This window comes from Tasmannia lanceolata, unplaced genomic scaffold (genome assembly GCF_043159265.1).
Source record: "Tasmannia lanceolata isolate RefF3 unplaced genomic scaffold, GAP_Taslan_0.1 ptg000003l, whole genome shotgun sequence".
NCBI classification, from domain to species: domain Eukaryota; kingdom Viridiplantae; phylum Streptophyta; class Magnoliopsida; order Canellales; family Winteraceae; genus Tasmannia; species Tasmannia lanceolata.
In genome coordinates, this window is record NW_027518680.1 from 63,846,429 (window position 1) to 63,975,141 (window position 128,713).

The 128,713-nt window shown below is 38.9% G+C and overlaps 9 protein-coding genes and 1 pseudogene across 10 annotated transcripts; all 10 read left to right on the forward strand.

Annotated features, from left to right (window-relative positions):
• Positions 1-684: 684 nt before the first annotated feature.
• LOC143858503 (putative LRR receptor-like serine/threonine-protein kinase At4g37250) lies at positions 685-3,827 on the forward strand. The gene is made up of 2 exons (XM_077369144.1): positions 685-2,697; positions 2,785-3,827. Exons 1-2 carry the CDS (start codon positions 1,071-1,073, stop codon positions 3,465-3,467), a joined length of 2,310 nt encoding a protein of 769 aa, XP_077225259.1. The 5' UTR covers positions 685-1,070; the 3' UTR covers positions 3,468-3,827.
• Positions 3,828-9,047: 5,220 nt separating this feature from the next.
• On the forward strand, positions 9,048-15,574 carry EB1C (end binding protein 1C). Its single transcript, XM_077369167.1, has 7 exons — positions 9,048-9,408; positions 9,507-9,662; positions 9,841-9,947; positions 14,078-14,297; positions 14,373-14,486; positions 14,633-14,944; positions 15,156-15,574. The coding sequence occupies exons 1-6, from the start codon at positions 9,301-9,303 to the stop codon at positions 14,906-14,908; spliced, it is 981 nt and encodes a 326-aa protein (XP_077225282.1). The 5' UTR covers positions 9,048-9,300; the 3' UTR covers positions 14,909-14,944; positions 15,156-15,574.
• Positions 15,575-18,965: 3,391 nt separating this feature from the next.
• Positions 18,966-20,926, forward strand: LOC143858512 (uncharacterized). Its single transcript, XM_077369157.1, has one exon. The coding sequence runs from the start codon at positions 19,005-19,007 to the stop codon at positions 20,661-20,663; it is 1,659 nt and encodes a 552-aa protein (XP_077225272.1). The 5' UTR covers positions 18,966-19,004; the 3' UTR covers positions 20,664-20,926.
• A 1,403-nt stretch (positions 20,927-22,329) lies between these two features.
• Positions 22,330-29,793, forward strand: LOC143870073 (uncharacterized; annotated as a pseudogene).
• A 13,773-nt stretch (positions 29,794-43,566) lies between these two features.
• LOC143858529 (putative carbohydrate esterase At4g34215) lies at positions 43,567-49,481 on the forward strand. The gene is made up of 2 exons (XM_077369179.1): positions 43,567-44,221; positions 48,438-49,481. The coding sequence occupies exons 1-2, from the start codon at positions 43,673-43,675 to the stop codon at positions 48,642-48,644; spliced, it is 756 nt and encodes a 251-aa protein (XP_077225294.1). The 5' UTR covers positions 43,567-43,672; the 3' UTR covers positions 48,645-49,481.
• A 4,106-nt stretch (positions 49,482-53,587) lies between these two features.
• Positions 53,588-67,383, forward strand: LOC143864480 (putative carbohydrate esterase At4g34215). Its single transcript, XM_077375408.1, has 3 exons — positions 53,588-53,802; positions 58,403-59,036; positions 67,091-67,383. The coding sequence occupies exons 2-3, from the start codon at positions 58,431-58,433 to the stop codon at positions 67,292-67,294; spliced, it is 810 nt and encodes a 269-aa protein (XP_077231523.1). The 5' UTR covers positions 53,588-53,802; positions 58,403-58,430; the 3' UTR covers positions 67,295-67,383.
• A 2,644-nt stretch (positions 67,384-70,027) lies between these two features.
• LOC143858560 (ADP-ribosylation factor 2-B-like) lies at positions 70,028-120,382 on the forward strand. 2 transcript variants are annotated; one of them, XM_077369228.1, is made up of 6 exons: positions 70,028-70,032; positions 113,725-113,880; positions 116,944-117,014; positions 119,349-119,468; positions 119,728-119,846; positions 120,127-120,382. In XM_077369228.1, the coding sequence occupies exons 2-6, from the start codon at positions 113,733-113,735 to the stop codon at positions 120,215-120,217; spliced, it is 549 nt and encodes a 182-aa protein (XP_077225343.1). In that variant the 5' UTR covers positions 70,028-70,032; positions 113,725-113,732; the 3' UTR covers positions 120,218-120,382. The 2 variants fall into 2 exon arrangements, with proteins under 2 accessions (XP_077225343.1, XP_077225337.1); XM_077369222.1 differs by lacking the exon at positions 70,028-70,032 and adding an exon at positions 113,437-113,594.
• Positions 76,947-87,468, forward strand: EDA9 (D-3-phosphoglycerate dehydrogenase). The gene is made up of 5 exons (XM_077369191.1): positions 76,947-77,555; positions 85,029-85,405; positions 85,551-85,661; positions 85,746-85,841; positions 86,435-87,468. Exons 1-5 carry the CDS (start codon positions 77,033-77,035, stop codon positions 87,104-87,106), a joined length of 1,779 nt encoding a protein of 592 aa, XP_077225306.1. The 5' UTR covers positions 76,947-77,032; the 3' UTR covers positions 87,107-87,468.
• Positions 88,357-89,016, forward strand: LOC143858543 (uncharacterized). Its single transcript, XM_077369201.1, has 2 exons — positions 88,357-88,544; positions 88,633-89,016. Exons 1-2 carry the CDS (start codon positions 88,533-88,535, stop codon positions 88,891-88,893), a joined length of 273 nt encoding a protein of 90 aa, XP_077225316.1. The 5' UTR covers positions 88,357-88,532; the 3' UTR covers positions 88,894-89,016.
• SEP1 (stress enhanced protein 1) lies at positions 92,915-111,130 on the forward strand. Its single transcript, XM_077369213.1, has 4 exons — positions 92,915-93,073; positions 93,160-93,261; positions 104,345-104,523; positions 110,842-111,130. The coding sequence occupies exons 1-4, from the start codon at positions 93,028-93,030 to the stop codon at positions 110,944-110,946; spliced, it is 432 nt and encodes a 143-aa protein (XP_077225328.1). The 5' UTR covers positions 92,915-93,027; the 3' UTR covers positions 110,947-111,130.
• Positions 120,383-128,713: the final 8,331 nt, after the last annotated feature.

The window sequence follows — 128,713 nt, forward strand, 5'->3', positions numbered from 1 at the left end:
ATCCCAAAATAATATAATATTAAAATCAGGTAAAAGCAGTTGTAATTAAAAAATTTAGAGTCCAAGGTTAGCTCTTGGGGTCCACTAGGGTTTAGTAGACCTAAACCAAAAAACAACTAAGTCACCCATGTGAAAAATAAAAATAGGGTGATGATATTTTCACCCCCCTTCTAACGTGATTTGACATAAAGTTACCCACTTTTCACATAAATTAGGTTATAAGGGGGGTGTGCATGTAACGCAGGGGAGTGAAAATATCAGCTCCCAAATAGTAAAAATGCTAATGGCCAACAAGTATGCATGAGAAAAGAGAATGGAGATTGCTTGGTGTACTCTGTCGGCTCCCTTGTGTTATTTTCTTCACACCCTTTTTTCACTTTATCGGTGAGACAATCATGAATCATGTGGTAGGTCTTTCCTTCTGTTTTTACCATGACCAGAGAGCAGTCCAGGTTGATTGTAAAAACTGTAATAAATGAATAATAAAGTCTTTCGGTGCAGTCTACCACCCTCTTTTTTATATTGGCAGCCCTCTTTTATTACACTTCCCTCCACTCCCACTGAATTTTTTTTATAATGTGCTTTCGTTCTTTCTTTCGTCGCTTTCTTTTTACCCTCCATCTTCCCAAGTCAATTTGGTCTCAATACTGACGTGGGTGTCCTGTAGCAACAAAGGTTAGATTCCTCTACTTTTGAAGATTAGTGGGTTTTTTTATTCCTACCTTTAAGTCTTTAATCCGCAAGGTGAAGCGTCCATTAATCATTTCCTTTTGTTTCAAATTAATTACAGTCTGATGAGCATGTTTTTCCCTTCAGTTTTTTTCATTCCCACTAAATTTTTCTGTTTTTTTAACCCTCTCTCTCTCTCTCTTTCGTCACATGCATGCTGTTCTCAGAATCTCAGAGCACAAATCCCAGTTTTTAATTTTATATTCTTTCTTTCTCCTCTCCTTATCGATTTGGTGAACGAACCCCCTGCCAACAAAACCAGTATTACGAATATTAGGTGTTTTCTCTTCTTTCTCTGAAGAAGAAGAAGCAGAGGAAGAGATGTTTTGGGTAGAAGCAAAATGAGTTCCTTCCTCCATCTCTTGTGGAGAATCACTTCTGCTTTTCTAATTCTACTTCTGAGCTCTCCAATTCAACTTACTGGGTTGAGTTCAGATGGGATTCTCTTACTTTCTTTCAAGTACTCTGTTCTCAGCGACCCTCTCCAGGTCTTAGAAAGCTGGAATTACGACGACGAAACCCCATGTGCTTGGAATGGAGTCACCTGCGGGGGAATTGCAAACGACACGTCGTCGTCTAGGGTTATCAGCTTGATTCTTCCCAACAGCAGCCTTCTGGCTTCTATTCCCTCTGACTTTGGTTTCCTCCAAAACCTCTCTACTCTCGATCTTTCCAACAATTTCCTCAACGGAACCCTACCGGACTCCCTCTTCAACGCCACCCAACTCCGTTCACTTTCTCTCTCTAACAATGAGATCTCCGGCGAGCTCCCGGAGCTCGTCGGAAACCTTAAAAGCCTTGAATTTCTTACCCTAACCGATAACGCTCTCAGAGGAAGAATTCCTGAAAATCTGACCACTCTTCCTAACCTAACCACACTCTCTTTAAGCAACAATTACTTCTACGGTAGAATTCCCGGCGGATTCGTGCAGATAGTGGATCTAGATCTGTCTTCGAACCTTTTGAATGGATCCTTACCGTCGGATTTAGTCGTGGGACAGAATAATGCTTCTCTCAAGTACATGAATCTGTCGTTTAACAGTCTCTCCGGAGAGATCTCGTCGGAATTCGCAGCTAGATTTCCTTCGAATGTGACGTTGGATCTTTCATTTAACAATCTGACTGGGGAAATTCCGGCAACAGAGGCTTTGCTCAATCAAAAAGAGGGATCTTTTGCAGGAAATCCAGATCTGTGCGGGAAACCTCTCAAGAACCAGTGTTTGATTCCTTCAACTCTCTCTACTCCTCCAAATGTCTCCACATCTCCTCCAGCCATCGCAGCCATTCCTAAAACCCTAGATAGTCCCATTAACAGCACGACGAATACGACAACGAACAGAACCAGTCAAGGAGGGCTGAAACCGAGAGTGATAGCCGGAATAGTCGTCGGAGATTTGGCCGGAATGGGCATTCTCGCCATGGTTTTGATGTATGTATATCAGGCGAAGAAGAAAAAAGAGAAAACAGTAGAAAAGAAAACAGAGAGAGGAGGAAATGCGGAATGGTCGTCGGATTCCGGCGGGTTTGGATGGCCGTGCATGAGGAAGAAAACCGGCAACGATGAAGCCACGTCAGAGACTACAGGCTCTGAATCAGAAGAAGAAGAAGAAGAAGAAGAAGAAGATAAGGCGAGGAGTTATCAAAAAGGGGGTTCTCTTGTAACAGTAGACGGAGAATCAGAGCTAGAGCTTGAGACTCTGTTAAAAGCTTCTGCTTATATATTGGGTGCCACCGGTTCAAGCATTGTCTACAAAGCGGTTTTGGAAAATGGAACCACGTTCGCAGTTCGCCGGATCGGCGAAACCGGAGTCGACCGGTTCAGAGATTTCGAGAACCGGGTCCGGCTTATTGCTAAATTGCGCCACCCTAATCTACTCCGCCTCCGTGGATTCTACTGGGGTGATGACGAGAAGCTCGTTATTTACGATTATGCCCCCAACGGCAGCCTCGCCAACATATCTTCTTACAGTAAGAAAAAGAAAACATAAACACTGCTTTTAAGGTGGGTTGTTTTTTACTAAATCCGCCCCCTGACTTTGTCTTTTTCTTTCGCAGAAAAGCTGGGTTCGTCTCCATGTCATCCTCTGTCGTGGGAAGTGCGGGTGAGGATAGCGAGAGGAGTTGCGAGGGGGTTAGCATTCCTGCATGAGAAGAAACAAGTACATGGTAATCTGAAACCTGGGAATATCCTGTTGGGTCCGGATATGGATCCGAAAATCGGAGATTTTGGGCTGGAAAGGCTCGTTTCGGGGGGCAGCGGCCAGTCCGGTAGCTCGGCCCGGCATTTCGGCAGCAAAAGATCGACTCAATCCCGAGACAGCGACTTAATCGGAGCGAGCCCGAGCAGGATTGGGTGCGCATCTCCTTATCATGCGCCTGAGTCGCTTAAGACACTGAAGCCAAATCCCAAGTGGGATGTGTACTCGTTTGGAATCGTTCTGCTGGAGCTGCTGAGTGGAAGGATTTTCTCCGAGTTGGAGGTGACTCAGTGGAATGCTGGGTTCGTTGTGGAAGATAAGAATCGGGTGTTGAGGATGGCTGATGTGTCGATTAGAGCTGACGTGGAAGGGAAGGAGGATGCCTTGCTGGCTTGCTTTAAGTTGGGATTCAGTTGTGCTTCAATCAACCCTCAGAAGAGGCCTTTCATTAAGGATGCACTCCAAATCCTTTATAAAATCCCATCCTCTTCTTCTTCTTCTTCTTCTTCTTCAAATTATTATCATTATCATAATCCTTAATTAACACTAATAATAGTGATAGTTATTGTGAAAATTTCATGACCTGTCAACAAAACCCCTTCCTTAATTCTAATACATGTATCCTTTGTATGTGTATGAGTGTATGTTTTGTGTCTTGGGTTTGGAGTGATATGGGGAGAAGGGGTTCTATTGTTTAATTAACTTGTTTTTTTTAATTAATGATGATTAGGGAGGACAATTAATTGAGTAGGAGAGGAAGATGAGACTTCTAGGATTTTCCCTTGTTATTTTTTAGTATGGGTTGAGAATTGAGACATGTATTGTCTACTTGTATGTATGATTGACTCATCCCTCGTTTGTTATTACCATATTGATGATGGTGTAAGGATTTGTTGAGCAGTTTCCTCGAAATATGTTGTTTGTTATATTTTCTTAATTTGGTGGGTGACTGCCCGACTTGAGAGGATGGCTAGGGATTAAGATATCATGTCATGGTGCACCTATGGACTATGGGTAGCCTTGATATCCACTTGTGTTCATAATGCCCCTCGTGGTCAATGGTTTTCTCATCTCAAAGACCTACACCTTGACCTGATCTAACTAGGAAACATAAGCTATCTCTCTCTCTCTCTTTCCAATCCCTAGAAAACCAACCTAACCTGTCTCTCTTTCATGGTCTGTCCTCCAACTTGACATTTGTCAACTTCCTTCAATGCCTTAGCCATGCTCTCTTTGGAAAAGGTTATGTTTTACCCTCATTTGTCGTACTGTGAAACTATCATTTCTATCAAACTTATAGGTATTGAATTGGATTGAACTCGAATTTATTGTCATAATGATCAAAGAGATTGAGAATAAAAAATGTCCTCTACTTCTACAAAAGCAAATGCAGTGAGCCCACATCAGATGTAATAAAGTAGAAAATCAACTAAGAAAATAAGAACACAAGATTCAACCTGGTTTGACCTATCTCCCACTATATGAGAAAGATATAAAACAGAATTACAATAGGATTAACCCAAGATCCACAAATCATAGTCCGTCCATTTGTCTTCTCAACATGACGTACACCAAAAAAAAAAAAAAAAACTCTCAATTTCACACCATATCTCATTGGTTTTCTCATCTTAGAGGCCTACACCTAGCCTTAGTCTAACTAGGAAACCCAAAATCTTTCTTCTAGTCTGACTAGCTAGGATACTAAAAGGAGTCATAAGGTTGAGTCCCACATGCGTTGGAGATGTCAAACGGGCTTATTGCTTTGCTTCCTCGTCCTACGTCTATATATAAACACTAGAGACCCACTTTTAGTCAAATTAGCTAGGATGGGCCTATTCCATTTAAGCGTAAAACATGACAATAGAAATGCAACAGTTTAGAAGTTTTTTTTTTTTTTTTTTCAAAGAATGAGAGAGAGAGAGAGAGAGTAGGTGGAGGAGGAGGAGACTGTCGGTTGTTGGGTTAAGAAGATAACAAAAGCAGGGTGAAATGACCAGTGTAAGGGGTGGAAACATACATCATTTTCACAGTAGAAAAGTGTACCCATCTTTTATTATTTAGCTGTACATTTATTTGTACTTTCATTACAAGTGAAATTGTAGATTTGATGGAATTTTTATTAAAATCCATCTCAAACCTATCACCTTTAAATGGGAATTGCTAGCGTTCATCGCAAAAGGCTTTTTGCGGCTGGTCTGTCGCACATCAGACCAGCCACCTCGTGATTGAAGACAAAAGCTGTTGTCTCCATTCACGAGGTGGCTGGTCTGAAGTGCGATAAACCAGCCGCGAAAGGCCTTTTGCAATGGACCTTAGCAAATCCCCCTTTAAATATAAATGTTATCGGTTATGTGGATAAAGTGCTACCCAACCCATGTAAAATAAGGATTCCATAAAATACTTGGGAATTAAGCTTGCCCTTAAAGTAGGAGGGCCTCTCTCTCTCTCTCTCTCTATACGTAGAATAGATTAATATTGGATTCAGATGCATATAAGCTTTCAACTCTTGTGTCTATTTTTATATCCTAAAACAAATGTGATAAAAGCCCCTTTTTTTTGCATTTATCTTGTTTGCCTGAGGACAAATATCGTTGTAAAATATAACATGAAAATTATTTTATTTGTATATTTCTAACTATTCGTAGAACTTAAATATGTTAAAGTATAAAAGATAAATAACACCTTCCTCTAACAGCTTAAGCTTTAGGAGAAGTTGGTTAGTTAACATGGTATCAGAGCCAAAGGTCTAGAGTTCAAACCTCTCGGATAGCAAAAATCCACATGCGATGGTCGGCCCAAAGTAGGACCACATGTGCCACGTGTTTGCCAAGTGGGCCACACGTGCGGGGGAGTGTTAAAGTATAAAAGATAAATAACACCTTTCTCCAACAGCTTAAGCTATTGGAGAAGTTGGTTAGTTAACAAAATATGAACTATGGCTCAATTTTGGTGACCCGTCCATTTGCAAGCCACGATCGGATTGGATAGTCCAAGCACAATTTTTTAGTCATTTCATATCATCTTAATGATGTGGTCCCCTAATTGAAAGGCTTTCTCGATCACCGCTAATGTCATGTGGGTGGTTGGAGAGTTCGATCATCCCACAAATACAGCTTTTAGTCATTTTATCTCGATGATGGGGACCACCAATTGAAAGGCTTTCTCAATCAAGCTAATGCGGTGAGTGATTAGTTAGTAATATCTGATAATCACAATATGTTAGTCATATCATTTGATAATGGGAGGTGAAAAATCCACCCCTTTAATTTCCTCCGGTCGCCCCTACTACCGTTCAGGCTGGGGAATATGACTAGAAAAGGAATGTAATATCTATTCAAATGATTGATTCTAGCAATCCAAATGCATCCTAGTGGAGGCACCTCTCTCTCTCTCTCTCTCTCTCTCTCTCTCTCTCTCTCTCTCTCTCTCTCTCTCTCTCTCTCTCTCTCTCTCTCTGTGTTACAGTCACCACCTACGTCCACACAAACTTCAAAAAACGCCTCTCAGACCCAATAATATCCTCCACCAACTCAACCAAAATCCACCTTCTCCTCCCCTCACTCAGCTCTGTGGTTGAGTGGAGATTCTCTCATCTTCTGTCCTTTTTGAAATGCATGTGAGGGAAATTCATTGGTCCTGGTCCTGTCCTCAAGCTTCAGGGAGAGCGATGGTGAGGGCTTTCTCGTCAGTGTAGCAAATGGTGCGGGGGTAGGGACCCTTAGAATGCAACTTTACGAGAGAAGGATAGAGAGTGGCGATTGACAATTGAAGGGCTTCTCATTCACTGCCATCTTAATACTTTCTTATGCTAAGTCTGTGAAAAAATTTGGTCAACTTTATAAGATGGATGCATAAGGAAAAAGGTGCTAGCGATGGCCACTTCGTCAATAAACCAAACCATTTATTTGTTAGGCCTTACTATGGAAGTGTCATGTGGCAAAATCCAATCTCATTGGATGATTCTAGCCATCCAACTTATAGCCTAAAATGGCCAATGAGGGTAGATTTGTATCCATGGTCCATGGATAGCAAGGCATATGAAGTAAACAGTTGGGATCATTGAGCAAGTGAATCCACTTGAAATTTTGTCCACTCATATGAGCATCCACCGCATAAGGACTTTTTATAGGGTGCCCATGTGCACCCCATAAAGTACAACACTTAGTTTGCAAAGTGTGATTGGGCAAAAAAACAAAATAAAAAGGGTGGCCTAAAAACGCGAAATATTAGAGTTTAATAGTGTTGTTCAAAAACCGTAGTAAAAAAACTGTAGGTATTTACCTCGTAGACTATATTTCATGTAATGTCGCCGTATAATGGTAAGTAGTGTTTGGTTGTCAACCTCGTAGAGTAATGGTACGGGACGTCATTACCAATACATACAGAGAGGAGAGAAAGAAGGGTGAAAACACATAGGGTGTGATGGGGTTAGAAAAAAGTCGATGAGCGATGGTGACACGTGGCGCCTGATCCATATCACTCGCCCTAATATAGCCCCAACAGCTAAGGACGAAGCCGGGCTCACCAGTCCATGGACGAACGAAGGGCTCCCTCCCACCTCCAATTGAGCTAGCCATCCGATCTCCAACACGTGACCTCCAACCAGGATCGTGCTGGGCAGTCACCGCCTATATATTGGTCCCCTGACACCCGCTTCCTTACCGAGCCCTACAGCACGACTCCGTCCGCCTCCTCATAGGGAGTGGGTCACAACAATCAACAGTTAAAAAAGGGAAGAAACTTCTAATTGCCGATGGCCCTGGTACCCACAGCATCCGAGATCGTGCCTCACTCCCCAAACATTCAATCAGCTTTGCTCTACACAACAATAGACTAGACCGCAAAATATCATTATCCACCCCAATGAATAGTATCGTAACAAGTCGCCATTACACCGAATCTTGGAGTACGGCATGCTCGCCTATAAACGGAGACCCTCCTCTCCAAACCATATAATGCCTTCCTCTTGGCTAAGCTCTCATTATGTTGATCTCGTCATTGACTTGAGCGTCGAAGGGTTCCCGGAGCTAAAACTCCAGGTGGTCCCCAAAATTTTGCACAAGGAAGGGAGATAAAAATGGTAAAATTAAAATTTTAAACTTATTTTCTATCTTAGGGATGATTGGAAAGGGGGGCATATTTTTTTTAAAAAAGGGGGGTGAGTATAAAAAAATATTAAAAAATAAAGGTATTTTTTTTTCCAAAAAATTAAGGGGGGCAATTGTCCCCCTTTCCTTTCAAGTGGCATCGCCCTGGTGGTCCCTAACTTATTGTCTGTGGGTGCAGGTCCTGGGTCTGGTTTCCTTCTCACCACCAGTACCTCGACGGCAAGCAAGATTAGCATCATCTCCGCCGTTCAATTGCACAAACAATTTTGAGCATACTCAAGGGTGTGTTTTGCAGATTAGTGAGAATCTTCAGAAGCTAGTTCGGAGCCAAAGAACCTCATTTTCAACCTCACAAGAAGTAGAAAAGGGGGAAAATGGGTTTGGCGGGTTGGGGTTACCAAACAAGATTTTCACAATGTTTGCCTCTTAGCATTCTCCACACCGAAGGGTGTGTTTGGCAACTATTCTTTTACGGGATTTCCCCCTTTTAGGGGTGGAGAACGACGAAAGCCAAAAAAATTTCAAAAATCATGTTCGGTTGGGTGACCTTCTAAGGTCCGTTTCCAAAATTTATGCTACTTTGTCGACTGAAAAATAGGATTCCTCAAAGCGATAAATAACCATTTCTAAAATTTCTCATCACTCCGTTTCCGCCAGATTCTTTAGGTGAGAATGAGAAGTGTTGCCGAACATGCCCTAAAACATAGAAAAAACGCATTTATGAATGGTAGCAAAACCCAACCATACTTTTCAAGAAATTCCAGCAAAAAAAAATCCATGCTGGTGGTTTTTGGCTTGGATTTTGCTTGGGAAGTGTGTACATCATCAGACAATGAATGATTTACCAAGAAACATATTCCTCGTAGTCTCCAGGGATTTCAATATTATATTGGCAACCAAACAAAAGGTTTTGCTGACATGTTGCCCAAGAAAAACCCATAAGCCATCATGGCTTTTTTGTGCAACCAAACAAAGCAAGCACTGTTATATAAAGAGAAAAATTACGTTACAAAAGATCCCCAAAAGTTCAAACCCTCGTGACACAAGATTCGAACAAGTGTAGGGCCAGATCGCGTATCCTCTCTTACATAACCCAACTCGAAGCGTTTCTACAATTTGAATTGCAATAAAAAATCAAGAATCCCGCTCGATCCACCTTTCCAAACAACTTTCCTCATTATCCCGCTCTCTCACATTTCAAATCCCCATCTCTCTTTCCTCCTCCGAAGAGAAAAAAAAGAAATAAGAATTGTAGGAAGATCGAGATGGCTAGCAACATAGGGATGATGGATTCGGCCTATTTCGTAGGAAGAAATGAGATCCTTGCTTGGATCAACTCCACCCTTCACCTCAGTCTCTCCAAAGTAGAAGAGGTAAATCAAAAACCCTATCTCTAAAATGGTGGTTTCATGTACCATGAATCTAGTTAGTACAAATGAAAATCTTTTTCTTATGTTTTTGTAATTACAAGTCTGCGTCCGGTGCGATCCAATGTCAATTGATGGATGCTGTTCATCCTGGAATCGTTCCGATGCACAAGGTCAACTTTGATGCGAAGAACGAGTATGAGATGATCCAGAATTATAAGGTCCTTCAAGATGTCTTCAATAAGCTCAAAATCACCAAGGTTTCTTCTTCTTTCCCCTTTTCTATTTACCCTAATTTCCAGATCTAGTGGGTTTTATTTTCTCTTTGTTGATTTCAGTACTCGGGTTTTGATTCATTGTTTGTGGCTCTGGCTTATTTTCCTTTGTGTGTTTTTTTTTTTTTTTTTTTTTTAAATTCCTTTTTTATGTTGGTTTTAGCATATCGAGGTTAGCAAGCTTGTGAAAGGAAGGCCTCTGGATAATCTGGAGTTCATGCAGTGGATGAAGAGATACTGTGATTCCGTCAATGGCGGCCTTTTGAATAAGTAATTTCCAGCCAATCCTTGTTTGTAATTTTTTTTCTTTTTTTTGCTAACATTTTTTCCTTTTGGATTTCGTGGAATGGTGATTCTAGTCGCATCTAAGGTTCATTTCTACAAAATATGGTGAAAAATAGAAAGGTTTCTTCGAATTGCAATTCTCTCCATTGTTTATGCTCAAATTATAATATATTTCAAGTGAGAACATTTTATATTTTTACTAGCTAGTTTCTTGTTACACACACTATTTTATTCGAATTTGAGGGCTCTTAATGAAAATATTAAAGAAAAACACATGAAAAGATGTATTTTTCTTTCTTAATCATCATATTTTCTGTATTGTATTTGATTGTATACATAGAAAGTATTGCAACTGATTTTTTGGAAAATTACAAAAGGTAGGATTCACTTAAAACATGTGCATAACGTTTTTGTTGACAAAAACATTTAAAAGATCAAAATTATAGTAAAACTTTATAGGAAAACGACGAGAATTATAACAAAAAACTTTTGCTGAGTTGGAGTCCTTGTTTTTTTTTTTTTTTTTTTGCGCAAAATGACTTTTGCTTGGTTGGAGTCCTTCATTTGCAGCCTTTTCCTTCATCAAACTTTTCTGTTTTAAGAGTCTTCTATACTCCCCCTCAAAAACTTGGCTAGCGAGAAATCTATAAGCTCAAATTAGTTCAGAAACATGTCTCAGGGTAATGGTATGGTAAATATGTTTGCAAGCTATTGTTTGGAGGTAATGACGCCTGTGAAGAGAGATACAAGGGCCACTTTCTCTTGTACAAAATGATAATATATTTCAATGTCATTTGTTCGTGCATTAATGAATGGATATACTGTCACATAGAAGGCACTGATGTTAGCACATAAGAGTGTACCCAGTTGTAATTGCATAGTCCAGTAGTCTTGTAGAAGAAAATAATGCCAAATAAGTTCAGCTATGGTTGAGGCCTATGCTTTGGAACTTGAGTGGGTCACTGTAGGTTGTTTCTTGGTGCAACAAGGTGTTGGATCGTGTGGCCATCAGCCCTTGATCGGAAATGCATGATGATCTGATCATGGCCATTGGTGAAGATCATCACGTGACAATCCCTTTAAATCAAGAAAAGTCAGTCACTGGTGAGAACCTGGGAAGCCTTAAAATCCACACCCTCGTGAGAGAACACAGTGTTTCAATTGAGAGACCATACCCTAACTCTCTTTCAGTTTCCTTTTTGTACATCGGGATAGCTTATCAGCAAAGATCTTCACAAGGTAAGCTGTTGGAGCCAACAAATGTGCAAAACCTGGTAATATGTCGGCAAGTACTACAACATCCAACCCAATTGGCATTCAATAAGGCATGCACATCCACGATGTTGCGATAAAAAACTTGTATTCCTTGGTCAAGTGTGCCACTTACATAGCATATGATATGCATTCTAAGTTGATACTAACAAGTGATTTGCTCATGAGTGCATTGTTAGGCAGTATTAACCATAGTTTTAAAGCTCCCCTGTGTTCACGTCGACTCCCTTTTACCTTGGTTGCGTTTCGTGTTCTGCATCATCCGTATTTTGACCTACAGAGTCAATAAAAACTTCTTTGACTCTCCCAAATTATGATCACGTCAACAAAGTACCCAGCTGTGCCAACCGAATGCTTGACCACATCGTGCTGAGTCAACAAGGATTTTCTTCGGCCGTGTTCCGTGCCGCATCTGCGTTTTTAAACACTACTATTAACAACATAGGAAAGATCCATCCTAGTCATGGTGAGATTTTGCAATGCTCCAGTGGTTCTCCTATACTGTGTAGGAATATGACATAAAATGGTGTCATGGAGAGTCGTTGGTATAATTGCCATTGGAGTGCTGATAGGTTTTAAACTGGCCATATGATATTGATATAGTAGATCATGTGTCCTGCCGTGTATAATTTGTTGGTAACATGACCTTCGATAGGATAGAATGGAAGAAAATGATCCACGTAGAAGAACCCAACTAGAACTAGGATTAGAGCCGGGTGGGTAGATCCCTTTTACCTTTTTCATGAATTTTTTCGAAAGGATTCATTTAGCCGACCCCAACTAGTTTGGGACAAAGGCTTTGCTGAGCTGAGTTGAGTTGTGTACACGTGTCCTGCCGTGTCCCCAAAGATCTCAATGAATTTTATTCAAAGGTTCAATAGAAAGATAACTTGATGAAATAAAGGGACTCCGACACTTTTACTTGACTGACAGCTAGTGCAAACAATATTGGTGTTGTTTTTAGTGAAATAAACCCATTACTATGAAGAAGAATTCAAAACTCTTTCTTGTGGATGATCATGATTTTGGTGCTAAACATCCTCTGTTGCTGCTTGAAATTGATTTGGAAAATTTGCTTCCATTGGTGGTTCATGTATGGCACACAGTCCTTGTCTACTTCACGATACCAGTTTTTGTTTGTTCTCTAATCCTTAATTTCAATGTTTGTCATTAAAAACAGAATAGCATGAATAATTTATGTCAATTGAGCTACTGGAATTATTATCTTTATTTTTGTGCAAACAAAACATCCTCCAAGAGAATAATTTTAGATCCATTAAGAATTTTCCCCTCTCCAATATGAAATATTTTTGAATTTTTCCCAACGTTTCAAAAGGCGGATGCGAGTCAAAATGTGGCCAAAAAGAAAAATCTCTAGCACGAGAATTTGAACTCCTCTGAGAACATCAATTCTTGACTAGGGATGTTTTCTCTTTTTGATTATTTATGCGAATTTAATATATATGTGATCAGCTTAATGTAGTTGGAAAGCCTATTCCCGAACAAACTAAGTATTTTTCTTTATTAAATGAACATGGACCTAAATATGAGTGTTTCACCACCCACATGTTGAAACCAACCATACTCTCAAATGCTGAAGTCATTCTGCTTTTATAAAGCCATGAACAACACAACTAAGGACAAGAAACTAAGAAAGTGATTCAACTAATCACTGTATGACCTTCTACGACCATTGATAAGACAGTCGAACTAAAAATTTGATCTGATTGAGCCCTCAGTTTCTATTTTGGACAAGTTCATATTTTTGGATCACTTTCAATTTTGCCATCTTTCTATTTTTGGTATGTTGTTATCCTAGTCGTGGAGGCTGTCCACATATCTAGGGCCCATACCTCATCCTTGACATATCACCCTTATACCCTCCTAACCTATGCCTAGGCCTCACTTAAGCCACTTAGTCACTATGGTCTGTTTGGTTGCCGGAATTTTTTTGGCTCATGGGATTTTTGTGGAACAAAAAACTCCCTGGGAGATTGGTGGAAAAAATAAAACTCCCTGGAAGTATCCCGGTATAATAAAAATCCCATGTTTGGTTGACCGGACTATGGTGGGAAAAAAAAATGCTTTGTTTGGTTGCTTGAACTGTTGGGAAGAAAAAAATTCTTCTTTTGGTTATTTTGGTTCTTGGGAATTCGTGCGGAGTTATTTTGGTTCCTGGGATTTTTTTTCCCAGGGTAGGGTTTCGTGCGGGGTTATTTTGGGCCCACCATATAACCAGCAACCAAATATGGATTTTCTGCGGAAATTCCACAAAAGTCCCAAGAAGCAAAAAAATTCCAGCAACCAAACGGAGCTAAGTGTTTTATCTTTTTTCCCATTGGTGGCCTCATAGGGCCAACCACTTAAGAAAACCTAGCCATAGTATGAAAGACCTTGGAGAGCATTAAAGAGTAGGTTTTATGTCCTTCGCAGTTGATTAGTACCTTTACCTCGATCACCCTACCTTTGCAATATTTTCTTCTGAGCCCTAGTTTGCTTATTTTTCTTTACTTCACATTGTGGACAGATTGATATGCCCTTGTTTTACCTTATTTATAGATGAGATTTTCCTGATATGGCTATGTATTTGCAGATTTTTTATATGGTGCCTGTCCGTCAAGTACCGTGTTAGAGGTACCGCTGTTGATATTTGATCCAACAGCAGCCCACTTTTTAAGAGGCTGCTGTTGGATCAAATACCAAGGGTGGTACTTTCATCGTACCACCTACAAGGGACTTGACTGTTAGGCACCATATACTTTCTCGTATTTAAAAATCTTATTTTTTGCATAATTCCGGGGCATACACATTTTCCTATTGACTGTTTATAAATTTGAATTCAGTTACAATCCCTTGGAAAGAAGAGAGGCTTGCAAAGGAGGAAAGGAAACAACCAAGAGAGCTGCAACCACACAAGCTTCAGCCAAGTCCTCCACCACTGCCCCCAAAACCCATCCGTCTCATAGTACCAGAAAGAATGATGTAAATTCTACCAATCCGGTAAATCCATCACTTAAGAACTCTAGACCTTCTTCCAGTGAAGGACGTGCTTATGACGAGCAGGTAATTTAACTCAATACAGCATTAAGAGATTTTTCCGTTGAGACGATTGGAAATCTGACTTTGAACTATTTGCAGATTACTGAGCTGAAGCTGTCAGTGGATAGCCTTGAGAAGGAGAGGGACTTCTACTTTGCCAAGTTGAGAGATATTGAGATACTGTGTCAATGCCCTGAGATAGAGAACTTGCCTGTAAGTAGTGAACCTCTTTTGTATGTATTTGTTTGAATGGATTTTAATTGCATTTTTAAAGAAGTAAGACCTTTGTTTCCTTGTTTAGTTGAATGAATTAAAATTGTATTTTACTAACATTATTATCACCAACTCTTAATTTACAGGTTGTTGGTGCAATTCAGAGGATTTTGTATGCTACAGATGACAGTCCATCTGTGGTGTCAGAGGTCCAGGCCATGATTTCCCAACTCCATAAGCAAGATCATTTGAGTCCCATTCCTGAAATAGTTGAAGACAAACCAAAGCTTGAAAATCCAAAGAGAAAAAACATCTCGACTCTTGAGGTTGATAGAGCTGCCACTTCTACATTGTCCCCAAGGCAAAGGCTTTCAGATGTCTCAGATGTTCACCACAACGGCTCACCCTTAACAACCTGCTGATCCCTTTGTTGATGATGATGGGGATGTCACTATCAGGTGCAAAGATTACCCTGCCATTATTTGTTTTCCATCTTGTCATATACTACTTTTCTCTTGTGCATATAAGTAGGGGATTTGGGCCTCATACCTAATGTTCAAGACATTACATAGTCTATATAACTAGGCATAAGGCACTTCATTCTAGACATAATTTCTTTATTATGTCTCTGATAAGTGACTAGAAGTTGATCTCCTATTTTTGCTCCAGGTGCACTGCGTGTAGTGGGCTTTTGCTGAATCCTATGGTCTTTTAAACCGCGGGGACAGCTATTTGATGGAACCATTTTCTGAATGATTGAACCTGAACTTGAGGAGGCATTATATTTCTCAAAACTGATAATTCTAAATGTGACTCTACACCTCACTTGTAGTTTGTTGGTTTCCTATGTGCTGTGATTTTCATGACGTCATCTCGTTCATCAAAAGAATCAGCTAGCTACTTTAGGCTTGAATTTCATATTAAACTTGATTTTGTTTTTATTCTGTTTCTTCCCTGTGTCTCACATATCCAGGGCCTGCTTTTCATTTCTTTTATGTTGGAAACGAGTGGTTTGAGACCTTAATATTTTCTGGATTTTTATTGGGAGCATATGGTGTATCCTGTATGGCCATATGTTGAGTGTGTGAGATGTTCTCCTGTTCTTGCTTTTTATTCTTGAAATCAGTTACAGTCACATAAATGCCAATGACCTGATCACATGCAATTGGTTCATTTGCCGATGAGCAGCAACTGTCTCTTTTCATGCATTTTATTCTGCTCCAGATACTGTCCATGCCTACCCGAAGTATGTCTATTACCGGTTGATTTCAATCTTCAAACTTCTTTCTAAATTAAGGTATGCTTATAATAATTCTAACTTCCGTCGTTTATGATTGTTTGGCTACAGTTTCATTTCATAGATTTGTCTGCAATCGCATCAGAGCTTAAGGGTGTGGTCCTGTTCCAAATTTATTTTTGTAAGGGATCCAAATCATCATGTGCAAGGTCCCAGATGGTTATTCTTGTAAGGCCTAATATAACTAATCTTATCCTATCCAACTTCCATGTTATTGCAGCTGTTGAGACTTGGCAGGTTTAAAAAGTTGATAATATCTTTCTCTCTCAATTGTTAATCATATTAGAACAGTTATTGTGCTAGTTGACATCAATTTTGAGGTGTCGAAACCGCCTAGTATTCCGATTTTTTAGACCAGGCAAAATGGGGGGATGAATCTGGTTGTGAAACTCTGCTTTGCTCCCAGAATTCGTCGCAAATTACATTAAATTTCCGATGAAGTTGGAACTAAAAGAAATGGGTGGAATGGGTTGTGTTGAAGAACACTCCTTTTTTTTCTCTGGGATGTAAAAAGCGTAGAAGCACTGCTGAGAAAGGCGAAAGAACCTAACCTAGTTTAATCTTGCAAGTTTCTGATGAGGCAGGGATACTCATTCACTTATTAGAGTTTCTTAATGGCCATTTCAAGTTTTTGTCCACATGAAAAACCTATATTACTTCTGTATAATACAATGAGAGTTTAAGGGCATGACTAGTAGTAACCCTCCTTAATTTTCTTTACAAAAGTAATTCAAAGGTAATGGCATGAAGACAAAAGGGTTAAATCCATGAATCCAAATGACTAGAGAAGGGGTTGCAAAGCTCTGAATTTTTATTTCTCAATTTTAGAACTAAGTAGCTTAAAATCCAAAAACCATTGAAATAAAACCAATGTAAAATGTAAAGAGATTAAACCCCAAGCATGAGAAAAGGAAGAGGTAAAGGGTTTGAGATTAAAGAGTGTCCATGGAAGAGCAAAAGAGAAGTTAGGACTTATGGGATTATATTAAGGGAAATGATATGGGCACTGCAATGTTTAAACTAGGATGCGCATCTATTAAATCATTATTGTGCTGGTATCATTTCCCTAATACAGTTGTAATTCTTGGGTATTCAGTATTCTAATATATGTTTGCATGGGGAAATTTTGGTGACAGTCAATAGCTTTCTCCTACGATTTGATTATTTGTGTTTAAATATAGCTGGTGGCTTGGTTTGATGATTGCATTGGCTTTTGCGGCAAGTAAAGCTGATAGTATTATTTTTGCCACAAATTGCCTTCTTTTTCTCAAACATTTCTAGACTTGTCCAGTGTTAGTATTGTTTATAGACAAGAAGCTGGTCAGTATGTACATGAGATTAATTTCAAACTGAAAGGTATAATTGATATTACGTATAAGAACACAAGGAAAAAGGAACTTAAACAGAGTTCCATTTCAGCAGATGAGAGATGTTATCTTACCATTTTCTCTCAATATCACCCAAACAAAAGAAAGAAAGAAATTGTAATGTAGTGCCTGAAAGAAGCTAAGCAGGATGGGCAGTCCCATGTCCATAGATGAATTTTGTTGATCCCTCTGTGTACACTTGGGTTTCCGTGGCAGGTCTGTTCATCCCAAATTAGAAAGAAAAGAGAAAATGCAATCAGTAGGGATGGGCATATCAGCCTTCCTGTTGAAGTATTAAAGACTAAATTACGCCATCTCCAACAGCTTAAGCTTTTGGAGTAATTGATTGTTTCCATTGGAATCAGAGCAAAGGTCCTGGTTTCAAAACTCCTTGATATTAAAAAGGGAAATGCTATCAGCGCTCAAAACTCCTTGATATTAAACAGGGAAATGCTATCAGCGCTGCTGTATTTTAATGATTGCACTCCTCACTTTATTAAATGTTCGGTATGACCCTCACGATAGGATGATCCAAACCATCCATTAGATGGGCCACAACCTAAATAGGTTCTGCCCTAATTAATAAAGAATGAAGAGCGATCATCAAAATACGGTAGTGCTGATAACAATTCCCACTAAAAATCCACATGTAATGGCCAACCCAAAAAGATGGGCCATGTAGGCCGAACCTAAAAAGAGAGGCCACGCGTGCGGGCGAGTGTTAAAAGTATAAAAGATTAAATAACTCTATCTCCAACAGCTTAGCTTTTGGAATAATTGGTTATTTCACCCACCCTTCCATCCAATTGTCGAATGGAGCCTGGAGTTTATCTCTGAAACTAAGATCAAATGCCCACAAATCCTAGCTGGTCCTCCCTGCAAACCCCAAATGGAAAAAAAGTGTTAGACAATATAATATCTACTGGTGGAGGTCAATACCCGCCGCCAATCAACCACCGGCAAACACACAGAAATACCCAAGATCTTGCACTAACAAGATAGAGAAAATATATGCACCAACAAGCCACAACCACCAAAGAGAGCAAATCACAAGCAACCACAAGAATACAAGAATATACGTAGTTCACCACAATGAGCTACTTCAAGAACAAGGCAATACAAAAATCTACTATTTAGAACCAATAGTACAATATTATCTCCACGGGTAAAATCCACCGATAAAATTCTTTTCTCCAACCTTCTATGTAGCGACAACATAACCTCCAAGTCTATACACCGAATACATGGAAAAACCCTCCTTCGTGAAGTAGTTGGAGAGTTTTCTTTAGCTTAACAAAGATCCAAATTTATTTTCTTTAGTTTTTTTTTTATTTAGAATTTTCTTATTTGGTAAAACTACTCAATGTTTAAGTTTTATTAGAAAATTTTAATTGAATGAAGAGTTTTTAGGAATTATAAATATTTTCTTCCCCTTTTTGTTTTCTAATTGGAGTAGAAGTAGGAAACATTGTGCAACTAGGAAACATCCAAAGCTCTATAAACATGCATGATGTACAAGACTAGAAAGGCCGAGTTATTTTAAAAAGGAATTTGCTAGGGACAGTTGCAGAAAGCATTTTGCCGTTGTGCTGTCGCTTGAGAAAGCAGCCACCTAATATCATCCTATGGAAATGATTTCGGGGAAGAACCTATTTACATTGTGTTCAATCACATGGACGGTTTGGATCATCTTATGATGTGGTCCGTGCAGTACCTTTTGAAAAAGGAAAATGATTTCAGCACGAACATGTATCTCGTCTTTGCGCATGTATCAAAATATAGTTGTGCTAAAATCATTTCCCAAGCCCTTATAATATAGTCCCCTAATTTTTCTGTATTATCTGTAAACGTTAAATGGAGAGAAGAGGGGAAGAAGAGGAGACTGTCGATGATCACCGGAGAAAGGGCGGGTTGAGGCTAGCCTCGGTGGTAGTGGAGGTCCCGGAGAGCTACCGTCGACGTGACCGTAATAGAGACGTCCGTGCACCGGAAAGAGGTAGGGTTTCTTCTCCTCATTACTCTTCCTCCGGCCAAAGCGAGCCCTATTCCGATCTTGATCACGATCCGTACCGAAACCCTAGAAATCATTCTTGGGAATCAGATCGCCCTAAATCTGGTAATGAATTCTCTAACCCTAGAAGAAGTAGCCCTAAATCTGAAACCCTAACCCTGAACAGCCGTCGGTATGATTGCAATATTAGCCCTAATTCATTTCACCGTCGGGATCGAAGGGGTCCGTACCTTGATCGGAATGGAGGACGGTATTCAGATTCGGAAGATGAGGAGGATTTGAAAGGATTGAATTTCGGAGAGTATAGAAGGATCAAGCGCCTGAAATTGAGGAAGAGTATGAAGAATTGCATTTGGAATGCAATATCGAGTCCTCCGCACGATGAAAGGGAGATTTCAGATGTGGAAGCTGAGGAGGAACAGAAGGGTAGTTCTAGAGGTGGGAATCAGAATGGTCGTATTAAACATGTTGGGGATTCAGAATCAGAGGATTCCGGGAAGCGTTCGTCGGGTATGGAGTCTGATTCCAATTCGGGCTCGGACAGCCCGCCTTCGAAGAGAAGGAAAGGAAGGGGACGAAGTGGGAGAAAGAGTAAATCTTCACGTTCTAAGAAGAAGGGTAGAAGTAGGGATTTATCTACAGAGAGTGATTCTGATGAGGATGTAAGTGGGTCTGAGAGTTCTTATGTTTCAAGTGATGAAGATAGGAAAAAGAAGAAGAAATTAGGCAAAAGCCGGCGTAGTAAAGGGAGGAAGAAGAGCCACAGGACGAGCAGGAAAAAAACGACAAGGAGAAGTAGGGACAGTAGTTCTGATGCGACCGGGGGCTCGGAGAGTGAAAGAGATGATGATTTGAGCCACAAGAAGCAGAAACAGCCCAAATCATCTTCTGAGTCAAAGCTAAACAAGAAAGAGAAACAATCCGAATTGGGTATCGAGAGATTGACTGAGAATTCTTCTGATTCAGGTGTAGATGCAAAAATCAATGTTAAGGCTGACGATTTAAAGAAAGTTGAGATTGATAGTGAAGCTCTTATACTCAAAGAAATGATTGAATCCCAGAAGAAAGCTAATTTGGACAACGAGCCTTTTGTGGGTCCTGCGCCCCTGCCCAGGGCAGAGGGACATATCAGCTATGGAGGTGCCCTTAGACCAGGTGAGGGTGATGCCATTGCTCAGTATGTGCAGCAGGGGAAGCGTATTCCTCGTCGAGGAGAGGTGGGTCTTTCTGCAGAAGAGATTCAGAAATTTGAGAGCCTTGGATATGTGATGAGTGGTAGTAGGCATCAACGGATGAATGCCATTCGTATCAGAAAAGAAAACCAGGTTTACAGTGCTGAGGACAAGCGTGCATTGGCGATGTTTAACTACGAGGAGAAGGCAAAAAGGGAACACAAGGTTATGGCTGATCTTCAGCGGCTGGTACAACGCCATATCGGTCAGGATGTTGGTCCTACACATGATCCATTTGCACCAAAGGCTTCTGAGGCTGCTGATACATAATCTAAATGTAAGTCTGATGTTTACTATATGCTTTTGTTCTCTCCATGGATGGTTCTTTGTTTAGATAACTAGGACAATATGTGAAACTCTGCAAAAATATGAATTCAATATTAAGACTTTTGAGTTTGATGCACAAGATAATGCACACGCATTATTTTTACTCTGGGAATTTGTGTCTTATTATGTTCTATTCACTTTTAATGTATAACCAATAATTTATTTTCACTTCTAATGCAGAACCAAGAACTATTTTGTGCTGCTTAGTATACATTGCAACCATTCTGTGGTATGACTAGGTGCTAATTACGTAATCTCATAGTGAAACTTCTGCATAATTTCCTTTTAGAGTTTCAGCTTGTCATTAGAAACACTAACAGGATTTTTAGCTTGTGGTTTGAAAATGCTCTTGTCAATTGGATTGTCTTATCAAACAATAAAACTAGAACACAGTTTCTTGCCCTTTTGTTTCCTGGGAATGAGTGGCTGTCTGAAAAGAATATAAAAATTGGAGTTTAAAGAAATAAAAGTGAGAATGGGTGACGTGGGGGTGGTGGCATAGTCTCAAGACCATGGTATTGTCATGACCTCGTTCAATAGTACCACAACCAGTGTGCATGCTCATTGACATTATGATTGAAGGGAAACATATTGGATGGACCATTACATAAACATTGCATTGATTTAACGGTCCTAACAGTCCTAGTCAATGGACTTTTGCGACCCAATTTTCCTTTTAACCATCCATTTGCCGGCAACTAATCCGGCAGATCGTTTGGTTGACTGGAATCAAGAATCAGAATCGGCATTGTATTTTCCCTACAACTTATATGAAAATAATACATGACCGGCAAACACGATACATATGAGTCATGTACCATTTGGGTAATTTATAATGGGACACCAAGATCCCTTAATAGCTATACCCTCAAATGATTTTACCCCCAACTGACCACCTACTTGACCCAACCCCACCCCTAGTTGCACCTCCATTTGTCCCAAAACCAACCCCAGTTGTCACTTCAGCCGACCCAACTCCTCAGCCAACTCCCTTAGTGCAAAGCAAATCTTCTCAGAATCAGAGAAAAAGAGTGACTACCTAATTGGGAAGGATAGTAAGAAAGTTCTCCTTATGGAAAGATGACTTATTTGAAATGTGAGGGAGAGTCAAGAACAACCCCACTACGAACGTCTCTATTCCGGTCACGTCGATGGTAGCTTTCCGGTACCTCGACCGCCGAGGCTAGCTTCAACCCTCCCCTTCTCCGGCGATCGTCATTCTCCTCTTTTCCTCCTCTTCTCTCCATTTAACATTTATGGAGAAAACATAAAAAAGGCTCAGAGATAATGATTTTATAGCCGGGGGATGCACAACTTGGCACAACAATTGGGTCCGAAACTTGTTTATGTGGGAGGCATATCTTATTATTGTGCGAAATTATTTCGATTTGTGACCGAAACATAACCACAAAATGTAACGGAGGATAAACTAGGGATATGCTAGGTAATATCACCTGGCATCCTCATGGGTTCCATCGTCAATCAATATCATCTGTTCGTTGATCTGATGAACCTAAATGGTCCATTCTGGCTCATGCGTTTTCAGCCTTCGAATTGTATAGATGCACCTGAATCATAAAGTGACAAAAACTTCGCTCCCGAATTGATCATGAACAAGTTTGTCAGTCATGGTTTGTGAATTTGAAAAAAATCTGTCACATATTTAGTTGATTGTTCCACAAGAGCCAGATTTTTGGGTAGCCATTTAGGTTTATCATTGTATTTTCCATCTTGAAGATTCTTGATAATCGTTGAATCTCTTGATAATTGAGGAAGGGCTTCTTAAGTTTCTTCTCCTCATTACTCTTCCTCCGGCCAAAGCGAGGCTTATTTCGGTCATGATCACGATCCGTATCGAAACCCTAGAAATCATTCTTGGGAATCAGATCGCCCTAAATCTGGTAATGGATTCTCGAACCTTAGAAGAAGTAGCCCTAAATCTGAAACCCTGACCCGGCAAAGCCATCGATATGATCGCAATCGTAGCCCTAATTCGTTTCACGGTCGGGATCAAAGGGCTACATACCTCGATCGGAATGGAGGACGGTATTCGGATTCAGAAGATGAGAAGGATTTGAGAGGATTGAATTTCAGAGAGTATAGACGGATCAAGCGCTTGAAATTGAGGAAGAATATGAAGAATTGCATTTGGAATGCGATACCGAGTCCTCTGCGTGATGAAAGGGAGATTACAAATGTAGAAGCTGAGGAGGAACAAAAGGGTAGTTCTAGAGATGGGAATCAGAATGGTGGTATTAAATGTGTTGGGGATTTAGAATCAGAAGATTCCGAGAGGAGTTCGTCGGGTTTGGAGTCTGATTCCGATTCGGGCTCGGACAGCCTGCCTTCGAAGAGAAGGAAAGGAAGGGGAAGAAGTGGGGGAAAGAGTAAATCTTCGCGTTCTAAGAAGAAGGGTAGAAGTAGGGATTCATATACAAACAATGATTCTGATGAGGATGTAAGTGGGTCTGAGAGTTCTTATGTTTTAAGTGATGAAGATAGGAAGAAGAAAAAGAAATTAGGCAAAAGCCGGTGTAGCAAAGTGAGGAAGAAGAGCCACCGAACGAGTAGGGAAAAAACTAAAAGGAGAAGTAGGGACAGTAGTTCTGATGAAAGTGAGGGCTCAGAGCGTGAAAGAGATGATCATGTGAGAGGCAATAAGCGGAAATAGTCCAAATCGACTTCTGGGTCAAAGCCAAACAAGAAAAAGAAGAAATCCAAATTGGGTACCGAGAGTTTGACAGAGAATTCTTCTGATTCAGGTGTAGATACAAAAATCAATGTTAAGGCTGACGATTTAAAGAAAGTTGAGATTGATAGTGAAGCTCTTATACTCAAAGAAATGATTGAATCCTAGAAGAAAGCTAATTTGGACAACGAGCCTTTTGTGGGTTTTGCGCCCCTGCCTAGGGCAGAGGGACATATCAGCTATGGAGGTGCCCTTAGACCAGGCGAGGGTGATGCCATTGCTCAGTATGTGCAGCAGGGGAAGCATATTCCTCGTAGAGGAGAGGTGGGTCTTTCCGCAGAAGAGATTCAGAAATTTGAGAGCCTTGGATATGTGGTGAGTGGTAGTAGGCATCAACGGATGAATGCCATTCGTATCAGAAAAGAAAACCAGGTTTACAGTGCTGAGGACAAGCGTGCATTGGCGATGTCTAATTACGAGGAGAAGGCAAAAAGGGAACACAAGTTATGGCTGATCTTCAGCGGCTGGTACAACGCCATATCGGTCAGGATGTTGGTCCTACTCATGATCCATTCGCACCAAAGGCTTCTGAGGCTGCTGATACATAATCTAAATGTATGTCTGATGTTTACTATATGCCTTATGTTCTTTTGTTCTCTCCATGGATGGTTCTTTGTTTAGATAACTAGGACAATATGTGAAACTCTGCAAAATATGAATTCAATATTAAGACTTTTGAGTTTGATGCACAAGATAAGGCACATGCATTATTTTTACTCTGGGAATTTGTGTCTTATTATGTTCTATTCACTTTTAATGTAGAACCAAGAATTTATTTTCACTTCTAATGCAGAACCAAGAACTATTTTGTGCTGCTTAGTATACATTGCAACCATGCTGTGGTATGACTAGGTGCTAATTACGTCATCTCGTGGTGAAACTTCTGCATAATTTCCTTTTAGAGTTTCAGCTTGTCATTAGAAACACTAACAGGATTTTTAGCTTGTGGTTTGAAAATGCTCTTTTCAATTGGATTGTCTTATCAAACAATAAAACTAGAACACAGTTTCTTGCCCTTTTGTTTCCTGGGAATGAGTGGCTGTCTGAAAACAATATAAAAATTGGAGTTTGAAGAAATAAAAGGGAGAAGGGGTAGCGTGGGGGTGGTGGCATAGTCTCAAGACCATGGTATTGTCATGGCCTCGATCAATATTACCACAACCAGTGTGCATGCTCATTGACATTATGATTGAAGGGAAACATATTGGATGGACCATTACATAAACATTGCATTGATTTAACGGTCCTAACAGTCCTAGTCAATGGACTTTTGCCGGTGAAATGTGGATTTTTTCGACCCAATTTTCCTTTTAACCATCCATTTGCCGGCAACTAATCTGGCAGATCGTTTGGTTGACTGGAATCAAGAATCAGAATCGGCATTGTATTCTCTTTCCGCCAATTCCAGCATTTGGTTCTTACTAGAGATTTGAATGGAGGACCCTCGGCAGAATTGTGGGGATGCATTCCAGTGATTACCCAATGGTAGATTTGAAATTGTCATTCCGTTTAATAGGAGAATCAGAATTGGATTGGAATTGGATGCTGAATCTGATTCTTGATTCTGGCAATCCAAACACACCCTTAGGGTTGTCCAATTGGTTCAACATTGCACAAAGTTAGGGTTATCTGTTCTTACTGTCCGGATAGATGGATATATGCGCGCTGCCATGTGTTATATGTTCTTATCTGTTCTAGGAGAGATATTTCAGACTGCTGCCATCTTCAATATTTGTCAGTCGAAAACGACTGTAAAGATCAAAAATTGATTTTTCAGAAGCAAAAAGAACATAGGAGTCTCGAAAAAAACTCCGAAGGATGTCAATAGTCTCACCAAAACGTCTCGCGCTATCCCATCCATTAATAGCTCTTGGCCCGAAAAAAAAAACTGGTAAGATGGGGCGGGGAGCGAGTCTTGAGAAATTTTTAAAAGAAACCTTTTGGGCTCTCGAAGGAAAGAGGAATAAAAAAACCCCAGCTTAGCCTCTAAATTCAGCCTTCTCCTTAAAGATTTTGATAAACCCTTCAAAATCCTTTCTTCTTCCATGGTTTTCGATTCTTCTTCTTTCAGAAAGAGGATGGCAGTCTCGTTCGAGGTTAATGACTTATAGTTCTTTCGAAATCTAGAATATGAAGAAAAAATGGCGGCCGAAGAAGGTCCGACACCCAAGGAAATTACTATGAGTATTTTGAAGAGACAATGGAAACAGTTCAAGTGGGAAGCCCTGGTCAACAAGGAAAGCTTTCTCAAGGTTTCGGGTAAGTTTGATCCGAAGGAAGCCTTTGTCAGAATTTATAAGTTGGATTTCTTCAAGAAGGCTTTAGAAGAGGAGCGTCAAGCCCGTCGTCAGCGTTGGGAGGAGGTAAAGGCTGTAGAGGTTGAGTGTTTGGAGAGTTTGATGGGTATCTCAGAAGGTGTCTCCCAGGAGTCAAGGGATTCCCTAGACCGGGAAGTTAGTTTGGAAATTCGAAATCGGATAGGTGTGGTTGAGGATAGACAGGAATCAGATTCAAGGTTGGTGGACTTTCCGGAATCGGAAGAAGATAAAGTTGTTCCTCGTGAGGAAATGGATGAACTTTTGGCAATAGGGGATGTCTTCGGAATAGGCTTCCGATGACAAGCTGGAAGCCACAAAAAAAATTATTTTGTTCTATGGCTATCAGGGATTTGAAGGGGCATAGAGAAGTTGTAAATGATAATGAGGATAAGGGGCCGAGGGTAGTAACCCTGTATGAAAGGCTTTCTGGCCTCAAAAAAAAAAAAAAAAAAAAAGGAAGGGAAAGAAAAAGAAGAAGGAAAAAGAGGAAGAGTTAAAAAAAAAAACATCTATCTGGTTAGAATGAGAAGGAAAAAGGAAAGGCAAAATAGGAATAGTGGAAGAACAGAAAAGGAACAAATATAGAAATGAAAAAGATAGGAAAAAGAAGGTACTGAGAAAATTCAGGCGGGACTATGATTTTTGAAGTTTCAGATTTTGGGACTGTAAATCCTGAAGGACAGATCCTTTCTGCACTACGCCAAGAATCTACCGTCCAAATAGCTTTACGATTGACTTGTTGATTATCCAGAAATTACTTTCTATAGCCGTAGCTTGAGAGATTCGTTCTTTCGCTTAGGCCTCTTGTCTGGATGCTTTAGATATGCTATTTTTCCTGGGAGTGTCTTAGTTCTGAAGTGTTGGAGTTTAAGGAGGCAACTTTTAGCCGCTTTTGAGTTTTCAATCATCCTGAAAGTCCAAGAGGTGCTGATTTTGAGTTCCCAGGTTGCTGGTTGGAGTTAGATGTGGTGTTAACATGTACAGGTGATAGGTGCACATGCTTGTAAGAAAGATGAAAAAGGATGCAATCCACAAAATAGTGAATAGGAATGCTTGCACTCCATTGTAAATGTTTTTGTTTATTTTTGAATTGGTCCCGAGAATGCCCGTCCCAATTCACTTTAATATTTTGTATTGCAGGCTGGGACTACTGGTCCCGATTGCTATCTCAATATTAATGAAATATGTCAACTTTAAAAAAAAAAAAAATGGTTGAGAGAATGCCATGTTATTACTACTCTCAAAGAAAGGTCATCTATGAGCGTCATACCGCAAATCTAGACATACACAAGGGGACGGGTTGACAAGTGGGTGAGCACACTGTAATCAGCAGTTCAAAATAGAAATATTACACAAGAAGACAGTGTATCGACCAAAATGTCAGCAGTTTCACACCCTTTTGATGACCATGGTGTGGGGGTTGTGAAACCATTAGACTAACATCATTATCTCCATTTTGTTACTCCATGATAATCAACATTGAATTTTGTGAACCCATAGGTCCCTGACCCCACATATTGGGTTTAAGTTTTATTCCCTCACTTGCACTGTTCACTCATCAATGATCTGCTCCACTTCTGACTACATTAGCTCACAATTATTCATTGGAGTGAGTCAAGATAAAAGCAGCTAGCTCAAAGAAACATTTAATTTTTTATTGAACTATATTATTTGTTAATGAGATCCGGATGACATATATATTGAACAGTGAATACCTTCCATTGCTGATTAACTCGTATCTAGATGAATTTTATGGGAATCATGAACATGAATCATATCCAAAGTCCTCTTACTGGATGCTATAATATATTGTATAGGTACAAAGCCACATAATAGTGTGTATATTCTTTTATTCCGCCTTTTCACTGATAGAAAGTGCAAATGTTGAAAAAATGCCAATTGTTGCTTAGGCATGATCAAAGAGACATCCTTTGTCTTTGTGCTTAGAAAAGATCAACCTCATCCTAAGCTTGAGAATGAAGACACCCTGTGGCTAAGAAAAAATTCCCAATGGAGAAGGAGGTGGCCAATTTACCTCATATTTACATCTTACTGGTCAAAATAGCCCAGATTTCCAAAACTTGACCCATCGAAGTTAAATTTTTGTTTACCTTGCTCTGGTGGTTCCCGACTGCTATTAGGCACTTCCACCTATTCATTACTCATCAGATTCTTTTCCATCCATACCACAGATCCTGAGCCGATACAAATCTAAAGTCTAAAAGGATTTTGACCCATGCGATGGTTAAAGCTATCACTTTTCTAAAGATATAATGAGACCTTTTTACCAAGCCCTTAGAACACTCTAGCGTTCCTTTCTTTCCATAGTACCCATATAGAAAGGAGTACCATTTTCCAAAGAATTTTTCATCTTTTCCACCATGGGACATAGAACCAACTTTCCAACACATCCACCACCTTAGCTGGAAAACCCATTCTATGTCCAATCTACTAAATATTCTACTCCACACCTCCCTTGCCAGACTGCAATGGAGGAGCATATGCTCCACTGACTCCCCGACCTCTATACATTGAGCACAATAATCAGTGATTAGCATATGACAAGACCTCTTACGATCCGCTGTGAGGATTTTATCAAGGAATGATGACCATCCAAAGGCGTGAACCCTGGGTGGATGAAAGGGCTTGTCAAAGAAATAGAGCTGCAAGTATAGTAGGCTCAAAGGAAGTAGCAAAATCTTTTATAATGCAGCCGGCTATAAGGAAATAGGCTTCCTTGGTCGTGTAGGCTTCAGACTCGTACCACGTGATATAGGGGCTTTCAAGCATGGTTTTAAATTTCGACCGAAATCCGAAATCCGAAATTTCAGACCGAAATTTTGGATTTCGGTGGGGACCGAAACCGAAATTTCCCGAAATTTCATTTTTCGCCATTCCGAAATTTCGTTTAAATGCCATTATTTATTTATTTTTTAAAAAAGTGTTACAAAATTTCGGTCCGGAATTTCGAACCAAATTACCAAATTTTGGACCGAAATTTGGATTTCGCCGAAATTTCGGTTTTCGGTGGGGTCCGAAATGGTTACCGAAACCGAAATTTTAAACCATGATTTCAAGTGATGATAGAGCAACAAAGGTAGCCACAGTCCGTTAATGTGCTACACCAGTTCCTCAAGTGGGTTGGATGATCACATCAGTTCCCACCGGATCCTTGAGAGTAGCTTTTCTTTGGTACTTGGTTCCATGTGCGATTTTCTTTTCTTTGTGGAGTAAACGAAATCAATGATCTTTTGATTGGCTTCATTTGGCCTCTCGAACTGCTTTTTTGGGTGGAATCTTCAGAGTGCAACAGTATAACATTGTGGGAGTTTAGGACTTTAGGGTCCCTGCGGGTTTATTGATTGTAACATGGCCAAAGCGTGGTCCCTTGACTACCTTCTGACGGACCTGGAAACCTTTAAGTCCAGGTTTGGGGGGTACTTTGTGGTTGAAGTTGACTCAAAGTGCAATAATTGGGGAACCAAAAGAAGTAGAGGGCCATGGTGTCTGGGCCTTTTCATAAACAAAATTGACAGTTTAACAAGGGGAAGGGATTTTACTTTATCATGTGTTTAGGGAGGCCTATGGTTTTACTTTCTTTCCGAAAAGAATTTTTAGTTCAGGGCGAGATCTTTTCCGCACTTGTATTTTCTCTCTGTTTTTTGTCTGTATCTGCTTTTATCAGTTAAACCATCTTTTTTTTAATATCTGTTCAGGGGCGATCTTTGCCTCGCATATAGTTTGTCTCTTTATTTTCTTCTCTGTAACTGCTTTTATCAGTAAAACCGTTGTCTTTTTTTCAAAAATATGTGTGGACAACTATTTATCTGATATGATGAGTTATTTCAGTTTGTGTTCATCATGGTTATCAATTTCTTCATTCGTGGAAAACTCCAGGCTTTGCATCATCTGTATCTGGATTTGTAGCACTGTAATGATACCAGTAATACATGTTCCGGGTGCTTTTCATTTGTTTATGTGGAAATTTTAACCGTCCCTCATCTGATTTTTCAGCTATATATCTCTGTGTCTTCCTTTCTGGAGTTATTAGGCCTTGAATGATCTCTACTCATGAGCACTCCACTTTTAAAAGTATCTGCAATCATATGTTGTTCTGATATAATAAATTTGATTGATGCTGGGATTAGACCCGAAGCACCGTGCAGTTGCCTAACCATTCCAATACAGCAAACAAATTTTAGGCACAATGTTCTGGTGATAAAACTCATGTAAAAAAATAAGAGTGAACTGCAACAAAAAGAAAAGCGGCTTAAGTGATTGGAGAGTATCTGGTAGCTCCTGTAAGTTTCTATTAACCATATATAAACTCTCTGATGAATGAATGTAAATTTGCATCAATACCATTTTTTTTTAATCCAATGATGATCTATAAGATCAACGGTCCGGATTACATATGCCTGTCGTGGGACCCACATTGATAGTTAAGATTTATCACCATTAGAGCATTAACAGTGATTAGCATTATTTTAGACAACAGAGAGAGAGAGTGAGAGAGAGAGAGAGAGAGAGCATTGCTAATATCACATCAAAACCTGGGCATCCTTTAAAACCCAATGACATGCATTGTAACCAAGGTTTAAAATTTTGGTTTCGGTAACCGTTTCGGACCCCACCAAAAACCGAAATTTGGTAATTTGGTTCCAAATTCCGAAATTTCAGACTGAAATTCCGAAATCTGACGAAATTTTGTATCACTTTTTTTTATTTAATAAATAATGTCATTAAACTGGAATTTCGGTCCGAAATTTGGTAAAGGGCTAAAAATGGAATTTCGGAAAATTCCGGTTTCGGTCCCCACCGGTATCCGAAATTTCAGTCGAAATTTTAAACCATGATTGAAACCAATTCTTGAGGAGCTGAAGTCACGTATAAATCACTGAAGGCTTCTTTGTAATTTGCATCAATACCATATATAAACCATTATGTAAGTCGCCATTACTCGAATGAACGTAAATTTGCATCAATACCAATGACTGGTCATCAAAAGTTTTACTTGATCCTGAATGTATAGATTGTTCTGCATTGTTCTCACCATGTTGCCTGAAACACTTAGACAATCCTATCTATCTACTTGCTGCCTTCGAAGTAATATAGTAAATTGAGTACAAAGCCTTTCAATGACAATTTGTTTCAGTCTATCAAGATGACGTTGTCATCTCTTTTTTCTTTTTCAACAAACTTGGAATGCTTAGGAAAGAAGTCGTAAAGTTTGGTGCACGTCTCAAAAAAATTAAAAGCTGGAAAGCAGTCACATGAACTGTAAGGATTTATTGCCCTACAACCTTGTAAGGATTACAGCTTCTTTCCACACTTAATTTTTTTTTTGTGCTCATATTACAATTTAAGAATCAAGATCTTGGCCCTCACATGGCTTTTTGGTTGGAAGTTGGGACTTTATTGCGTGGGAGTGGTGTGGAGAATATTGGGTCGGGACCATGAAAGCTAAGCAATTTGGTTTTGCTTTATATTACTTTGAAATTTTGACTCCCATGACTTGTTGTGTCTCATCTTTATTAGTAGTGGCCTCCATGATTGCAGAGTGCATGTGAAGCACAAGAAGAAATGACCAACCATAAACAATAATTTGGATTGGGTAGATTTATCGAATAACCAACAACATAAAACGCATGTTAGATGCCAATCAATGCAAAGAAAATTATCTATGCATATTTTCCCTATGGGTGCAACTCGGGCCTGGTTTGGGTCCTGTTGAGGCCAACCCTAGTCCAACCCGAGAGGCACCATCCCCTCAGCACTTAAATCTCTCAACCCTGACCCAACCCATTTTAACACTTTTTTTTTTCTAGTAAGGTCAGAATGGGTTGGCATGGGGCAAAACTAATATATATACGCCCTCTATAAAACACCACCTACATTTTGCTTCAATCATCCAACCCATTCATTCTATAGAACCTCACATAGATTAGGTTTCCCTAACAAACCATAACCCAAAATCCAAACCCTAACCATAACCCAAATAGTTAGTAGCCATCCATTCGAAAACCTCCACTAATCATAACCATAACCCTAACCCTAACCATAACTATAATCCTACCTGTAACCTACAAAACTAATGGGGTGGATGAGTCAACCAACAATGGGAGATAGGGTATCTAGAGGGCTACTCAGGGTGAGCAATACCTCAGACAAGTGTTATGGTTATGATTAGTGGAGGTTTTCGAATGGATGGCTAGAAACTATTTAGGTTATGGTTATGATTAGGGTTATGGGTTATTGTTTGTTCGGGACACCTAATTTATGTGAGGTCCTATAGGATGAATGGGTATGATGAGTTAAATACCCATTCATCCTATAGGATCTCACATAGATAGGGTGTCCCAAAAAAACCACCTCCATACCATAATCCTAACAATTTGATTTATAGGACTTTAATTTGCAGCAATTAATTTGAAAACCTCCACTAATCATAACCATAACCCATAACCCTAACCCTAACCCTAATCCTACCTATAACCTACACAACCAATGGGTTGGATGACTCAAACAACTACAGGAGATGGGGTATTTAGAGGGCTGCTCAGGATGAGCGATACCTCAGAAACCCTAAATACCTTTGAGGTATCGCTCACCCTGAGCAGCCCTCTAAATACCCCATCTCATGTAGTTGTTTGAGTCATCCAACCCATTGGTTGTGTAGGTTATAGGTAGGATTATGGTTATGGTTATGGTTATGATTAGTGGAGGTTTTCAAATGGATGGTGTGGACCCCGATTCCAGAGAGGCGGGGGACGAGCCCCCAGAAAGTCTCTGGATCATCCACGTGAAGGAGAGCTCTACCAAGGAACTCTAAAAAAGAATGTCTCTCACAGCATGAGTGACGATGTAAAGTGAGATACGTCTCGATTCGGGGACTAGCCCGGATTCGAGACCTACCTTAAACAAAGAAGAGTCGTCATCTAAGGAAATGGGCCCTGGATCCCATACTATGCTCTGTTGTAATGGATAACCAGAGATGCATAAAGGTTCATGCCTGGTTACGAATTTAGAAGGTCCGAAGAGCACCTCGTCCGCCCAAGTGCAAGCACCTGGTCTCTTATGCCATTTATTTATTGATTTTGAAGAGTTTTGGGCGAAAGTCATGTGAAATGGGAACATATATCTCCGAGAAGATGTCTACTTAATCATGCATGTCTCGGAGATGAATAATAAGCACACATAAAATAAATGTAAGAAGTGTCACCTAAACATAGCTAGATTATGAGTGTCATGCCTAATTGGTGTCTAAGTTCTGATGGGCAAACACATGCATGCTACAGCTAAAGGTATAAAGTCTGTACATGAAAGTAAGAAAACACAACAAAACATACAACACACCTCAACATCACATACGACTCGACACGACAAACCCTAAACTCTAATGTGATACTTGACTTGGACCAAGATGGCAATTCATCCCGACTGCTCTACGTATCCCGGCCTCGAGAAGAATCAGAGTCGACGTAGTTCGATGACCTATTCTAAACTACGATGCCTAACCATCTAAGACTGCTATCCTAGACTCGATCAACTAGACTTGACTAGTTTTTAAAGCTTTTTGCACGATTGCTTAAGTTCAAGTGAATTGTAATTTTTAGGACTCTCTATATGCCCTAACTAATGCAAGTTGGTTAGCCTTAAGCTAATGCAGGTGGTTCCTATATCCTATGTGTAACTAAGCTGTGTGTCCTAAGAAAAATTATGGGCTAACTAAGTGTTTCCTAGTCTAGCCATTGACTCGACTAAGTGTCTAACCGACCACGACTCGAAGCCTCCTAACTCTAGGGACACTCACACGACAAGACACAACATATCAACACAATCAGGACAGACTCCTAACTCTAAGACACCTCAAATATTTAGGACGGACTCCTAACTCTAGGAGAAGATCTTTTTGAAAAGATTTTGAAGAATTTTTGTATTTTTGGAAGGTTTGAAATGTTTATTTTTGAAGGTTTGACTGAACTTGGGATAAGAATCCAAAGCTGCCTACGTACCCTGTGGAAATGGATCAAGCCAACGTAGTTCGGAACAGACTTTCCTAACTACTCTTAATGACTCAAGACTTTTGAGATTTTGAGTTTTTTAGATGTTTTGAAATTTCTGAATGTTTTTTGAGTTTTGACTCAAGAGGACAGAATTCTATCATCATAAGGGTAGGACAGACTCCTGATATCCCACAAAGGTTGGATAGAATCCTATGCTTTGCGGGGAGGGCTAGATGGAATCACATCTCTGCAAGGGTTGGACAGCATCCTATACCTTGCAGGATTGGATAAAATCACATGATTTGATGAGAGGTTGGACAGAATTCTAACCCCTATGATGATAGGACTCCTGAAAGGCTGAAGAACTGACTCCTATGCTAAAGAATGACTCTCTAACTAAGGACGAATTCTCTAGCTAAAGACTGACTCCTAGACTAGTGACTCTAAGAAGGGGGGTGCTATTTAGACAAAGCATGTCTTCTAGAAGAAGAGAAAACAAAGAAGGGTGCTAGTGAAACTGGACAAGTCTCCTAGACACAGAGGTGAGCTCCAAGTATTCTTATCATTGCCCTTGCAATGATAAGTAGGGATGCTTGTCTAAAAGGCTAAGCTAGCCTCTAATTAGTGAGAGGTGTTCTGACATGAGACTAGATAGGTCTCCTATGTGTGCTCATTAATGAGACAAGGCCTGTCTCCAAAGATACAGCTTTTCTACCGAGACAAAGCTTGTCTTCTAAAAGGGGCTCTAAATAACTCTTTCATTGCCCTTGCAATGATAACGCTCCTATGTTTAAGGGTATCCAAAAGATATTTGAAACACCAATGATACACTCATGATCACTTTGACAACCAACACAATACTATTACAATGTACCAACCACTACTTGCACCTCTTGGAACCATAATTTTCACTCTTGGAACCACTATTTAACTCCTCAAATAGTGGTTCCGAGGCCTACGTAATGGTTCCAAGATGTTTACAACACCAATGATATACTCGTGATCACTTTTACAACAAACACAATACTATTAAAATGTACCAACCACTAGTTGGACTCTTGGAACCATAATATACAGTCTTAGAACCAATAAATTGTGGTTTCGAGGCCTACATAATGGTTTCAAGATGTTTAAAACACCAATGATACACTCATGATCACTTTTACGACCACCACAATACTATTACAATGTACCAAACACTACTTATACTCTTGGAACAATAATTTACACTCTTGGAACCACCATTTAACCCCTCGGAACCAATAAATTATGGTTCCGAGGCCTACGTAATGGTTCCAAGATGTTTAAAATGCCAATGATACAGTCATGACCACTTTGACAACCAATAAAATAGTATTAAAATGAAACAAACACTTTGGAACCGTAATTTACAGTCTTGGAACCACTATTTAACCTCATCGGAACCACTAAATTGTGGTTATTTAGTGGTTCCGAGGCCTATGCAATGGTTCCAATATGTTTAAAACACCAATGATACAGTCATTATCACTTTTAATCCACTAAAATAGTATTACAATGTACCAACCAGTACTGGGACTCTTGGAACCATAATTTACAGTCTTGGAACCACTATGTAACCTCTCGGAACCACTAAATTGTGGTTCTGAAGCCTACATAATGGTTCCAATATGTTTAAAACACCAATGATACAATCATGATCACTTTTACAACTACTAAAATACTATTACAATGTACCAACCACTACTTGGACTCTTGGAACTATAATTTACACTCTTGGAACCACTATGTGATGTAGGACACTAGGCTACTAATATTTTGGTTTTACCCATTTAGAAATTAGGCCATTAGTTTCTTTATTTATTAGGATTTGTTTCCTAGGTGTAATAGGATTACTCTTTTAATTATAGGTATTCTAATTTAGTTTCTTTATGTATTAGGATTCTAGATCTTTCTTTGTGTGGTAGATTCTAGTCTTTTCTTTTAAGACAAGTATACTTCTTTAGGGATTGCTTTTCTATTATATAAAGGTTGTAATATATAAGTTTTAAGGAACAATGAATTAATATCAAAGACATTTTGTCTCTCTATCTCCCTCTTCTCCTAGTGGATTCTAGGATTCTTCTTCTTCCCTAGTGGATTCTAGGGACTATTTCGGATCGTACGCTTTGGTAGCGATCTTCGTTCGGGTCGTACGCTTCGGGTGCGATTCCACATTTGATCCGCTGCGCTAGTATGTAACCTCTCGGAACCACTAAATTGTGGTTCTGAGGCCTACATAATAGTTCCAATATGTTTAAAACACCAATGATATAGTCACGATCACTTTTACAACCACTAAAATAGGATTACAATGTACCAACCACTACTTGGACTCTTGGAACCATAATTTACTCTTGGAACCACTATTTAACCTCTCGAAAGCACTAAATTGTGGTTCTGAGGCCTACGTAATGGTTCCAAGATTCTTAAAGGACCAATGATACAATCATGATCACTTTGACAACCAATAAAGTAGTATTACAATGTACCAACCACTTTGGAACCATAATTTACAGTCTTGGAACCACTATTTAACCTCCTCGGAACCACTAAATTGTGGTTCCGAGGCCTAAGTAATGGTTCCAAGAGTCCAAGTATACATACGATGTCCATTCAGGCTTCTCTCTATACACACACACAGATGGATATATATATATATATATATATATATAGAGAGAGAGAGAGAGAGAGAGGTAAAGATAAACATGGTAATAACCAAATAAAGAGGCTGGTAGAGACTATGAAAATAAACCAAAGCACAAATAACATGAAAACAAGAAAAAAGAGATGTAAACCCTATTCAAGTTGAGGAGCATGGACCTACTTGGAGTTATGTTTATCACCCAAGTTCAAATTTGTGACAAGTAGTGGTGTTTTCTTTCTAAAATACAATGGGATTGGAGCTTGTAAAGGATGGCAATGGCTATTTTTCACGTTGGATGGGTTGGGGAAGAAGAAAGAAAAAGGTGAAGTGGGTAGGTGAAAATAGCTTAGGGATTAGAGCCTAAAGAGATGGTGGGAAAAAGTAAGGGGGTATATTTGTCCTAAAAGCCATATTCTCTCACCTGACAGCCCTTTTTTTATAAAATTGAAATATCTACCCTTTATTCACAATTTAGCATAAACTTTGCATTTTTTAATAATTCTCCCTAGTTTTTACTATGAGGAATGGTGAGAATTGTTACATTTAGACCAAATAGTTTTGTGGTGGGGGATTAGAAATTCTTTTTTCGAACTTCATTCTATGTTGATTCTGATGATATTGTCTTACATATTCTTTAACTCGATATCATCAGTTGTGCCATATATATTAGGATAGATGTAGACTGCTTTTGTGGCGGAAACCATTTTTTATCCTTAGATAAAGTTTGCTGCTATTACTTTGCTTCATTCTCTAGAATCAGTGGTAGTTTCTTCCCTATTAACATTATAAATACGTCTGTAGAATACGTCTGGAGATCAAAGATTGACTTGAATAAAGGGTAACAAGACTATCCAAAGGTAAATTGAAAGCTGGCTTGCAATCATATCTAAGGTAGTACTGGTCCAAAAATAATCACCTTTCTTTTGTCCATGTTCCTAGGAGTGCCCACAGTCTAGCGGATCAGCTTGCTAAATCCGAAGCATTGAGGGACTCACTTGGAGTGAAAATTAAAATTGAGTGGGGCAACTTATGGAAAGGACAACCAGAGTGGTAGTTGTGCAACTTGGGTCAGATTAGGTTGAGCTTTTGTTAAAAACTAGTTGGAGACCCGTGCAACAATTCCACAAAAGACTTTTTTTAAATCTCACCTAAAGATGTGAAAATCTTAAACAGCCAAAATCTATGCAAAAAAAGAAGAAGTCATAAACATAAAAAGGAAAAGAAAAATAATCATTCATGAATCTCCTTTTCTAGACAAAAATAATATGAAACAAAAATACCCTTGCATCCAAAACCAATGCAAGACGGAGTAGCAGCCACCACCATCACCGAAGAAGATAATCAAAATATGTATAATCCCATAATTCAAATAAGCATTATGATAATTAACATTTACAATATGAACCTCAAGGCGGCTTGGTACATTATGAATTAAAATCATAAAATCCGGGGAACTCATGCCCGACAACCATTAATAAAAACTTCACAACAAATGGGTACGTTGATTGTGGGCATCAAATATACACATCCTATGAAACCAAGATACTGAAATTCTGTGATGCCAAAGCATCATGAGGGTTTGATAAGTAAAAATTAAAAAATCACAGATTTCAGCAAAAGTATTTGATAAATCAAAATAAAAATTTCACATATTTCACATATTAATTGCATATAAATTGGATGAGTCCAATTTAAATAGGAAGCAATTAACAGAAATTGGAAAGAAATTCAGGCTCACATCACCCTACAGGTTAGAATATATTGAAAAAATAACAGGTGCCAATGTCAAAAGCCATAATGTGGTAACCTACAAACTACTACAATGTTGAATTGGCAACAACAGGTGCATCTCTATTCATGTCCACAGTACCTGCTGCACTGCATGTTTCCCCCAACTGCTTCTCATTTATTCCAGCAAATAGTACAACAACATTAATATCTGAACTTCACATAGAAGCAAGAACACACAAAATGCTAGGAAAAATAATCGAATTCTATCGAACAGAAATAAAAAAAAAACTTTGGAAAATAAAAGGGATTCATTTGAATCTGAATTCTAAAATTAAAATACTCCCATAAGACCTAAATAATTTCAGATATAGGAATATATAGGAAAATGTTTCAAATTAAAACAATGATGTAAAAAAAGAAGAAATTATAGTATTTTATTTCTCTTTAATCTTAAAGCAAAATATATGTTAGAAATTGCTTCTATGAAAACTGACAAATCAATGTAATTTGGCAGTTTAGGCAACTAATACTAAATCCCTGACGAATAGCAAAATATATATATTACACCCACTCAAACTCTGTGATATGCTTATCTCACTGGTCTTGAGCTATTTCCACCATCATTGAGTCCAGATTTTATGCTTCTTAATCAACATGGATTTGGTCTGCAACCCGACTTCCATCACTGCAATATCCAAGAAACACAATTTAAAGTGAAACTAAATAACAGCAACAATTCTAACCCTTATAACCTCTCTTCCTGTCAAAACAATTCATTACAAAATACAACCTCACTGCCTGTAAAAATCAAACATTGAAAAAAATAACTATGGTAAACAACAATACTAATTGTGAATGGGTAAAGAATAGTCTAAAGTAAACAGCATCTAAAGTGAATGGGTAACAACTGATCAATAACTTTTCTTATGAATGAACTAATTGTGTCATCGATATCATGGAGCACATGAACCTGATTATGTATCGAAGTTAGAGTATCAAAGCCTATTGAAGCTTCGGAAGACCTGAGAAAATCTTTTTTAGTGCATATATTTGCTAAATATAACAACAAAGATTCGCACATGTAGTGCTCTAGATATAAGTATGAGCAGGGTAATAAACTTGAATATCAGTAAGGATGTTTTATGCATAGTAAGTCCATGTTTTAGAGATGAAGGTGTTTGCTGTGTGTGTATTCCCTGCAGGAGAGAATATATTGTAATAATCATAAAGTGTTATCCAAAAACATGAAATATTAAATTAAGCAGATGTTATACGTATACAAAGCACTTGTAGTGAGTATTTTTGTAATATATAATGGCTAGAGAGTTTCAAATTCAAACCAGAGATTTAAGGAAAAAATTATTTACTACTCTATAGTCCAAAGACCATTTTCACACAACAACCAACTCTCACATCTCATCCTCAGTCATTTGGAATAGAGACGGAAAAGCATAGTACAAAAGCAAGAAATTTGCTTAATGGATGAGATCTGAACCATGGAAATGATATCACGGAGGTGGTGCTGGTGGTTTTCAATCCATGGCCGTAGTTGAAAGAGGGTTGGGTGAGAGAGAAATAGAGGGCATTGCAGGGGGAAGAGAGAGGGAGCGTTGCAGTGGGTAGGTCCCGTAAGAAGAGGAAGGGGGGTTTTGAGTATTTAGTGAGACTCTTCAATGAGATTATTAAGAGAGAGAGAGAGAGAGAGAGAGAGAGAGAGAGAGAGAGAGAGAGAGAGAGAGAGAGAGAGAGAGCTCTTTTAATGAGTCTAACGCTTAAAGAGATAGAGGAGGGCGACTATTCGAAGCTAATAGAAAGAATTCACTAATAAACAGCAAACATATGGTCCGCTTGTAATATGATTCGGCATGCATTGATTTTCGCAGATTATGGCAATAAATCGTGGGTTACGAATATGCGTATCAAAACAAATAAATAAATCAATACCAATAGAAGGAAAGTAAACCTCAAAACTTAAGAAGTGGGATTGTATTGCTAGTTTGCTGCTATAAGATAAGAAAATCAGATTTTTCAAAGAAAGAAAATCAGATAAGAAAATAAGATAGTTTCCCTCTATGCAGCCGTATACATTGAATTGTGATATTTAATGCTCAAAATAATTGCGGGGACGTGGAATATTTTATGGAATATGAAAACAGTTTAGGAATTTTGAAGGGCTTGACGGGATACACTGGTTAGGGGTGTAAATGGATCGAATTCGGAGCGGATATGGCTATATCCAAATTCGATTACAGTATACACTATCCAAATTCGGATTCGGATTCGGATTCGACGGATATTTAATATCTATTACCGAATTCGTATCTGTCGGATATTGTTCAAATTCGGATATTATCCGTATCCGTTTAGGTAAATTCGAACATTTTATTGCAGCACTTTATCTTTTTTCTCCTACTTACTCCAATGAATTTTCCAAACCTTAAAACTAGACCTCTACATTCTCTTCACAAAAATTAACTCTCAAACCCTAAAATATATGAGATCCTCTTCTTCCTTTTAAAACAAAGGCAGAGAGAGAGAGAGAGGGAGGCGATGGGGATGGATGATAGTGTTGGTAGTGGTCTTTGGGTTTTTCCTTTTTTTTTTGTATATGATGGAATGAGTTTGGGCTATTTTGATGGAATGGGTTTGGGCTATTTTTGTTTTTATATTTTTTTTCTAAAAAGAATATTCACTTTTCTTATAGAAACAAAAGATAGTGTGTCATTACTAAAAATAAATATTAATGATATTATTAATAATAAATAAAAAGGATTTACTTCTCGGATTCGGATGTTAAACGGATCGGATATACCATTTACCAGATTCGCATCCGCTAAGAGCTGGATATCTCATAAACGGATTCGGATAATATCCGCTTGAAATGGATTCGGATAATATTCGCTTTAAACAGATTCGGATGCGGACGGTAATCGAATTTCCGAATATCCATTTACACCCCTAACACTGGTATTGGAATTATTGACCAAAAAAATTGAAATAAATATACAATAGCATTTTTAAGATTGAAGGATATAGGAGGGGCTGACATGTGGCACCACCACAGCTTATAGGATTCCGCTTTACTTATACTAGTAAAAAAACCCCGTGCGATGCACGGGCTGACAAAGAACTGTACAGATCACATTATCGGTTGATCCAAACCGTCCATGTGATGGAACACAACATAAATAGGTTGTGCCCCAAAAATCATTTCCATAGGCTGATCCTAGCCCTCCAATCTGTAAAGGTTTCCATAATATGTTGTTCCTTTTAAATCGGATGGTTAAGATCACGCTATAGATTTTATATTAAAAAGGCATAAAGGAGGGGTAGGATTGAAAATATGTGGGTTGAATGGGTGCCTTTGTTAAAAAAAAGTCAAAAAAGTGATGTGTAATTCTCATAGAATTTTGAAAAAAATAAAAAAATTCTTCTCTTTTCTCTTCTGCTATATAGATATACTAGTAAAAAACCTCGTGTGATGCACGGGCCGACAAAGAACTGTACGGACCACTTCATAGGTTGATCCAAACCGTCCATGTGATGGAACACAACATCAATAGGTTGTGCCCCTAAAATCATTTCGATAGATTGATCCTAGCCCTCCAATCTATAGAGGTTTCCATAATTAAAAAAAGCATAAAGAAGGGGGGTAGGATTGAAATAATGTGGCTTTAATGGGTGCCTTTGTTAAAAAGCATAAAGGAGGGTAGGATTGAAAATATGTGCGTTGAATGGGTGCCTTTGTTAAAAAGCATAAAGGAGGGGGTAGGATTGAAAATATGTGGGTTGAATGGGTGCCTTTGTTAAAAAATGTCAAAAAAGTGATGTGTAATTCTCATAGAATTTTGGGAGAAATTCAAATAATTCTCTCTTCTCTTCTGTTATATCCCCGTGCGATGCACGGGCCGATAAAGAATTGTACAGACCACATCATCGGTTGATCTAAATCGTCCATGTGATGGAACACAACATAAATAGGCTGTGCACATCAAAGAATTTCCATAGGCTGATCCTAGCCCTCCAATCTATAGGGGTTTCCATAATTGTTGTTCCTCTTAAGGTGCCCAGAATTCGTCAATAGTTTTACAAGTGTCCTGCATTCGTAATATCAAACTTTCCGTAATTTGACCTACTCATAGTGAATAAGGAAAAGTAGTTTCCTCAACCCGACCCAACCTGATTTCCAATTCGGGTTGGGTTGGGTCGGGTTGACCCAATTTGAAATGGTACCAATGGTTGACCACCTCAACTCAAGCTGGATTGTTTTGGATTTTGAGAACCAATAGTGAGTCACCAATAATAAGTTTTTAACTCACAATCGGTTCTCAAAATCCAAACCAAATAGGGACAAACAATTAACAAAGGGAAATGTTATTCGCACTACTATATTTTGATGATCACACTCCTCACTTTATTAAAGTACGGTATGGCCCGCACCATAGATTATCCAAACCGTCCATTGTGGACTGTGGAGACTATTTCAATGTTGAAAAAGAAGAACACATATACATAACTTCTTCAAATGGAACCCAAATTCGGGTTTCGGGTCGGGTCAGGTTGCCCGACATCCCAACCCGACCCTACTCGATTTCCAATTCGGGTTGATTTTTCCCAACCCAACCCAACCCGATTTGCGAAAAAGCTTAACTCGACCCAATCCAAATTCGGGTTGAACCCGACCCGCGTGGGAACATCCAAGTAACAACGATGGTTCCAAATTATATATAGTGCTAATGTCCTCACTACCATATTTTATAATGGCACTACTCACCGTATTTTGATGATCGCACTCCTCACTTTATTAAAATGTACGGTATGGCCCACACCATAGGATGATCCAAACCGTCCATTAGATGGGCCACTGCTTACATAGGTTGTGGCCCAAAAAAAATTTCATAGGTTGATCTGAACCCTCCGATCTATAGCGGGTTATAGGTTGATCCAAACCGTCCATGTGATAGAACACAACATCAATCGGTTGTGCCCATAAAATCATTTCCATAGGTTGATCCTAGCCCTCCAATCGATAGAGGTTTCAATAATTGTTGTTTCTCTTTAGCTGCTCGGAATCCGTCAATATTTTACAAGTGTCATGCATGAGTAATATAAAGCAGTTCTTTTGTCATTATCATATGTCTTTACTTCTTCTTGGTAATTTTTTTTTTGTAATTGTCATAGATAGACAGATACCTTGGGTCAGTACTTTTCGTCTATATAGATGGAATTGGAATCAACCTGACCCAAGCTGATTTTAATGCAAAAAATGAACCCGAATCCCGAAAAAAAAAACACCGACCCAGTTGCACCCCTACAAAGTGGGCAAAGATGGTCTTTAGTGGGGGACCTGAGGTATGCGATCAGGTATGGAGTAGATTTGATTTAAAGTGCTTGATCTAAAAACCATTCATAAAGCCAAAAAAACACAACCCACCCAACCAGAAGAGAAGAAATAGAAAAAAGGAGCAGAGGGAAGGAGAGAGATGGAGATCGTAGGTTCAAAGAAGAATGTGGAGAAAGACATGTTCATATTATCAGGGCAGAGCAACATGGCCGGAAGAGGAGGGGTCACTAGAGACAAAAAATGGGACGGGATCCTCCCTCCCGAATGCCGACCCCATCCTTCCATCCTCCGATTTAGCGCCGCCCTCCAATGGGAGGAGGCCTCCGAACCCCTCCATGCCGACATCGACGCCGCCAAGACCTGCGGTGTGGGACCGGGCATGGCCTTTGCCAACGCAGTCCGACGAGAGGCAGAGCCCAGCTTAGTGGTGGTGGGTCTGGTGCCTTGTGCCGTGGGAGGAACGGCCATCAAGGAATGGGAGAAAGGGTCGCGTCTCTACGAGAATATGGTGATGAGGGCCAAGGAATCGTTGAAGGAAGAAGGGGGAAAGATGAGGGCTGTGCTCTGGTATCAAGGGGAAAGTGATACACTCTCACAGCATCATGCTGATTCTTACAAATCCAACATGGAGAAACTCATTCAAAATCTCCGTTCAGATCTTCAATTACCCTCTCTCCCCATTATTCAGGTTCTCTCTCTCTCTCTCTCTCTCTCTCTCTCTCTCTCTCTCTCTCTCTCTCTCTCTCTCTCTCTCTCTCTCTTTGTTCAAGCATTGGGCATAGGAGATCCAAAGCAGGGCCTATTAGATGGACGGTTCTGATCTGTTAAATTTGGGTGGTAGGGTCTAGTGCGCGCTCATTGAATTTCTGAGAGATAATTCCCCATTGAACATTCCCCCCTACAACCTGAGGAATTCTCTCTGGTGTGAATACAGCGAGTGGGGAATGCTGCTACTCTACTTAAAACACTTCGCATCTTTTTCTTAGTGATATACTGCATTGTCCACTCAAAAACTCATTTTTGGCATGTCTCTTGTTGTTCATGAGTGCCCAAGTGATTTTATTAAGACTCTCTATGATTAAGAATGATCATTTCAAAAGGATTTGATTGTTCATATTCGAGAGTTAAAATGATCAATTCAAAAGGGTTTAATTGATTATACTCGAGATTGTCACCGAAGGAGTTATCGGAGACAGTTGAGAGGATATTCAACCAGAAGAATATAATGAGGATTCAAATGCTTGAAAATGGGCTTGCCTCTATTTTTCAAGGTAAGATGACTCTAACCCAGTAATTTTTTTAAAGTTAAAAATATTTTGTGCTGAGATTTCAAGTTTAGATCTTGATGAGCCATTTTTTTTGAACGACAATAAAACTTTATTAAAATGAAAGACTGAGGTGGTCAACGTACATCAGAGAAACACATACAACGACATTTTTTTGGTAGGTAAGCTGGGATTGAATCTCCGACCTTAACCTCAGGGATGAAGAACGAAGTCTTGACCAATTGAGCTAGAGGCTCAATCCCAAATACAAAAACATTCTCAAGGAAGAGAAAGGAGACATGCGATCAAATCCTAGGGAGGAAATCATTCAAAAAAAAAAAAAAACCTAGGGAGGAAGAAAATAAAAAAGCTCCATGCGTTGCCTCTTGACTCCGGTCTGAGTAAGCCAGTTGGCATTGCTATTGGCTTACCTCCATACGTGATGGTTGCACGCCCTATAGCCCTCGATGCACTCTGCAATTTCTTCGATTGCATTTGCAAATCTCCAAGGATAAGGGTTTTATTGTTTATCCGCTGAATAACTTTGAGGAAGTCTCCTTTGGTTATGATATCCTTGAATACTTTAAGATCAACACACGAATTCCATGTTGGATCGCTTGCACCTTCGCTTCATTTGAATCCGTCTGGCTAATTGGATCAGATAAAGCCCACTTGGTGGGACTAATTTTATCCCTAAGGACTCCACCCACTCCCGTTTGACACAAGTTACCTGACCGTGAACCATCGAAATTGAGTTTAAGCATCTCGGCTTCTAGGGGAGACCAACTAGGCAAAGGGAAGGGGTGAAACTCCTAGCTACGACAGATCTCGTGTTAAAAATGCTAGAAGGCAAAGGAAGTGACTTCTCTAAAGCAAGGGAGAACACTGGCCTATAAGATAGTCAAGGCTTGAGCCTTTTGTAAAGTATTCTAAGCCTTTTTAGACTTGTTATTAAAGATACGATTGTTTCTTTCTTTCTTTACATATTGCTCAAATATTAGCCAGAAACACTAATATCCATGAAATCAGGCTTCTCAGAGGCCACGGGTCAAAATTCCAATCCTCAAAAAGCTCATCAATGTGTGCTGGGAATACCCAAAAAATACAAAAGAGCAATAAGTCGACTCCAAGTTTTCCTACTTCTATGCACAAGGCACAATGATCTATAATCCCGACTTTCCTTGCTTCGGAGGTGATCTACCGTCAAAATGTTTAGGATTGTTGTCCATCCAAAAACACCACTCTAGGTAGAACGGAGATCTTCCACACCTTTTTAATTGGCGAGGCAAGCAAAACTGGCAGAAGATTGTAGTAGAAAGATTGAACGGCGAAAGCCCATTTTGAATTTCATTTCTAGATCCTCTGTCATCCCCAACATTCCTTATGCAAGTCCTTTCCAAAATATCCATTAGTTCAGCTACACTCTCAATTTCCTGGTCAAAAAAGCTCTGTCGGAAGTGGAGATTCTAGCAAACTTTTCCACCAATATGGACAATAGTGAGGCAATTAGTGAAGAAAGTTTTAAAAATGTCAAATTTGGGTTTTTTTTTTGTTACTTCTCTTTAATGGTGGGAAGTTATATATGGTTAGGTGTAGAAAGATTAGAAAGGTTAGAAAGGTTGAAGGATGAGAAGTTATATATGGCTAAGTGTAGAAAGATTGGGAAAATAAAGAAGCTTCATAGATCAAAGCTAATATAAGGGAATGCGGAACATCTAGAGTTGATGAAAAGGATGGTCGTAGAAAAGATTAGGTATAAAGCTTGCAAATCTCTCATTTTATCTTCCATCTATGAAAGTCATAAAGAGGTTTCTTTGAGATTCATGGACTACAAAAGAGATTGGATCATTGACTTCAGTTGTTCACCTCACCTAATCGAAGATGACTTATTAGTCTCGAAATTTAGGAGTACAATGAAAATGACCCAATTGTGGTCATTGACAATTTCGTACATCCTACTGTGTGTGAAGCAAGCATCAAAGTGAAGTCCGGAGGATCGAAAGAGAACCATCAAATTAAAGAGCATCCATCATGTTTCTGGTATGACCAAAAACTTTATCTGTTTCCCAAATTTTGAATTTTATATTTTAAAAGTGAAAAAAGATTAAGTCCTTACATGTTTTATCTGCTAGTGATGTTTATGTTGGTATAGTAGTCAATTGATAATGTGATACTATGCTATGCTTATAATAGTCAAAAGATGAAATTTCTATCTTGGGAAATTTTCGACAAGATGCTGTATGCGATGGTTGTCAATTCAGCTAGATATATTGCCTACCGTTTGACAATTCTTATACAAGGAGGTCTAAGCTTGTGATGACAAACTCTAGTGGTTTTCAGTAGATGCTTTTTTTTGTTAATAATTATTCTTGATTCTCATGAATATTTTTTATGAAAGAAAATTTTAAAGTTTCTTATATTTGGGTCTCGTACCTTTTAAAAAAATATTTAAAGTTTTCTAAGGGTTTAAATTTTTTAAAGAGTTGCTGAGGGGTAGCATCATAAAAGAATAAAGTTCTTAAGAACAAACAATAAATGTAACTTGATTGAGATTTATATTTGATTTTTTAATTAATTTTATGTATATTGGTTTTTTGTATATACATAATTTTATTCTATATGGGTTTTTTGGTCTTTCATCATAGGGGTACGATTGTAAAGAAGTAAAAGTCTTTAGAAGTTTATTCAGTAGAAGTGTGTAGAATTTCATATGTACATGTAGTATGTAGTTATAATGAAGAAATTGAGCTCTAAAAGTGTACTTTGTTAAGTTGATCTTTTTGGCTTTATCCATTGTGTGTGCTTTTGTTATTTGTTTGTGCACGAGCCTTTATTTTCTACGATATTGGGCATACAGTTTAATGTATCTAGCTACACATACTTTGGTTCTCTACATGGTTGGGTTGGATTTAAGCCTATTTGTTTAGGATGTATCCATTGTTTCTCAATTCACATGCAATTCTCTCTTTCTGATTTCCTCGTATCCTAGTTAGACTAGACGAGAAAGTTCTCTTAAAGGATCCTTACTTCGGCTGGGAGGTGATAGTCATTAATATGAACATGTGTATAAGAGAAGATGCATGGCACAAAAATTGTCTCATGAGATATTGAGAGGATCTCTCTTGGTTGTTGGAGGAGAGGAAATAATTTCATTTAGAGGTTTTCAATATGAAGGAGACATATACGGTTTCAGGTTACGAGATATGATATTGGGTTAATTCCTTTGTAAATTTTGTGTATTTTCTTTAGTGTAAATCGGTTCTTGCCATATGGTTGTAGTCATTTTTGTTGAGCAACATATATCTTGTATGTTTGTGCGTTTGCATCTTACATTATCTTTTCATTCCTTTGCTCACGTTCGAATTGATTTTGAAACATCGGATTTTGTGCATATTTTTATAAAAATAAAAGTATAAATGAATGGTTGGATTCAATCCAGTAAACCCATACCAAATCATTTGTAAGAGGTGCTAGATTAGGCTTCTCATGAGCTTCAAATGAAAATTATCACCTTTCTCCCAGTATCATATATGTATCAACCCAAGTTAAGAAATTTTCCCTATTATTATTATAATTTTAGTTCTTGTTATTATTATAATTTCTATAGGGAAGTACTCATATTGTATGGATGACATGCAGGTAGCTATTGCTTCGGGGGATGGTCGTTACATGGAGAAAGTAAGAGAAGCTCAGAAGAGTATCAATCTTCCAAACGTTGTCTGTGTGGATGCTAAGGGATTGCCTCTCAAGGAAGATCACTTGCACTTGACCACAGAGGCACAAGTCCAGCTTGGCAATTTATTGGCAGATGCGTACTTAGAACACTTCGCATCTCTTTCTTCATGATATAGTGCACTGTCCACTCAAAAACTTGTTTTTGGCTAGTCTCTTGTACTCTTTTATGTATGTGAGATCCAAAGATTCCCATTCCAAAAAAAAAATGTGAGGTCCAAAGATCTACACTAAAAACGATTATATTGCTACGTATCAAAGAACATTGGGAGAATACCTTACTTTCGTGGACATGTGCTCAGGTATGGATATTGAAGGACCTCTGATTATCGTTTAGACCAAAGTATTTACTCTTGTTTAAGAGCACTCAGATGATTTTATTAAACTTCAAGGTTCATGAGGAAATGACATTTCAAAAAAAATGAGGAAATGACAGAATTTTGACGACAGGGGAAGTAAATTGTATACCTAGAATCTCAACGGTGAGAGGTTATCAAGATTGGACCGTCATTTGGTACGGAAAACACATGGTATATCGAGGCATGCATGTTTATTTTGGAACTATGGTCTCACCAGTAGAGTATGAAGCTGATTTCACATCTTAATTCTAGAAAATTACCTTAGTTCTATTAGATATAGATTTCAATAAGACTTTCCTTCCTTTTTTTCTGTTTTAAAACCCTCTTTTTTGGTACATGATTGGTGAACAAATTAAGATAGACGATATTGAGTTGTTTGATGATATTCTAGTTGCTATTAAGCTTTCGGAGTAGTTGGTAGTTTCTCAGGGATAGCCTAGGGACAGTGGATGATTAAATGGATGAAAAGTGGATGATGTTGTTCCCAAATGCTCGCTAGGATTCGCTTCCTACTTAAATCTTTGTAAAGCTTCTTTCATAGCTTGCAAAACTTTACATGATCTTGTTTGTTCCATAGAATTATATTTGTTCAGTTTTTCTGTGTTGAAAATGGTGGCTTTCTTCTACATTTCTTGCATAAACTGATTTGTCTCTGGCATAGTCGAAGGCTGTTCGTTTGGTATTGTCCGAGAGGCATGCACGGGCATCTTAGACAAACTTAATGCTACCTCATCCTTGAGGTGTTTGTTCTTATCTAGGTGAAGCTGCCAAGCCAGTTGGTGTTATCGCCTGCCAATGGCGTCTACACAACTCCTGTGTCTCGATTGATCAACAGCGGCATTTCCACCCAGTTTGTCGCAGTGATGAGAGAGGGAAAACGGGGGCAAATGCGGATTGGTAGGGGCAAATTTATCCACACCCAAATCAATTTTAGTGAGAAAACTTGTTGGCTCATCAAATGCTATCTAAACTATCTCCTGAACTGTTTGAATTCATGGAGGTTTTGGGTTCATATATCATATTGTAGCATGAACCGGGAAGGAGGGCAACGAACCTCCTGCCTATAACTAGAATCCAATGGAGCTTTCTTACTATCAGCCACTCGTTAGAAGTGCTACTTTTATGGTGTGGGGGAAAAGAGATATCTTAGGGCGCGTTTGGATTGCTGCTAGTCTTAGTGGGTGTAAAGGGAATAGCGCTATGGAATTTTGAGCGGAATCTCGCGGGATCATGTTACCGTCCCAACTAGGTGGTATTCTGATTCCGGAAGCGCTTTTTGGCGGAGATAATTATGGAGAAAATTACTAACGGTGATTTGAGGGAGAAAATCTCTCTCCAGACAAAATCTCTCTCTCTGACCAATAAAACAAGACCTAGATTCAAGAAATGGGAGAGCTTCCCTGAAATAGTAGAACTTGAAATAGGATTGGAAATGGAAGAAGAGCCTCTCTGGGTAGATTAAAATGAATTGGCTTTTTCTTATTTCTTTTTTATTTTAATTCTTGCTGTTCTGCGTGGATTTTTTTCCCCACACTTTATTTGAAGTAATTTTTGGCAAAAGAGGAAGACAATGGAGATCAGGAACTCGCTCTCTCTATTTCCATTGAATCCTCCTTTGATTGCTGCATCCTCGAAAAGAACTTAGAGACCTTTGCAAATTCTGTTAGGTACCTTACCAATACGCCAAGAGCTACAGAGCTGATAGAACGCGTTAGGCAAAGCCCTTTAAACCTGTTACATACTAGGCTGGGTCCCACCCAGTTCCATACCTAGGCGAGTCCCCACTTAGGACCGTAACATGACACCACGCTTCCGAATCTGCCGTCGTCGGCGGCCCACTCTGTGACGGCTTCCACTCTGGCCTTTTTCCAGGTAGCCCTTTCAACAGGTCGCCTCTTCCGCCGCGGCCCACTCTGTGGTAACTTCACTCTGGCGGCTTTCACTCTAGCTCTTTTTTTTCTAGGTAGCCCTTTCCAGGTAGTCCTCTCCACAGGTCGCCCCTTCCGTGACTCGAACACGGGACATGGTGGCTGCTCTGATACCAAATGTTAAGTACCTTACCGATACGCCAAAAGCTCCAGAGCTGATGGAACGCATTAGGCAAAGCCCTTTAAACTTGTCCCATACCTAGGCGGGCCCCCACTTAGGACCGTAACAAATTCCCACCCAATCTTTTAATCCTGATTCTAATGCTAACCAAACACTTTAATCGGAATTGACATTCTCATTGCCGTGGGAATTGGAATGGAATGGAATTTGATGTCGATACCCATTCCTGACTCCGGTAATCCAAACGCACCCAAGGGCCATTTGGATACCCGGATTTTAGAATCCGGGATTTCTTCAAAATTATAGCTAAGAGACAAGAGAAGAAGCGGACCAGCCTGATGCAGGAGAGATTTTTAAAACACGAATTTCTCACTAAAAATCCAAGAAACGCTGTCAAGACAGCATACAGCAGCTTGATCATGAATCCTCTTTTACATTGTTTTCAAACTAGAAACCTGGATTCTACAAATCTGCTTATCCAAACGGCCCCTTAATTATAAAAAAAAAAAAAAAAAGAGCCTCTTGAAGGTATTTTAGGCCCTGTTTAATTGTGAGTCTAATAAGCAAATTTGGAATCCAATCAATTCTCAAAATCTATAACGAACCGGGCATATATGTGATAGAAAGGACGTATCATTTATTTTAGGGCGCTGATATTTCCCCCCTCGTAGGCTATTTTTCCCACCCTTGATGGCTGCCTAACGTTAAACGTAGGATTTAACGTATGTCATGTTTCCCCACCATTTGACGTCTCTCTCTCTCTCTCCACACACACATGGTGGAATGGTGGGCCCATCTTTGAACAACGTAGGCCCTGCCCATACCACACCATAGGATGATCCAAACCATCTGTTTGATGGGCCATAAACGTAAATAGGTTGCATCCCAAAATTTCATTTCCATAAGCTGATCCTAGCCCTCGAATCTAAATAGAAACTACATCTTCATTTTCAAACCATGCGTGGGGCCTAAATTGGTCCTTAATGTTACTGTACGAACCACACCGTAGGATGATCCAAACCATGGACGGCTTGGATCATCCTATGTTGTGGACGGTACACTTCAATTTGAAAAATATCGGTGGGGCCTACGATTGGGCCTTAATGTTACTGTATGACCAACTCCATATGATTATCCAAACCATGGAAGGCTTGGATCATCCTATGTTGTGGACGGGCGTTAATGTTACTGTACAACTGACTCCATAGGATGATCCGAACCATTCATTTGATGGGCCACAATGTTAATAGGTTGTGCCCCAAAAATTATTTCCATAGGATGATCACAACCCTACAATCTAAAGAGGTTGCATAAGATGTAGTTTCTATTTAGACCGGAGGGCTAGGATCAACCTATGGAAATGAAATTTTGGGACGCAACCTATTTACGTTTATGGCCCATCAAATGGACGGTTTGGATCATCCTATGGTGTGGTATGGGCGGGGCCTACGTTGTTCAAAGATGGGCCCATCATTCCACCATGTGTGTGTGGAGAGAGAGAGAGAGAGAGACGTCAAATGGTGGGGAAACGTGACATAAGTTAAAGCCATCGTTTAACGTTAGGCAGCCGTCAAGAAGGGGGTGGGGGGGGGGGGGATATAGCATACAGAGCGCGCGCGCCGGGGGGGGGGGGGGGGGGGGGGGGGGAATATCAGCGCCTTATTTTTCCACTTAAATTTGAGAAATAATTTTTAAGACATGGGTTTGAACTTCTTGACCAATTGGTTAAAAGCTTTGCTCTTCAAACTTTAGCAGCAAAAAATTAATAATAAAATACATGGGAGATCGAGAGGTTCAATCTAGGCTTATCAACCAAAATAAATATTTCTAACTCCAAAACTCACAATCTGTTCTCAAATTCCAAAACAAACAGGGCCTTAAAGTTTAGAATTAGGGAAATGATATCCCCCCTCCCTCTAACCCCCTTTAACGTTATCCGTTAAGTTTTGAAGGCATATAAAAACGTTCAAGGGGGTGAATTTATCCTCAAGCAGTGAACCATTCTCACAGAAACCATTAAAGGGGGGGATTTTATCGGTTTAGGGAGCGAGGGGGGAATATCATTCCCTAGAATTATTAGTGTTTTATTTTATCTGTATTTCTTCTATAGATAATGATCTGCAGACTTTAAGGGCTTATCCCTTTCTTTGCGGAAGCCTAAATGGATCAACTCGCTTTAGCTTTCGGATTAATTGGTTTGTTTCACATTGCATCATACCAAATTGCCTGAGTTCAAAGGGAGATGATATTCACCCCCTTATAATGTGAACACCCGTTATAAGGGGGGCGCATGAGTACTGCAGGGGGGGTGAAAATATCATCTCCCGAGTTCAAAACTCCTTCATATTACATGTAATGGCAATTTGTTAAAAACTCGTTTGGTAGATCAAGGGTCTAGATCATCCGACTAGGACGATGTAATGGACTTGTGGTCATGATCAGACCAACGGACTCCACATCGGACTTTGCGGGATTTTGGGCGGAGTCGAGCCTTTCCGCATTTTCCTTGTAATTTATGGTAACTAATGCATGATTAAACTCATGCGCAAGGAGATACGTTAGGAAACTTTCCCTAAAAAGGCGGAGCTTAAAATAGTTAGGCCTCTCTTTCTCTTTCACACCAATGTTTCTGAACTTGCTCTCCATCTCCCTCTCGAGCTCAAATTCCCTTACTATTTCCTTCTCCGAGACATTACAAAAGACTTGGATTTCTCTAATTTTCTCAAAGAAATCTCTCACCTCCTAGACTCGAGTTTTCATTATGTTCTCAAGATACCCACCAGGCTTCACGTTCATAAAATACCTGCAAGACTTGGCTCTTGCTTGACGAAGATCAGAGCAGTCCCAAAGCCAATCGCTCTTAGGTAAGAATTTGAACTTTCCTTCTTTCCTTTCATTTTACTTTTTCGTCTTGGTAGTTCTATGAGATCACAAGAATGATCAAGCCGTTCGTTTTATAGACTGTTTTATTGATTGCATTTGATTTCTTTAATCTGAAAGTTTTTACCCATTGGGTTGTGTTGAAGAACCAACACAGCCACAGGCCCATATCTCTCTGCATGAAATTCTCCTCCTTTATCCCCCTATTGTCTTATCTGTCTTGCCTAGATTAAAGCTTGAATAAAACCCAGAAATATCACTAACAGCGTGTCAAGATGCTTAGAAGTTAGAACAATGGATAAGAAATAGGCATGAAAGTTTTGGGGCTTAACTAAATGGGAAAAAAACCAGAGTTTGTAAAAGGCAATTTATTTAATTTAAGCTATATATGGGTTGAACTTTGGAGTTTCTCTATGGAGTGTTATTGTTGTTATAGAGATTGAAATTAAGTTCATGGAAACAGATGGATAAAGACATAACAGGTTGAAAACAGTTGAACAAGTCATCAAACAAACATATAAAACTGATAGCGTGATGAATGCTGTTATCGAATTAGTATTGTTGAACTCAGGGGTGGAGCAAGGAATTGGCTCCAAGGGGGGAAGAATGGTTGATGTATCTTTATTTTATGAGGATAGAGTTGCTGCGCTCGAGTACAGAAACAGTGTGAGGCCACATTTTGGGTGGGATCCAAAGCATTCATTTGATGGCCCCTTTCATGGGTAGAGTGTCCACAAAAAATCAGCTCCATTGGTTCACCTTAGGGCGTTCATTTGTGAGGCAAAAAATGGACAGATTTGTGGACAAACAGTATCTGTCCATTTTTTGCCCCACAAATGGACACCCATTGGTGATCCAATGGAGCCGATTTTTGGAAGGCTACCCATCCATGATGGTTAGGATCACCCCCCCAATGGCCCCACCCCACCGTATCTGCTCGAGCACAGCAACCCTTTTCTCTTATTATATATAGTCTCTTTTTAATTCAAAATTTATCCCGGAATCAGGGCCAACACGTTAAATTTTATTGATATAAGAAGAAGGTACAAGAAGACATTATGGTTATTACATAATAATCAATAAATTATTATTAAATTAAAAAATGTCACAAATTTCATAATGAATACAAAAGGTTTCCTTTTTATTCTCTAAATTGGAGTTTTTAATTAATTTAGGACTTTTTTAGAAATTCTAGAAATTTGAGGAAAGCTAGGGAGATATTACGAATTTGAAAGAGTTTAGGATCTTTTAGTTTATCTTTCCTTCTTTTTGTAGAAGTAGAAACGTCCAAATCTATGTCTATAAATACATCAATGTAAAAATTCGTTTTGATGGCTTTTGAATAATGAAAATTGATTTCGAGGTGGAGAAAAGTTTCTATTTCTATCTTATTTTGAAGAAGATTCAAGTTTTTCCAAGGTGAAAACTTAACCTTCTCTTTTGATTCCTTTAATCTGTTTTATGCAGATTTTTATGTTTATTTTAATGCAAGTTTTGGCAAGCAGCCCATTACCTGCTTCTTTTCGACCTTCCATCCCATCTCTTAAACCAGCCCCAATAGTTATCTGAACCCGCCTTTTCAAAAAAAAATAGTTATCTGAACCCAAACCTTAAATTTGCCTGAACAAGTTTTATCCACTTCTTCTTCTCTGTCCAGCATAGATTTCCTTTTTTCTTTTTTTTCCTAACAACCCCTTCGTCATTCTTTAACTTTCCTTTACCCATCACATTACAGTCTCTGATTCATCCGTTTGAAAACCTTCACCCATCCCGCTATTAGCAGTCATAACAACTTCTTTAATTCATCCCATTACACTCTTGCCTTCTTGTTTTCCTACCCAATCAACCCAAAGAATCCTTCCCTTGTCACAGACATTCTATCTTCTTGTTCTTTTTAAACAAACCCCATAACATCCTTCCATTCCCTTTGACAGCCCTTTTTTCTTTTTCCTATACCAAGAGAACCCAATACTCCCTCAATCTTTAGTTATCAAATAAACATGCGCTCTTCTCAAAGCTTCCGCTAATCCGCCCCCGTGTCACTTTGCCACTAAAATTATCTCTATAGCATGATCCTAACCATTCGATCTCTATAGGATGACATATTATAGAAACTTTTGCAGATTGGAGGGTTAGGATCATATGTGATTTTATTAGTGTATTTTGAGTTTTCCAAAGGTAGTAGAGATGGGTCTGAAGGAAGGAGGAAGATGATAGAGCAAAGAGTGGTTTTGGAGAAATCCTAAAAAATCCGGGGGAGGGGGGTGGGGGGGGTGAATTTATCATCAACTAAAAATCCCTAAAAATGTACATGATTGCCGGCTATGGTTTTGGAGAAAGCCGAGTTGACCTTTTTGCCCTTTTGGCATTTGGCCCCTTCACAGAAATTAGGGGGGGGGGGGGGGGGGTTTGCAAAGGGCAATTTTTCTAATTTTAAAAGCTTGGAAATTTTTTGGTGAGATTTTTCCGGGGGCCAATTGCCCCCCACCCTCCGCTCCGTCCCTGGTTGAGCTAATATAGTTATATCCCACATATAGAAGGTAGAAATACAAACACAATCTATCAATGTTTGGAAATTCCAACGAGAATTGAACTAAGTCCAAAAGGAGTTTTTGATTGGCTTGGTAAGAATAAGACGGACTCGGGTGAGAACTCAGCCAATATAAAACAGAATAAATCAGGTGAGTCAGTGATTTGATTCCAGGAGTTTTTGAAAAAGAATTTCACTATCTAGATTATCAAGGTTACAAATTCTCGTTTCTACCTTTTCTCTCATGCTTCGTTTGGTTGCACAAAAGCTCAACCGTTGAAATTTGGTTTGGATTTGGCATGTAATTTTAAATTTGGTTGCCAAAATGCATTGGACTCCCATTAATTCTCTTGGATTTCTCTCATGTAAATGATTGCTTGTCTCTTTCTTGTCCCCTTATTCCAAAAGCAAAAAATTATGGTTGAATTTTATAGGAAATGATGCTCTCTCTCGATCTCTCTCTTCCCTCTCTCTCCTCTCTCCATATATTGGTAATGACACCCCCGACTTTTTCTCCTACTCTCCCATTATTTGCCGCGCAACCAAACACTACTATACAATTTTCCGAGGTAATTCTAGGTAAATCAAAATTCTTGTCTCTTCCCTTTGACTTCCTATTCCACTACTCTCCGAGCCAGTCCAAGCAACCAAACATACCATCAGCGAAAACACCAAAATTCTATATCATGTAACTCTATCAAATTAGTCCGTCTGGGTTGGATGGGTCACAATGTCAAAATTGCTTGAATCATGTTCTTTTGGATTATTTGCAATATTTTTCTGGGTTGTCATTAATTGAATGGCTAGGATCATCCAATTGATGCGATTTAAAGGTGCCACCCCGTAAGTGGCGGCCTATTGATTTTATGATCAGCATTCATGACATTATCCATTAATTTAGAGGCAAATGGGTTGATGATCAAAGTTTATACGGCATCTGTTTTCATTATTATCAGAGGGACCAAACACATGTGGTACGTGGGACCCAAGGTCAGTGTATCAAGTCCCAAAAAACGGTTCTAAGCTGAAGGGCGCCATTGCGAAAAAGGGGTGAAAGGGCCGCCCTACAACCAATGGGGGCGGCCCTTTCACCCCTTTTTTTGCAAGGGCACCCTTCAGCTTAGAACTCCTCTGAAAACATCTTTTTTTTTGTAGAAATATATAACAGAAAACTTGAGTGGCTCTCAGATTATTTAAAACCTTATCAATATGAAGTTTCTTTTAACTATTAAACACCTTATAAAATCTCATACGTGCAAATCTCTCTGTAGCTATTACATACCTTTTGAGTTTTTGTTTGTAAATACCTTTTGAGCTAAGATGTAGTTTTCTTTCTGGATTTGCTAGGGTCCATGGCCGGCCGGCATGAGAGAGCTTCCACATACGCTCACTTTCAATAGATTATTTCTTATTCATTTAGTACATCTAAGGTGGCTGCTCTCTCATGCAATAGGCGGTCTGGGAAATCAAATCCTGGAAAAACACCTCTTTTTTTCCCGATAAAGCTAAAATAGTGGTGTTCACTTGTTTTGCCGAGAAACTAACATTACATAGGTGGAAATTAGGAAAAATGAAGTGGAAAATGGTATTTTCTAGTCAAGCGAGATTCTATTTCCCACTGATATTGCGAGATTTGTTTTCTTTTCTCGCATGGGAAAAAAAGATGGGCTAGAAACCTTTTCCTGCGCAAGTGACCTTTTCCTGCACAGTTTCTTGGGATTTCTTTTCCTTTTGCCACGTCAGTTCCTCAAGCATCCTTTTCTTTTCCTTTCCCGGGAAAACAAGTGAACAGAAGTCTCTGTTATATTAAAACCTCATAAAAACTTAGACAAAAAAGCATTTACTTTTCTGCAATATTTAGAAATTACTAAATTTAGGTGCGGAGTATAACACCTATTATAATATTTTGCTGCCACATTGATAACCTTACATGAGATTCTTCCTTTTTAACCAACTGCTATATCAACTCACAATCCGGCATTAGATACTGAAAAATCCATCAGAATCTCTATTCTTCAGTTACAAAAATTTCACTCCCTTGTTTCCCATTGCAGTCAGTGGGCTTCTAAACCTTGAGAAGACATGTTTCTTCCCCTCTTGTCTTTGTTGATTGTGGCTTCTGAGGGACTCGACTCCTTTCAAATACAACCCATGAAACTTCAAGATCAAACCGGGGTGGAAAAACACATCTTTCTTTTAGCTGGTCAAAGCAACATGGCTGGAAGAGGAGGTGTTATTGGGGGGAAATGGGATGGGGTGGTCCCACCCGAATGCCAACCCGACCCATCGATCCAACGGTTGAATTCGAGGCTCCAATGGGAAGAAGCACATGAACCTCTCCATGCCGGTATAGACGTCAATAAGACATGTGGTGTGGGACCAGGCATGGCATTTGCCAATGCCATTCGGACAAGTGGCTCGATCAAAGGTGTAGTAGGACTAGTGCCATGCGCAATTGGTGGGACCAAGATAAGCAAATGGGCGCAAGGGACCCCTCTTTACGAGAACATGGTGCAGAGAGCGAAGGAATCGTTGAAGGCCGGAGGGACGATCAGAGCTCTGCTTTGGTATCAAGGAGAGACCGACACAATTTTAGCATCAGATGCTGATTCCTACAAGGCCAATATGGAGCAACTCATTGCAAATTTGCGTTCAGATCTTCAGTCTCCAAATCTCCCAGTAATCCAGGTGAGGGAAAGCTCAAACCTAATTAATTTTTTCTAGTTGCCATTAGGATAGTTGTAAGTAGGAGAAAATCAAGAATTAGTAGCTTCATATTTATAGCAACTATTCTAAATGGTAATTAAGTAATATTCTATAGGGAAAACTACTAGAAATCCCCATAATGAAAACGAATCTACAAGAATCCCCCAAAATTTTCTTAATTACCAATAGTAATGTCTTGTGCCATAAATAGCTTTTAATTTTTCCTTTCACCCATTTCCCCTTTCTTATATTACCTTAGTACTTATAAATTGTAATTAGGTCTTTACATTATGCATTTTTTTGGTAGCTAGGTTTAGGGGTGTAAATGGATATTCGAAAATTCGATTACCGTCCGTATCCGAATCCGTTTAAAGCGAATATTATCCGGATCCGTTTCAAGCGGATATTATCCGAATCCGTTTATGAGATATCCGGCTCTTAGCGGATGCGAATCTGGTAAATGATATATCCGATCCGTTTAACATCCGAATCCGAGAAGTAAATCATTTTTATTTATTATTAATAATATCATTAATATTTATTTTTAGTAATGACACACTATCTTTTGTTTCTAAAAGAAAAGTGAATTTTCTTCTTAGAAAAAAACAAAAACAAAAAGTGTTTTGGGTAGGAAATGAAGTTATTTCTCATTTTAAGGGCATTCTTGGAGTTTGACATGGCTTCTTTATGAAGCAACAAATGTGGGTTGTAGGATGAAAGAGACAAATGGATGATGGTGATTGAAAGAATATGTCATAGTTTCTAGAGAATTCTAGAGCAAAAGGCCATAGTCATTGATGGTAAATGGACGGCTCCGATCAATTTTTCAACTTAGGGTTATATAAAAATCCAAAATGCAATTAAAAGAGGGGTGTGGACGCCGATCCGGGAGAGAGGTGGGGGACGAGCCCTCAGCGGCCTCTTGGATCATCCACAATGTGAAGGAGAGCTCTACCAAGGAACTCTCGAAACAAAACAAAACTCAGAGTCGCCATCCATGGTATACGGCCATGGATCCTAAAAAAAATATGCTCTGTATACCATGGATAACCAGAAATGAATGGGTTCGTGCCTGATTACCAATGGAGAAGGTCCGAAGAGCGCCCCCAATTCGTCCGAATGCAAGCACTTGGTCTCTTATGCCATTTATTATTAACCTGGAAGAATTTCGGGCGAAAATCATAAGAAATGGGAACAAAATATCCTCGAGAAGACGTCTACCTAATCATGCACGACTCGGGGATCAAATAATAAACACACACGAAATAAAATAGAAGAGGTGTCTCCTAATGACAACTAGGTTGTGAGTGACATGCCTAACTGGTGTCTATGTTCTGGTGGACATACACATCCAAGCTACAGCTAAAGGTATAGGATGTACAGGAAAGGAAATCTAAAATTAACAATTAATCATGAATAGTAAATGAAATAAGGAATAAATAAAATGCTAGGCAAATACCAGAATAATGAAATAAAAACCTACGGCGTGCACATAGCGTCTATCTACAATGGGGCGAATACATAGCGCCTAATATAAAATCCTAACACATCCCATCTAGAAAGCAGTAAATGACAAATAGGAAATGCAGTAATACCGTAAAGTGTCACAACTAAGAAGATAAACCCGCGCAATGAGCAAACATCAGTAGATGACAGTAAAAAGATAATAATCAATAACCTAATAACGATAGAGAATTACAGCTAAGCACGTGAGAACTACAGCTAAGCAGGTAAGAGCTACAACTAGGCAATTAGGTAAAACATATAAGCAGGTAAATGGTATAGCTAAGTATGTAAGTAAGCAAGGAGATGAATACAAACTATCATGATCCTATGTAAGAATCGATATACAAACACAAATCCTAAGTGCTAACAACAGACCCTAAGACTCTAATGTTTAAGCCCGAGTCCTTAGATGATCTGATGTTCATCCAAAGAAGCCTACGTATCCCCGCCTCCACGAGAATCAAGGCAACGTAGTTCTTTGCACCTATTCTAAACTATGATGCCTAAGACACCTGGACCTCTATCTTAGACTCGATCTAAAAGACCAGACTAGTTCTTAAAGCTTCTTGTGCGATTATTTAAATTCCAATAGATTGTAGATTTTAGGACACCCTATATGCCCTAACTAAATGCAGATTAGCCCTAAGCTAATGCAGGTGGTTCTTACAACCTATGTGTAACTAGGCTGTGTTTCCTAAGAAAAACAATGGGATCACTAACGTATCCAAGACCTAGTCATCAGTCGGCGATGTGAATCGCCAACTGACCGGACGGAGGCGCTCCTATAACTCTAGGACAGACCCCTAACTCTAAAACAAGCACACAACAAACAGACAATCAAACACCCTATTAAAAAGAAACTCCTAACTCTAGAGGAAGATCTTTTGAAAACAAGATTTTAAGGTTTTTGAAGAAGGTTTAAAACATTATTTACAAAAGTTTGGCTGGACTTAGGATATGGATCCCAAGCTGCACTACGTACCCTGTTGAAAGGGATCAAGCCAACGTAGTTCAGAAAATATTCCGAGATAAAGATGCTAAACAAGTAAACAAGTGTGATTCACAAACAAGTAAACTAGCGTGCTCACAAACAGGTATACCAGCGTGGTCACAAATAAGTAAACTAGCATGATCACAAACAAGTGAAACACTAATCAGATAAAACATGTCTAAAGGAGGTGACATCCCTAAAACAAATGAGACAAAACCTTTTTCCAAAAGAAGGCAAGCAAAATAATGAAACTAAGAGAGCCCCATACTATGATAGAGGATTGTCTAAAAGATTTAAAGCATCTTCTGAAAGAAAAGAAAAGAAAATAAAGAGAAACACTATATGGACTAAGCTAGTCCCATAATGATGGGCTTGGGATGACTCCTTCATCGCCCTTACAATGATAACCAAGGTAAGAATATCCAAAACTTGATTAATCTTTCTTTAATAAAGGGGGTACAACTTATTAATGGGACCAAGAAGATCTCCTAAAAAAGGAAAAAAATTCTAAACAAGAAAAAGCTTGCCTTCTGAAGAGGGAAACAACCTATTGAGACAAAGTATGTCTTCTAAAAGGGGAGGCTCCAGCTAGCGCCATCATAGCCTTTGGAATGAGAAGGGTTCTAATATCTAAAAGGCGTCTAAAAGGCTAGGCAAGTCTACTATACAAAGGAGGGGTATGCTACTTGGACTGAGCAAGTCCCCTAAGGATGATTTCTCTATGAATTACTAGGGTTCACAAAAACTGAACTAGCATAGTCAACACAATGAGACCAATTAATGGAATCACTGACAATATAATCATCTAGTGAACTAGACAGGCAGAATTCATGAGCTCACACAACGACCTTCAGCCAATAATTCAGCACACATAAATAAGTACAAAAAGTCTCAACTCAACACAATGTAAACGATTTACAAGAGCATACAGTTGAACATGATGAACATGAACTACAAGAACTCTTAATTCAGCACAATACCAATGAAATACACAAATTTTTCATTTCAACATAATAGAAATAAGCTACAGTGATTTTTAGTTCAGCACAATGACAGTAAGGCCTAAAATTCAATAGATAAAGGAACTGTTAATATAAAAGTGAAAATGGTAATTGAGAAAAAGATGATGTAACTGCCTTATAAAAATGGGGTCAGGAGCCGTTTAGAAAGAGAATCATATGATTTATGAACAGAACTTTGGGAAGTGATGAAAAATAATAGCATGAGCTAATTCCCTTTTCAGAATAGCACAATATCACCTAATGACATCTACATTTGCCAAGTTTCAATGTTTAAACTAGATCCTTTTTATCTCTTTTTTTACCCAACCAAAAGCCTTGTCTTAATTTCTAATTATAATGTGACATGAACCCTCAATATAACGAATTCAATTAAAGAATTTGATTCAGATCCAAATAAAAAAGAAATGAAAATATGATACATTCAATGCACAACTGAGCTAAAAATATCATAAATTCAACTCGAAAAATATTATTAGGATTCGAATCAAGGAGCTCAATTAGTCCAGAAAAGAGAAATTCAAATAAAATGCTTTGACCTGAATCTGAACTACAAAGCCAATTGGTTTGTGGATGTAGGATATCCAAGCCAAAGGATCTGATTTGAATTTCAATTATATGGCGAAAATAAGCTTCGAATGAGAATAATCCAAGTGGGAATTTTCTCAACGTCGGAACAAACTCAGAGCTCTACTCGAATACACTCATGCGAGAAAAAATACCTGTTAAAATGACAATGATCCGATCGATTTATGCCTAATCCAGAATCCGAAGCTCTGAGATGATAACAAGTAGCAAAGAGAACACAGGTCTTCTAACCAGAATCCACCAGATTTGACCGGAGCTTTGCCGAAGTTCAATTGGAGCTTGACCGGAGAAGATGACACAGAGGGTTAGGGTTTGGATCGGAAATTTGGTGAGAAACTCTCTCTCTCTCTCTCTCTCTCTCTACCTCTCTAAACTTTCTGCTCTTTCTAATTTGTATAAATCCTAAATTAAAATCAATGAAGAAGAAGATTAAAACGACAGATCTATTAACTCTAAGCTTGAATGAAAGATGAATTCAGGTTAGGGTTTCTAGAGTAGAAATGTCATGGATCTAGGGTTTTAACTAAGAAAATGAAGGTTCTAGGGTCTTTGGAAGCTTTGAGCTACGTTTAGAAAGGTTGAAAGAGAGAGCACTGGTTTTGAGGTCCACAAAATAGGAAAATTAGATGATCGGACAGTCAAATGCTTGGCCAAAGCAAAATTTTCGACCAGAGAAGATGGCCGGAGCTAGGAATCCAGTCGGAGCTTGGCCGGTGAGGAGACATTTTTTTCGGAAGAAGTATTTGTTTCAACCGGAGATTATGTACGCCGGAGAAGATGAATCGGAGAAAAAGAGGAACGAAGGCTAGGGTTTCGTAATTTGGGGGATTTCTCCTCTGCGATTTTTGATTTTTTAGAAAAAATGAAAAACCCCCTTGGTTATAACGAAAATGGGCTTTATATAAGGAGATGCCAAATTCGCACCCCCTCTATTACCTTGGACAGCCCCATCTAGGATAATTCATCCCCCTCTTGTGGTTTACACTACGGACACTCTCCCATCTCGTTCGCTAGGTAAACATGCTCGGAATTCGACGAAATTTTGCAGGGAGCTTGGTAGGATCCTACCCTAGCTTAGGGTGAATTTTGGGATTTTAAAACATTGGTTTGGTTAGGTTTTGCTCAAACATGGGAGGTTTAGGGTACGGTCAAAATGGGGTGTCTACAAGGGGATTTCTAAGGTTTGTAAGGAGAAGCAAGAGAGAGGATAAATGAGGAGGCTGAGACACCATCTTTGGCATTCCTTGGTGCCTCCAACCCCACCAAAATCCACCGTCGCCCCTCTCCACCTTCTCACAGCCACCTCCATCACCGCCAGTCAGCTCCATCCCTAACCCAATCCCCATCTCCATCCCCATTTCTCTTCATCTTCCACAATTAGCACTCGCACTTCCCCTGTTCAAAATAACCCAAACCCATTCCATCATATATATAAAAAAAAAAAAAAAAAACCCAAAGACCACTACCAACACCATCATCCATCCCCACCGCCTCTCTCTCTGCCTTTGTTTTAAAAGGAAGAAGAGGATCTCATATATTTTCGGGTTTGAAAGTTAATTTTGTGAAGAAAAGATAGATGTCTGGTTTTAGGGTTTGGAAAATTTATTCGAGGAGTAAGAAGGAGAAGAAAGATAAAGTGCTGCAATAAAATGTTCGAATTTACCTGATAAACGGATACGGATAATATCTGAATTCGAACAATATCCGACGGATACGAATTCGGTAATAGATATTAAATATCCGTCAAATTCGAATCCGAATCCGAATTCGGATAGTGTGTACTGTAATCGAATTCGGATATAGCCATATCCGATTCGAATTCGATCCGTTTACACCCCTAGCTAGGTTCTTGATTTTAGTTTAAGAAGAAAGTTGGGCTTTGGTCATTTTCCCTTTTGTTTTAGCCAATCAGTAAACTGCATGCCACTGATCACTTAGGGGTGTTCGTTCGGTTATAACTGAAACCGAAACCGAAATTTTCAAAAACCGAACAGAAACCAAACCGATTAAAAATTAACCGAATAACCGAATAGTGGGAGAAAAAGAGGAAAAAAAGCAAAATGTTGGTTTGGGTCGGAGGGCTAGGATCATCCTATCGAAATGATTTTTTGGAGCACAACCTAATTAAGTTGTAATCAATCAAATGGATGGTTTTGATCATCCTACGGAGTGCCCATATAGCACTTATTTTGGAAAAATAATAGTTTTTATCCATAATTTCGGTTATTCGGTTAACCGAATTTTTTTTAGATAACCGAAACCGAATAACCGAATTTCCAAAAAAAAAAAACTGAAACCGAACCGAACCGACCAAACCAATTCAGTTTGGTTGGGTTATTCGGTTATAACCGAATAATGAACACCCCTACTGATCAGGCAATTAAGGTCCTACTTTTGTAAATTAAGATCAGAGTATATATGTTAGGCAGAGGCTAATTTACATGCAATTAGATGATTGGAAATAACCAACCATTTTCAATTAAGGGCATGTTTGGATGTGCATAAAGTTTTAAAGTTTTTTCATAGAAAACAATTTTTCCTTGGGAGTGTTTTCTTACCCTACCTCGTGAAAAACCACAAATGCCCCTATCTCATAGAAAATGCCCAAAATACCCTCATATCATGGAAAGTCACCAAAATGCCTTATTTCATGTAGACCAAAATACCCTCATAGAAAATGACTAAAGAACTCATATCTCATATGAATGACCAAAATATCCCTAATCTCTATGATGTAGTTGTCAATGAAATAGGAGATACTCTGGTCATTTTATGATATAGGAGATACTCTGGTCATTTTCCACGAGATAGGGGTATTTTAGTTATTTTATGAAAGACTAGTATTTTGGTCATTTTCTAGTAGATATAGGTATTTTGGTCATTTTTTTGTGAAATAGGGGTACTTTGGTCGTCTTATGAGTTAGGGGCCCTTTGATTATTTTTATGAGATAGGGTAGTTTGGCTAATTTCTGAGACAAGGGTATTTTGATCATTTTCTACGAAATTGGATTATTTGTCATTTTTATGAGACTGGTTTTTTTGTTATTTTCTATGAAATAAAGGTGTTTTGATCATTTTTTTATAAGAAAGTGTAGTTGATCCATTTTATGAGTAAGGGTATCTTGGTTATTTCCTATACAATTATCTTGATTTAGAATTTTTTTTACTTTTTAGGAGTTTCTTACATTTTTTTCCATTTTTTCAAAGGGAAATGATTTCAGTACTCCCATGTTTGATAAAGATGCACTAGGTATCTTGCCTTGTAGTATTTAAAGGGTTGCCAGTAGATTATTATGGTTCTCAAAAAGCTCTCTTAAGCCCTTTAAATACTACATGACAAGATGCGAGGCATCTTTATCAAACCATTGGAGCGGTGAAATAATTTCCCTTTTCAAATAGGGAGATGTTTTTTTTGCCTCTGTAGGATTATGCGCGCCCCCTTTCAAGTGAATTGTGGCAGACTTTTAACGTTTTTTGACGTCAAATCACGTGAAAAGAGGGGCACATAATCCTAATGGGAGGTTAAAAAATCATCGCCCTTCAAATATATCACAATTATACAAATAGGGGTGCTCTACAAGATAGGGGTATTCTACTTTTTAGAAAAAAAAACTAACAGATATGACTAGGTTTTTTGTTTTCCCTTTATTTTTTTCAAGAAAACTTTAACCCGAGAAAAAAAAAAATTCCGGGAGAAAGGGCTCTTCGGAATCAGGTTGCCCGACTGCATCTTCTGGATTATTTTTGTTTTTCTCATTGACCACACCTACAAAAGTGGATTGAGAGTAGAAGCCAAACACAACCTAAAGAAAAGAAAACGTTGATTGAATTGTTTAGACTTGTCATGGAGTACAAATATAGCTCTCATAAATAAATCATCTCAATGGAGCTGAATTTATTGGCATCTTGACTATACATTAAAATATGTGCAGGTGGCTCTTGCATCAGGCGAAGGCCCTTTTATAGATATGGTGAGAGAAGCTCAACTGGGAATCAAGCTCCCTAATGTTTCTGTTGTAGATGCCAAGGGTTTGCCACTCAAAAATGACCACCTTCACCTCACCACAGAGGCTGAAGTCAAGGTCGGCAAGATGTTGGCAGATGCCTTTCTAAAGCAATATGCACCTCCTTTCTAAAATGAGATTGTGCAAGCTTGCTGCTTTACTCTACAGAGAAAATACATTAAAATTGAGTCTTTCAAATAAGAAAATGGCACTACTTTCGATTTAAATGACATGTTTTGTAGTAGTATAAGGTTGTCCTAGATATCAACTTATCATGGATCTCCCTATTCCTTGATAACTCCATCTTGGAATTAAATTTTCCTTTGTTTGGTGTCTGCTATATGAATAGGGAAATGGTATATATATCAGCATAACTATGTTTATATAATAGGCGAACTCACCTTGTCCATTATGCTTAACCATTTATTACAATTCCCAAGAAGCTGTTAGTAGCCTTTGATAGCTGTTTATAGCGTATGCGACAAGTTGAGTCATGCCCATATCATTTGACTATAATCAAAATAGGAGAAACTATACGATGCCCGACCGTGAAGTCCCGTCAAGGTGGTACGTTAGAGGTACCACCCTTGATATTTGATCCAACAGAAGACCACTTAAATCTGTTGGATCAAATATCAAGGGTGGTACCGATTTGACGGTACTTCACGGTCGGGCATCATATAAAAACTCTCAAAATAGATAGATATAGCTATGTATATAGAGAAATTATATGGTGGCCTCCCTTTACATATAAAGGGCAGAAAGAGAAAACATCAACCCCTTAATTTTTTATCAAGGGGAAAGTAAAAAAATGGGGTTTGACTTGGATCAAAAATCAAAGGGGGAGAGTTTTTTCTCTCTCTGCCTTTGTTGGTGGACGGTCAGCCACCATATAAGAACTCATGTATACATAGATGATTTATGTGTCTACAAGCAATCACAATTGAACAGTAACTTTTGCTATGGTTTGAAGACAAAGCCAATGCATAAGTTTTTTTTTTTTTTTTGGAAAATTGACTTTTATTAAAAGAAAAGAGAAAAAGAGGGGACGTCGCATGTACAGAATGTGATGATACTAGATCCTTACATACAGAAATATTCAAAAAAGCAATCTGTAAATTCAACCAGGACTCCCGCTGGCCATGCTAGTGCGAATGCACATTTCCTCAGGCTTAACCCCTTCTTTAGCCAATCGGTCCGTAGCAGCGTTTGTAGATCGAAGCCTGTGCTCGATCTGCAGCTTAAGTAATTGCACCAAACCTCGAATTTCCGCAAGGACTGGCTGGAGACGCCACGGTCCTATCGCGTTACACGATGCCAATGTATAAGGTTTCAATGCTCTATTTGCCGTGAGTAAATGGAACTGCGTGTAAATATATGTTTAGGCTACTGATGTTGGCACTAACATGTTTTGATAAATACACTAACTCATCTTGTCTTTTATTATTTAAACAGACGTCAAAGATTATTATATCTAGTTCCCAAAAAGCTCTGGAAAGCCAATTAAAAAAAGAAAGGACAAACTGAGTTTGTACAATTATTAAAACAGGTAGTGTAAATATCAATGGCCAGCTACTGATCACGACCGTAATTTGATGATAGACCTCACCTTGTTTTACTTTTGTTTAAACAAAGGCTATTACAAATTCCAAAAGATTGCAACGCCCATATGATATCAACAGTGTATGTGATGATGCCAAAATCTGGTTCCAAGATCAAGGATGGTAGAGCTCCGATCTATGGTTGTCCTACGCTCACAGAAAACACGTCAGGGGTCCCAGAGTTGTGACTCCGGGAGACCACTACAATATTCAAGTCAGAAATCGGCACAACATGAGGAAAAACCAAGCAATAGGAGGACTGGAGAAGAGTAAATCTTGCTACTGATTAGAAGAAACGTACCTTTGAGCATGGGGGTCTATTTGTAAGAGAGGTGTTCACAACAGTTTAGGAGACTTGCCTTAATATGAGTCTTTCCTTATTGGAGGAGTTGCCATGGAGATAACTTCTATCTTTATCTTGATAAGCACTGAGTTTCCTCATGAGAGTTGGTTTCTATATTGGGCCACCGACCTTGTAGGAGAGTTGCCATCCTTAAACAGGACTTTCCTACTTAGGCGAGGTAACAAATTCGTGGAGATGTGGAATCCTTCTTGCTCTCACTTTGTAAGAGGCAAGTTCAGTTTCCTATTTAGAGCCGACGCCACGTGTCAAGCATCTAGAGGAGGTGCAGATTTTACCCCAACAACGTGCGCATGCGTATGTGTGTGTAAGAGAGAGAGAGAGAGAGTAGCACACCGTTCGCGTGGACCACATGCCGGGCGTCTAACCCACATGCAGGGCGTGCGAGGACTAGGGTCCCAATGACTGGGCCTGGCGAGTCCATAAAAAAAACAACAGCTGTAAAAAAAAGAAAGTGGAGTGCTAACATGACATCCTGGGTGGGAGTGGGTGTCCCTTGGGAGTCTTCAATTTTCAAACAAAGTCTCATTCTTCCACCAACTTACTTATAAAAAACGAATAAAAGAACAAGAGGCCAACCCATTTACACACCAAACCTAGCATTTTTAAGTATTCAAAACCCGACAACCCTTCCTTTCCTTGTACCCATCATTCGCCATCAATGACGAAGGACTGCAATTTGGATTCCACCAAACCACTTTGCTCGGATTACAATCTCATACTATTTTTTTTTCTGAAATACCTACAATCTCATACTATTGTTCAATTATAATATCATAATAGCTTTTTGGTTCATTATGTATTCATATTAGAACTCTAATTATAAAGTCAAATAAAACCCTGAATTGGAAGTCGGTATTGCCACCCATTAAAGTATTAGGCATTGCCACCTATACTAGTTTTTTCATGTGTAAAGAAAGAAAGAGGACCAAAATGCTTAAGAGCCTCTTCATATGCCACCAAAGTGGGTCCTTATTTTCAAATGGAAATTGCTTGCAAAAGGTATTTCGCGGCTGGTCTGTTGCACGTCAGACGAGCCTCCTTGTGAATAGAGACAAAAGCTCGTGCGACAGACTAGCTGCGAAAAGCCTTTTGCGATGGACCCTAGCAAATCCCTTTTCAAATAAGGTCATTTGAAGTTGATCTTTGAAAAAAAAGGTAACATGTGACTTATGAAGACAATGTAAAGAAAAAGGGTGAATTTATCATTTCCCAAAAGTAATGCATAAAAGCCTTTTCTAATGTCCTAGTTGTTCGGCTAAGAGACCCTACCCACCCATTTTGGTCTTTTAACAAGGTAATATTTGTCTTTTCACATATATGGATAGTTTGGACCTCTTATGAGTTAGAAAAAAAAAAAATCTATTATGTGTATTTTGGTCAATGATTGATGGCATGGCTGTATTTGCAAAATTCATTCAAATGTGATAACTTTAGGGAGATGATTTTTTCACCCCCTTAGGATTATGCGCCCCCCTTGTAAAGTGATTCGACATAAAAAGCATTAAAGTCTGCCCACAATTCCGCATAATCCTAGAGGTGTGAAAAAATATCTCCCTAACTTTATTTGTAAATTGTCAAATTAGAAGACTTTTGTTTGCAAATAAAGCAAAGTAGAAGACTTCTTTTCATCTACTTTGCTTTATTTGCAAAAGTAGAAGACTTCTTTATGGCTCTTTGGCTTAAAGTCATGGGTATGCTCCCAGTGACATGAATTCTATTCCCTCGAGGTTACCCGATGTGCATGGTTCATGGGTGAATGAGTGCATCCGTAGGGAATAGTCCCACCTTGAAAATTAAGGTTGGGATATCCTGTCATTAAAAAAAAAAAGAATACTTCTTTTGAAAAAACCCAACAAATTAATCTAGTACATCTTTAGATTTTAGATCTATTTTAAGGCAACCTTTTGCCACTGGACTTTCTTTAGATGATGTATTAATTGGGCTAACAGACTCAGGTCCCTTGGTTTCATTAGCCATTGCTTAGAAGTTTTATCACTGTTTCAAAAATGTGGATGCGGCTCAATACACGGCCAAAGAAAGTTGGCTTGGCACGATGTGGTTGAGTACTTGGTTGACGTGGTTGAGTACTATGTTGATGCGATCATAATTCGGGAGAGTCAAGGGAGTTTTGATGGACTATACAAGACAACGCAGAATTGAACAAGAACGGGCCGTGGTAAAAGGGAGCTGACTCGGGGAGTCTGTGATCCCATGGGGGGAAGTTTTAAAACTACGAGTTCTGCAATTTACAAGATTTGCTAGGCAATTTCGCGGAAAGCCGTTTTGCAGCTAAATTTTGCATCAGAGGTCTTTGACATGTCAGGTTCACTCCTGAGCAGATTTTGTTTTATTCATTTAATTCATCTGAGTTGGCTGCAAAATGGCTTTTATGAAGAAATGCCTAGCAAATCCCCTATTTTACACCAATGTTAGGGATATCTTAGTCATTTTATTTAGGGAAATGATAAAAGCGCCCCATTTTCATCACATGAGACACCCCACTCCAGTGTACGTGGCAATCAAATCTGTTGAATCCTTCTGAGGCGCATTTATCATTTCCCTTTGTTTATTGTCAAATTCCGCCCTACATAAAGGGCCCGTTGTTGGTTTTTAGTGCACTTGTAACGAAAGTAAACCCGCTTTTGAAGCAAGATGGGTTTACATTTTGCTAGCAATTCTCCATGGATTTTGCTAGGCAATTTCGCGGCTCACTTTTTGCATGTGAAAACAGCCACATGGACTCACTTTTTTAGCAGATCTTGTCTTATTCATTTAATTCATCTGTGAAGTAGCTGGTCCTACTGTAAACACCCAATTCCCTAAGGCCGTGTTTGTTTCGGATTATTGACAAACGATTGTCAATTATAACCGATTTCATAATCGATTGAGCAAAAGTTGCCGTTCGGTTCGTATTGCTAATAAGCGATTGTTTTTTAAAAAGTGATTATTCAAATCCAACTAAAACCCATTGTAGTTATAGTCACCAAAATTAGCTATTATCTACGAATTAAAACTGATTGTGCACTTTTGATGAATGACATTTCCGCATTTCTAACATTAGTTTCCCATAATAACCTCGTGTATTTCAAATGACAACATTACCCCCGCGAGAGATTTGCCCCTTTTGCCAAAACAAGCTCTTTCCCACACCTCACCGAGCTATCTTTCTCGACAAAACCCTAACCCTAGCTCTCTCCCTCTCTCTCCACAAAACCCTAACTCTCTCTCTCTCTCTCTCTCTCTCTCTCTCTCTCTCTCTCTCTCGCGCGCGCGCCCCCACGCGTGCGCACTGATGGTGCTCAAAATCCGACTTCAGGCACTAGCCTGGTGGAGACTGTGATCCTGCGCTCACAGAAAAAGCATCAGCGGGCCCATAGTTGTGGCTCCGGGTGGCCACTTCAACACTCAAGTCAGAGATGGGCATCACAGATAATGGATGATGAGAAGGGGAGAGGGCCAAGACAAGTTACCGGCAAGATGGAGAGGATTGTGATCCCTTTGCTTGAGTGTGTAGATGCCCTTTTATAGGGGAGGAGACCCACGACACCCACGAATCCAATTGTGCCCATAATTTTGCCCACGTGGGGCAGAGTGTGCGGCGATTACAATCGTGGGGGTGTGATTCTCTGAAACCCCAGGCTGAGATGGGGGCAGCGATTTTGGCGGGAACCTTTGAATTCATGTGAGGCGCGTTTAGCGTAACGGTCACCCGGATTAGTCGCTAGGTGGCGGGATTTCCGCAGTCATCTTTGATTTTCTTGAGGGTCGGTACCGATGTTAGGGACGGCAGCCTTGGTGAGACGCGTAGCACGGATCTGGAAGGAAAGTTGGGTCGGCGCGGACGGTTCCTTTGTCTGAGTTTATATTGAGTATGAGCTTTATGGAGTTGGTGAAAGGGTCGGTACAGTATATACCAATTTTGCCCCTAACACGCACTTTCTTTCTCTCTGGCACACGCTCTCATTCTTTCCCTCTTGGTCTTATAAAACCCTAACCGGTAGGCAAAATCTAGGGTTTCTCTCTTCTTTTTCCGTCGTCTCGGATCGAGATTCAGGCCAAGGCAAGAATTATTTGGGAAATACACTCTCTTTGCAAGTTTAATGGAGGATTAGACTGCGGAATCTCTATAAGAATCATTTGTTTTCTGTTAGTCCAATTTCTTCAAGGTATTTTAGTCATTTTATTTACTCACCACAATCACTTATAAAATGATTAGAAGAACATTTTTTAATCATAACAGATTATCTTTAATAATTGATTGTTCGTAAAATAATCTGAAACGAACAGGACCTAAATATAGAGAAAAGTACGAATGGGGTAATAGTTTCAAAAATTACGAATTTTGGGTACTTTTTAAAGCAATCATCAAACAATGGAGATTCTTAAAAAATGGGTGGAAAAAAAGACCCCAGTGCCCTTCTGACATGATCAGAGTCCTCGTATGTTGCCTTTCCTGACAAACTCACAACCCAACGTCAATCATTATCTTTAAAGTAATATTTTATTATTTTTCACTTTTCTTTTCGATGAGAACGGCTATGCTATTTAAGATTTTATTATTTACACATCTCTTTTAGTTGAGAATAGCTACGTTATTGAATATTTTATTATTTCTCACGTCTTTTTCGGCTGAGAATAGCGACGCTATTGAATATTTTATTATTTCTCACATCTCTTTTGGCTAAGAATGCTGGCAGATTCTAGAGTACGTCGTCGGAATATCAAGTACGCCGCCAGATTCAAGAAACACCCATTGTTCAAAGATAGCAACTACGCTGCTGAATTTTAAAGTACGTTGTCGGAATATCTAGTTCGTTGCAGCCTGCAGGATTTTCTGAGTTCAAACATGTGTTCCAAACGTATCAAGTATGACGCCGAAATATCGAATACCACGCCGGGATATCAAGGGGTACGCTGGCGGAAATAATGGGTAAGCCGACAGAATCTCATACAAAGAGGCAGTATCATTAGAAGACACCACCGTTCCATATTGATGTCCACGTGTCGTGGATCAGACCGTCTATTCATATTGGCGACGACCAAAATTTAAACAAACCCAAGGGACTCTGGGTTCAAAGGAAAATTTCAAATCCAAACCAAACCAGCTGAGTATAGAGGCGCCAGCTTTCCAAAAAGTTTTTTTAACATGTGTAAAGCATCCATCCATCTCTGGTTATTTCCGAGGGCCAAGATAGAAATGAACCCAAGTTCTGTCGGTTCAAATACACATTCAAATGAACCAAAAGAAACCTTGTGAAGCACGCCAATTTAATGGGCATTAAATACAAGGGGATTTTCTGTAATGAAAAAGGAAGCTGAAGGAGATTTCTATTGATGTCGGGGTCTTTTTTCCACCCGTTTTTGAAGAACCACTCGTGTTTGATGATTGTTTTAAAACGTACACAAAATCTGTAATTCCTCGAAACTATTACGCTCATTCCGTACTTTTCTCCTCAATACAGATGGGTGCAAGTTTGGCTGACAGCCCGAACAGGGTTAGGGCTGGATTTTCCAACCCTGAGGGCGGGTCAGGGTTCAGTTTTTTAGACCCTGACTCAGGTCGGGTCGGGTTCTGGGTTAATGCCTCGGGTATCTTGACCCGGCCCGACCCTAAGTTTTCTATTATAGAATTGAACCATCTGTGCATGTTTCTTTTGCTAATGTTTTCTATTATCTTGGATTGATGTTTCTTTAGATTATTATTATTAATTGTCTCTGTTGCCCGTCATGTTGTTGAATTCATATTGTCTTATTTTGTTCCCTTTCTCTGTTTATTGATAATTTTGTTCTATATGATAAGTGGTTGCTTTATTTTTGTCACTCTTAACAAGTATTTACACTAGGGTAAATTAGGGCCAGCCCGGCCGGGCCTTACCTAATCAGGGCCAATCAGGGCGGGCCAGGGCCAGCACTGAGCCCTGTAGGGCGGGCAATGGTTTGAGGTTTTTCGGCCCTGACTCAGGGTCAAGGTGAGTCAGGGCCGAAATAATGGGATCCAGGGTTGGGCTAGGGTTTTGAAAAACCTGACCCAACCCAACCCGGTTGCAGCCCTATAAATACATCTTGCATCATAATTTTAAGGGTTATTTACTGTTACGTGTCAGAGAGTTGCATTATTGACATAAAAATGTCACTTGTTGAGAAAAAACAAATAAATGCTGATTTATAAAAAATTAAAATTTTAGGACCAAAATGCCCATCAGTACATTTATTTTGTTTCCTTTTTCTTTTTACAGTTTTACTTTTACCCTGTTTTTAACCTAATCGAAGTGCTTCTTCTCCGGCGAAACCTACTCTTTTCTCCGGCGAAACCTACTCTTTTCTCCGGCAATACGTAAGAAGGTAAGCCTGAAATCTCATTCTCCCTCTCTCTCTCTCTCTATATTTCTATTTTTTTTTCAAAACTCCATCTAACATCATCTCCTTCTCTCTCTCTCTCATTTTTTAGGGTATTCAAAGGTTTTTTTTTTCTTGAAATGCACAAAATTGGACCCATCAACCTTCTGCCTCGTCAAATCTTTCTCAAAAAGGGTTTCGAGATCTCCCCCTCTTCTTTTCAACGCAAAAACAGGTACTCGAAGCCAAAACAGGATATTCGAAGCCAAAATTTACTTGGTCGAAGCCAAAAATCACTTGGTCAAAGTGAAAAATGTGTTTCCTGTAACATTCGCTGTTGTGTTTTTCGCTTCGACTAAATTTTTTTAGGCTTCGAATAACTGGTTTTTTTGCTTCAGCTAACATGTTTTTTGCTGCGACTAAAACTTTTGAATTCCAGTAACATTTGGAACTTTTTTCGTCTTTAACTAATATATTTTAGCTTCGAGAAATATTTGTTGGCTTCGACTAACACGTTTTGGGCTTCGACAAACTTCTTTTTTCGCTTTGACTAACACGTTTTGGCTTCGACTAAATTTTTTTTATCTTCGTTTTCCTTTTTTGGCTTCAACTAACTTTTTTTTTGCTTCAACTAACTTTTTCTGGCTTTGAGTAATTTGTTTTTTGGCATCGACTGGTTTTTTGGCTTAAGGGAATTTTTTTTGGCTTTGATTATCATTTTTTTTTGCTTTGACTATTATTTTTGGCTTCGGGTAACTTTTTTTTGACTTCAACTATCATTTTTGCCTTCAAATAACTTACATTTTGCTCTGAGTACCTTGCTTCTTATTTTGGCTTTGACTATTACTTTGTGGGTTTGAGCTATTGATTTTGGATTCGAGTTACATTTTTTTAGCTTCAAGTAACCTATTTTTTGGCTATGAATAACCCGTGCGAGTACCATTTTGGCTTCCACTACCCTTTTGCCTAGTGCGAGCTCTTTGGGCAACTGAGAGAGGCAAAAATATGTCCGATCAAAAATCAAAGTTATAGGATTACAAAATAGAAAAGGGGAAATACTTACAAAGATAATGAGATTTTGGATATTCGGAGGAAAAAGAAAATGAGAAAGGTGCGTCTCTAGAGAACTTCTTCTACCCTCTCAAGACAAATGGGCATATGCTGGAGGAACGAAGATGTTTCGTCGGAGAAGAAGGCTTCTATCGCCGGAAAATGAGCCGTTTCACACAAAAAGGGTCGGAGTAAAACCTAGAAATGAAACTGTAAAACTTGAAAGTAAAAGTAAAAAAGTGTAAAAACAAAGAAAAGAAAGATAAAGTAAGGTTAAGGGTATTTTCGTCCCAAAAAGTCTTTTTTTTAATAAAATAGCATTTCTTAGAATTTTTTCAAAAGTCGACATTTTCTCTGTAATTTTTTCGAATGTCCAGCATGTAACAGTAAATAACCCTAATTTTAAACGGGCCTACTCAGATTTTCTCTGCAAAGATCCTCCAAGGTACATACGATATATTCTTTGCAAAGATCCTCCTAGGTACATACTCTCTCTCTCTCTCTCTCAGTTTTTCTCTCATGGCGGCTGCTGCTTCATCCAACCTGCTCTCAGCTCCGTCTCTACGGAAACCATGGGGCCTTTCTCTCCCATCTCGCTCCAGCTTCGGCGCCGGGCCTCACCACACTCGGCGCGCGTCGTCGATCGTGGTTCTAGCGATGGATGCGAAGCCCACGATCCTAGTCGCCGAGAAGCTGGGCGAAGCAGGTATCGAGCTATTGAAGGGATTTGCCAACGTGGATTGCTCCTATAACCTAACCCAAGAGGAACTCTGCGCCAAGATCTCACTCTGCGATGCCCTAATCGTGAGGAGCGGCACCAAGGTCAGCCGAGAGGTCTTCGAGTCCTCCGCCGGCCGCCTCAAGGTCGTCGGACGTGCCGGCGTCGGAATCGACAACGTCGATCTCTCCGCTGCTACGGAGCTCGGTTGCCTGGTCGTCAACGCCCCCACTGCCAATACTATCGCTGCTGCCGAGCATGGCATCGCCCTCCTCGCCGCCATGGCTCGTAACATCGCTCAGGCTGATGCTTCTGTTAAATCTGGTGAATTGAATACTCCTTTCTCTTTTCTAATGCTTTATGAGTTTTGTGGCTTCTTTCTCATTTATTAGGCATTTCTACTTTTTTTTATATTGAATCTAGAATATTTCTGAAAAAAATAGCTCCTTTTTAATGTTTGGTAATTGGGGGTTTGCCTTTCCATTGAAAATAATGAAGAAACAGGGGTTTCTATTATCTTCTGATTGTTTGGATCTGGTTGTTTTCTGTTGGGTACCTTGTTTTCATTTTGTAATGGTTCTGCATGAATTACATGTAATGAATGAATATTATGAAAGAGGTTGAGAAGGATGAAAAAGATATCGAAGATTGTTAAGATGTTGCTTTGATTGTGAATGGTGAAAACAGAGTTCAAGGATATGTGTTGGGTAAAAAAATTCTGAAAAAATGAGTTTTAAATTTTCTTTTGATTGAGAATAATGAAGGAACAATGATTTCTATTATCTTCTCATTTTGTGGATCTGGCTGTTTACTGTCGGATGACTCATGTTATGGGTTGAAATGGTTCTAAATGTGCTATGCATGGTGAATGAATCGTATCAAACAGGTTGAGAAGGGTGAAAAGTTAATAAAGATTGTTAAGATAGTGCTTTTATTGAGAATGTTGACACCAAAGTTCAAATCTGATCGTCGACTGCTTGTTTTGGATTTATTGATGTGCTTGGTTTCTGTTAAACAAAACTAATTTTGATTGTGAATGATGGTTACTTGAGTGCTGTTGCAGAAGGAACATATTTAAGAGATGAAGGAATTTTGATTGTGAATGATGGTTACTCGAGTGCTGTTGCAGAAGGAACATATTTAAGAGATGAAGGGAAGGGTGTGCTAGGCGAAGCTATGTTTACCTATAGGCCCCAAAGCTATTTATATTATTGTCTTCCCTTCTTTTTATCCCAAGGGTCAGTATAATGCTCTTTTTTTGTTGGAATATGAGTAAAGAAGATGTTGAAGAAATGGCAATCTGGTTGGTGATCAATTTCTTGTGTAAAGATTGGTTTTGTGGAACCCTGGTATTTCCAGCCTATTGTGTTTCTGCTGTTGAACACAGCAAAAGAATAGATGGTAGAGATAGTTATTGTATTGTTCTTGTTAACTTACCAACTTCTCCAATAGCTTAAGCTGTTGGAGAAAGGCGTTATTTATCTTTTATACTTTTAACACTCCCCTGCACGTGTGGCCCACTTGGCAAACACGTGGCACATGTGGTCCCACTTTGGGCCGACCATCGCACGTGGATTTTTGCTATCCGGGAGGTTTGAACTCGAGAACTTTGGCTCTGATACCATGTTGACTTACCAACTTCTCCAATAGCTTAAGCTGTTGGAGAAAGGCGTTATTTATCTTTTATACTTTTAACAGTTCTCATATGTTTGTAGAGTTTGATTAAAACTCCTTGGAGCTGGGGGTCTTAAATTCCCTGTTGTCATATATGTCCTAGAACGAAAATTCGTTCTTAATGTGCTTCTAACCTGGCCCATTTTTTATATGTTGGTTAGGAAGTTCACAGAAGTAGTTTAATCGGCTTTTGTCGTTCCTCAGTGGAATTTTTTTTGTATTGATGTTTTCATCGCTTTATAACATTCATTTTAATTGTTGAAAAATACTACAATTGCCCCAAAAATATGACATAGAAGCTTCTTTTCAAACATGTTTTCTCATCTCTCTTTCTCTCTTATGAGCTCTGTAAGACATCAGGCCGTGGAGGCCATAGTCCTCCGGGAAGCCTGGTATTTGGAACTCAACCTAATCACTATAAAATCCTCATTTTCATAAATCTAAACTGCTTGATATGGATTATTCTCCAGTTAGGTTTGCTTTGTCCAGATCATGTCTGCCAATGCCACCAGTTCTGTGTCAAGTTCCTGAACGCCAAAAACCCTCAGTTATGGTGCTCTTAATGTATCTAAGAACCCTCTTTGCTGCTTGTATATGCGATTCTGGCATTTTAAGCATGATCTGTTTAACCTAGTCCACTGTGTTTGCAATATCATTTCTCTTATGTGCAATCCTTTACGCATGGGATTTTACTTAGGTCGCCACCGACACTTTGCTTTGCTATTTTTCATGCCACATTTGAGAAAAGGATCATGTGCATCCTCGTTCCTTGGTAGTGATTCCTTCTTTAGGCTCCGTATGGTTGCTGGGTTTTTTTTGTTCCTGGGAGTTATGTGGGAGAAAAAAATACCCTGGGAGATAGGTGGGAAAAAAAAAGTCCTAGAAGTGTCCTGGTAAAATAAAAATCCCATGTTTGGTTATGTGGGAGAAAAAAATACCCTGGGAGATATGGTGGGGAAAAAAAAAACCTTTGTTTGGTTGCTTGAACTGTTGGGTAGAAAAAAATTCTTCTCAAGCTTATTTTTGGTTCCTGAGTTTATTTTTGTTCCTGGGGTTATCTTGGGATGGGATGAAAAGGCAATCATTACAAAAATGGGATTAAAAAATTCCCCCACAAGTAATCATTACAAGAGTGGGATTAAAAAAAACCTAGTGCTAAAAGGCAACCAAACATGGGATGGGACCAAAATTTAACTTACTCTCCCACATAACTCCCAGGAACAAAAAAAACCCGGCAACCAAACAGAGCATAGTGTTTCCAATATTCAGTCCATGGAAATATATGCAAGAGCCAAGGATCTGACTTGTCGAACTTTGCTTCTGCATTTCATATGACGATTATCCCTCATTTTGTTTGTTTTTACTATTAAAGCGGTAGGACACTTTGAATTAAACCTTCTCAGGTAATATTGTGTAGAAGCTTTAAGACTCGGCTGTAGGTGCTTATTGAACCTAATGTATATTTCTTCAAACTATAGAAAATTTAGGCTGCTAAGAATATTTGTTAGTTGGGGGCTGCTTACACGCTCATCCTATTTGGGAAGTGAGAATTATCACTATCAAAGATGTCTTGACTTCCCACCTCCCATATATTTAAGCATTAGGAGGATTTGAGTTGTTTCCATGATTTCCACGAAAAATTCTGAAAGAACGAACTAAACTAGCTAACCAGAGTCACTGAAGAAGCCCACTCATAATGAACCGGGTTCACATGAAAGTTGTGAACCACAGATTGTGGATTGGTGAAACAGGTAACATAGCTTTAATGTATCACGTACTGGTCCAATACATATTGGATCTGGTCTTCTTGTGGTATGGAAATACACCACATATCAAATCTCTAGTTGTATTGCTGAGACGAAATATTGTCTTGTCATATCATTTGATACACAATCATAAATGTGCATATCGTTCGATCTGCACATGGAAAAGCCCATTTTTCATTTTGTTTTCGTTTTCATTTTTCAAACCAACAAAAGAATATTTGAAGGGCTGAGAACTATTTGTGGAGATCAACAAGAAAACACACCGATTGAGGTATCTATTAATGGATCAAATTCGAAAGGTAAGATTGAGTTTTAGTTTTGAGGCATTATTATCTTTTTTTCCCCAATTAAGACTATGGCTTGAGTCTTACATTATGTTATTTTATTTGTAATTGGTGTCGTTGTACTTATCAATCTTGCATTACATCATAGAATCATAAATTCGTAAGGCATTGAGGTGTGAGACTCAGTAATCATTATACAAAACGTGAAATATGTCAATTGTCAAAACACTTGAAATATATCAAAATATATAGTGAAAACCAGACAAAAGTAGAGTTATAGGTTCACATCATTTAGCAAGTAGTTAGATAGAGATCAGTGGTGTTACATGTAAAGATAATCAACATGTTCCGCAAGTCTTATCCCATGTGTTTTTTTTTTTTCTGTCCATTTTTTTTTTTGTAGTTTTTTATGATTCTCCTTGGAATCTTTTGAAGTTTTTCTCAAAAAAGTAAAAAAGAAAAAGAATAGGCATATCATATGATATGTTTCATGTATCAACAATATGTATCAATTTTAGGGTACTTGATGATGCCATATTTCCAATTCTTAAAATCATATTTCATGCTGACAAGTCGAATTCAATGCCGGGAGCTAGCAATGAAATCACATTATCTTTTAAGCTGTAAGTCATGAACTTGATAGTAGCACCATTGTAGCTAGTATGGCACCAATATGACACCTGTGTGGTACACATTGTAGGACTTGGTGTCCTTTGCAGCCAAATTTTGCCACTCCTCTTGTTGATTTCATATGACAAAACTTATGTTGGACATGTTGCTCTTGGACAAGGTTTAAAATTTCGGTTTCAACATCGCCACATCGGTTTCGGTCGCCACGAAAAATGGAAACGTTTCGGTGGAAATCTTGTAAAATCATGAAAATATATGGAAACATATACAAATGATAGAATTTTAATATGAAACTTTAGAAAATGCTAGCATAAGCAAAACTACACACATAGAAACCATCACTTAAGCAAGCTAGCCATCCATAATGGTTTTACAACATCGAACACCTAGTGGCATGCATTGTCACACATGTTTGATTATTCAATACATATCACATTTGACGTGTAATTCATACATTCTCTACATTTCACATGCAATCCATATAAATATAATAATGTAACACATATTGGTATAGTATACCACTAACACACGGTTTTGGTTTCGGTATGTGTTTTGGTGGGGATGGAAACAAAAATATTTCGTTCGTTTCATGTCGGTTTTGTTTAAAATTTAAAATCATGCTCTTGGGTAAATAGGGCTTTGCATGATTTACTACCAAATCTTAATCATTTGGTGTAGCCATTTGCATATGTACCAAATAATGATTGTACCAATTCCGGTACATGATTGCTGGACAAAACATTCCAGTGTGAATTCTACGCTTTTCCGGTCCGTTCCGTTCTTTATGTCCCTTTTACCTGCCTTGTTTTTTTGTCTGTTTTGTAAATGTTTGAAGGATATGGCTATAAAAACTCATCAACTCTCCTATTTTCATCGCTTCGAAAAAAAAAAACTATTTTTGGTATTTGATTTTTCCACTACTAAAAAAAAAAAAATCTCCGATCGTAGCCGGATGAATCACCGGTACGTCCCGTCGCACTAAGCAAAACGAAACATGTAACGAAATGTTACTCCAAACTAAAGTCCACACATTTACATATGTTGATGATTAGGGTTTAAATATTTTTCAATAGGAATGAATGGAGAGTAGAAGATGTTATTTCTTAAATTTAAATGAGATCTACTACAATCGTTTAGATAAAAGCTGTTTTAAGGAAAGATGTGAATGCCCTTCTCACTTAATAAGAACTAAGAAAAAGGCTAACAAGGATTATACGACAATGTGACTATAAGTTGCCAAAATGCTCCTTGAGGGACTCTTTCTAGTTTACTCAACACTTGCCCTCAAGCTGGATATGAAATATTTGTCACTCCAAGCATGTAACTTAAGAGTTTTAAAAGGATCCATCCCAATGGTTTAGGTCAGCATACTTACAAGTTACAACATTGCATGTTTGATTTAGGCATGATAAAATTTTGCAACCACTTCAACATGTTTCATCCATTCAATATAAATTGGGTTTGTTACTAAAAGTGAGGAAACAATCACTTCAATGTCTTCAAGATCTCATGCTATATTCTAATTTGACATAATGTATTCTACATAGACACTTATCCTGGCTATCATATGTTCAGGAGATCTGTTCAAATGAACATCTAGCCCAATATACATCTATGTGATTAGCATCTTCAAAAGGATTTTTTGGAAATAATGTACCGCATCTAGAATAGGACTGAATGAAAAAAGAGCATGTCGTATCAATGGTGAACTGAATTGATAATACTTATCCTTACCAGATCAGTACACACCCCATCCATGATGGGGCCTTCCAAATGAATGCTTAGGATCACCCCCAAAATGTGGGCCCACGCTTGTTTTAAAAATCCCTGCTCAGATAAGCTATCTGAGCAGCTGCTCACAAACAAGTTCCTCTCTCTCTCTCTCTCTCTCTCTATATGTATATGTGTGTGTGTGTGTGTGTGTGGACATTGTATATGTCGTGAGCATGGATAGTCAGTTCATTGGGAGATTGCTCTTCGTATAGTGAACTATTTCATAGGATCTCATGGAAAGGGTTTCTTGTATTAGAATCATGGGCATTTGGAGGTCATGGGATATTGTGATGCCGATTGGGCAGGATCCACAACAGGAAATTGACTAGTGGCTATTGCATATTTGTTGGTGGTAATCTAGTAAATTGGAGGAGCAAGGAACAGTCAGTGGTGGTTCATAAGCTGATGTTGAGTATGGATCCATGGCCCATGCAAGCAGTGAGTTAATGTGGCTTTGACAAATGACAACCATTGCTACCCCATTTGTTCGTTCCACTTCTTAGCTAGTCGACATTTTCACAAAAGTGACAGTTCAGGGAACTTTCTATGATATCTTAGGGCAAGTTGGGCATATGCGACATCTATGCACCAGCTTGAGGGGGAATTGTAGAAAAATAGAGGTGTTCGAATGGGGCCCACAAAATTTCTCTCTCTCTCTCTCTCTCTCTCTCTCTCTCTCTCTCTCTCTCTCTGTTGTTTATTATATTCAAGAGATGTGTCCACATCTAATATAATTCATTAAGTCATTCTCTCTCTCGCTTAAGTTGCTTAAGTGTGCTTCAACTCTTGGGGAATTTTGGTTCCCCCTATGCGCAAGTAATAAGAACCCTTTCGTGGGTTTTGATTTTCACAAACAAACCCATGTTATCAGATAGAGGGTGAGACTATTCAGCAAGTCCTTGGTGGCTTGTGGTTGATTTTGAGCACCAAGGTGGTGTTTCTGCGTAGGCAACCTACCTTATTGGATCTATTGCATGGGTATTGAGTACAAGTGGTGGAATTCGAGGAGAAAAATTATCAAATTCAGAATGTCAGACTAGGCAAACCCTAAAAATAGCATTCATGGTTTCAGCAAAGTACTTTAATCATTTTTAGAAATTTGTTTACAAAATAATTCTGGGTTGTATTGGATTATATAGTGGAAACTATAATAGGCAGACTATCTACTCAACCCACAGACAGTTCTACTATGCACATCATCCTGGGGATGCACTTTTCAACCCTATTCGTCGTGTAATTCTTTTTTAAGAAATGAAAACATTATTTCATATGTTCTGCTTCATTTCCATTAATTTTTTTCATTACAGCACTACTTTGGTTTAATTGTTTGCTGAGCTCATCTCTGTATTTGCCATTAACCAAGCTACATCAAAGAACTTCTCCAACTTTGTAATTTAGAAGTCTAATTATCAACATATTTGTGATAAAAGAAACGGTAAACTGGTCTTCGTCTCAGACATGCTGGCCCACAATTTCCATAATTTTCTGGTTCTTTGCTGGAAGTTTTTGCAACAAAAAATCTGAGACATTTTCACATAATGACTTTAATTCATGCCCATTCCCAAATATATGTATTGGTATTGTTAGGGAGTTGCAGAATGAAACATAGCTTCAAGTAGTAGTTCAGCAAAGACATTCTCTTATGTTCTCAATATTTTTGATGCATCCAGGAAAGTGGCAGCGGAACAAATATGTTGGAGTGTCACTGGTTGGAAAGACACTTGCTGTGATGGGATTTGGAAAGGTTGGAACAGAAGTTGCTCGGCGCGCCAAAGGGCTGGGGATGCATGTGATTGCACATGATCCATATGCCCCTGCAGACCGTGCCCGTGCAATAGGCGTGGAGCTTGTAACCTTTGATGATGCTTTATCCACTGCGGATTTCGTCTCTCTACATATGCCTCTTACTCCCGCCACATTGAAGATTCTCAATGATGAAGCTTTTGCAAAGATGAAGAAAGGAGTTCGCATTGTCAACGTTGCTCGTGGTGGCGTGATTGATGAAGAAGCTCTTGTTAGAGCCCTGGATGCTGGAATTGTTGCTCAGGTTCTTTTCGATTCCTTTCTCGTCCCATCATTTTCGTTATGTATAGATCTCATGATATGTTTTTTTTTTTGACATGATCTCATGATATGGAATTTGTGATCAAATCATAAAAGGACATGGTTAATTTGTGTTTTTGTCGGGTCAGGCGGCACTTGATGTCTTCACAGAAGAACCACCGGCTAAAGACTGCAGGTTGGTGCAGCATGAAAATGTAACCGTAACACCGCATCTGGGTGCCAGCACTATGGAAGCACAGGTATGTAGAGTGAGATATTGTGTGTTTCACTTCTTTTATACTACTAGCCTGTGAACTTTATGTGCCTGAGTGCAATGTTTTCAGGAAGGAGTGGCCATTGAAATAGCTGAAGCTGTTGTTGGGGCCTTAAAAGGGGAGCTTGCAGCTACTGCTGTAAATGCACCTATGGTTCCTGCTGAGGTATCCTCTTAAATTCATGCTCTGATTGATATCTTTGTTAATGATTCAGGATTTAGAATTCATTTTGTTTTTGCTATTTTTGTTCATTCAAAATTTTGACTCAGGATTTGTTCCTAATTTTTTGTGTACAATAATACTTAAATTCTAAAATATGAATTTTGTAGATTTGTTGGAATCAGAAATATTACCCACGTTCGTCATATTATATATTTCATGCCCCTCTTCATCATGGGCTCCTTGGATGGCACAATAATTGGTTATTATTTGCAAACAAGATTCGTTTAATTTAATCTTATTTTCAAATGGGCCATTAAAGTCTCTATGGAAGCTGTTAGCTATATCATTTCTAAAGCTACTATAAATGTCATTTGCAACTAATCATACTTAACTTCAAAACCCTCTGCTTAGAAGACAATATACAAATAACTTTTAGAGGTATTCAAAGAGGCCCCTTGTGTTTGTAATTTTAGTTCTGATATGTTTGTGTACTGTTGTTTTACTATCAGTTTCTTCCGAATGAAACTTCTCTAAATTGTTTATTTTTGCATTGTATTTTTGAGAAAGCCGGTCTTACAATTTTGTTCTAACTGCAGGTCCTATCAGAGCTTGCACCTTACGTTGTCATGGCAGAGAAGCTAGGCAGATTGGCTGTGCAATTGGTAGCAGGAGGGAGTGGTGTGAAATCGGTGAAGGTGACCTATGCATCTGCAAGAGCTCCTGATGATCTTGATACTAGGCTGCTGCGTGCCATGATCACCAAGGGTCTGATCGAGCCCATATCGAGTGTGTTTGTGAATTTGGTAAATGCTGATTTCGCTGCTAAACAGAGAGGCCTGCGGATTTCGGAAGAGCGAATTCTTTTGGATGGATCACCTGAGAACCCACTCGAGTTTGTCCAGGTTCAGATTGCCAATGTGGAATCAAAATTTGCGAGTGCCATCTCAGAGACGGGGGAGATTACAGTGGAGGGAAGGGTGAAGGATGGGGTACCTCATTTGACAAAGGTGGGTTCATTTGAAGTGGATGTGAGCTTGGAAGGAAGTGTCATCCTTTGCAAACAGGTCGATCAACCCGGGATGATTGGAACAGTGGGGAGCATACTAGGAGAGGGGAATGTGAATGTGAGTTTCATGAGCGTGGGGAGGACTGCCCCACGAAAGCAAGCAGTGATGGCTATTGGTGTCGATGACGAACCCAACAAGGAAACACTTAGGAAAATCGGAGAGATTCCAGCCATTGAAGAGTTTGTTTTTCTCAAGCTGTAGCTTCATCACTCTGCCTGATATTGCAGACATTGCATCACATCTTAGAGAGCGAGAATGCATTTTGGGAAGTGCATATGCCCAAAAAGAAAGCGAGATCGTCACTGCCACTGGGAACATATTTCTCTTCTTTAGGTGAGTTTTCCATTTTTGTAGCTACTAGCTAAGTTGGTTGATGTGGACCCTGGAGACAGATTTTTCTTCTTTGAAGTGAGTTTTTCTTTTCTTTTCTTTTATTTTTCTAAGTTCAGTTGGCATTGATGGACATGCATAATGATGAACAAACTTGTCACCTTCTTCTGATACTTCCTCTCTATTCTGTAATATTTTTACCTGCATTCATGAGTATGCTGCAAGTTGCACAATTGGCTGTTATATGTACATGAGAAATTATATGCTGTGTGGGTGTGAAGTCCGGTATTTTTTCAAAAAGTACAGTTGTGCCCATCCAAACCATTCATTTTTTTTACCCCCACAACGTCCTTAAGCTGTACACCGTAGATCATTTCTATAGTACACTCATAACCCTCCTATCTATAGAGGAACTGCAAATTATATAAACCTCTGTAGATCGGAGGGTTAGGATCATCCGATGGAGATGATCTACGGGGTACACCCTATTTATGTTGTGGGTCAACAAATGAATGGTTTGGATCATCCTATGAAGTGAGCTGCACTGTGCTTTTTTGAAAAATACTAGACCTCACGCACACCCATTGAACCCAATGCAAGACCTTTACTTTGGGGGCTAAAACGGTTATATGAAGGACCAGATTGGTCCCTTAGATCATGTAAGGAGATTCAACCAATGTATTGTTGCATTGGCACGGGCAATGAACAAGGCGAAAAGAACTTGGAAGCTAACAGCTATCATATCAGAGATTAGGGACTTAGCTCAGATGTGTAATTGTAGGGAGGGCCTTTGGGTTGGGCTGTTTATACTGAGAGGGAGAGGGACACCTTGTCCCTATTTATACTGCTGTGTTCTATATTTTCTTACTATAATCTTTTGGCTTTCCAATTTTCCTCGATCGAGGGTCTAAAGTCAAGGTTCTTGGCGTGGGACAGGCGAGCATCATTGGTGGTCCCCACCAGACCTGTAGGCGGGCCCGCCATGTGCCGACAGTATGGGTAGAGAGGCATCCTATTTGTTACACGTGTACGCTCCTCTTCAGCTCTTCTTATGGAAACAAACACGTGTCGACGCTACGCATTTTCTCCTGGTTTCCAAGTGGAGGACAGTGCAAGGTGTCAAGACCTCCTTCGCCAACGAACCATTCCTCATCTCTTCCCTCACCTTTAAAAAACAAACTTCTCGCCATCAGAATTCAGAAAAGCATCATCAAATCAAAACCAAAGGAAGAAAACCCAGTTCAAAGAAATCCATTCTTCTCTTATTATCTGTTACTTCCCGGGCAGGTTGATAGATATGGCATCCAAGGTAAAACATCATTGAAGCTAAAGGTTTTTACTTCTTTTTCCTTCCCTGCTCTTTCCCATTTTTCATATATTTTTTTTTGTTTTTTCAGGGAAATGAGACGGCTAACGCGGAAGGGATGAAGGAGACGAAAGTGGAGACGGTGGATTATCAGAAATCAGCGGGGCAGGAGACGGTAAAAAAAGATGTGGAGGTGATTCATCAGCCTCAACAACCCACCGGAGGCGAAACCGGTGCATCTGCCGTCGCAAAAGGCATTCAATCTGCCAAGGATACCGTCGCAAAAGGCATTCAATCTGCCAAGGATGCCGTCTCCTCTGCTACTCCCAATACAAAAGGGTGTAACAAGTGAACCCACCACATGATCATCTGTACACCCTAATTACCTTTTATAATTTCATTGTCTTGTTTTCTATTGTAATAATCGTGTTTGTCCTGGAAATCTGCAAGTATTTTTAAGTTCCTTTGATTTTGAGATTTGTGTCTTGCTTTTGGTTCTTGCCATAGCATCAGTCCTTAATTTGCTACCAAAAAGGCCATAATTAACCAAGAACATTTCGTTGTAATCGCTGACATAGAAATGGTTTCCTGATCGGCTGATCCAGGCCATTCATGTGGTGGGCCATGCTGTAGATGATGGGTCAATACACCATTGGGTGTGAATTTTGTTCTGGGGTCCACTGGCACTGGGCCCATCGTGTGAATGATCCGTGGATAGCTCCTTGGTTCCAACCCAAGCCTTCGTTAATGATCTGAAAACTAATGCAAAATCGAAATCGTTGTTAGTAACTCCTAGTTTGCAAAGTTTTATAAAGTTGCAAAGTATGTATGGAATGTAATGTGCACTGAAAACAAATGCGAAACCTAAATTGCCAATATTATTTCCTTGGTTTGTAAACTTTAAGGGCCATTTGGATACTCAAAAGAGAGAGAGGGTGTGTCTCGTCTGATTTCTCGTTCTTCTTTCGGTCGATCGAGAGAGAGAGAGAGAGAGAGAGTACAGTAGGAGAGGTCCGTCTTTCTAAAACCTGGATTTTCTCACTTAGGATTGATTAGGGCGGGATTTCTAAAACCTGGATTTCTCACTTAAAATTCCGGATAATGGATTGTAAAATCTAAAATTTAATGCTATTTTAAAATAGCACATCATATGCCAATACTTGAGAAAATGTGTTAGGCAAACCCGATCCAATCCAATCATGTACAAATAAACAGAACTAAAATTAAATACAAACCACAAAATGAACACAAACCACAAGATGAACACCGAGATTTTATGGGGTCTGGCCAAGATGCCTACATCTACCGACATGAAAACATGATCTTTACCATGAGAAGGCAATATACAAGGATTACAAAAGAATTACAATGACCACAAACCTACGAACGTGCAACCCTTTCCCTTGCTTTTCTCTCAACAAAGACCGTTCAAAAGAGAAACCCGAGAAGAAACTCTCCTCTCTTTCTCTCTCTTTTGCCGAGAGATCAATGCCCCATCAATCTCCACCTTGGCTTGTCACATGAAGATTTTTCGTTGATGTCGCCAACGGTCCACTGCCTTTGCAAACTATCTAACACATGGGGAAGCTTGGATTTGAAATATTCAACAGCAGGAGGTTGAATTGAGGAGGCAAAACAAGCAGCATATGGCTCGTTGTAGAGATAGCAAGAGGTGGCTCTCTCATAAGCAACTAGCAACAAAGCAACTTTTATTCATCAAATCTGTAAAGAATTTACAATGGTGGAGTACTTAAAAAAGTTTTCACGGGCATTTTCCTATTCCTACAAAAACTCAAATTCCAATCCACTTTGGACGTTTAAACCAAAAGAACTCCTATAATTTTGCTAAATCAAATCTCTAAAAGATCTCCCAATTTATTTAAATCTACTTTTCCTACAATTTCTCTCATAAGCAAAACAAACTACTAAAAAGAACCCCAAAAAGTCCAACTCTTACTTTTCTACTAACACTAAAATTCCTAATATCTCTGTAACTCTCCTAAAATATCTAAAAGTATCCAAGATCCAAGATACTTTTGAACAACTACTCCTAAATTTGTCCCAATAAAATTAGAAAGAAAAAAGTCTAATAAATCAAACATTAGCGATCAACACAGGCCGTTGATTTAGATGCCGTGTCTTGGACGATCCGATTAATGTTCCGATGATCTTGACCGTTGATCTCGTGATAGTGCGAGACGCACCTGCATCACTATCATTGGCCTTTTGAAGTACCACCTACACACCTTTGAATTATCTTGGTTTTAACTACACATGATTGGATTAACAAGCCAATGCACATGTGTAGCTGCTAACATGTTGACTTACCTAATCAACCATGGAGAGGAATCTCGATCCACTCTCCCCATTGCAGAAGCTGTCATTTCCTCACCATTGTCTCCAGCCTAGAAACTCGTCTCTGCACCAATTGCAAAAGAGACCCTACGCGTGTGCACACCACCACTCTATTTCCAACTAGCCATCTAGATCTCAGCAACACTAGTCACCGTGTTCCCGATCAAGCAATATAATCCAATACACTCACTATCCTTCATCCTCTTCCCATCCTTTCCCTTCAATGTCTTAGCCATGTCCCATTGAATAAGGATGTCCTTTACCTTCATATGTCAAAAGCTGAAACTGCCCTTTTCGCCGCATTTGTCCATGTTGAACTTGATAGAACTCGACTTTACCGTCATTTCAAGCACTCCACACTTCTCATTGTAGGGATCCACCTCGAACGAGAATCTCTTGCATAATCTTTCTACCTTTCAATGATCACTGTAATAGTGATCCAATCACAAGATCCACGATTACTCCACCCGGCCTCAACAATCGCTCCAACCACAGCTCAAATACCACTTGTTGAGAAAATCTATCAGGCAAATATGATCCAATCGTGCACAAATAAACAAAAAAGTAAAAGGAAACACAAGCCACAGATGAACACTGAGAAAACAATATATAAGGATTACAGTGGATTAATACACACCTACAAATGTCCAACCCTTTCCCTTTCTTCTCTCAACTAAGATGGTACACGAGAAATCTGAGAAAAAACCAAGATGAAAACCCTGAGAATAAACTCTTCTTCTTCTCTCTTTCTCTCTACTCACACTCTCTCTCTCTCCTATTCTTTGCTGTGGACATAGAGCCTCCCTAAAACCTACTGTAAAATTTGAGAACCGACTGTAGTCCAAAGCTGATTATTGGACACAAATTTACCTTTAATTTTTAGTCCAATAATCAATTTTGGGCTCACAACCGGTTCTCAAAATCCAAAACTAACAGGGCAACAAACAGCGCAGGGTCTTAATTTTGAGTTTTGAGCCCAATGGCTTACAATCTGTTCACAAAAATCCGAAAAAAAGGACCAATTACCAATGGGGGACAAACATTAGGCAGAATTATCAACTGGACCCAGGCTTTTCAGAAATTACCAATGGGGGACAAAATCTGTCTTGTCAGTAAAAGCTGGACGAAAATACCCTTTGGCATATAAAACACGTTTTGACTTTGAAAGGGGGTTTTCAAGTCTCTACGATTGGGGTTATTAGGTATCAAAATGGGGTTACCAATTTCAGAATGGGGTTATCCAGTATAAAAAATGGGGTTACTAATTTCTGAATGGGGTGATCAAGTCCTTGAAAATTGGCCAAGGATACTAGAGTTTTGGTAGGGGTTTTCAAGTCTCTGGGATTGGGGTTATCTAGTATAAAAATGGGGTTACCAATTTCTGAATGGGCTTATCAAGTCCTTGAAAATTGGCTGAGGATACTGGAGTTTTGGAATGGGGTTTTCAAATCTCTAGGATTGGGGGTTATCAAGTATCAAAATGGGGTTACCAATTTCCGAATGGGCATATCAAGTCCCTAAAAATTGGCAGAGGGCACTAGAGTTTTGGAAACGGGTTTTCAAGGGACTTGATAAGCCCATTCTGAAATTAGTAACCCCATTTTGATACTTAATGACCCCAATCGTAGAGACTTGAAAACCCCCTTCCAAAGTCAAAACGTGTTTTATATGCCAAAGGGTATTTTCGTCCAGCTTTTACTGACAAGACAGATTTTGTCCCCCATTGATAATTTTTGAAAAGCCTGGGTCCAGTTGATAATTCTGCCTAATGTTTGTCCCCCATTGGTAATTGGTCCAAAAAAAAACAGGGCCTTAGAAACACGGCAGTGATAAATCGAGCCCCTAATATGGACCCTATCTCTCTCTCTCTCTCTCTCTCTCTCTCTCTGAGCACTGCCCTGTATGGGGGTCGACTTAAGATATATGGGGCCCGAGAAATAAAGTCAATCGGCAAAAGACAAAATAAGGTGGGCGGTAATAAAATTTCGTGGAAAATATGCACATGACATCATATCACGGGGCAGGCACGACCATATAATTCCTCTGGATATAAAAACTGGTGGGAAGAGAAGCTGAAGATAGGATTTGAGAAGGTTGGCTGCAGTTCGTTCCTCCTCTCACTCTTTCCCTCATGGCCCAAGCGTACTGCTCCGCCTCTCTATGCCTTTCGCTTCTAGGTCTCTCTCTCTCTCTCTCTCTCTCATTTCAATCATCTATGCTTTCTTGTTTGATGAATCTCATTGTCGTCTTCTCTGTTGTTCAGATGCAAGTGCTTCCAAATCCTTACACGCTCCCGCCATTCCTGCATTTCCCAACTCCGGATTCGCTCGAATTGCTGCTTCTTTCAGGAGAGGCTCTCCGCTCTGTAAGATTTTTCTACTTAAACTATCCTTCTCTCGATTTCTCCCTTGTATTATTATTATTTTTTATGGGTAAGCCGGGGTTTGGCGGGCACTCCTGCCCTTCTGGTTTATTTGATAAAGAGAAAGATGTTACATTCATGGGCACAATATGCCATTCCTAACTCGGAACACATGAGGGAAAACTCGGGATAGACGAACACTATACCTAAGAGTTCACAGTTACATAATCGACTCGCCTGATAGGTGTATGTTGGGATTGTCTTGGGCAACTTTTCTTTGTAACCCTTTGTCATGATTCATTTGATTCCTCCAGTTCTGGACTCTCTTCTTCACTATCCTCTTGTTCATTTGGGATCAAATTGACTAGATGACGCTCATCCACCCATGATACTTTCTTCATTCTAGCTTTTTTTGGAACCTTTTGTGATATCCTTTGTTGAGCTATTGGAGGAGTTTTCAGATTTTCATCCCCACTATCTTCCTCGTACTTTGTTTCTGAGGTTGTTTCAAATGACTAATTTTCATCCATGTCTGATTCATCTTCAATTTCTTCATCGTCTGAAGCCAATTATTTCTCTTCCTTTTCTTCTTTGCACTCTTCTTGTTCAGGCTCTTGATCATCTTCAAATTCTGCCTTCTCCAATAATCTGAAGCTACTACTTAGGAGTTAGGAGGATATTTGCTTGCAAGGGGTCTCTCTCAGATGTTTTCATTTTCTACTGCTTCTGTTGAACTTTAGCTCTCATCTTCTTTCTGCAGTTTGCTTTCCTCCTCTGTGATGACTTTTCTCCATTCCATTTTCAAATCATTTTCCTGCAACTTTGGGGCTAATCAGCATCTTTCAGTGGAGTGACTGAAGTCTAAGCAGTGTGAACAGGCCGAGGGTTTCCAATCATCGTCCACCAATTGAGTGTAGGTACCTTTCTAGGTATGCATTTGAATTGAGTCTGAGAGATCTTTGCCTGCTTTTACCTCTGCACACACTTGCATAGCTCAGTACAGTGGTATCGCAGTAGAGGAATCCACATACAGGGGCTGCCCTATAAGGCTTGGGAAACGAACCCAAACAGGAATGGTGGTAAGTTTTAGCCTTTCTAGCAAGAGATCAGGGGACCATCTTTGTAAGACCAGATTCTTCCTCCATAGCTATGAAATGGAGACACTCGTCATTGTTAGTAAACTTAAATAGAAAAAACCATTTGTTAAGGCGAAGATTTGAAACTCACAAAGTAATTTCCATTTCCTCATCAAATGTCCCTTAAAGGGTACAAAATTGGGTCTGCGTCCGATAAAGTACCCAACTAAGCTGTTGGACCATTTTTTTCTCTGCAACTTTTAGTTCTTCATCCTTGAAGATGATGGATTCGTGTCCATCCTCTGATTTATAGAGTTCGACATAATCCAGCTTCACCGAATGGGTCTTTCCATGGTCCTTTGCAAATAGATTACTCCATAACTTTCTTCCATTGTCTTGATCCCCCTTCTTCTGCTTATCGGCCGAGATTTCTTTTGGGGTTTTGGTGGTGGCCTGAAGAGGAAGTTCGTTTCCGCTTCCATTGTTTCCCGAATCCGGTTCTTCCGAGTTTTGAGTTGGGGGAGCAGCTGGTCTGAGAGACAATTTACACGACTTTTTATTTATTCCCGAATAGGCAATCTTCTTCAAACTCAAGCCGAGATGACTCGGTTATGAGTTCGTCGCTGCTTCAATTTTTTGACTTAAAAACTGGCCTTGTATTTAATTTTATTGCAAATGATATCCACTTCTTTTTCTCTTTTCTTTGAATTGGTTCATTATAGGTTCCCTTTTCTGTTTTTGCATCGATTCGCTTGCTCTATTTTCTGACTAAACTGCATCATTGTCATCTTTATGTTGACATATTTTTGAGTGTGTAATGCCAGTATTATGTTATGTAGCTGCTTAGGAAGGGATTTGTTAGCGTCCATCGCAGAAGGCATTTCACGGATGAGCTGTTGCATCTCACTGCAGCCACCTCGTGAGTGAAGACGAAATCTGCTGAAAAGTGAGCCTCTGTGGCTGCTGTCAGATGGAACAGACCATCCGCGAAATGCCTTCTAAGATGGACGCCAGCAAATCCCGCTTAGGAATGATCATCTGAAAGAGGGGACTGTCTCAGATTTCTTTTTATAAATTTCAGCATATTTTAGATCTTTAGATTCGCAAGTGAAAGCTTTTAAGATTAGGCCACCAATGTTAAAAAAAAGGAAAAATAAGAAGGGAAAAGGGAAAGAGAAAGATGGAAAAGAGTAAATGGTTAATTCATTATAGGAGTTTTTCTTTTTCCTTGCTCGCTGCCTTTCCCAATTCCTCAATTGTAATTGTAAAGAACAATCACTTTCTAGAGCACCATTTTAGCCAAGTTTTAACTCAACGTTGTGTGTTTGACATTTGTTAAACAATTTAACACAAGCACTTAAGGGCATTTTGGTCAATGCACACACCACACATAATATAAAATAATTTTGGTGTGGAGAGAACCCTAACTCTCACACACGCTTCTCTCAAACTCCCTCTTTACTATCTCTCTTTATTCTTCTCTTCAATCCTTGATCTCTTTAAACCATGTAATCATCTAACATGGTATCAGAGCAAAAGGTTGAAGTGTTCATCCCTCATTAAAAAGGTACTACGAATCTTTTCTCTGACTTCTTCATCTTCTTTTTCTTCTCTTTTCTTTCTTACAACCCTAATCCTCAAAACCATTCCCCAAACTCAATTCCTAAACCCAAATCCTTTCCATCCCATAACCACCACCACTAGAAGTGACCTCCATCAATTTCCAACCCTAATCCCCAAATCCATTCCTCAAACTCAATTCCCAAACCCAAATCCTTTCCATCCCATAACCACCACCACTAGAAATTACCTCCATCAAAACCATCAAAACACCTCAAAATCCTTCCCTAACCCTAACCACACAAATCTAAGCCATTTGTTTTCAACCCTAAAAAAAAAAATTAAATTAAAATTTTTTCCCCTCGTTTTGGACCCATTTTGTCCTATTCTAACCCTAAACCCTAACCCTTGTTTTTTTAACCCTAATCCTAGTTTCTATATGTGATCTTTTGTGAAGACTATCACCTAGGTTAGTGATTCCATCATATTCTAACCTTATTTTCTTTTCAAATCAGTAACCTATTTGCATCTATTCATGATCTAAATTCTCCTCTTCTTACTTACTTCTTTTTGTTGGTGGTTCCAAGTGTTTGATTCTTATTGCTAATGTTGTCGGATATTCGTTGTGGTGATTATTAGTTGTTGGTGATTTTTTTTATTGGTGATTCTAAGTATTGCTTAGGATTGTTGATGTGGATTGAATCGTATTAGGAGTGGTTTTGTGCTTGTTGGTGATTTATTGGTTGTTGTTGTTGTTGTTGGTGGAGCAACTTGGGGTGATTGTGGACTATTGTGAGTGGTGGTTGTTGGCTACTTGATAGTGGGTGATTGTTGATGGACAGGTTAATTATTAATGGTGACTGTGGGTTGTTCATTGATTGTGGTGTTGATTCTATTTCTGTGACCTTGGTGGTAGTGGTGTTGTTTTTCTTGGGTTGGTGATTGACCCAATATGTTATTTGTGGTTATTGGATGTGTTATGACATTCTAGTTGTTAGTTGATTGCTCTTTGGGTTCGTCGTGGTGTTTTTCCGTGTATTGGTGATTGCTTGTTCTTTGTTGGTGCTATGGATCCAGTTGATTTATCTTCACAACAACTCAGATCCATGAAAGTTGATGAGGTCCCTGCTTCATCTACGGTTCCCTCCACTGGCTATTCTCATGTGGAGGCCCCCGTAGAGGCTCCTCTCCAAATGACGTCTATTAGACTTAATGAAAATAATTATCCGGCATGGAAGAGGGCTGTTCGTATATATCTTCTGGGTCAGGGAAATGTTTGTTTTCTTGAGCAGTCTTCTCTAGCCAAGACAAATTCTACTTATGCGAGATGGGAACAAGATGATGCAGTTATCAGATCCTTCTTATGGAGTTGTATGGACTCACGGATCGCTGCTAATATGATGTATCTTGACTCCTCTAAGGAAGTTTGGGACCAGGTTGCGATTTGTATTCTGGAGCAGATAACATCACCCGGATGTGTGATTTATTCTCAGACTGGTTTAAATTTCAGTGTGGTGACATGTCCACACTCGATCATTACAACTCATACATTGCATTGTGCTAGCAACTAGATATGCTTATGCCTTTCACTGTCGATCCTATTGTTCTTGCAGAGCGTCAAGAAAAATTACGTGTGGTTCGCTATCTCGATTCTTTGGGGTCTGAGTATCTTCAGATGCAACAGCAAATTTAAAGTTCCGAGTCTCTTCTGTTCCTTTTTGAGGCATTTTCTTGAGTACAACCTAGAGGGCTATTCCAGCCAGTGACCAGCCCTTAGATGGATCCACCCTTGCCACATCTACTGGTGGATATCATGGCCGTATTTTTACTAGACCTGTCGTGGACGTGATGGAGGCTCTCGTGGTCGTCGACGTGATCGAGGCTCTCATGGCCGTGGTCGTGATGGAGGTGCACACGGCCGTGGTCATGATTCAGGGGGAGGCCGTGGTCGTAGGTCTCGATATTGTACCCACTGTCGTATGGAGGATCACACTATCGATTATTGTTAGGACTTACATCCGGAGCTTTGCCCATATTGATCTAACGTCGCTTCTGTTGCGGCATCTGATAGCCACCCCCTAACTCTTTTAGTGGATAAGTTGCTCCTACTCTTCCACCTGCTTCTGCTCTTGCTCCTTTGGTCCAGTGAGACTCTCTCTTTGATGGTTGACCGAGCTGAGTATGAGGAACTTGTACGCCTACGTGATTGAGGCAAGCAGCCCACTGCCACATTTGCTCAGCCAGGTAGCTCGTCTTGTTTCCTCTCTATCGATGCTTCTGGATCGTGACTGATTGATTTAGGAGCATCCCATCACATGACTGGTAATTTCAAACTACTTACTTCTTTCCAGTCAACATCATCTGGTACACCTTACACTGTTACTTTAGCAGATGGTACTACAACTGTTTCAGGGGTTGGTGCAGTTTCCATCTCTAAAGACCTTTGGTTATCTTCTGTCCTTTATGTTCCTTCATTTCCTGTTAGTTTATTGTCCGTGCGTCAATTGACGAAAACTCTGAACTGTTCGATTTCTTTCTTTCGTTCTTATTGTGTTTTTCAAGATCTGAAGACTGGGATGAGGATTGGTTTAGGTCGTGAGATGGGTGGCTTGTACTATCTCGATTCTGCTCCTGTTGGTGCTGCGCTTCACACCTCCGTTGATGCTTATCAGTGGCACTGTCGTTTGGGCCATCCTCTTGCTGATAGTCTTACGAAATCTCCTTTTATTACTAAACCTGTTGAGTCTTTTTCTTGTAAGTCTTGTGAGTTGGGAAAGCACCATCGTGTGTCTTTTCCTTCGCGTGGTGTTCGTCGTGCGTCACGACCTTTTGAGCTTATTCACTCTGATGAATGGGGTCTTTCACGTACCGTCTCATTATTTGGATTTAGATACTTTGTTATATTTGTGGATGATTTTCACGAGTTACATGGTTATTCCTCCTGAAGGATCGTTCTGAAGTCTTTAATGCATTTCACAGCTTTTACTTTGAAATTGTTAATCAATTTAAATGTTCTATTTCTTGCATACGTACATATAATGCAAGAGAATATTTTTCTAACAATAATGGTTTTCATCTATTTCTTGATTCACGTGGCATCATCCATTAGTCATCTTGTGCATATACTACACAGCAAAATGGTGTCGCAGAGAGGAAGATTCGATATTTATTGGATATTACTCGCACTATCATGTTTCAGATGCGCGTACCAAAGATCTATTGGGGAGATGTAGTTCTTACGGCCCGCTTCTTAGGGAATCGACTCCCTTCTACAGTATTATCTGGCCAGACGCGTTTCTCTACATTATACCCGTTAGGTGATCCCTTTCCATTACTTCCGCATGTCTTTGGATGCACATGTTTCGTTCATAGATTAGGACCTGGTCTTGATAAGCTAGATCTTTGGGCAGAAAAATGTATCTTTTTGGGTTACTCTTGTACCCAAAAGGGATACAAGTGTTATAATCCTCCACAGCGGAAAACTCATGTTTCTGCATATGTCACCTTTTTTGAGGATAGCCATTATTTTCTGGACCCACCTTCTACTTTGGTTGAGGTGCCTACTCTGCTATTTCCCTTGCAGCCAAGCCCTGTAGAGCCCTCTACAGTTCATTCTCCAGTGGTGGGTGATTAAGAGACACCTGAGGATCGCACAGAACCTGAGCCGAAAGTTTATACTCGAGGATCATGACTGATTGTTCTATCTATGCCTAGCCATCATCTCAGACAACTGATCCTCGTTCTCAGTCGGAAGCTCCTATGTCAGGTACTTCCTTTCCTATATCTGATTTGCCTATTGCCTCTCGCACTCGGTCACATATTACTGCACATTTCATTTCTCAGTTTGTTTCATATGAGCATCTATCACCTTCCTTTCGTTCATTTGTTTCTAGTGTATCTTCTGTTTCTTTTATAAGTTTCTTTTAGATGCTCTTGCTCATCCTGGTTGGTGGGCGGCTATGGATGCCGAAATGGCTGCTTTGTATTCAAATAATACGTGGCGACTGGTTTCTTTGCCTTATAGTGCAAAGACTGTTGGGTGTCGATGGGCCTTTGTAATTAAGTACCTCCCTGATGGAACCATTGAACGGCTCAAGGTTCTACTGGTGGCTAAAAGTTACACTCAGACATTTGGGGTTGATATCAGGAGACATTCTCACCTGTGGCCAAGATACCGTCTGTTCGAGTTTTGATTTCCATTGCCGTTAACCGTGGCTGGCCGCTATATCAACTAGATGTTAAAAATGCATTTCTTCATGGTGATCTCAGCGAGGAGGTGTATATGGAGCAACCTCCTGGGTATGTTGCTCAGTGGGAGATGTGTTCATCAATCTGTTGTCTTCAAAAAGCAATCTATGGTCTCAAGCAATCTCCGAGAGCATGGTTTGGGAGGTTCAGTGCTGTAGTTATCAAATTTGGTATGAAACAGTGTGCTGTTGATCACTCTGTCTTCAGCTATCACTCCATTGTTGGCTACATCTTCTTGATAGTATATGTGGATGATATTGTAATCACGGGAGATGACAAAGTTGGCATACGAAGATTGAAAACTTTTCTTCAAGAAGAGTTTTCCACTAAAGATCTGGGATTCATCAGATTTTTTCTTGGCATTGTAGTGGCTCGTTCTAAGTATGGATTGTCCTTATCACAAAGAAAGTACACCTTGGATATTTTAGAGGAGACAGGTTCTATAAGCGTAAAGCCAGCATCCACACCTATGGATCCAAATGTTAAACTCATTCCAGAAGAAGGGGACTTGTTAGATGATCCAGGACGATACAAGAGATTAGTTGGAAAATTGATTTATTTGACAATTACTCGTCTTGATATTTCTTTTGTTGTAGGGGTAGTCAGTCAATTTATGAATTCTCCTCGGACTTCCCATTGGGCAGCATTAATACAGATCATCAGGTACTTGAACCTCAGGAAGAGGATTGTGTTTCAAGAAAAATGGTCATGAAAGGGTAGAGGGATTCACTGATGCCGATTGGGCAGGATCTCCAGCTGACAGGAGATCCACGACTGGTTATTGCACCTTTGTTGTAGGTAATATGGTATCGTGGAGGAGTAAGAAGCAAGACATTGTGTCCAAATCAAGTGCAGAAGCAGAGTACAGGGCTATGTCTTATACTAGTGGAGAACTGATCTCGTTACGTTCCTTTCTATTAGAGATTGGTCTCTCATCTTCAGGCCCAGCTCGATTGTATATTGATAAGAAGTTTGCAATTCATATTGTCACTAATCCCGTATTTCATGAAAGGACCAAGCACATTGAAGTTGACTGCCATTTCATCAGCCAGAGGATTCAGAAAGGCGGAATAAGTACCATGTTCACTCGATGAGCAGATCAACTTGCAGATGTATTTACTAAATCCTTAGGACCTTCTAAGTTAAAAGATGCTTGTAACAAGCTCGGACTGTATGATATATACACTCCGGCTTGAGGGGGAGTGTTAAACATGTTAACACAAGCACTTAAGGGCATTTTGGTCAATGCACACACCACACATAATATAAAATAATTTTTCGTGTGGAAAGAACCCTAACTCTCACGCATGCTTCTCTCTAACTCTCTCTTCACTGTCTCTCTTTATTCTTCTCTTTGATCCTTGATCTCTTTAAACCATGTAATCATCTAACAACATTGAAAGTGCTCTAGTTTTGTTGATAATTCAGATGATAGTTGGATGATTACCATGTTTGCCTAAGAATAATTATGAATATGCGCATAAACTTTGGCAAGCTCTTATATCAAGGTTTTAAATTTCGGGTTTGGTTTCGATTTCGGACGCCACGAAAAAGGAAATGTTTAAGTTTTGGAGGAAATTTCGGTGGAAATCCTGTAAAATGAAGGAAACGTATGAAACAATATGCAAATGGTAGAATCCAAAGATGAAACTTTAGGAAAGGGTAGAATATGCACAGATACACACTTAGAAATCATCATATAAGCAAGACAACCATCCATAATGGTTTAAAGACATCAAACACCTAATGACATGCACTGTCGCGGATGTCAAACAATTTTGTAAAGGAGTTGTCGATATAGGTCAAACGATTCAAGAAGAATGGGATAAATTGGAGAATTAGGGTGCGTTCTTTAACCATTCTCGTGTTTCTCATTCTGGAAGTCAGAATCAATTCTTATTCTTTGGAGTGCTTCCAGAATTAGAATTGCGTTTCTTAACTCATTACAAAGAACCACGTTTTCTATTTTTTTAACAGAATTGTTTTTTTTTCTACAATAGAGAAAAATGGGTTCTACAGTACTAATTTGTGGGATATAATAGATCCCAAATTTCTTTCCAATTTTCCTTACCCGCAAGATTACCCATTTTCAAAACATGTAGGGTAACATCTGAAACTACTACATTCAGTCCGTTAGTCCAATTTCTTTGTATTTCTTGAAAAAGAAGATTCTCAATTTTTCCCATAGTCTTTCAGTATCTGATCAGAAATTATAAATTGCATGTTTGTGTTATTGGCATAAATCTTATGATCTCCATCTGTGACAATATCAGGCATGCCTTGGGGCAACCATCACAACTAGTTAGGGCCTACAGCTAGTGAATAATTCAATTTTCACTGGTGTCTTGGTGTCTTGCTAATTCATGTCTTTTCTTTATAGGCTTCGCAGAAATATCTTCAATTCTTTTAGATGGCCTCACTGCAAACCTCTGAAAACAGGCCAATCTAGAATCCTATTCATAAGCCTCCCTTCTCCCGCTATAATATCGGATAGGAGGAAAAACGAGAGAAAAGCCTTCAAAACCCTGAAAAATGTCAAAAAGAGAAAACCCTTGGGGCTTCCTCTTCTTTCCCCGCATCTTCTTTGGATTCTTCGATCCGTTTTTAGAGCTTCTTCTTCTCCAGCTTTGCTGAAATTAGGGAAATTTAACAGCCCTCATTCCCGAATCTTTGAAACAGCAAAAGGGATTGATGGACAAACTTCTTCTCCCCATGCCTTCCCAGTTCCTCCCCTCATATGTTGATTGAAACAGCAAAAGGATATTTTTCTTCCTTCGTTTGTAGAAAGCCTAGAAGACAGACAAGGAATCAGATGGCATTTTTTTGGGTCTGAAGAGGACTAAATCAGAGCACACAGAAGAAGAAACTAGATGACAAAGCGTGAGAGATGGGGCTGGTTTTGTTGAGAGATCAATAGATCGCTTTTTTCACTATCACTTTCCTTCCTGATGAAGATCAGGGTTTGACATTTGGATGAGCGGAGGAGAGATTTGTAGAGAAGGGAGATGAAGACGATCGAGTCAAATCCATAAAGTCTTGCTCATTGCAATGGAGAGAGGGGAGACCGTGAAGAGCTTGGGGAGAGAAGAAAACATGAAGAACTTGGAGAGAGAGAGAGAGAGAGAGAGAGAGAGAGAGAGAGAGAGAGAGATGAAAACGTGAAGTAGTTGGAGGAGGGGGACGTGAGAGCTATCCCGAAGAATAATTTCCCATCTCGTGGAGCGATAAATTGTCGCTCCAAAGGATAAAGCCAAAAAAGTAGGACGGTTTCCTTAGAACGGTTGGATAAAGTAGAAAAGAACGAGATTCTTTTTAAAAATTATTCCCATGGAGCGAAAAAAGCGAGAATTCCTTCCCAAAAACGTTAAAGAACAAACCCTTAGAAACCCATTCATTCATTTTCTGTTATGTCCGTGACGCATGATGTATGCTTGTGGTGCATATGCATAGGAATGTGTCATCCCATACAATGTGCTTCAGGCAACTTGCTTTAAATAAGCAAGATACAGTGCTTTACATGAGTCACCCTCTGTACCATGTGTTAGGGACATATAACTCACAATAGTTTGAATGAAGATCTTTTGAGAATATCTTAAAGACAGCCCAGCTGTTAAATTCCCAATAATCTCAAAATCCATTAAAAGTATTATGTTTGATGGTTACTTGCTGTCTGGATTTTATTATTTTATTTTCTTGGTGCTAACTTGTTAGATTACATCTTTGTGTGATAACTTTCTTTCTCCATCCTATCTATCCACCATTGCTGAACGCATCTATAGAGGGTGGCCATGCAAAATAGTGTGCATGATATTCCTTATTATTTACTTGCATAATCATTGCAATTCCCTTTGATATTTCCGTCTCTGTAACTTCAATCTAGTATTTTATCAGTTGGGTTACATTTTCTGTGCAATTTCGTATTTACTTTTGACATTTGTGGAAATGCATGTAATCTCATTTTTTGTTTCTTCATCACTATTTTCTTTTCTCTTCTAAATTGTTTGCATGGTAGAAATAGCCAGGTACTTTTACAGAGACCTTAAATTTTTATCCAAGTTGAACTAATTAGCTGTCTGTATCAATTATTGTCAACATATTAGCTTGGTCTGCAGTTCTCGAAATATTTCCTATGGACTTGTTTTGTCCATCCACTTAATTTAAACATTAACAGGATAAATTGCTGATGTTTGCTTTCAATTCAGTGGTTTGGAGAACTTCTAGAGGTAGGAAACCAGAATGTAGAGCACAAACAGTTTCCATAAGATGCGAGCAGAGTACAAAGGAGAGCAGTGGTTTGGATGTATGGCTAGGCCGGCTTGCAATGGTTGGATTTGCATCAGCTATCACTGTTGAAGTAGTGACAGGCCGCGGAATTTTGGAGGTATGTCTTGCCAGAATATCTTTCTGATTTCCAGTGAATATGATACCAAATGCAATGTATGGGGCAGTATTACACATTCTGGGTCTATTTAAACTCTCGAAGCCTTTATTTCATGCACTAATAATTTATTTTCAGTTATTCCAACTGTTTAAATCTTTTTTCTGACAAATTCATCACCTAAGCATGAATCATAAAGCAACCACACAAAAAATGGAGAAATGAGAGAGAGAGAGAGAGAGAGAGAGAGAGAGAGAGAGAGAGAGAGAGAGAGAGAGAGAGAGAGAGAGAGAGTTCATATTGTTGTGCAGATGTATTGTATTCTGTCTTGTATTCTAACAGTGATTCATCACCCTGGTGGACTAATATCCGCAACTCACACGAGGGTTAAGCTATAAGAGTATATTGGCAATTTCTTGATATAGTGAAAGTAATATTTAAGCCACGTATTAGGGTTATGGAGAGTGAGGATTTTTTGTACGTTTCTTGCTCGAGAGGAAAGGGAAGAGAGAGTTTGTAACCCTACTTGAAACAGTGAAACTCTCTTCTTCTGTGGATCTTGTGTTCTTGCTTTCCGTGGACGTAGGCACACTACAGTGTGAGGCTATTTTCTCTTAAGTTGGTATTGTAATAGATTAATTTTGTATTAATCGGTATCCGGGCAAGTTTTGATTCATTAGGAAGAAATAAGCTGAAGTGAGCGAACAAGCACTTGAAGTTGGCTGTTGCCCCCATGGATTGAAGTGATGCAATCTCTGGGTTGAGTGAAACAGATCATTGAAGACTGGGACAACGATTTTCTAGATTAGGAAATACAACAGATTAATTATTATCACATGATGGTTCAAAATCAAGCAAATGAGAATGTAAATTTAATAAGTTAATATGAGTGAACTTCCAGTTTAGTCGAAGACTCAAGATAGTTCATGTTTGGAGGAGATATATGATGATCTAAGTATGCAGCGAAAGGTGAAGTAGAAGAATGGAAAGCATACGGAGAACCTCTCAGCAAAGACTAGTTTAGTGAAGACAAAGACTTCTAGATAGCTTTGAAGAGTTCAATTCAAATCAAACCATTGGAGAATCTAAAAGCGTTGGATTCTAAAGTGGATAATAACGTGGGGATTGAAGGGGAAGAAGCATTAAAGATATTGGCGTGGAAATTTTTATGTGCTGAAACTTCCGGATGAAAAATATGAAGATTGTAGTAATGAGTTTCTATTCCAAGTCCTGTTTTCATTGGAGGTATTGTTGCAGTATCTCATAAAGAAAGGAGATAATGGTAGAAAAATATCAAGGTTGAGTTTCTCCAACCGGAGGTAAAAAGTGAAGAAAAGAAAAAAAGAGATGCAGGTTAGGGATTTTCTTATAAGTTACTTATGTGACTTATAAGTGGGCAAAATTCATGTCTATTTTGGCTGAACTTTTTGTATTCTTGTTCGATTGAGTATTATTAAGGTTTTATTTATCGTAACTGAATTTTAGGTTCTGTTTAAGTGGTTTTTTATGGGTCCTTTCAAGGCAAATTTGAATAATGATTTTAGGGAAATACTGGGACTGTTTTCTATTCGGGAAGCTTCTAAGATATCAAATAGGTGACTTCTGATTATCTTAAGATCTAGGAACCCGGGCCAGCGCCTTAAATTTTATTGATATGATAGAAGTGAACAAAGAAGGGGACATACCACCTTACCTCAATATCCACAAAACTAATCCAAAAAAAAACCTACCTGCTACTAATATTTGGAATGTCCAATGAGTCACAAAAGTACTTGAGGAGAACATACCACCTTACCTCAGGAAACAAAAAAACCCAAAAAACTTACTTTCTACGAATACTAGGGATTCCCAAGAAATCACATCTCACAGTGCCTTTAGCCAATGGTGGAAGATCTCTTCAACGCTAAAATACACTAGTTAGCAAGGTGACATGCAACCTGGTTACCCTACACAAAGATAATCCTGCCATCATGATTTCAGCTTAAGATGAGCTTGAATTTAGAAAAGTTTAGAAAGTTAGAGAGATTGTAGTTTCAAAAAGTTTCAAATTAGGGAAAGGGTAGTGGACTATGTTTTTGGGCTATAATCCACTTTCTATTTTATTTTTTCTGCTTTAAAAATGGAGTTAGAGTTTGTTGAGATTAATATAAAGGATCAAATTGCTCTTAAACCAATTGTTAGGATTAAACTAGGGCTTTAAGGGGATTTAGGATCATTTATAAGTACTTCTGTTGGATTTATAAGGGTTTATTGTGAGATTGCGAATTTTATTTCTTTTGGTATTATCTCTAAAAATATATCTTATTGTGTCTTGCTGTGGTACATTTTTCTGGTGGTGTGATGCCACCATATCACTAAGTTATATTATTCTTTGGTTGATGCTTTAAACTGAGAGTTGATTTGCAATTGGATTGAACAACTTGCTTACTTAATATTGTTTTCTAATATTCTAAGTTGGTATCATGGAAAATTAATTTCGGCATTAGATAGCGTTGGTGATTGGCTATGAGGTCTTAGATTTTTGTGGAGGGAAAGGCATTTCCTTCATGTGCTTGGAGAGGCCAATGATGTTAGGAATTCTTCGGCAAAAGATGTTATGCAAAGGATTGTTCAATTTGTGTGGCAATTTCTTCCCCTTATATATCTTTCTATTCTCTAATAAAGCATTTAATTGCCATTTAAAAGAAAAGAAAAAGTTAGCCAGTGGTATTTGGAACGTGATCTTGCCTCCTCCAAAAGATCCACCCTTAGTGTCACATCCTTTGATTTCTTCATTAAGTTCCTTGCCAGATGCAACATAGTGATGCATAATTTAAGCATTAAGAATTTGAGTGTTCATCACAGCTTTTAGTGCATGGCGCCTTTCAAAATGGGTATAGGATGTTGCTTTTTTTTTTTTTTTGAAAATTGACAATTTCATTGATGCTATGAAAATTACATTGGGACCAGTGGTCCCAACTTGCATTACATAGAATCAATTAAGAGTGGCCAGGAGTATACTCTTAGGCCAATAAAAACCAACAAAATCTTCTGGGTCAAATCACTGCAAATAGGTCAACACTTCCACTCCCACCCTGCCAAATAGCTATATCACTTTCCTTTCGAGATCTTCATCTACTACTGCAACCAAAAATCCTTCACCATACCTCTTCCTATCCTTTCCAATACCCAATGGTCTAGGGCATTCATCAAAACAGGCTTGTCATCACCATCTAGATAGCCATTCAATTTGTATCTTTGAATGACAAGCCAAAAATGCGCACTACCCTTCGCCATTACAGGGGGAGCAAGACCAAGGGACCTATGGCCGATAGCTATCATGCACAATCATTCAACTCCACTGATAGGACTCCAATGCCCAGTTCCAGTTCCATGTCTTCAGGCCAATAGTCTGAGGCGAACTGCGGAAAGGGGACCTCTTCCACAGGGTTCTTCCGTATTGAAATCAGCTCTGCTATTTTTTGAATGCAGAGGTTTTTCTTTGCCTCCCATTCTAACCGCCTTGATTCATTTGCAAAGTCCAACCAACCTTGAAAGAAAGGAAATTTGTAAATTGGTATACAAATCTCCTTTAAGTTGTACGTACCTGTGACGGAAAAATTCATCCGCAATCATCCAATAATCCGCCTGGAACTGTCGCCATTGTCATTTAATTGTGCTTTTAATATGCTCAGGGATGGTGGGAGCTTCTACCGAGGCTTTGGCCCTATTGTATTGCAGGCTACGAATCCACTGACGGTGTTCAAACCACTCGGAAAGGTCTGGGATCTCCCTCCTTACTCTTTTAAAAGTTTTAGGTCCCGCGGAAGAAGAAGAAGAAGCCATATTCTAGACATTAGGAGGTTATGCTTACCTTTACTTAGGAAAACCAAAGACCAGGTAACTAGACGTCAATATCATTTAAGTAATATAAAAAGTACCGCCCCTACACAACGCTCTAGACCCACTACTCATTCTTGATGGTTATATCCCAAAGCCATAGCAATATTATATAGAGAATACATATCAACCAAGAGACACGTCAAAAGCCATAACACCAGGCGTATAGCCTGAAGCAACCGCCAACAATTTACGGCAGGAAAAGGACTATTGGGACGAGAGTCGAGGTAATAATTACCTAACCTCGAACATCCTTTTCGAGAAATCAACTATTGCCTATCTGTCGAACTTAAAAAACCTTTTATCTCCTAGGATTTTTCCTTGCCCAGAAAACTACTACTGGCCAGAGAAGGATTTTCATCCAGCCTGACAACGCAATAAAAACTGCAAAATTTGACGCGAACAGGGTAGGCCAGACCTTGGGGATTGAAGGGATAAGTGGCCCAAAAGATTGCGTAGAGAATCCCCCAGCACTTGTAGGCTTTTCGGCTTGGCTTCCGTGGCCTTTTTGTGACTTGACCATCTCTCTGTTGACAAATAAAAGTACCTTTCTTGATATGACCCTTGGATAAGGCGTATACACAACGGTTAGACAAATGCTTTTGAAATTTGAAATTCGAGGGAGGACCACTAGAATCACCCAACCGAGTGATGACTCAACTGTGTTAGAGCCGACCTCCGATTCGACCCACTACCACCCTCACAACCATCCTCTGAGTCTCTGACGGTAAGACATCCGCCCCTGGAGCATTCCGCTCAATCGAAATCAATGGTTCTAGAGGTTTAACCAAGGGTGGCAAGTTCAGAGAGGGGTAGGGGAGCACTCATCGGAAATACCAAAGGAGTGGGCTTTAGGATCAATGTCGATACGAAAAATGATGTCCTGAATTCGAATATGGACAAAAGGCTTGATTTCTGGCATATCCGAGAGATGGACCAGGGCTGAGGCAATCGTCATCCCTTCAAGTTTCACTTTTAAAACTGTTCCAAAGAGACGGCCCAAAGCCTCCACCGTGGACGTTGCCCAAGCATGCAGCGGGATTCCAGAGAAGTTAATCCAGACTGGCTTTCTCTCAGGCTTGATAATCGGGCTCCACACAGAGAGAGAGGAGAGGAAAGACCCACAAGCACTTGCTCCCATCCTTAAAACTTTGGCAGCCATAGCTTCACTGGTGAACATGAATAAAATCATATTGTGACCGAATTTTCCGGGCTTGGAAGAGATGGGATGTTCCAATAGGATCGAGTTTGATTCCAAATGTCTGATAGGCTCCAAATATCCCTTTTTGGCCTTCCAACCAAGCATGATTTTAGAAGGGTACATCGATCCACCACTTCTTTACCAGAGATAGTCAAGGTTAATTATGTGTCATCCGTCAAAAGAATTCCTGAAACCTGAGTATGGCTCTAAGATTGACATTTAAATATTTTTGATGCATTTAATAATTTGTGTGAAACGAGAAAATTATAAAATTTCAAAAATTATGATATTTAGTGGTACAATTTCAGGTGTATTACTGCTCCTGCGACTGCTTATAAGACTTCATTTATAACAATTCCAAATTCTGATTATTTTTTAAAAACTTAATATTTATGTATTATTGCCATTGAAAAAAAATATTTATGTATTATTAGAATACATGATAAGGGTGCATTTGGATATACACTCGAATTGCTAATTGGGTGCAATTTGGGCCTTTCTTGATTGCAGTTTACACATAAATTTCAATCTAAAAAGGCCCAAAATGCAATATGGTTGTGCATCCAAACTCACACTAAGAGCCTTACTAACATATATAAAATGAAGTCAACATTTTTTAACGTATTAACATATAAAAGATGAAGTCAATTTTATTTTTTTTAAATTGTGGCAATATTGATGGAAAATGGAAATGTTTGTGCATAATACAATTGCATCATGTACATGGTTTTAAATTTCGGCCGAAATCCGAAAGGTCTGAAATTTCTGAATTTCGAGAATTTCGGCCGAAATTCCGAGAAAATGTATTTTTTTAAAAAAAAGAAGAAAGATTCCAAAATTTTGTCCGAAATTTCGAAATGAATTAAATAATATTTTTTAATTATTAGGGGAGACCGAAATTGGGTCTGAAACCGAAATTTAAAACCTGGATTAAGTAATAGTTCCTTCTTCCATTTGTTAAAGGCATTCTGCAGTGAAGGAAATGAGATTAGTAAATACTTGATCGTTGAAACCTTTGTATAGGTTTATTATCATGCTCAATAGTGAATTTCTCAAGTATCCATCCACTAATGTACTTTTGGCTACTGAACTTATCTCACTCGTTTCAATTTTGTTAGTCTCGTAGAACTCCCTGCTTGGGGTCTGAGAATATGCTATTAGAATTTCTCTTGCAATTTTAATGGTCTTGCAGAAAGTTACAGAAAGAGTTGTGTCATACATTTTTCATCTTTGTTTTGTAGAATGTGGGGCTTATAACTCCCTTACCAACAGTGGCACTGGCAGTTACAGCATTGGTGGGAGCTCTGACAACATTCTTTATCTTCCAATCTGCATCTAAAAATTGATGACATCCAAATCTGTGTATTGTTCGTATAATCCTCATAATTTATTTCTGATGTATGAAATCCTGCTGTAAAGGGGACTTATATGGCTGTGTAACAAATTCCTCCCCAAGGAACTGAAGATTTTGTATTGTTACTCTCTGTGGTCTTTCAATTTTAACCGCCTGCCTGATCTGTTTCCTTCAAATGGACATCTAAAATGATAGATAGTCAGTTAGTCACACACTGCATGGGCGAAAGTCCTTTGAGCAGATGGTTTCTGTCCTTTAATTATAGTAATTCTTATACTATGGTAGGTGCACCATTGTTGTGTGATTCTTCTTTTGACCTATTTTAACAAGTTAGCTTGCTTTGAGGGAAGCTAAACCTCCATTAAAACTAAAACTGGTTTTCTTCTCTTCCCTTTATTAACGATAAACATGCGATTTAAATACAGCACCTTCACCCACAGATGCATGTACAATGCCAAGACTAAAAAGATAAGTAGTAGTGAGAGAAATCAAGAAATTAACAACAATCACAATCCTAACAGCAACCGCAGCTAAAGTAAAACAATTAAAAAGCCTAAAAAGTAGGGATATTTTGTGGAGAGATTTGGCAAAGAATCCCACATGCATCAACCATACAGGCCGGATGTTGTAAATGTATAGTAGCGTGTACATTTGTTTGTTTTTTTTATTTTATTTTAAAGATTACGCCTTTATTAATTGCTCTAGGCAGGTTGCACTAGCGGGGACAAGGCATCCCCACCTATACAAAAAACATAGAGTGAAAACCCAAGAAACCCCCAACATTGCGCCCCAGATAGATAATAGAAAGACATACAGACATGGAAACAAACTGCTTGGAGGGCTTGTCCTGAATGCTCCTTACAACTTGATGTTAGGTTGGATGTCTTGAATTAAAACCCGATTGGGGTCTGAAATATTGTGTGTGCCCGGCTCGTTTTTTGTGTTTTTCGGCCCGATAAGACTTAACTTATGGCCCGCTTTACATAAGGGGGCTTTTAGGGCTTACTTGTAAGCAAGTCTTGTAAAGAGGGCAAAAGAAAGGGGAAAAGGGTGTGCTAGGGTTTCTAGTGGGTTTGGTGAGAGAGACATTGTTCTTCTCTTGCAATCTCTTGATCTTCTAGTGGGTTTTTTCTCATCACCTCTGCTGTCGAGTACGCTTTGCCGAACCACGTAAATCATTATGTCTTATGTGCATTTGCTTCTGTTTGTTGTTTCATTTTGCTTTGCCATTGAAATCACAGATTGCGTAAGAAGGGGTTTTTACATATCACTTGATAAGTTGGTGATTACTACTAGCCAATCCAGCAAGATTCACTACAATACTCCCTGCAAAACTCTCTCATTGTATCACCTGCAATACTCCCTGTATTTTGAAAGATACAAACATAGAGAAATCTGTTAGGAGATCCAGCAATAACGCCTACAACTTGGCCCATTGGCGGTTTCTAGCTATCCAACCCTCCTTTCTAACCATTCCAGAAATATTCTTGACTTGTGTGTCATCATGTCTTGCTCACCTATTGCTAAGTGATCACACAGTGATGCAGTCTTGGGTAGGTTTTCACACTTTGAAACTATCCAACCAATCATAGATCCAAGTAATCTGACATTGGACTATAAGGGAATGAGACGATCATGAAATTAGCCCAAGAACGGATCTATAACAGAAAATAAGTGTTTAAGCACGAATCTTTTCAGAAGAAAAAGAGTTTAAACAAGAATTAATCATCTCAAGCTAGGAATAATCCAAGAGAGATGACAATGTGCCACTTCTTTTCATAGGGCCGGAATTTTGGCTGAATAAAGAGATCTAGACCAGCCGCACTCTAATTCAGTACTTGAAAAGCAGGTCTATGAGCCCCTTGTTGGCATTTTGCAAATACAATGGTTCGCAGTAGCACTGATTTCACTGCACTCACGCAGATGTATTTTGGTATCTCAAACATTTGAAATGGGTTAAATTGAATCGGATTTGCTACTGGACAATGTGGCCAGAACAATAGAAAAAGAGATTTTGCTCCTTTCCTAGTAGTTTTTCTGCTTCCAATTTTCAGAACAAGAAAAGTGTCTTAAAATCTGTTACAGTTAAATTGAACTCTACAGGGGTAATCTGTAGGGAATGTTATGACTGTCCAAGAAATGCAATTTTGACACAATGGGTCATCGATAGATGGTTCCAAATGGACAATTCAGGTCATTGATCTTGTCGGCAGCATGTATTTCCAAGTCCTAAAACACACCTAGATCTCGATTGCACCATAATATGGTGTGATGGAGGTGTTTAAAAGAGGTGTGGAATCAAAATTCATTTCAAATTCCCCACGCAACTTTGCATAGATGATAGAGTGCAAGAGGAATCTCCCTACTTTCAAGATTCTGTTTTCGATTCCATTTAATCTACAACGCCCACTGAAAATACCAAAGCCGAAAGAGAAAGCTTAAAAAGAAAGCTATGTCCCCTTTATACCTCTCATAGTCGGAATCACATTCCTTCTCCCTCAAACTCCTCCTTTATCCCTTGACAATGTCCACACATTCAGCATTGATAGATTGATAATTTCCCAACAAGAACAGAAAGATATCCTTCTCCTTACCGTGGTCCTCAGACCCATTCCACTGCTACTCCTTGAAGTTTTTCATGTTGGTGAAGCAATGCTTATCTCTCTGTTCCCTTTCCTTTAATTTGGATTTGAGTTCTTCATGGGTTTTCTATAATAATTCTCTTCCCCCACTTTGATTTTTTTTTTTTTCCTTTCTTGGGTTGAATCAGTTGCAACGATGGGTTTGATGATCTCTCGAATGTTAAAGATGCTTTTCGCAAGGCGGGAGATGCGAATTCTGATGGTGGGTCTTGATGCTGCCGGGAAGACAACTATCCTATATAAGCTGAAGCTCGGCGAAATTGTTACAACTATCCCCACTATTGGTACCACTCTTAGTTGCTTTTCTTCCAATGAATTTTTGCTTGTGTGGTTTATTTGCTGCCTTTGGTACTTTACGGTGTCTTCTTCACGAACAAGATTTTCCATAAATTTCCAAGCAAAACCAAGCATATATTTGCAATCTGAGTACTGTATAGTTTAGCTAAACTACAATGGCATCCAGTCTAAAGTTTCTGGATTCTGGAACTTCGATTTCTCAACATGAAGAGGAATTGGAACATGCTACAAATTTCCATTAATATGAACTGGAAATGTGAATTTTTTGCACTGTTTTAATCTAAATTAAGCAATACTTAAGAAAAAGTCCTTACTTCCCCATAGAGATAACTCCGCGCATATTTGATGATTGTAGATCAAAGGATTTCTTTTGAGATTTCTGAGCCTCATCAGCTTGAGAGCTATAAATCATTTTTTTGTACATAGTTGCTCCATTGAGATCTGTTATTTTTCAGTTGTCAAACAATGCGCGCGCGCGCACACACAGCGTGCATGTAGACATGGGTGTTGTGATTGGGGATCATTGATTTGGTTGGCCAGATAGGTGCCATTGTGAACGAAAAATACTGTTTTTTTAACCTGGAATTTTGCACTAAGGCCCCGGGATAGAACCAAAATTTCTATTAATACTCAAAAGACCCTTGATTGAGTAAACTGGATCACCATTAAAACTGGAACAGGAGCCGCAGTGGCCCACCATATCAATGTCCCCATGGTTGTAGACCCTTGTAATCTTATTTTTCTTATTCATTTGGCATAAAAGTGTTGCTTCCCTCGTGTGTATTCATATGCATGCATTAGAAAGTGTCTTGTAAATTATTGAATTCGATCTATTAATCTTGAATCATTACAACCAATCGCAATAGGTGGTTAAATATAGTCCTTAGAACATAAGCTTCGAGAAATAAAGATTAGATAAGAAAAAGATAAGGAAATTGATATTTCTGCTCCCCTTTTAGACTAATCCACTCCAACTTGGAGTGGATTGGTCTAAAAGGGGAGCGGAAATATCAACTCACCTATGCTTTGGATATTTCCGCTCCACTTTTAGACTAATCTACTCCAAGTGGATTAGTCTAAAAGTGGAGCGGAAATATCGGCTCCCAAAGATAATTCTAATCTAAATTAACTAGTTGCCTAATCTATTCTGAGTACCTCTCATCTAATTCTATCTCTAACACTTGATGATCCCACAGTCAGATCTCATCAGTTCAGATCAGATCAACTCCAACATGCCTTACATGTGCGTGGTCCTTCTTTTTGCACGTGTGACCACTTTCTCGTGTTTGATTGATCTGACAAACTTTGTGTCGTGCAAACAACACACAATTCATAAAATTTTCTTAATTACCAATACTGTTCGCGCAATGCCTTAAATAACGTATAAATTTTTCATTACCAATTTCGCGCTTATAGATAAAGTCAATTTTGCCCTTATACAAACTTCTATTGTCTAATGAGTTGTAATGGCCATTCCCCCAACAAATCACAAGAAGAAGAGTTAGATGGCTAGAGGTAGATTAAAGGTCACAAAAAGTGGCTGATCATGATCAAAGTCGAATCAATAAAAAAAATCATGATCAAAGTCAAGGACAATCCCCCCCCAACAAATCAAAAGAAAAAAGAATTAGATGGCTAATGGTTGATTAAGGACACAAAATTTGGTTGATAAAGAATCAAAGCCAAGGACTAGAAGAAATAAAATAAAGTGTTAGCACCTTGAGAAGAATAGTCACGAACACTACAAGAAAAAGGACATTTAGCGACGTTCACGAGCGTCGGTAAAAAGCCATTAAAACGTGACGGTTTTTCATAGCGTCGGTAATTCTACCGTGACTAAAACCTTTTACCGACGGTTCTTATATAAATACTTATCTATGAAACTTAGAATGTTAACTATCAAATGGTAGATTATTTGGCTCCTAAAGAATGTAAAAAAAGAAACGGGAGAAATAGAACCTACATAAGTAAAAAAGAAAAAGAGAAATATTTGGACCGTATCAACCAAGGGAGGAGCCACATATAGCGTGAGGGTGGCCACGGCCCCTCAATGACTTGCAAAATCCCTTGTGTACAGGGGTAAATTCCAGCCCCTCCAAGTGTGGTGGTTGCCACGCCCCCCCCCAATGGAATGTGCAAGGAAACTGTAAATTAGCTCCCTCGCCCCACTTCCCTCGCGTGTAAATTCTTAATCGGTTCCCAAAATACACAAAACAAATAAGGCCTAAAGAATATAAATGAAAAAACAGGGAGAAATAAAATCTACATTAGTAAAAAGAGCAAGAAAAGGAACAAATTTTGGACCGTATTGATTTCCCTACCATATAGAAGACGGAAATATTTGAAGTAATCCATCATTATATAGTGGAAGGATGCCTTCTATTTATGATTGCCTTTCAGTGGGAAGAAATCAAGGCTAATTATATTCAATTGTCCAATAATATTTGAATTCTAATTTACTTACCACTAGACTCAAAGATCATGCCTTATAAATGGTTTTTCAAAAGAAACCTAGAGGTAAATCAATAAAAACTAAGGTTATAAACTCATGATCATTAAAAGCAAGTTGCGAAAGGGTAACATCATACTCCACCAAAATTGCAAAAACTCCCACTTTTAGTTTTCTCTATTGGTGCAATCTTGATAATCTTCAGGTAATTATTTTGGCCAAATTTGCATAGGCAATGACCATATTTTTATTTAAAATATAAATCAAATATGTTAATAAAATTAGGGAAATGATATCAGCACAATCGTATTTTGATATTTTCACAAACCATCTTGTCTTCTAGTTTTTAAAGAGCTGTGAAAAAGTTATTATTCTCACGAACCAATTAAAGAAGAAAAGATGGCTGGGTTTGTGCAAATATCAAAATATGGCTGTGCTGATAACATTTCCCTAAAATTATTATGAACATAGAATTATTTAAATTCTAACATTTTTAATGAAAAATCGAATCTTCTAGCATCTAACAAATTTTCCTTCTTATCATTCCAAATATGGTTATTACAATGATTGATACTTGCTTGCTCTTTTTTACATGGATCAGGTTTTAATGTGGAAACTGTAGAATACAAGAATGTCAGCTTCACTGTATGGGATGTTGGAGGGCAAGATAAGGTGTTGATCTTGAGCATTTAATATTGTGAAAAAACCGATTACTCCATAAGCTTAAGCCGTCGGAGATGGTGTTATTTAATCTTTTATACTTTAACACTCGCCCTCAAGTGTGGCCGTTCTTTTTAGGGTCGGCCTACACATGGCACATGTGGCCCACCTTTTGGGTTAGCCATTACACGTGGATTTCTTTATACCAGGAAGGTTTGGACCCAGGACCTTTTGCTTTGATACCATGTGAAACAACCAGTTACTCCAAAAGCCTCAGCCCTTAGAGATGGCATTATATATATATATGAGGAAAGTTTTTCTAGTCGGCCGACTAGAGAAGCTTCTCTAGTCCGCCGACTAGAGAAGCTTCTCTAGTCCGCCGACCAAAAAACACAGTGTGCCCACATTATTTGGATAATCCAAAACATTCATTTGATAGGTCCTGGCATAGATCGGGTGTGCCCAAAAATCAGCTATATAGGATCATTCTAAACCTTTGATTTGTGGAGGTTAAAAATGGATAGATTTGTGGAGTTTATACGCGTCCATTTTAACCTCAATAAATTGAAGGGTTAGGATGATCCTATGGAGATGATTTTTTAGGCACATCCTATCTATGTCAGAGTCCATCAAATGAATGCTTTGGATCATCAAAACAACATGGGGTCACTGTGTTTTTAACCTTCACTGTCCATTTTTAACCTCCACAAATCGAAGGGTTAGGATGATCCTATGGAGCTGATTTTTTGGGCACACCCTATCTATGATAGGGCCCATCAAATGAATGCTTTGGATCATCCAAACAACATGGGCCCACTGTGTTTTTGGTCAGCGGACTAGAGAAGCTTCTCTAGTCGGCCGACTAGAAAAACTTTCCTCACACACACACACACACACACACACACACACACACACACATATATATATATATATATATATATATATATATATATATATATATATATATTTGCCTCCACAGTTTGAAGGGTTGGGATGATCCTATGGAGCTGATTTTTGGTGGACACCCTATCTATGTGAGGGCCAATCAAATGAATTCTTTGGATCACCAAAACAATGTGGGCCCATTGTATTTTAAGCCGGCGGTGTAGCTTCACTTTCCTCTCTCTCTCTCTCTCTCTCTCTCTCTCTCTCTCTCTCGCTCTCTCTCTCTCTCTCTCTCTCTCTCTCTCTCTATATATATATATATATATATATATATATATATATATATATATATATATATATGAGGAAATGGTTTGTGAGCTGCTCAGATAAGCTTATCTGAGTAGAGCTCACAAACAAAGGGGGCCACATTGTTTGGATGATCCAAAGCATTCATTTGAAAGGCCCCATACAGATAGGGTGTGCCCAAAAAAATCAGTTCCATAGGATCATCCGAACCTTACGATTTATGGAGTTAAAAATGGACGTGTATAAACCTTCACAAATTTGTCCATATTTTGCCTCCATAGTTTGAAGGGTTAGGATCATCCCATGGAGTTGATTTTTTGGGCGCACCCTGTCTATATGAGGCCCTATCAAATGAATGCTTTGGATCATCCAAATAATGTGGCCCCCTATATTTGTGAGCTCTGCTCAGATAAGCTTCTCACAAACCATTTCCTCATATATATATATATATATATATATATATATATATATATATATATATATATAGAGAGAGAGAGAGAGAGAGAGAGAGGCATACGTTTCATTAACTTCATTGTTCCTTTTTTCTAAATGATGGAAAGTTAGGACATATTATTTTGAAATGCAACCTTTACGTGTCATTTGAACTTTTTCTCTGCGGCGCAACTTTTTTAGTGGTTTAAAGTATATGGAAGTAGCAAGGCAATTTGTGGATTTCTATTCGTAGTAGGTGAAAAATATTTGGAATGAAGAATATAAAAAATGAACTTTACCACCCATGGGCATGTTAACAAGAAGAATTCTTCAAACACTATATATTCACAAATATGTCAACAATATTTTGTGGTGCATGGTTAAATCCTCAGATTAATGGAATTGTAATATTGTTTTGATTAGATCATGATCCTAGGTTTACACTTATTGCCATGATTTTTATCTCGTCAAGCATAGGATGTTTCCATTGACAATGGACACTTCTAGTCTATTTAAACAATACACATCATGGAAAATAGATGAAAAATATCTACCTTTGTGAACGTCCTTTCGAGATAATTATTCTCACAATCGTGATTGGATTTTCTTAATTTACATTTCATTTTCTCCATTTTGCATGAAATCATGTGCATTAATCTGAGTATCTTCTTCTCACATATTTCAAACTTACTAATATATGATCTTCATTTCTATACTGAACAGATTCGACCTCTATGGAGACACTATTTCCAAAACACCCAAGGACTTATTTTTGTGATTGACAGCAATGATAGGGATCGAATTTTAGAAGCCAAAGATGAATTGCACCGAATGCTCAGTGAGGTTCGTATTCCATTTCTAAATCCTCAAAAAACATACTATATCAATTTTGTATTTATCCTCATCTCAAACAATTTGTCATGATGAACTTAATTGAGAAGGAACAAGTAATAGTAAAATATGATAATTACTATTTTTCTTATTTTGGGCTTCATGGTCTAATATCTCCATGTTTCTTCTACGTTGTGTGCCATGCTATCATATAAATTTTCTTCTACCATGCTCAATTATTGTCATATTAATTTTCTATTTCTTGTCGCAGGATGAACTACGTGATGCAACACTACTTGTATTTGCCAATAAGCAAGACCTTCCAAATGCAATGAATGTCGCAGAAATCACTGATAAACTCGGCCTTCACTCACTTCGACAACGAAGATGGTAAACCTCTGATTTTGTTACTAGTCTCTTTTTTGTATTCACTTTCTTACTCTAAAACTAACTCGCGGATTTCCCCAAAAATTCAAAGAGAATAACTCACGGATCTTTTTTTTTACATATCAATTCTTCTTAACAGAAGACTATTAATCTTAATTTCCCTGCTAGCATGATGGATACTGAAGATATTGTATTCTGGTTATGATGCAGAGTTACTTTTCTCATGAATTGAATTTTCAAGGAATGAATTTCATATGAAAGTCATTGAAATTGCTTGTTACAGGTTTATCCAAAGTGCATGTGCCACATCTGGTGAGGGCCTTTATGAAGGCCTTGATTGGCTATCTAGTAACATCTCTCCCAAGGCACGATAGCCTTTTTATTATCTTTCAGCAATATTACAAATAGGACCAGAATATCTATATATCTCAGCCGGATGAAGCAATAGAGAGTACTGTAATATGTTTTGTTTGGGACTTGACGTGGATTTATGTGTGATTATTATTACAAAGAGATGAAGATCACTTACGTTTCTTTTACATGCTTTCGACCTTGGGCCTGTATGATGCTTTAATAGCAAGTATACCCTTCTTATGTCACGAGCTTCCCCTGTGGCAAGCCCTACCACTTCTAACATGTGTAACTACTAGATAATTTATGATTTGGCAAGGGTGTAATTTGATTAAGAAGGTTTCTTAAGAGGAACATTTTGGGCCTCCACGCAAAAGCAAAGACCTCACATCGGAAAAGTGAATGGATGTGGAAGGGTTTATAAGGACTTGGGCACCCTCGCCTTAACGGCTAGCTTTTAAGGGTGAGTAGGTCCCGATAAAAACATATTCTCATTAATACCATTGCAATGATCCTTGAAGCTTCTAATCATCATAAACTAGACACGACCTTTTTAGGCGTCAATGGGTGTCATGGTTTTGTGGTTCTAATGCTACCTAGGATTATATGTGGTTAATGGTAGGCTTGGGGACATCAACAATGTGCGTGGATTTAAGGTTTATAAGTGTAGGCGTGGACGAGACTGATGGCGGAGACTCTAGCATGGGTCATAAACATTGTCGTCTTTTTTTATTATTTATTTTCTATTTTCATCATTTTATTTGTTGCCTACTTTTTACGCATCAAATCTCATCCGTTTAGTGTATTTTTGATATTATTAGAAAGATTTTTCAATTACCTATCTAACGGCCCAAGATCACATGATTTGAATGTAATTTGAGCAAGTTATGAGTGTTTTTACGAAGTGTTATTGGTCTATTACGGGATTATTATTTTAGGTAAGTTTTTATCTTTATTTAATTTACTATGGATTAGATGAATGGTTGAGATTAGTTTTAACTTTAAGTTATCTTCTAGGGTTTCTCTTTTTTTATAAATATATCTTATGAAAGCAATGTAAGGGACTTTTGAATATTGAATAGAATTGAGAATTTTTTTGTGAGAGTTATTCTGGCTGGAGCTTCTTCTCTTCTCCTCTTGGTGGCTTAGAGCTATTCTTCTCTCATTTACTCTCATCTATCATCTTCTATTTCTTCAATCAAATCAACACAAATAAGCTTAGTAAATCAAATTTTCTATTTTCTTGAACCCTAAGACTAAAAAACCCAAAATTCATAGATCTCCCTCGTTCTCCAAGATTTTGTTATAAGATTTTGAGGGATTATTTCTATGATTAAACCTCGGCCTAAACACCAAAGAACCCTAACTTTAAACCCCTTTTGAGCATTATTGCAATTTTCATCATTTTCACGCCATAAAATTAGTTTTAGTGAACCCTAGCCTAAACTTACCATCAAATCAGAGCCTAAACCCTAGATTAACCTTTATTTTACCTTCTAAACATTAACCTAAGATTTGGACAGCAATATTAAACCAAAATCCCAGATCTGCCAAATTACCAAAATACCCTACAACCCAAAACTGGACTATTTTAAGCCTTTTACTGCTGCTGGACATTTTTTTTTCTTCATTGGATATTATTATTTTCATGCTTGTGTTACATCTATTTCATTGGTACTTACATTAGCTTTTAGTTATTTTAATTGGTTGCATGCGTAAAACATAATTTAGTTCTAATTTTGTCATTAACAATTCACCTGAAAGAGCTTTACCTATTAGTTGATTTTTATAAGGTTTATTTCATGCTAATTATGTTCCTTCTAATTATTGAATGCATTATGAGCCTTGATATTACTGCAGCCCGTTAATTAAACCTTCCTTAAATCAGCCCTAGGTCAGTCCCTTTAGAAGTTTTGAGTCTTCCGAGTTAACCCTAAGTCTTTCCTAAAACCATTATCCCATTAGGAGTATAGGATATTTCCTAGATTACATATTGTCCCGCCTCAGCTTGTTAATGGTGTTTAAGTACAAATGATTAAATAACACTAACTCAACAGGTTAAGCTTTTGGAGTTGTTGGTCGTTTCACATGGTATGAGAGCTATTACCTCATTGGTTCTGGTTTCAAAACCCAACAAATCTTTGATATTAAAAAATTCATGTGCAACCGAAAAAAAAAAAACAGAGAGGCCACACGGGAGTGATTGGTCATTTCACAAATGGGTCGGCCCATAATATCCAGCTTCAAGTCAATGCGGTCTCAATTGTTCTTTATTTATCGCGCTCACTTGACCATTTATTGCCCCTGATCTTGCCTCGAGATTTCCCAAGCATATCTTGACCTTGAATGCAAAATGGGGCTTTTACAGCTTCCCCTCTTTTGTCGAAGGTTGCATGAGAATTGAATAACAAATAATAAAAAATCTATTTTGCCTCGGTCCAATTCAAAATATTGGTGTAAGTAGCTCATAAGATATTTATTCCAATCTTAAGTAGAGAGGTCATGAGTTCTGTTTCTCCATTAAAAAATGAAAAGGAAGATAGAAAAGAAAAGGAACATTAATATCCACTATGAGGGGTTGAGGAGAAAGAGAGGGCCTGGGTAATATGCAATTGCAAGCAAGTTACAGTGACAAGAGTCATGTCTTACTACATTGGGTAAGTGAATTAAGTGATTTATTGTTTGAAAAGTTGATTTGATAACACAAGGAATGCTAGCTAATGAGACAATGTCGTCTCCATATGGAATGCCAGCTCAGGCACATCTCTACTTACTCGGTTACTCCTAGATTTTTTGAGTTGAATATATTAAAAAAAACATAACTACTTAAATGTCTCTCCATGAGCGAGTTGTATTTCTATACATTGCATATGCCCCTAATGATAGTATGATTTGTTGGAAAATGGCCACAATGTTTTGCATCTCAACAACACTCACGGGCCGTTTGGATATGCGGATTTTAGAAGTTTGAAATAGTGTCTCAGAGGGTTTATGATCAAGCTGTTGCATGCTGTCCTGACAGCGTTTCCTGGATTTTAAGTAAGAAATCCAGGTTTTAGAGAGATTTCTAAAACCTGGAAACATGGGATGATCTCCTCCTCTCTTGCTGACGGAAAGAAGGGCGAGAAATCTGAAAATGATGGCTGATCTGCTTTTTCTCTTGTCTCCCACCTACAATTTTAAGGAAATCCAGGATTCTAAGATTCATGTATCCAAACGGCCTCTCAATGTCTTGAATGCGATCATGGAGGGAGTCAAGGAAATTAGATGAGACGTTCAATCATAAGTATTAGGTGATTGTTTTGAGGAGGAAGATTATGGCCATCTTCGTCTGAATCCATCTTTGAATGAACAAAGATTGTTTCTATGTAGAAGTGTCAATGGATATTCAAAAATTCGATAACCGTCCGCATCCGAATCTGTTTAAAGCGAATATTATCCGAATCCGTTTATGAGTTATCCGGCTCTTAGCGGATGTGAATATGGTAAATGGTATATCCGATCTGTTTAACATCCGAATTTGAGAAGTACATCTTTTTTATTTATTATTAATAATATCATTAATATTTATTTTTAAGGGCATTCTTGGAGTGGGAAATGGAGTAATCTCTCATTTTAAGGGCATTCTTGGAGTTTGACATGGCTTCTTTATGAAGCAACAAATGTGGGCTGTAGGATGAAAGAGACAAATGGATGATGGTGATTGAAAAAAGATGGCATAGCTTCTAGGGAATTCTAAAGCAAAAAGGGTCATTGATGGTAAATGGACGGCTCGGATCAATTTTCCAACTTAGGGTTATATAAAAACCCAAAATGCAATTAAAAAAGGGGACTTCTAAGGTTTGCAAGGAGAAACAAGAGAGAGAAGAAAGGAGGAGGCCTAGGCACCATCTCCGGCATTCCTTGGTGCCTCCAACTACCACCAAAATCCACCGTCGCCCCTCTCCACCTTCTCACGGCCACCTTCGTCACCGCTAGTCACCTCCATCTCTAACACAATTAGGGGTGTTCATTATTCGGTTTTAACTGAATAACCGAACCGAATTGATTCGATCGGTTCGGTTCGGTTTTTTGCTAATTCGGTTCGGTTTCAGTTTTTATTTTTGGTTAATTCGGTTATCTTGGGAAAAAAATCGTTTAACCGAATAACCGAAATTAACCAAAAATAAACATTATTTTTTTCAAAAAATGGTGTATGGGCACTCCGTAGGATGATCCAAACCGTCCATTTGATTGATCACAACTTTAATAGGTTGTGCCTAAAAAACCGTTTCGATAGATTGATCATAGCCCTCCGATCAAACCGTCCAAATAGATTTTTTTTTGTCTTTTTCTATCACTATTCGGTTATTCAAATTTTTAATCGGTTCGGTTGTCGTAAAATTCGGTTCGGCTTCGGTTTCCAAAATTTGATAACCGAAGTTATTTCGGTTCGGTTATAACTAATTGAACACCCCTAAACACAATCTTCATCTCCATACCCATCCCCATTTCTCTTCATCTTCCACCATCAGCACTCCCACTTCCCTTGCTCAAAATAGCCCAAACCCGTTCCATCATATACCAAAAAAAAAAAAAAAAACCCAAAGGCCACTACTAGCACCATCATCCATCTCCACTTCTCTCTCTATGTGCCTTTGTTTTAAAAGGAAGAAGAGAATCTCATATATTTTAGGGTTTGAGAGTTAATTTTGATAAGAGAATGTAGACGTCTAGTTTTAGGGTTTGAGAGTTAATTTTGATAAGAGAATGTAGACGTCTAGTTTTAGGGTTTGAAAAATTCATTCGAAGAGTAAGAAGGAGAAGAAAGATAAACTGTTGCAATAAAATGTTCGAATTTACCGGATAAACGGATACGAATAATATCCAAATTCGAACAATATCCGCTGGAATCAAGTTCGGTAATAGATATTAAATATCCGTCCAATCCGAATTCGGATAGTGTATACTGTAATCGAATTCGGATATAGCCATATCCGATTCAAATTTGATCCGTTTACACCCCTATTTCTATGGCAGTGTAGGAGTTGGCCAAGGACCCAATTCAAGGAACCTACAATATCCCGATTGCCCTTGCTAAACTAAAACTTCTTTGAATACTAATCATATTTCCACATTTAAATTTGGAAGAAAACCTTGACATGACTACAAGAGAACCATTACAAAATACAAGGCCCGCCAAAAGAGCCCCTCTAAAGCACAACACAACAAAATTCATGGGTAGTCCGTACTATTTCTTAAGATTTGGCAATCTTTAGCATAGACTTGTAACAGAGGCTTTTTGTTTATTAATAAGTATAACAAGGGAATTTAACCTGAGAGCAACCGAAGTTTCAGCAGAGTCTCATTTAAGAAAGAAGAAAAGCTAACCTAATTCCTAATTTTCTTTTTTGAACTTTGTAATCACCGAACAGAATTAGGTATCTCTAATGAGAAGACCAGTTTGTCCCATGCTAGATGCAAGGAAATCGGAAAAGCAAAGAAAGGAGAAAGTCAATATAGCTAGTAGCCTGTCTATTCCATACCCTACCATTTCCCTTTCTTAGGGCTGGTTCTTGTGTAGACTAGATGTCACGGGTTAAGTGTAGGACTAGAGTATTAGGCTAGGGAGATTAGTACTAGAGATTAAATGATTATTACAGAGAATTCAAGGGCAAGATCCCTTCTAAAGAGTGATGTTGGGGTATTATAGTTGTAGTTAAAACTCTAGGAGGCACTCCTATTATTTGGAACTCAAGGGCAAGGTCTCCTATTATTTATATGGAGGTTTTATATGGTAGACACCACCCTATGAATATATTTGAGTGAAGATGGTGGGAGCACTCTTGGCTGTAAAATGGTGAGCCCCACCATATAAATGGGTTTGGGTAGGGATGGTGGGCCCTACTATATCAAAACATGAGGTGTAATAGAATGGGCCCCACCCATAATATGCATTGGTGTAAAATGGTGGGCTTCAACTAATCAAAAAGTGTGTTGTAATATAATGGGCCCCACCCATGCTATCCCGGAAGAGAAAAAAATCACCATAGAAAAAATTCCAGTGAAAATTATCCATGAACAAGTTTTTTAATAAAAAATTTCTTTAGAAAGAAACATGTTTAGTATGGGATTTGCTCGGGTCCATTGCAAATGGCATTTCACAGCTGTCTTTCGCAATTCCCGTTTAGTATATATTATAGATAGATAAAATGAAGCCATCGATATACTTGGGGCTATAGCAAGAAGATGGTGCGAGGTGTTGAAAAACAGGAAAGAAAAAGTATGTTGAAAAACAGGAAAGAAAAACTCTCTCTCTCTCTCTCTCTCTCTCTCTCTCTCTCTCTCTCTCTCTCTCTCTCTCTCTCTCTCTCTCTCTCTCTCTCTCTCTCTCTCTCTCTCTCTCTCTCTCTCTCTCTCTCTCTCTCTCTCTCTCTCTCTCTCTCTCTCTCTCTCTCTGTGTGTGTGTGTGTGTGTGTGTGGGAAGAGGGAAAGAAGTGGGAGGGCATAGCAAGAAGATGATGCGAAGTGTTGTAAAACAGGAGAAAAAAGTCTATTTTGAGTGGAGTTTTTCTTTTTCCAGTTTTGAGCCCCTTCCCACCTCTCCACACTCAAGCCCTCTTAGATAAATTAGGGATTTTCAACTACCATGGATAAATTACAAAGAGTTGGCTAGTGCTTTATAGAGTACTTACATGATAAACATAAAATGAAAGTGAAAACGGTATCTACACACATGTGTAGATAAGTTATCTACACACTAGCTTGAAATACAGTGGAGGCCCACATTGTTTGGGTGATCCAAACCATTCATTTGATTGGCCCTCACATATATAGGATGTCCACAAAAAATCAGTTCCATAAGATCATCCTAACCCTTCGAACCGTGGAGGCAAAAATGGACAGATTTGTGAAGGTTTATACACGTCCATTTTACCTCCACAAATCGTAGGGTTGGGATGATCCTATGGAGCTGATTTTTTATGGACACCCTATCTATGTGAGGGCCAATCAAATGAATGGTTTGGATCACCCAAACAATATGCCCTTCACTGTATTTTAAGCTAGTGTGTAGATAACTTGTCTACACATGTGTGTAGAAACCGTTTTCTCAAGATGAAATTAAGATAACTATGAAAAGAATTAAGAATAGAAGATCTTAGTCTAACATAATTGTTAATCTAATCTAAGTGCCTAATGAGTGCTTATATAGAACACTCAAGGGATAAACATGGAAAGATAAATATTTATTTTGGATTGAGATAAAGAGAGAAACATCTTGATCTAACCTAATTACTATGTCTGACGATTTATTTTGGATTGAGATAAAGAGAGAAACATCTTAATCTAACCTAATTACTATGTTTGACTTAGTTGCATAATCCAACCAGTTATCTAATATACCGCCTTTACAATCAACGATCAAGATTCCCTTGCAATGTCTCATCTACTCTCCCACTCCCTACGCCTTTGCCACGACTACATAGACCAATATTCCTTGGCAAAAATTTCATTTACCCCCCTCCATCTTCTTAACCCAGATTGTCAAGATTCAATAGAACAGAAGTAAGAGAAAACACAGCAATAACTTACAGCAACAAATATGCCAGTGATATGTAAAGAACTGTGTGACTTAAACCCTTAATGTTAACGTTGAAAAATAAAAGAGAGCTTCAAAGAGACCTTCACCAGAGCTTCATAGAGAACTTCAAATACCTTCTAACTCTCTGGGATGGAGATCATTTTTTATAGCAGACAAAACTCAAGGAGAGCTTTTTCAAATACCCCTTCTAACACAGCAATAACTCACAACAAATATGCCAGTGATGTGTAAAGAACTGTGTGACTTAAACCCTTAATGTTAATGTTGAAAAATAAAAGTGACCTTCAACATTGCTTCAAAGAGAACTTCAAATACCTTCTAACTCTCTTGGATGGAGATCATCTTTGGTAGCAGACAAACTTTAAGGAGAGCTTCTTCAAATACCCCCTTACATAGTTTTCTCCATTACCACATTGCAAATAACTTCTTGTGAATGACTTGTGAGTATAAGGAGATTTGCTTTTGCTTGCCATGCTTCACGTCAGTGTAAAAGAATTCAAATTTGGCGTTTTGTACCCTTCCGAACATGTTTTTCATCATAATACTGCTAGCGTACCTATATAGACGCCGGCGTATTCAAAGTTACGCCGGCATCTTATATTGGTACGCCAGCGGGTATGTTGAAAACACCACCGTTTTAACTAATAACTCCGGCGTCTTATATATGGACGCCGACTTGTGAGTCTAAGGAGATTTGCTTTTGTTTGTCATGCTTCACGTCAGTGTAAAAAAATTCAAATTTGGTGCTCTGTACCCTTCCTGGATATGTTTTTCATCTTAATACCGCCGACGTACCTAAATAGACGCCGGCGTATTTAAAGTTACGCCTACGTCTTATATTGGTACGCCAGCGGGTATGTTGAAAATGCCACCGTTTTAACTAATAACTCTAGCGTCTTACATATGGACGCCGGCATTTACTTCAGGACGCCGGCGT

Excerpts from the sequence above, each read along its gene's own strand:
- LOC143858503 (XM_077369144.1), top strand. The coding sequence starts at position 1,071 with ATGAGTTCCTTCCTCCATCTCTTGTGGAGAATCACTTCTGCTTTTCTA. Across the intron at positions 2,698-2,784 it reads CGCCAACATATCTTCTTACA|AAAAGCTGGGTTCGTCTCCA; the intron begins GTAAGAAAAAGA and ends TTTCTTTCGCAG.
- SEP1 (XM_077369213.1), top strand. The coding sequence starts at position 93,028 with ATGGCCCAAGCGTACTGCTCCGCCTCTCTATGCCTTTCGCTTCTAG. Across the intron at positions 93,074-93,159 it reads TCTATGCCTTTCGCTTCTAG|ATGCAAGTGCTTCCAAATCC; the intron begins GTCTCTCTCTCT and ends TCTGTTGTTCAG. Across the intron at positions 104,524-110,841 it reads CAGGCCGCGGAATTTTGGAG|AATGTGGGGCTTATAACTCC; the intron begins GTATGTCTTGCC and ends TTTGTTTTGTAG.
- LOC143858512 (XM_077369157.1), top strand. The coding sequence starts at position 19,005 with ATGGAGAGAAGAGGGGAAGAAGAGGAGACTGTCGATGATCACCGGAGA.
- LOC143858560 (XM_077369228.1), top strand. The coding sequence starts at position 113,733 with ATGGGTTTGATGATCTCTCGAATGTTAAAGATGCTTTTCGCAAGGCGG. Across the intron at positions 113,881-116,943 it reads TACAACTATCCCCACTATTG|GTTTTAATGTGGAAACTGTA; the intron begins GTACCACTCTTA and ends TACATGGATCAG. Across the intron at positions 119,847-120,126 it reads TCACTTCGACAACGAAGATG|GTTTATCCAAAGTGCATGTG; the intron begins GTAAACCTCTGA and ends TGCTTGTTACAG.
- LOC143858529 (XM_077369179.1), top strand. The coding sequence starts at position 43,673 with ATGGAGATCGTAGGTTCAAAGAAGAATGTGGAGAAAGACATGTTCATA. Across the intron at positions 44,222-48,437 it reads CCTCTCTCCCCATTATTCAG|GTAGCTATTGCTTCGGGGGA; the intron begins GTTCTCTCTCTC and ends GATGACATGCAG.
- LOC143864480 (XM_077375408.1), top strand. The coding sequence starts at position 58,431 with ATGTTTCTTCCCCTCTTGTCTTTGTTGATTGTGGCTTCTGAGGGACTC. Across the intron at positions 59,037-67,090 it reads CAAATCTCCCAGTAATCCAG|GTGGCTCTTGCATCAGGCGA; the intron begins GTGAGGGAAAGC and ends AAATATGTGCAG.
- EDA9 (XM_077369191.1), top strand. The coding sequence starts at position 77,033 with ATGGCGGCTGCTGCTTCATCCAACCTGCTCTCAGCTCCGTCTCTACGG. Across the intron at positions 85,662-85,745 it reads CCAGCACTATGGAAGCACAG|GAAGGAGTGGCCATTGAAAT; the intron begins GTATGTAGAGTG and ends CAATGTTTTCAG. Across the intron at positions 85,842-86,434 it reads CACCTATGGTTCCTGCTGAG|GTCCTATCAGAGCTTGCACC; the intron begins GTATCCTCTTAA and ends TTCTAACTGCAG.
- EB1C (XM_077369167.1), top strand. The coding sequence starts at position 9,301 with ATGGCTAGCAACATAGGGATGATGGATTCGGCCTATTTCGTAGGAAGA. Across the intron at positions 9,948-14,077 it reads AATGGCGGCCTTTTGAATAA|TTACAATCCCTTGGAAAGAA; the intron begins GTAATTTCCAGC and ends ATTTGAATTCAG. Across the intron at positions 14,487-14,632 it reads CTGAGATAGAGAACTTGCCT|GTTGTTGGTGCAATTCAGAG; the intron begins GTAAGTAGTGAA and ends CTTAATTTACAG.